The sequence below is a fragment of the Malaclemys terrapin genome, chromosome 18, assembly GCF_027887155.1.
Source record: "Malaclemys terrapin pileata isolate rMalTer1 chromosome 18, rMalTer1.hap1, whole genome shotgun sequence".
NCBI lineage: Eukaryota > Metazoa > Chordata > Testudines > Emydidae > Malaclemys > Malaclemys terrapin.
In genome coordinates this window covers 5078876-5223054 of record NC_071522.1, presented here as the reverse complement: position 1 = coordinate 5223054, position 144179 = coordinate 5078876, and the positions used below count along the sequence as shown (strand labels likewise).

At 41.0% G+C, this 144179-nt stretch overlaps 5 protein-coding genes across 12 annotated transcripts in view; 1 reads left to right on the top strand and 4 right to left on the bottom strand.

Annotated features, from left to right (window-relative positions):
* Positions 1-30607, bottom strand: part of YPEL2 (yippee like 2) — a 34490-nt gene extending 3883 nt beyond the window's left edge. Inside the window, exons 1-4 of one of the 2 annotated variants that reach the window (XR_008442743.1) lie at positions 30313-30521; positions 3352-3395; positions 2422-2530; positions 1251-1491 (exon numbers count right to left, since the gene is read on the bottom strand). Coding sequence is in view for 1 of the 2 variants with exons in the window: in XM_054008635.1 (XP_053864610.1) it covers positions 1402-1491; positions 2422-2530; positions 3352-3395; positions 30313-30429 (360 nt within the window). In the remaining variant the exon portion in view is untranslated. Of the gene's footprint in view, positions 1492-2421; positions 2531-3351; positions 3396-30312 lie in introns of both variants that reach the window. The other variant, XM_054008635.1, reaches the window with a different exon arrangement.
* A 27785-nt stretch (positions 30608-58392) lies between these two features.
* GDPD1 (glycerophosphodiester phosphodiesterase domain containing 1) lies at positions 58393-94102 on the bottom strand. The gene is made up of 10 exons (XM_054008262.1): positions 93918-94102; positions 86771-86813; positions 80856-80991; positions 78757-78802; positions 76514-76632; positions 72246-72335; positions 70066-70199; positions 68791-68850; positions 67671-67722; positions 58393-66537 (listed from the first exon to the last, which is right to left on the bottom strand). Exons 1-10 carry the CDS (start codon positions 94054-94056, stop codon positions 66415-66417), a joined length of 942 nt encoding a protein of 313 aa, XP_053864237.1. The 5' UTR covers positions 94057-94102; the 3' UTR covers positions 58393-66414.
* Positions 94103-95841: 1739 nt separating this feature from the next.
* SMG8 (SMG8 nonsense mediated mRNA decay factor) lies at positions 95842-105435 on the bottom strand. Its single transcript, XM_054008559.1, has 4 exons — positions 103701-105435; positions 101223-101368; positions 99005-99880; positions 95842-97559 (listed from the first exon to the last, which is right to left on the bottom strand). The coding sequence occupies exons 1-4, from the start codon at positions 105433-105435 to the stop codon at positions 97362-97364; spliced, it is 2955 nt and encodes a 984-aa protein (XP_053864534.1). The 3' UTR covers positions 95842-97361.
* A 674-nt stretch (positions 105436-106109) lies between these two features.
* Positions 106110-117605, bottom strand: PRR11 (proline rich 11). 4 transcript variants are annotated; one of them, XM_054008454.1, is made up of 11 exons: positions 117536-117605; positions 115809-115930; positions 114798-114912; positions 114164-114317; positions 113312-113434; positions 111290-111535; positions 110902-110997; positions 108631-108743; positions 108451-108510; positions 108269-108365; positions 106110-107220 (listed from the first exon to the last, which is right to left on the bottom strand). In XM_054008454.1, the coding sequence occupies exons 3-11, from the start codon at positions 114905-114907 to the stop codon at positions 107152-107154; spliced, it is 1068 nt and encodes a 355-aa protein (XP_053864429.1). In that variant the 5' UTR covers positions 114908-114912; positions 115809-115930; positions 117536-117605; the 3' UTR covers positions 106110-107151. The 4 variants fall into 4 exon arrangements, with proteins under 4 accessions (XP_053864429.1, XP_053864428.1, XP_053864426.1 ...); XM_054008453.1 differs by lacking the exon at positions 115809-115930 and having other exon boundaries at positions 114798-115058; XM_054008451.1 differs by lacking the exon at positions 115809-115930 and having other exon boundaries at positions 117536-117600.
* Positions 117606-118192: 587 nt separating this feature from the next.
* Positions 118193-140118, top strand: SKA2 (spindle and kinetochore associated complex subunit 2). Of its 4 annotated transcripts, none has more exons than XM_054008381.1 (7): positions 118193-118338; positions 132614-132703; positions 133582-133758; positions 135268-135354; positions 136395-136434; positions 138984-139116; positions 139814-140118. In XM_054008381.1, exons 1-7 carry the CDS (start codon positions 118306-118308, stop codon positions 139902-139904), a joined length of 651 nt encoding a protein of 216 aa, XP_053864356.1. In that variant the 5' UTR covers positions 118193-118305; the 3' UTR covers positions 139905-140118. The 4 variants fall into 4 exon arrangements, with proteins under 4 accessions (XP_053864356.1, XP_053864355.1, XP_053864357.1 ...); XM_054008380.1 differs by having other exon boundaries at positions 118205-118338; positions 139809-140118; XM_054008382.1 differs by lacking the exon at positions 118193-118338 and adding an exon at positions 132954-133084 and having other exon boundaries at positions 132633-132703; positions 139809-140118.
* Positions 140119-144179: the final 4061 nt, after the last annotated feature.

Sequence of the window (144179 nt, the reverse complement as noted above, 5' to 3'; positions counted from 1 at the left end):
ACACCAACAACAAAGATGGCCCGTAAAAATTAATTTACAAAAATTAAAGTAGGACTTGTCCGCTGCAGTTAGATGTTGAAACCTCTTCTCCCCCTACAACTCCGAGGCTACCCCATTTGGGGGATGCTAAGTTTCAGTCTTCCAGAGTATGAAACAGGTTTTTTAAAACACCAGGAGTCGAGGTTGGGAGGGATACATCAGGGCTTGAAATAGCCACCTATGAAACATGATATTAACAGCCACCAGAGACACTAACTGTTCCATCACATCTCTGCTGGATTCAAAGAGTGGAGATGATGGCTGGAGTCTGAAGTTTTAAAGATCCTATTAAAGCCATTTTCCCATTACATATTAGGATGACTGGATCCCAAGCTATAACATTGCCAATGGTAAACAGATTCGCCCTAACGGCACACAGTAAGGATTGGAAAATTAATATGGCATCATATGTTTCTGAGTTTGCCTACAGCCTTCTCCCCCTACATATTTTCCTAGCACATGCCCGTGTTCTTGCATGTCTGTCATATCTCCTAAACTGCAGCACCAGCCCCACTACATTACATGATTTGACTCCTCCTCTCTCAGTTGCCCAGGATCAGAATTTTGTTTCCCCAGCAGTGCTGAGGTCGTAGCCATGCTCTGATGGGATGGTTTGCCCATCTGCTATGAAACAGGAGGAGGGAGAAGCAGAAGGAGAGAGCTTGGGGAATCTCTATAGCCATCAAGCTCGACAACAAGAAGTTCACAAAAGGCGACTGTGTGAATAGTATGAAACAACCTATCAAAAGATGGAATTGCACATCAGTTTCAGGAATTAGCTAGCAAGGGGCTTTTGGTTACAACTTGTGCTCAGCCAGCTTAATCTGGAGCTCGGCTTCTGGAACAGCAGGTTCGAGATTCAGAGAGAACGCAGTCATGAGGTATATTTCTGTCCATGGTTTCAAGCCTTGGTTACCAGGACTTAAAGGAAAAGCAGTTTCGTTCCTGCTTACTTCCCCTCCTGCCCCGTCCCCTTCTTCTCTCCTCCTGCCCAAAACTCTGGTCTCCCTCCCACACTGAGACCCTCTGATAAAATGCCAACGAAGAGCCAACTTCAGTTTGTACTTTGACATTCATAAACATGGAATGCTGTCAGGCATTTGGTGCATTCTCTTAGCCAACGCCAGAACATAGAGAGAAGCAGCCAGGGTCAATTCACAAACAGATAAAAAGCAAAGAGACGGAGAGACAGAAATTTAGAGGCCAGTCACCAATAAAGATGGAGAAGGGTGTGAAGATGCTCCCAAATGGCAGAGCCTCTAAATGCATGGAACCAAGCGTTCGGTCACTCTCTCACTCTTGGATATAATGTTCTGTTGGATGGCATTCTCTTACACGCTGGTTTGGCTGGGCTCTTCCCATTCAATCCCAGCCATTATCCTTGATCATGTGAGCTAGTTCGATGATGTATTTGCCTTCTTTATACTTCTGGCTGCTCTCAAAAGCGTGTTCCTAAAAAAACAAAAACAAAAACCACACACCGAGAAGGTGGAGTTAGCAGGAGACTTGAGACGTATGAAAAAGAAAGTGCAGTCTAGTGATTAGAGCAGGGGTCTGGGAGTCAGGAGTCATGCATTCCACTCTCAGCTCTGGGGCACAGAGCGCAGGATTATGGGACCCTGTTGACTTTCAGGAAACTTTTTGTTTTCAGGAATCCTAGACTCTAGTCCCACTCACACTACTGGCTCACAGGTGTCTGGACTTCGGTAAGTCCCTTAATCTCTCGCTGCCTCCTGTTAGACCAGGGCTCTCAAACTATTTCCATAGTCTATACTACATCTTTATAAAGAGATTACCTTGTGGACACCTCTCGTCCCAAATGCGTAACATCCCTAGAGCAGCTCAAATAATTGCTTATATGAAAAAGTAACATTAGGAATGCATCTAATTCATTTTTAGCTGTCTTTAATGTGAGTTACCAGTGGAAACACAGTGACGAAATCAGGATCATGTGACCAGCCACCTCTCTGCAGGCCACCAGCAAGTGCTCCACGGATCACAGTTTGGGAACCATTCAGTTCAACTAGAGTATAGCTTCACTGCAGTTGGGAGTGTGTCTCCCAGCCCAAATAGACAGACATGTACTAGCGCCACTTCAGCTAGTGTGCTAAAAACAGCAGTGTGGACATTGCAACACGAGCAGTGACTATGTATAGTAACATATGGCCTCTGGCACAAAGAGCTTACAGTCTAAATATCCAAGACAGACAAAAGGTGTCAGGAAAAACAGAGGCACAGAGAGGGGACTCGGTAGATCAGCTGAAGAGCCAGGAATAGAACCCAGGTTTCTGACTCCCACTTCAGTGGTCTGCCTCATTATACACACACCTTCAAAAAGGGATAGGGACAAATGCATCCACACGAACAATAAACAATACTCACATATTTCCAGCCCAGTGTGGTTTTGCAGTTTTCACAATAAATGTCTGCAACTGCGTGTAATCCTGTTAGTAACACCCGCTCCTCTGCGGGGCCGCAACCCACATTAACTCTGAGAGGGAAGGGAAGAGAAAGATATGGTTCCTATCAAAGTATTGCTTCCTTTTTGCACACTGCAAGAACCTTTGCAGCAATTTTGTTGCTGTACTGGAAAATATAAACTGGAATCTCTAATAATAAATTCTACAGATATTCTAAAAATAGAAGTTTCCTTTCACAAGAAATTTTGATACTTCAAAATTATGTTCTGCTCATATCAGAATGAAGAGATGAAATATTGAATATTTTCACTCAATGAAAAATTCCTAAAAACACTGAGCTGGAGAATTTCAATGTTTTCTACTGAAATGAAATAATTCAACATTTCAGAGTGAAATTTTCATTTTGAATTTGAAATGAAATTTTTCATTTTGATTTTCACAAATGGAAAAAAGGACATTTTTGTTGAAATCCACGTATTCCCAAGACAAATGCTGATTTCCTGAAAACCATATTTGTCTAAAGGAGATTCTTTTCAATAAAAATGATTTGCCAGCTCTAAAAAAAGTCACTAGTATTTAGCACTTATATACTTCTTTATATTTACAAAGCTTTGATTGATTGGTCCTCACTACATCCCCTGAGAAGTGATTATTTCTCAATCCCATGACAAAAAAAACCTCTTATTCCAGCCCCTTATCTGAAACCTAAAGGCAAAGTCAAGTGTGAATTAGTGTGGTTTCCTTTCAGTCACTCTAAAGCAATGATGCAAGCTCAAAAGTCAGTGCCTTTCAGTCACAAAAAAGGCAACTCTTTCTCCTTATTTTAACCTCAGGGTGATATATATTTGTATCCCAAAAGATGGAGCAATGACATTTATGAAGTAACACTCACACTGAATTGAAGAGGTATGCTCGCCCTTGGCTTCCTTGAAAGGACTAAAAGGCAAGAAAACAGAAATCAGTCGCTTGATAGGAAGCCATCCTGTGCATGAACAGTACCCAGATAGCAACGTTATTGACTTCAAAGGGAAGTTGGAGCCACTGACAGTGGAGTTCTGAGAAATGCACATTATTACAGTATGCAAGATGGAGAAGGCAGAGAATGAAACATCCGTGGAAGATGAGAGCTGATTAATGAAGGTCTGTCCTGGAAATGGAAATGGAAAGTGAACCAGCCTGTCTCAAATTCTAATGCATGCACATTTTAAAAGGGACACTGGCAGCCTACTTGGAACCTTACCTGCTTAATCATCACTTGAGATTATCAGCCCTCGCAGCACTGTGAAAATCCAATGTACTTTTCACAAATTAAACTCTATGTTTGTTTGTTTTCTGCATTCCGGTAAAAACTAAAAGTCAGTTTCACTTCCTGGTTCTCACGCACCAGTTCAATGCCATTGCTCATGGGTTCCCAATCTCAAACAAACCTTACCCCAAATTATTACTTTAAATTCCGTTTCTAAAAACAAAACCTAAAATTTGGACCTAAGCTACCTGACAGCATCACTTCAATATTTCGAACACGGCTCTGACAGTTTGAAGTGCCTCCATCTATGAAGGAGACGCAGAAATACATGTTACTATTATTTATTTGTATCCCCATCAGGGACCAGGGCCCCATTGTGCTATGTGCTGTACACGTATATATTGAAAAAGACAATCTCTGGTCCAATGAGCTGACAAGCTAAGACTCCAGTCTTGCAAAGCTTTATGCAGATACTTAAATGTATGCCCTCTAAGCAGCCCCATAGATGCCAATGGGATTACTTACAATGCATAGTTAAGCGCCTTTCTCAAGCCAGGTCTACACCACAAATTTATATCAGTAAAATTACATTGCTCAGGGGTGTGAAAAATCCACAGCCCTAAGCAACTCAGTTATACCAGTCTAACCCCCGAGATTCTCCCATTGATTTAGCAACCACCTCTTGCAGAGGTGGATTAACTATACTGACGGGAGAAGCTCTCCCGTTGGTGTAGTAGCATCTTCACTAAAGCGTTACAGTAGTGCAGCTGTGCCGCTGCAACTTTTAAAGTGTAAACCTGCCCTGAGTCTTTTCAGGATCAGGGCCTAAACATATGACAAGAGACAGCTGAGTAGAGAGAAACAAACAAGGAAAGGGAAGGATAAGGGAGCAGTTAAACTGTCACATTTGGTAGCATTAGCGGCAATTGTGGCATTCCCAGTGCCTGGCCATATAACATTCACAACGATAAACCAGTATTTTGCAATGAAAGGTTGGAAGCAACGGCCACCTCTGACTGGGACACTTCAACAACACTGCTTCCAAGCACCTACAAGCTCCATTTGTGTCTGGCCTGTAATATTACCTGCAACAATGCCTCGCTGACAGGAGCAGCTAATAGTGGAGCAATAATACAACCTGTGTTTTTAACGTGCTTTGACAAGCGCCCATTGAATTAAACATTTTGAACTTCCCCATAGTTCTCCCTCCTCACAACTGTTAACGTGAGGGAGGTGGTGTGGACTAGGTAATGACAAGGTAACATTACTCTGTTTATAGATGATATGCACACCCAGTGATAAAGGTGTGGCATCCATAACCGTGCCCTGTAAAGGCATTAGTATTTGTTTGTTTGTTTGTTTAGGACTGCTCTATTTGCAGGTTAAAGAGAAAAGGCAGGCTCAGGTCAGTGGAGCCAATACAAAGGGAGAGCTACTGGGTCAGAATGGGTAAAGGCTACTTTGCCAGGAGGACAGCTTTCAAGATATAAATGAATTTTATCCCCTTAGCAATTTGTTTCATTCGGGGGGATGTGAACAGCTGGCAGCAGAGGGCTGGCTCCAACTGACACAGAAGGGATCACTTGGAAAGTCTCTATGGAGAGACTTCCCTACACAAGGTCCTGTTCTTCCGTGAAGCTGCTCCCAGGAATTCACTCAGCAAGATTCGAGACAGGGCACGGCAAATGTCAAAGTGCCCATGGTCCCCCAGACAGCAAGGCCACAACCCAGCCGCAGTGCCTTGTTCCACACTGTACTCTTCATGCCATGTAATTTACGCTAACACACTGCATCTCTCTCTCTCCTAGTGGATAAGCCACATATAAAGGTTTACAACGTTGATGCATCCAAGCTAACAGTCCCAGTCCTTTAGCTTAGGCACTAGCAGCAGATGTTTTCAGATCCAGGGTTGCCAAATTCAATCCCTACAGATAACCCCCAACAACGAAGGTCACTATATTCAGTTTAGGGAAGGCTCCATCTTCCCATAGAGAATGTAGCACATGGTATAATGTTTGAAAATACAGAGTGATTGGAAATGTCAGATTAATCCAAGAGGTATTTCTTCTCTGCACAAGCGTAGCTGTAAGTGTTGGTGGCACACAGCTCTTTAATGATCTTATATAGAGAGAACCCCTGCATCACACATCCTATTCCTTTCAAATACATGCAGGAGAAATTTACTGAACCATGTATGAGATTAAATTCATTAAAGTCTGGGTTTAAACCCCCCTCCCCCCGACAAGAGAACACGTTCCGCCCCCTCTGGCTGCAGCTCAGTGTATTTCTTGGCACTAAGCTACTTTTCAGTCTCAGCACCACGGGGCCTGCAGAAAGCTCTACGCCTGCAAGCATGCAGCAAGAGCCTTCCAGTCACGGACGAAGGAGAGCATGTGGGAAAACCAATGCTGTGGGGCAAGCTGACAAAACACCATATCCAGCTGCCTGAGAGGCTCAGATGGCAGCGATGGCTCTGCCAGCTACGGAGGAGCTGCCTGCCAAGTCGATTCAGACAGAAGCCCAAGATTAGCTGCCAATGGTGGGGAAAAGAAGTTTGTGGGCTCGGAGAAGATGCCGGAGGCACCTCTGCGCTCTCTTGGCATAAGCCCTGGATCCTGTGCAGTGAGAAATGCCTCATTTCCCAGGAAGCAAATTAACTAGGACGCATGGCTCAAGCATGTTTGTGAAATTGTATTTATTAGAGCAGCTTCTTTAAATCTCTCCTCAGCACTGAAGTCCTGTATTATTGTTATTCTCATCTGTATGACACTGCACAATCTAACTGTATCTGAGCTGACAGCGCTACAGAATACTTGGTGTACTGAACATTGTACTGCCAATGTCGGGTAAATAAAGATGGGATTCTGTAAGCTAATGGCCTTCATGCCAAGGCTGTCTCTCCCCTTTGGAAGGAATAAACTGGGGCTGGCTCTGTGTTGTGCTCTACAATGACACGTGCAAAAGGCATTTATTCTCCAGGCTGCAAGGGCTGCATAGAGGTTCTATGAATTTGGATGGATGGATCCTGGGTGGGTGATCTGGATCAAGCAGGAGGGATCCTCAGGGACAGAGGCCCTTGCCACTAATCAAAGCAGGATGAGAGCAGCTAAAACTCACTAACCTTCCACTCCCTCCCAGTAAATAGTTTTCCATAAACACCAAAGTGACTGAGTTTGCCAACAACAACAGCTATGGGAGCAGAGTTTTACTGGAACAGAAATAGCAGTTTCCATTATTGCTGGCTATCAGTCAGTCTTTAATAAAGAACAAAACCAAGCCCTTAAGCTTTGTGTCACAGGCTCCCTGAACATTACTTCAGCCAATTGCTAGAGGATTGTCATGTCCTCCTGGTGGGCCCCCTCCTTCCACTTTAGGTCAGGACATGATCTCAAGGATCCTGAAGATCTCTGGGCCTTTTGTTCTGGAGAACTACTATTTTCTCTCAATGGCATCTCTACCTTATAGTGCCCCAAATGAAGCACTCATCCCCTGTTTGAAATATAGCCAGTAATGCTCCACATAGTCACTATGCATAGTGCACCTACGCAAAGGGTATCCACCAGCTTGAAGAGGTCACCAAAGGATGATCAACTTCACCAACTATCAGCCGTGGTTTTCCTACTTCATTTCCAGCCAAAAGCTTGCAACTCTCACCTGAGTGTGCTGCCTTTATTGCCCACCCAAATACACTCATATTAGTCAGCAGCTGTTGCCTAAGGATATTGCTGTCACTGAAGCGCACTCTCTTTACCATTAGTCTGTGGCCACTGCACAATACTGACACCTTCAGGGATGTCAGGCTGGAGCTTTCCCACATCCCAGCGCTCAGCATTTGGTGCTGCTGATGACAGAAACATCCCCCCACCTCAGGGGGACTTTGCAAATGCAGATAGAGGGGAAGTGATAGAAAGGGAACAGGTGTGTCATATTTTGGGCTTGTATCCTCAACACATTCCCTTTACAATCCAATAAAACCCAGTGGAGGAGCCAGAACCTCCTCTTGCTGTTCCATCTCTAGAAGGACTGATGTGCTGCAGTGATCATGATGAAGTCACAGGAACTATCATATCCTAATCTAAGCAGACGTTCCCTGCACAGTCCCCCCCAAACTGTTCTGCAAACACATTTGCTTTGCATCAAGTAGTGACAGACAGTAATGTGGATAGTTTCCACGTCATGCATTTTTTCAAAGCAGATTTTGTGATGTGAATTAAAATTAAAAACATTTATATTATATATCTATCTATATAGATAGATATAGATACACACACACACACAATCCAGACTTCTTCCCCTCTAAAATACAGTTCCCAGGACATACTTTCCAATCCAACTCAAAGAAATGGAAAGGATTTTTTGTTTCCCATTGAAAGGCCAAGCCATTTTTTTCTCTCCTTTGCTAATTTCGGAAGTTTGGCTAGAAACACAGCTCGCCACGCTTGCAACAGAATTTTCCCTCCCTTCCTTCCTTCTTCCCCCACCCCCCATCAATGTCTAGACTTTTTGGTTAGGAGAGAAAGATGAGAAAATATACATAATCTTCATCTTGACTATCAGTATTCAAATCCCCTTCTGCATCTGGGAGTTCCATTCAGCATGTAAACATCTAAAATGGGTATCCAGGTAATGCCCTAAACAGGTGATTTGAATATCCAATGGAGAATCATGAGTCGATGAGACAGGCATTCAGGCACTATCAAGAGCAAAGTTCCGATCATGCCAAAATACCCTGTCCTGCAGCCCTTCTCTCACTAAGTGCTCAATTCCTCACCTTCTTGCCACAAGAAATGGAGTCAATAGCTGAATCCAGATTTCAAACAGCCACAAGCTTGGAAGTATTTCAATCTGTTTTGTTTTGTTTTGGTCCATTTGCTAAATTCTGATCTGGATTTAAAACGTCCGAATTTCTGCCATTCTGATTAAATTTATATTCCACCCTCTGAAAAAGAGGTGCTGCTCTTCCAGGACTTTCTTGAGCGGAGCAATAGTGCATGGGACAAGTATAGATTAAAACGGGGACAAGGCTGTTCATTTCCTTTTCCTACCATCTTGTCCAAAGCTCCACTTGCTTACCACCTCAATCACCTGCTTATACCTACCCAATCCTTTACTGTCAGTGAACACTGGATGCATGGAGGGAATCTTTCATTTATAGTCACCACTGCAGCAGAAACCTATGAAATCTGAATATGAACCAAACACACACACCCCCCCTTCTATCTTTCCTAGTAGTAAGGATTTCCCTTGCACTCACTCAGCAGTCCCATGCATTGAACAGATGACAGGATTAATTTCCCCAAAGTCTTTGTGACGGAGTTAGACAATAGTGCAAAATGTGATTAGCGCCAGCTGGAAGACCAAGCAGCAGCTGCCAGACACGGCACCATGATCCCAGCAGACCAGATCAGGAAAAGAACACATCTACCTACGCCAAGCAGGCAGCCTCTACACGACCCAATGAAACAAAGATGAAAAGGTAACTGATCCCACTGAAATCCAAGAGGAGAGAGGAATCTGCAGCCTCACCCTGTTGGTTAGCTCTGTGAAAGCTACAATTAAATCTCATTGCAAGAACAAGTTCAGGAGCAGAAGGACCAATGTTTGTGCTGGAGCTCTAGGGAAGTCTACATTGTCTGAGTGTAATGGGAGGGGACAGTGAAGGGAGGCGCCAGCTGATCAGATACTTATATGGAGGACAGTTTTATGTGCCCTGTTATTTTCCTGTCAAGACAGACTGATGAAAAGAACAGAGAGGGAAAGGCATATTGGGAGCTCCTGGATTTAAAGGGTCCCTTATATTCATAGGCGAAAAAAATCATCCAATTATTCTATTCAGAGAGAGCTTTGTTATCTCTCTCCCCCTGCCCTATGCACACTCTTTTTATTTTTTAAATTACTAAGGACATTTGCATGAAGACAGTCTCTGCTCCTGACTCTGCATTTAAACTCTTAAGCAGAGAGTCTGTTTTCATGGTAATGTCCCTCAAGGGGGCACGAGTGTGATCGAGACTTAAAGTGGAGCCAACTGGGTCGCATGCAAGTCCTTGCGGATGAGGGGGCGTTGTTACATGTTAAGCCATCTGAGTCATAAAATTTCCTTTTGAACTGATGAACACTGCTGTCTTATTCCGTTCTACTGAGGCTCTTACACCATGCCCACCAGTGTGGTATTTTTGAGAGTGACAGACCCTTGAAACACTGTATTTAGGGGTTTCTTTGGTGAAGATGTGGACTTGATAAAAAACAAAGTAAAACTATTCCCATAACAGTCAAAGGGTGAACAAATCTAATAGCAAACAGCGTGCTTTGGTCTTTGATGATATTTTATTTTGGGGACTCTGTTATATAAATGGGGAGCAGAATCGGTTTGCCACACACACACACACACACACACACATATATAGTATTGCAGAGACATTTTATTTTCCACATCCCGTTAATATCTATCCCAGCTGAAGGCTCCTTAATGGAGAACTCCAGCCAGCTCTCTTTGCCGCAAACCTGGCTGAAGCTGTTAGAAGAGCCTGAGTGTTTCCAGTTATTAGCTCCACAGAAGATGGATCTAAACATGAGTTCCAATGTAAATTCATCCCCAGTGCTTTCCACATTACCCTGTTAACCCTGGCAGCAATGGGTGTTTGCAGCTGACAAAGTCTTTGATTAGCCCCGGAGAGGAACTCAATTACCATAGAAACATTTAGCTGAATTCAGATAGGAAAGGTCAGCTCAGCTGAAGGATCTGATCCCGTCAGGGCACAGAGAATAATTCAGATCTATTTTTAGTCAGAACCCCCAATTCTGACTCCCAATAGGCATTCAGAGATTGCTTTTCCAATACTGCTGATCACATCAGTTTTCTTTACACAACCTGTTTTGTAAATGCTCTACAGCTCAGTTCAGTTCTCTTATACTCATCTGATAATTTTTATCATATTGAGTTACATGCAAGCGTGGACTATATTCAGTCTCACTCACCATGGCCAATGGGTTGACAGGGGTGGTCTATCAGAGCCAAATTTGGTCCACTGGTAGGCTTTAATGAGCTCTAATATTTATTATTTACACTACTGTCAAGCCAAAGTGTTCAAAAATCACGAGTCACACCAAAAGGGGACAACGACACATCAAACAATAAGATTGGCTTAAAAACCATGAGATGTTTTTAAAACAACAAAATTTGGGCTACTTTAGATTTGCCTTCCAGTGTCTTTGCTTTCAGGGTGCTGCACTCGCTTCATGTGTTGGAGCTTTTCTCTCTCTAACCATCACTTACTATTTTATTTACTTTTAAGCTAGGATTCTCCTTCAGTCTTTTGATTCTAGCAGTTTAGGGCATTAAGGAAAAACACCAAACACCATGAGACTCGCTAAAAAAAATTGCAAGAATTGGCAACGCTCTTAATGGTACCACCTAGAAGCCATAACTAAGATCAGGGCCCCATTGTGCCGAGTGCTGTATGGACACGTAGTACGACAAGGAGAAAGGAAGTATTAACATCCCCATTTTGCAGATGGATAAGAGAGGCCTGATTTCCTTGAATTCAATGGAAGTCTTTCTAATTATTTCAGTTCAGCCTAAGGACCAATTTTTAAAGGTATTTAGATGCTAAACTCTCACTGATTTCAGTGGGAGTTAAGTGCCTAAACACCTATAACAATTTGGCCCTTATGTGACTTGCCAAAGTCCCATGGGAAGTCTTTAGCTGAGCAAGGAGAGCTCCTGTGTCTCAGTTCTGTGCCCTGAACACAAGGGAAAGGCCACCAGGGCCTTTCTAACAATATATGTATAGAGGCAACTAAAGGTTTATTTTTACCAATCTGGCCTGCAGTTTGGTAACAACCTTGGCCAAGTCACCAGTCTAAACAAGTATCAGGGGGTAGCCGTGTTAGTCTGTATCTACAAAAACAACAAGGAGTCTGGTGGCACCTTAAAGACTAACAGATTTATTTGGGCATAAGCTTTCGTGAGTAAAAACCTCACTTCTATGCATCCGAAGAAGTGAGGTTTTTACTCACGAAAGCTTATGCCCAAATAAATCTGTTAGTCTTTAAGGTGCCACCAGTCTAAACAAGAATCTGTGGCAGTATCCTGGTTAAATAAAGACTGGGATCGAAGAGGCATGTGCAAAGGACCTTTCATCTTTATATTAGGCAACTTCTGCACAGATTGTTTGCAAATGTGGGCTTTAAAAACACCTTTGGCCACCTTATTTTCAGAGAGCAAACAATAATGCTCATTCCTGGATTTGACTCAGATCTAGTACTGGAGTTGATAAAGAGTTACTGAGTAAAAATCTTCATGCAGTTTAACCTGTGGCCAAGCCTAGCTTGCCGGATTAGAATATAAGAGAATACAGACTGACTCCAGTTCTCCTGGTATTCCCTATTCCCACCCACCCCCACACCACAGTAGCTCCTTGTTTCTAAACATTAGTATTTCCATCTCCCTGTTTCTATCCTAACGCAGAAGCATTAGCCATTTTATGTGCACAATTGTGCCTGTTCCAAATTGGATTCCTGTACTGCAGAACAAACAGAGCCAACTAGTTGATCAGCAGCAGGACAGAGCTCTGGCTTGTTTGTGTCATTACAACACTAGTGTATGCAGCAAAGGGATGCTCCATCAGCAATGCAGTCCTACCTGTCAGAAGGATTGGTTTACTTTCCTTACCCCCCTTCCTTTTCTTCTTCCAGCCCCAACTCTTATCTGCTGGTAACCCACTTACTAAGCAACATCACCAGAAAGCTCAGCTTGAAGAGCATGTTTCAAGCCCACTGACTGAACAGGCAAAAATGATCTGAGGGCAAGAAACCATCGTTCCGTATATTTATAGCCACCAGTACGCTTGGCCATAGTGCTAGGTTTGTGATGATTTAGGAGTTTATTTGTGAGTTAACAACTTGAACTTTAATGGAAAGAAAGATGGGAAAATGTAGTTCTAAAATGTGCTGTGAGCTCTGGAATTCTGTGCTGTGAAATTAACTGGCTTGCCTTTCTCCAATCTGTGCTAGTTGCTCTCAAGTCTTTCCAGAGTAAGAACAAGTTTAATGAGCTAGTCCCTAAATCATGACTGACTGCAGAATCCTCTCCAGGTTCCATTAATTCCACTTGTCCTCCAGCACATTAGGGACCATGAATGGTTAAAAGAAACTTTGAGCCAATTCTGCTTTGTCTACGTTACATACAGAACCAGATCTGGGGAACTGGTTACAACACTATTCCACCTTGTAGCGTAGATGTGACCTAACTCCATTTTAACTGTGTTCCTGAGTTTCAGCATTGGTCCTTAATGTTATTTGAGCCCCAAAGTAGAAGTGGAATTACAGCGAGTTGGCCAAACTCATCTCTGGGTTAATTAAATTACTTCAGTTTGGCCTATGTAAATTATTCCTCTGTCAGTTTCAACTGAATGCAATATTCTCTTCAGTTTCCTCTCTTATTGCTACTGTGCAACATTAAACAGCTTTCACCTCGGAACGAGCTGCATTTCAGGTATGGAGTAAGTGAGCCTTATGTGGTGCTGGTATCTGTTTGAAATGTGCTGCTCTGTTATTCTTTGTAATGAAAGGCAATAGGTAGTAGAGAAATGAGACATTATTTGGTTATTATTCCATTAACCAGCAGCTGCAAGTGCCCGTTAAACTCCTCACTTCCACCCACACCCAAATGGCACAGGGCTTGCTCTGGAAGCTCAGTTGGCTACAGTCATGCTGCTGATAAACACCTTTTGTCCGAACAGGAAGCATCTCAGCCCTTTCCCTGCACAGGATAGGTGGGGAGAGACTGAGGGCAACGATGGTACTAAAGGTCTATACACACACACACACACACACACACACACAACTACCACCTGCTATATTAGTGCCACTACCACCATCCCGAGAGAGCTACATTCTCCTATGTCAGCCAAAGTCTCATGGGATGTCACTTTTGACTGAGAAAAAGCTCACTACCAGCAAGTGGAGTATTTAGACAGGTCTCTCAGCCAGGTATGCTGAAATGGAGACTGCTACAGTACACTACCCAGCACATCATAACAAATCGATGGCCCCCTAAGAACTGTGTGGTTGTCACTGTGCTGCAGCTGATTCTGTGCAATAGGGGGCAGCAGTGTACACACATACAGTAGCCACATCATTAACCACGTAGTGGTAACTTCACATCCACAGCCTCTCTTTCACTGGAGGAATAATTTTGCACCAGCTGGCTCTCTATTCCTCGTCTCATTCCGTCACATAATGGAAGAAACCTAAAAGCTTAAGAGTGGGATTCCCAAAGGGGTCTAAGGGCATTAGTTCCTCAGTTCACCCTGAAAGGCAGCCAAAGTCAGGCTCCTAACCATTTTAGACCCCTTTGTAAATCACAGTCTAAGGGCCTACTAGGACTTAGCCAGCCTTTGTCTTCAGGCTTTGCACTATTGCCAAACCCAAGCATTCAAGAATCCGGGGTCTGGCCCCAAAAAACATCAGACTGGCTTTAAAAATCATGACAAAAAAAAATTAAATGTGGATTTTTATTTTGATCTTGCCTCCTGGTATTTGAGCTTTCAGAGTTAATGTTTTCCACCTTAAACTGGTAATTATGAAGGCTAGAAACATACTTTAAAAAAAATAAACTGAGATTTTTTTTTTCATATTCCCCTGAGTCAAGGAGCTGGGCCTTTAAAAAAAACAAACGAAACAAAAAAACCCAACCACCAAATATCGGAAGACTCATGATTAAATAATGTGAGCGGGCAACAATGGTTGGAAATACATATTCAGGAGCACCCAGGGAAATGTAGCCTTAACTAAGAGGAAATACCTTTAGGTCACTGTACACAGTGCAACTTCCATACCAGAGGTATACAGTTGTTTCCAAGAAAGATGGAAAATAAATGGGTTCATGCTGGTACTGATCAGATCCGAAAGGAGCTATGAAAGGCTGCCCTAAGCTGTTTATTGGGATGGCAGCATCTGAAAGGCATGTCAGCATAACAAGGAGGCGACACCCATGCCATACTGGGGCTGCTTTGCTTTCAGGCAGCCAGCTGTACAATGGATTTAAGTTAGTCAGTGTCCAGAAACAATTTCACCATTACCAAATCAGTTCATATGTCAGTCTGATCACCCATTAATGTCACGAGGGATAGGACTTTTTCCATTTTTTTATTTTTTTTTTAATAGTGTCCAAGCAATTTTTAGAGAGGTAAGGGGAAGAGCACTTCAGAGTCGATGGGATTAGTGAATGTCAGTAATTGGGGACATACTAAAGGTCGGGCAGTTTTTCATGCATACACATTCCTAATAGCCATTTACTCTGCAGAGTTGAAGGCTGGGGAAGGCTCATTGCAGTGTTTCAAAACACAAAAGTAGATACAAATCAACCTATTCCCACCCTCCCAGAAGCCTTAAATGTAACTCAAATGCAGTGTTGCTAACACTCATGATTTTATATCTCATGTTGTTATTAAAGCTCAAACCCCTGGAGTCATGTGATGTGTTAAAAACTTTTTTTTAAAAAACAGAAAAGTAAGTTTCTAGCCCTCACTTGCAGAGAAAAGCTTCAAAGCGCAAATTATATAGGCTCAAAAACATCAAGCAGATTAAAAAAAATACCCCAGATTTATTATTTTGTAAAAAACTTTCCTGATTTTTCTGAGCCTGACTCATGAAGTTTGAATGCTTCGAGCTGGCACTACTGTAATCAAAACCTGGTTTTATCTGCCAAAGGGATGAAAATACTCAAGGAAATTAAGCAGATGCAATTTTTAAAAATGACGCAGCCAAGGTGTGTAGAGGCATGACACCAGAGCCGCTTTGAGATAACAATTCACACATGGCTCTCACACACACACACACACACACACGAGCTGCCTTTGAAGAGGTTAGCTGTGCTTGCGATACATATTCAGGCTCTGTAGGTGGAATGGGAATTTAGGACTAAGTCACCTTAGTCCTATGAATGGATTCAATTCTATTCCTGTTGAGTATGTTCTTATTATGCTCCCAGATTCACCTTTTTCCTCCTCTCCTGCTGGGGGAGAACAAAGTGCTGTATGGTTACCGCTGCACAGCTGACGAGCCTAGATAAAACTTCTTCCTGTCTCAATGGTAATTATCCTTTTTGGAGAGTCAAAGGAAATCCAGGTTTTTCTAACAAGCTCCATCAATCTTCTGGGCAGTATTCATGTATAGGCAAAAATCAGTTAAACAACAAATAAAAGAGAGCAGCACAAAGGCTATTTATGGTCATGTCAGAGCAGGGCAGTTGACATGTGGCTTAGAATCCTTGCTTCACTTTCCAGACCTATGTTCTAAGTTATATTAGCCAAGCGATGCCACACCAGCAGCTCTGTGTTTAGTGCAGGCAGCATATACCCTTGTACACTAGGAAGTAGAGGCCTGCTTAAGCCTAATTTTAGAGCCCGACCTAAACTCAACTAGACCACAGTCAACCCAAACCCTACCTGAGCACAAGAGCATCAAGTCGTTTTCTAATCTGACCCAAACCCAAAACTTCCTCCCAAACTGTGTCAATGCCCCTGCCTTGTTCTTGGGCTTAGCCTGGCAGGGGATTCTTCCTCCCCATGTCTCATGTCTGTGCTCTGATCACCCACTGCCCAGAGGCTCAGTGTGGCAGCAACTGCATGCCCCACTTGCGCGCTCCAGCGTGAAAGGCGCTGCAACTTATGGGCATGCTCTCTCCGCAGCACAGAGAATGCGGCAAAGTGGCAGCAGTCGGCAGGGCAGTAGGTGGTGGCCAGAGACAACCGGACCAGAGCCATAGAGGATCAGGTTGTTTTCAGACCTGACCCATCCCAGCCATTTTAGCCTTGCATCCTGTATGGTTCAGACCAGGTTGCAAGGCTGTGCTAGGAAGACTGACGGTTATAATAATAATAATAATTATAATAAATAATTATATTAATCAGTTTCAGAGCACAGATAATGGGAAGGAGTGTAACCTAGTACTCAGCTCTTTACCCATCTCTGATGGGTCACCTTGGCCAAATGAGTTGACCGTCCTGTGCTTCAATGTATCCATCAATGAAATGGGAACTATTATGAGACAGTCCCTTCATGTTTGTAAAGCACACGGAGATACTCACAGAGGAAGTGCTGTATTGAAAAGGGGTTTTATTACTGCCTAGCTTCACTACTTAAAGTTAGAGTACAAGGTCTATGTTAACCCTCTGCCTCATTACGAACAGTTGAGAGGCATTATTATTAGGCCTGGATGTGGTGGGTGCTGTATAAGTACATTGAGAGACAGTCCCTGCCCCAAAGAGCTTACAGTCTGAACAGACAAGTCAAACAAAGGGTGGGAGGGGAAAAAGACACAGAGGGATGAAGTGAACTCCCCACAAGGTGACAGCTGGGAACAGAACCTGTATCTCCCAATGCCTCCTCCATTAAGCCAGATCGCAGAATTCTGCCATTTAATCCTCTCCCTCCATGACTTGGGGTTCTACAGGTGCTGAACCTTCTCAGCGCCCCATGCAGTTGATGAGAGCTGCAGCTGCTTGGGACCTCTGATAATCAAGCCATCAATGTCAGAACTAAAATGCAATGAGAGAAGCCTCAGGACATGAGAAGGGCACTTTGAAAAGATCCACTTCGCTATTTATTGTGAAGGATCTGGAAAAATAAAACACAACAGAAGGCCCAGCTGTTTCTAGCTGGACACAAAGAGTAATGAAAAATGCCTTTTATTCTGGCAAGTCTGCAATTGCTGCAGCAGCAGCTGAATCCCCCCCCCCCCCATTTTGAATGCTGCTGTTTTCCTGTAAGTTAGTGCTAGCTTAGCGTGTTCAACAACTGAGTCTCTTGTCAAGGGACTGCTAGTGAAGGCAGGGCCCTTTTCCCCCTCTCCATTTTAATTATTGCTTCTTTATAGATTTTAAAGATCAACACAGAACTGAGCTGGAATGAGAGATGGAAACTACAAATGCAACAGAGTTATTGCCTTAATAATAACTGTCCATATGGTATTAGTGGAACATTGTATTCTGTTCAGGCAGCCAGGAGGTTCAGAACAGCAACTGTATGGCAGTATCTAGTACATAAAAGTGCAGGCCGAGTCTTTTCTGCAAAAAAAAAATGAGCTGTTCAATGGATGGAGTAAAGTGGGGGATTGACCCTCTGACAAGAATCATGACAGTAAACTAAGGCATTAGAAACCTCATCCTAATGCAGGGGGGAAAAAAACAACATTTATTTCCCCCTACTCAGTCTGTCATGATGCCTAGATTTGTGTGCTCCTCCCATTTTAAAAGCAGGGGTAGGGTATTAGACCTCATTTTAATATCACTATTACGCCCTTGCATGAGGCTCAAAGAGCATGCTGCACAAATTAAATGAAACTCACCAGCCCTATAAAGAAGGGAAGCAATATTCCCATCCTGTAGATAGGTAAACTGAGATCCTGAAGTCACCAGGTTTCCTCAAGGTGCCACAGCGTGACAGCAGTGGAGCTAGGATTACAATGGAGGAATCTTGACAGTTTGTCAACACATGAAAATTATTCCAGAATAAAGTAGAGTGAGAATTTAGAGCTGAATTGCTCTTCCAAAATGAGTGTCTCCACACATGGAGTTATTACAGAACAGTCTTTCTACTTACAGATTTACACTCTGCTTTATTCTGGAATAACTTTTGTGTGTAGAGGAGCCCTCACACTCTAACCCCTAGACAGTACTCTAACTGGGACCGGAACCCAGGAGTCCTCACTTCAGATCCCCGCTAACTGGTTTATCCAAATTTGTTTTTCATGGCTTGGTTCATGCCAGTTAGTTACATGGAGAGATCATTGATTATCTGAAATTCCAGTTTTCAGGGAAAGATGGGCTCTGTCTCAGCCTCCCTCTGTAACTGCGTATTCTAGCCTACCAGTTGGGCTTTAGCAGCAAAGCCACAGTTCATTTTAAGAGAGGGGGCACAGGATGGGTTTCCCCTTCTGTGGTTGTGTTTCAATTCTGTATGTTTCAACTCCACGGGCTAAGGGGTTTGACAGGATCTTCTAGTTCAGAGCTGTAGCAGTTGATGGCCCTCACCTAGCCTGCAGCAGATGGACTCATTCCCATGCCCAATCAACAATATGCAGAACAATAGAAGCCAGGCTGATGAGCAGATCTGCACACTGCAGGCCAGAAGTAACGAGCAGTCCTGAGCAGATGCACTTCTCTCCCTAGAGCATTTCCTGCTATCAAAAGGGAGACTGCAGTGGAAAAGTCTCCTCCTGGTGGGTTGAGGGCTCATTTATGTTAGAGGGAGGACTGGCCCTCCATTGCATTTCCTTAACACAACAACAATCTACGATCGATGCCTCCTTATGAGGCCAGAAGAAGAGTCCCCATGCTCTAGCGGAGGTCTAAAAGCGATGTGATTTTTAAAAATGCTGCATGATCAATTTGGAGGAGGGTTCTCCCTGCTAGCACACTCTCAAACCAGTCAGCAATTCCTCCTCTTGGTATTAGAAGAAGCAAAAAACACCAGAGAGGCTCAGAGCAGAGGAACTTCAGTCTTCAGGAGTTTGCAGCAAAAAACCCCCATAGAGATGATTCACCACCCTGCAGCCCTGGCGGCTCCCTGGATAATAAATGGGAATGATATTTTATTTATGCCCAGATCATTAATACGAAGGTGGAGGAAGCTGCAGATCACGGGAGAGTTATTTCTGTAAAGAAAGCGACCAGTCAGAAAGTCCGTGCTCACCCCCCTGCCCCCATCCAGAGAATTTTAAACTATGTTGATTTTTATTTATTATTATTTTAGAATAGCACAAAATGTTTTAAACCACCAAGCATTTCATTGCTATATAAACAGAATCACACAGGGAGATACAAACGACGCTGGGCTCTTCCTATTAAACATCCAAGAACTGAGTAAATAATAGGCCTGAGGACCATCAACAGCCAGCAAGGCCCTTGAAAGTTGAAGGAGCTCAGCAGCATGCAGGATCAGTCCCCAAAGAAGCAATTACAGCACACTGCACCATGGGACCTGAACATCTAATTTAGGGGGCTGTGCAGCGTAACTCTTATTACTCACATTTATTACACAGCGCAGATTTCACATTCTGACTCTTCCAGGAATAGGCATTTTGTTTTCTTAACTTATTTTTTAAATAAATAATTCTTTGTGCGGGCAAGAGATGCCAGAATGACAGCCCCGGAGACTGATGTCCTCCGATCAGGTGCGGAAGTACAACAGCATAGGCAGCACACACCAACACAACTCTACTCTGCCCTAGAGGGATGCCCTGGGGAGGAGTTAAAGGGGTAAAATCCATCTCTGGGGCCCATTCAGTCTTTGGGCTCGCTGTCAAGATAGTGAATAAAGGGGGGCCAAATTAATGGCAGCTGTGATGTGGACATCTGTTCTGCTATGAATTCAAGTGAGATCCACCAATCTCATTTCATATAAATGAAAGAAAAGACATACTACATACTGTATATTTAAATATACAAGCTTTTAGTTAATGTCACTGCAAATGTAGGCTCCCAAAAGGATTATTTCCTAGAAAACGGTTTCCTTGTTCGTTGCGTACATAGTCTGGGCTCTTGTAAGACTACCAACTAAAGTGCAAAGCACTAGACTCTTGATGAAAATAACGGCTAGGAACTGAATGAAATTAAGGAGACAGCATTAGCTGGAGGGCAACTGAAAACGGTTACCAAAATTGTCACACCTGGGTGCCTAACAGGGTCAAAGTAGAAAAATAAGCGAACATGAATTCCCAGGGTGATGCTGTGGCAAATGCAATCTTTGGATGTATAAAGAGGGGAACAGTGAGGGAGGTAATTTTACTGGTGGTGAGACAGATCCTGGAATTGCGTGTGCAGTTCTGCATGCACATTTTGAAAAGGATGTTGAACAACTGGAGAGGGAACAGAGAAGAGCTAAAAATATGATTTGTAGTATGAAAATAAATTCCTCACAGTAAGAGACTCAGAAAACTCAAACTGTTTAACTTATCAAAAAAGATCAAAAGGGGACTTGATTACTGTCTGAATACTGTTTTGGAGAAAAAATACAAGGTATTAAAGGGCTCTTTAAATCTGGCAGAAGAGGCATAACAAATACCAATGACTGGTATTAAAGCCAGACAAATTCAAAGTCTACGATACAAACACATGCGTTTGTAAACAGTGCAGGTAGTTATTCATTGCAACAAACTACCAAGGGAAATGGAGAATTCTCCATCTCCAGAAGTCTTCAAATCAAGACCGGATGCTTTTCTGGAAGACGTATTTTAGTCATGATGAAATTCTCTGGCCCTGCAGGTGGTCAAACTAGATGATCTGATGGCCCCTTAAAATCTATGACTCTAAAACAAGATACGTAAATTCATTAGGCACCTAAATTAGGTGGTCTGATCTTCCAAGTGCTAAGCACCTGCAACATGCATTGACATCCTTACACGAATACAGTAGTTCGGATACTAACATTGCACCAGGTACCTATAAAAGCTAGAGTCCAGGAAGAAATAGCTAGGTTTCTTCTTTCTTTAAAATTAAAATAAAAAAAAAAAAAAAAAAGAAAAGAAAGACAATTGAACAATCTGAATTTCCCTGGTAAAAAGGAGGAATATATTTTTTCAGTTTCTTCATACCATGGCAACCCATAGGCACTTCCTAGATGCCCTCTGCTACCTGGATCAAAACTGTTTTGACACAGGGGGCTGCGTGAAGGGAAAAGTCCAAGTACAGCGAGATCAGAAGTGCAGCAAGGGCCCCAAGTGCTTCGGATTAAACCTTTCGTTACTATCAAACATGCGGTTTTAATTCCTTAACCTTTTTAGGATTGATTGTTGTTTTAAACGAAGATGGCACAGACATTATGGGCTTGAACCAAAGCCTACTGAAACCAAAAGAAAGACTCCCACTCACTTCAATGGCCTTTGGAACAGGCCCCATTATAATAAAGGTGCAACATTGGTTACTTTATTCATGAAATAAACACTGGACTTGCTTGCACCTCCCTCTGAATCATCTGGTGCCGGCCACTGTCAGAGACAGGGTATTAGACTAGATACACCCTGTGTCTAATCCAGTGTGGCAATTCCTGTGTAATGCCCTCCTCTAGGTAAGCTCTACAGTTTTGGTAAAATCAGTTCTCTGTGCTGTCGGACTGGATGGCTCGAGGACACCAGCTCTCACCCAGCCAGTGTCAGGAGTTGACCAGAAGAACGTTGATGGCCATTTGGGTAGCCCTTGATCTCAAAGCAGATTCCAGCTCACTGGTGTCATTGTATCACAAAAGCCACAGATGGCATTAATTGCATCCATGGTAATCTTTGATACACCAAGGACTGACTGGATCTTGAAGGGTGAACTTGCTTGATCTGGAGCATGTCACCTCTAGGGATGTTTGCAGGGTGAGGAAGCATGCCTTAGTGTAGCTTGTGAGGCACCTATTCTGGGGGTAAATGGAGGACTTGATTCACCAGGACGGTCAATCCCACACTACGTGTCTCACACACACACACACGTTTGGCAGCTGCTGCTAATTTCCAGGCAGGCAAAGTAGTTGGAATGTTACATGCATGCTTACTCAGGTATGCAATGACAAAATAAATACATTCTCATTTAACATAACGCCTGCCACATATAGCACTTATGCTACTGCTGAGATGCAGAGCACTCTCCAACACATGGTACTGAATATTTAGAAAGGAAGGATAGAACTCCAGAGATACAGAGCATAAAAACTCACCAAAAGGAAAAAAAATAAAATCAGTAACAGAGCTTCTCGTGCAAATCACTGCACTTGGGACCAGAACTCTCGCACTCCAGCACTTACGCACAATGTTATGAACCTCTTCCAGTGCACAAGAGGCTGCTAACTCCATCCTCCATCTTGCAGGCTGCAATACACATTGAACAACACAGCATGTTCATAACCTTCCCTCGTGCTCTTATACACCCACTTCCCTCTCAAGCTTTCGAGAGTACACACCAACTTGATTATTTCATACGTAGCACTAAGCAGCATTAGTACAGTGAACTCGGCATTAACAGCATCTGCCTTTCTTTATGTGTCTGAATTCTGTAGCGGATACTTGTGGATTTCTATGTGATGTTTTGAAACTGGTCTCCCCATCCCCACCCCAAAACAAGAGAATGAGCTGAGTAATCTTAAATCCAGATTTCCGGTCCACTGAGAGCTCCACTTCTATCGTTAAAAATACTGCACGACAGATTTGGAAGAGAAATCATGTTGCCAGGTCAGGTATCCCCACCCCACATCTTGATTTTCCTGTAGGAATGAGAAAAATATCCTGGATGGCTGAGCAAAAAGGGGATCCAGCAAGAAGATGGCAATCTAGAGCTGGTCAGGAATTTTCTAAGGAAATATTTCTTCAATCGGAAAAATGCAGATTTGTCAAAACTGGAAGTGTTTGCAGGTATTTGAAAAAAGTTCTGAAATTGTTGAAACATCTCGTTTTGACATTTTTGAAAACAAAAAAAAGTTGTGTTTTCTGATTCAAAATTTCAGTTAATTGATACTAAAAGATTAAAATGTAAATGGTCAAAATTGAAAGAAAATGTTCTGATTGATCGGATCTGAATTCCACTGCCCTCCACCAACATTTTGACTATTTTATCCTGATTTAGGATGAGTGCGGGGGGGGGGGGGGGGGGGGGGGGGGGGAGAATCTAGAAAACTGTTTCCTGCCCAGCTCTCCTGCCTGTACCCATGTCAGGAAATGTGTGGGAACACGGAGCCCACTGGTGAATAGCAGAGGTCCTATCCCTGAAGCAGTACATTTCAACCACTGGTACACAGAATGCTACTTGTACTTCAGACTTGTGTATTTAGGCTTCCCTCACTCCTACTTGGGAGTGGACAGTCCTGTGAAGACAGGGACTGGCTGAATGTCATTTGTATTTGATTCACACATCTCAGACATGCCAGATTTGTGTATGAATTCATCCAAGTCTTGTCCGGAAACAGGCACCAAGTTTCAAATATGTCTGTGATCCTTCAGGTGCAACATGGAACAAACTCTGCCATCTATAGCATGTGAGAGGGGTCATTAAAGGGGCCAGTCAATCAGCAATCTCAGGACTGCAGCCATCAGTGGTCTAGGCCAAAATGTCTTTCTTACAGTGATGACAGCAGTCAGGCATGTGCACAGATGAAGATACAGAGTCCCAAGTACATTCTGTTACCAAGGCTCCCTTCTGCAGCCCAATCACACATGTGAAAAACAAGCAGCACATATTGCACCTCTCTACTTTTTCCTTTTACTCGGGGTAATTCACTGCTCCGGATGCAGCTGCCTATACCTAAAAGGAATCCTTCATGAGGAGTCCAGTCTAAATATCAAGGAGGAAACTAAACTTCTTAAGTAATCCTTAAGCCAATTTCAAAGAATATTTCACTGTATAGTATTTAGCACTTGGATCACAAAACTGCATGAAAAAGAAGCTGTAGGAAGCCCATAAGACATTCCCTAAATACTTCCATAATCAAGCACATTTCTGGTGGATGATGTCTCAATAAACAACAACAAAAGGTAGTGTCGCAGACACAAGAATTGCTATGCTTGGCTGAGATTTTTTGGCTCTCGGTTTTGATTGACACTACACCAGACAACAGGTACAAATTAATTCCAATAGAAAAGGCTCACAAGCGACATTGGGATTCCACCCATGTCACTGATGGTGCTGGAAACAAAATAGAAAGCAGCACCACTGCTGCAAGCCAGAGATGCAGGAAAGTTACATTATTTACACTGTTAAAGTCCATTCCTTAGCTTGTAAACCACAGCTCACTCAAGTATGATGCAGAAGCCACCCTCTGCAGTGAATTTCCCCTCAATCAAGGAGACTAGAGAGATTTCCCTAATGTCTGGTTGTCAATTACAGATCATATTTTCCATAAAAAAAAAATCTGAAAACTTTATAATTGTGTGTCTGGGGAGGAAGAAAAAAAATGAAGAAACCTCTGGATAATACCATATACATTTTTCTCACTCTTTAGAAAGTCTAGTTGAATGTCTGGCAGTTGCTAAACTGCAGTTCTATGCCACAATTATTATTTGTATTACAGTAGCACTCAGAGGCCTCAGCTGAGATTGGGGCCCCACTGTACAAATCCCTGCCCTGAGAAAGCTTGGAACCTAAGCAGACAAGACAGACAAAGGAAGTATTATGATCTCCCTTTACAGGTGGGGAAGCCATGTACAGAGATCAATGGACTTCCCCCACAGTCACACATGGAATTTGTTGCAGAACCAGGCGTTGGGCCCAGCTCTCCTGAGTCCCAGTCCATTGCCTTAACCACACTTAGCATTGGAAAGAGCAATGAAACTAAAGCATGTGCTAAATGTGACATTTTTCAATGAAGAATTGCCATGAGGAAATGAGAAAAATTAGACATGCAGAACCTCCATGTTAACTGAGGCACCCAAAGAACATGCAAAGGAAACTAATTACTCCCTCCACCCAAACCCATCTGATTACCTTATATTTCCTTAGTCACTAAGAACTTTCTTGGCCAGACATTCAAATCCACTTTTTGGATCTTAATATAAAACAGACTTTTTATTAAACCACTTTCTCCATCTGACTATGGAAGAAAAGGCCAAGTAAGCAGGCAACATTTTGGTAACTTAGTTTATGGAACAGCTCTGGAGTTTGTTAAAGCATCGGCATGGATTCCTTTTCTTTAAATAGCAATTGTGATTAAGAAGCTGTCAACCCACCTGAAGCTTACAAGGTTTCCCTTTTTATAATCAGCCATGCCAAAACCTACTTGTCAAAGGGCTTGCAATCCCCAGTTTTGGCAAAACCCCGTAAAACCAGATTAAGTCAACACTGGTGATGCAGGAGCAAGAGGGGAGACTAGGGATTGAAACAAAATACTGAGATTCAATTCCAGTTTGAGCTTCAGTCAAAAAGCATCAGCCAATGCTGCAATTTTATATATATCCAAAAGAGCTGAAAGCCTGTGACATTCAAAGCAGCACAGCTCTCATGTGACCTCTGTGTAATTTGGGGAAAGAGGACCAGAAGAATCAATTCCACTGAGCCAAAATAAATAAATAAAAAAAAATGGCACCCAGCCATTACATAAAAGCCCATTTTGTAAGGAAGGTTTTCAGAGATGGTGCATTTGAATAATTTTGGTTAAAGTCATACTACCAGGTTCAAAATCACCCACATCTTCCATGACCCTAACATTTCAGATTATTTAGAACTGAAAGGGATGTAAGTGACATTTATTTTTCATTTTGCTGCTTTTCTTTCTTTCTTACACTGTACTGGGTTTGCATGAGAAAGACAAGCAGGTCACTTTCACAATCAGCTTCTCACATGTAATGATGGCAGGGCTGTAAAGGAGTATGTTTAAATCCAAACAAAAAAAGGTGATTTATGTCACTATTCAGGGAAACTACACATGTATTCTCCCTCTGTGATTCAGTAAGGGCACCAATTCTCAGGCTTCCAGTTCCCCAGCCATCACATCTAATGGGTGGAGACATGTGTCTCTCCCCCTCCTGAGTTTTTTCCAGGCTGCACAGTTCCCTGCCTACACCATGATATCCCCAGCAATGGAGATTTCCTCAGCAGGCCTGGTTTGCTTTCCTTCCTCAGAGGCTATAAACAGTATGATTACCTACAGTTAAGTTACCACACAGCTCTTTCTAAGCAAGCACATTTATTCTTAAGGTAAAAGCATTACACAGAAAACATTAAATACAACGAAAAACCCTTAAACAGACTTGCCAATAAGCTTACCAGAGGTCACTCCAGCTCCCACAAGGACTGTGTCAGGTGAGCAGTCCTTCAAACCCTACCAAGGGTTTTTTTTCCTGTGGTCACAAGTCCATAACAGCTGTTAGCTCAGAACAAGCACCCTCATGAATGAGTGAGTGCCTTGGGTCTTTGATCCTGGGAATAGGTAATTCATATACAATGGGGTTCCTCTCTTTGCTTCAAAAGGATGAGTCCAGAGATGGGCATTTGCATTGCCCTCCACCCAAGTATTTCCTAGAAAACCCACTCAACTAAAAAATTCCTTCTGGTCTGGACTACTGTTTAAAAGAGTCCTTTGAAGTTTATAACAACAACACTTCCCAGGTTTACATTAGTCACATCTTCCCCTTAGAGAACATACATATAATCCCACAATAATACATAAACATTCACATTTTAATACCATGAGCGCCTAAGATATTTAAACTTAATTTAATTAGGTTTGTCCAGGATATTGCAGGAAATTACCACATCTGTCACAACTTAGTTTTAATTTTCATCAGAAAGTTTCTACTCCAATTCTAAGTTCTCTGTGTTTGTACTGAGCCTAGCACAATGGGGTCCTGGTCAATGACTAGACCTCCGAGGTGCTACTGCAATACAAACAGCAATTACAACATTTAATATAAATTTATGATTTTTTTAAAAATAAATAAAACTCTTTTGGGTATAAGCCATCTGACCCTTTAAGGCTCCATCAGCTATTTCATTACAACCCCCGATTAAGAAGATTATCTTAAATATGAATTTACACCATAGACCACGGTGGGAACATTGGGGAAGAGAAAATCATTTTAATGAGTATATTTGCACATGATTAAATATAGGCAGGCTTATTACAGCTACCATCTCTCCATGTGTCTGTACTTTAGCAGTCAGCATTCCTGGGCAGCTGTTATACACCTTCATGGCTTGAGGCACTGATCCCAGGCAGATGAGACCTGTTCACACAGTAGCACCAGCATCAGCTCTGCTGGAAGCTGTTCACCTGCAAAGCTGGCTGGCTGAATTGCACAATGGAGATGACTAGGATGGGGAAAGACAGAGCAATGAGAGAATAAACAGCAGCCCCCCAGGTGAAAGACACTGGGTATATCTAGCACCATACTTTTCCAAGATTGGGAACCTGCTGTGTCAATAGAAAGGGAGAGCCCAAACCCTGATTCCTGGCACAAGATTAGCACAAGCACTCACCCCCTTCACAGCAGAGAACTTTGCAAGCCCCACCCTGAAATCCAGTTCTTGTGATATAACTGATGGATCAGGATCTCCATTCACAAATCCACCAGCTCTGACAGCCAAGGGCCACTTCAATAGTTGGAAACAATTTTTTATTGCAGATTTAAAAAAAAAAAATAGAACAAATGCAGTACGAGTCTCCACCCTCTGCTCCTGAGAGATGCATTTTAAACCTTCCAAACAGCCTTAAAATGCTGCCTTATTCAGTGAAGATAAACTCAAGTAGTTGGGCGGGGGAGCGGGGAGAGAGAGAGAGTGTAAATGGGGAGCACAGAGAACCTGCACTACTTTAAGAAAAAAAAAAAGTGTTGGGCAGGATGGCGGGGGATTTACATGGAAAAGGCAGCTAATCCAGAGTAACATTTGTAGCCACAAGCTTATTCATAATACTTAGCATTTCTAATTAGCTTTACACACTAATTTATCCTCACAGCAGCCATATGTGATATGAAGTTACTACCCCCATCTTACAGATACAGAAAACTGAAGCACAAAGAAAATAAGGGATTTGCCTCAGGTCACGCAGCAATAGAACCGGAGTTTGAACCTAGAAATCCTGATTCCAAGTCTGGTGCTCTAACCATTAGATCAAGTTGCGTGTATTTATATTTCAAAAGCCTTGAAGATGGCCCTCAGAAGTGAATTGTCAGGGGTTCCCCATGGACGCCCCCAGGATCGATCCTTTTATTTTATAACTGTGCTACTGCTGCAGCATCCGATATTCTCCTCAGGATTAAACAACAGGCTGCCAGCCCTACATTTTCCTCACTATTTCCTCTGCAGCCACAAGGGCTTTGTATTTTATCCCTTCACTTTTGCATCTAGCCTTCACCCCCCTTTCCTCCTCCTCGCTGTATTTAGGTGTGCCTTTGGGAAGGCTAAAGCGATGAAGTAAGTTTTATGCTTTTCTCTGTGGGGGTGCACTAGTGGGACTGGCTGCGAAGCCCAGTCTCCTGCACTCGAGGCCGACAGCTTTATCACTGCTGAGGAAGGTCATCATGGTCATGGAGTGAGAGAAACCCTCCAAATTACCCAGGGAAGGCCTTGAGAATTAGGACAGAGTTTGAATTAGAGCTGGTATTCTACAAGGAGCCTGTACAGTAAGCAGAGCACAGGGGTCATATGCTGGCTGATCCTTCAGGTGAGACTGGGTGTTCTGGACTAGGAAGACTTTTTGTCACTGCTGGAGTGCTCATATGTCCTTTGCATTACAGTCGTCAAGCAGGGAGGTCATGTCACAAAGGCATGGAGCACCATGGCCCACTCAGCATCCAGCAGGGATGCGGGAGGGGAACTCTCATCTAGCCAGTCTCAGGTGAAGGAAGCATTTTTCACAGGTGTGATCTATTTGAGCAACAAGCCAGGGACTGACTCCCTCCATACAAGGTAATGCATCCAAAGCCTTTCTGTGCACATGGGTAAAAAAAGATGGCACCATGCACTTTCTGGCACTCTAAACACAGTATGCAAAGCACCCACATACCATGAGATCTAGGTTCACCCGTCTCAAGGGTGCACTGTTCCAAGTGGCTGAGAACTGGTTTAAGGTCCTGTCAAGAATCCATGCTGCAATTTCCTCCCCTGTCTCAGCTAATAAATCTTGTGGCGTGTCTGCTTTTCCTGAATCCAAACTTTATGAGCTGAATAAACTTTATGGAATGCTTGGCTGCCAAGGCAGCCAAGACCTGGAAACTTGACGCTCGACCCCTGCAATGCACAATGGGCTGATAGCCCTTTGCAGAGTGGCTAACAGCAGTTTCTACACTTTAGAAAGAGATCTCTCATGGGTCCATTTCCACCACCCCATCACTTGGATCTCCTATTGCTTGGCTCTTCATTTTTTTTTTTTTTTTTTTTTTAAATTCAGCTGACCATCAGGACCCTTCCCCAGGGTGATTCACAGACCAGAGTATGAGAAGCAGTGGCTTAGAGCCACCCTGTCATCCCATTGCTTTTCCACTTCTGCTTCCAATGGCCACGCTCCCTTGGTGTCTTGCTAACAGGCCTACAAAGCTACTGCAATTTGAGCACAAATTCAGCAAGTTTTTGAGATGCTACCTTATATTTCAAAACAAACTACAGTGGAATTCCCTTAAAGCAGGGGCCACTCAAACATGTCCATGGTATGGACCACATTTTAACAGAGTGTCTTATGGATACCTCCCTGTCAATTCACGACATACCTGTGGCTACTTTAGCAAGTACTTACATGGAAAAGCAGTATCAGTAAGTGTTTTGATATATTTCTAGACATCTATTAATCCAGTTTTGCAGCAAGAAACAAAGGGGAAGAGAGCCAGTATCATGTGATAAGACATGAGCTCTCCACAGATCACCAGCAAGTGCTCCACACGCCAGAGTTTGGGAACCTATGCCCTGAAGCTAGTTTATTGATCAAATGAAAACAAAAAGACTGATCAAGTTGCAAGAGCCATCACAGGGAGATCCATTTTCAAAGCCCAAATTGCAATGCCAATAATCCAGACATCTCCACAAGCAACGAGAAAGGAGTTTAATCAGGCTGCAATCCTAGTACATGTCTCAGATTACATTAGGGATGTCTCCTCCCTGGAGAGATTCAACCTGACCATCTGCAGGGTGAGATTCTTGCACGTACCTTGGAAATGAGTTCATCGTGATTGGCAAGATGAGCCCTGCAGTGAATGCAGCTATAGGTTCTGTGGCATGAAGGCAGATATGCCTGGAAAGTCTTGGACCTCGTCATCTTCACCATTGGAGCCACTGAATGCTGCGTAAACTCTGGGGTAGCCCAGGAGGCGCTCCCACAAGAAGGGTCGCACGGGAAACAGCGGAAGACACAGGTAAAGGCCGTGGTTTGGTAGGTGATGGGTGTGGGGCAGGCTCCACACACTGGTGATGGCTTCAGAGGATGAGATTCTGGTAGAGGCAAAGGGAGGATTCACATGGACCTAAGTTAAGAAACAAAAGAATAAATAATATAGCTAATAGCTTCAAATTCACACCAGACAAACAGACTAGACATGCAGACACTACCTGGGAAGGTGACTTCCAACAATAGTAGAGTTTGGATAATGGTCTATTGTTAGAGCATAAGGTCCATGGAGGAGTTAGAAGAAGGCTACAGTAAGAGAGACTCAGTTCTATTCCCAGCTCCATTCCTGGCCACTGATCTGCTGTCAGATCTTGGTCAACTCGCTTCTTTCTGCATTTATTCCTATCTAAGGTACTTATCTGGCCCCTTTACCATAGTATCTGAGCAGCTCACAGTCTAATGTAGTAAAGAACAAAACTGTCAGACATACAGATGAACATAATTTGTTGGGGAAGAGTCAACATGTTTTTTGTAGAGGGAAATCATGCCTCACCAATCTACTAGAATTCTTTGAGGGGGGTCAACAAGGGGGACCCAGTGGATATAGTGTACTTAGATTTTCAGAAAGCCTTTGAAAAAGGTCCCTCACTAAAGGCTCTTAAGCAAAGTAAGATGTCATGGGATAAGAGGGAAGGTCCTCTCATGGATTGGTAACTGTTTAAAAGATAGAAACAAAGGGAAGGAATAAATGGTCAGTTCAGAATGGAGAGAGGTAAATAGTGGTGTCTCCCAGAAGTCTGTACTGGGACCAGTCCTATACAACATACTCATAAATGATCTGGAAAAAGGGGTAAACAGTGAGGTGGCAAAATTTGCTGATGATACAAAATTACTCAAGACAGTTAAGTCCCAGGCAGACTGCGAAGAGCTACAAAAGGATCTCTCGAAACGGGGTGACTGAGCAACAAAACGGCCGATGAAATTCAATGTTGATAAATGCAAAGTAATGCACATTGAAAAACATAATCCCAACTATATATATATAAAATGATGGGGTCTAAATTAACTGTTACCACTCAAGAAAGATATCTTGGAGTCATTGTGGATAATTCTCTGAAAACATCCACTCAACGTGCAGTGGCAGTCAAAAAAGCAAACAGAATGTTGGGAATCATTAAGAAAGGGATAGATAAGAAGACAGAAAAGATCATATTGCCTCTATATAAATCCATGGTACACCCACATCTTGAATACTGCGTGCAGATGTGGCCACCCCATCTCAAAAAACGTGTGTGTGTGTGTATATATATATATATATAGGAATTAGAAAAGATTCAGAAAAGGGCAACAAAAACGATTAGGGGAACAGCTGTCATATGAGGAGAGATTAATAAGACTGGGACTTTTCAGCTTGGAAAAGATGACTAAGGGGGGATATGATCGAGGTCTATTAAATCATGACTGTTGTGGAGAAAGTAAATAAGGAAGTGTTATTTACTCCTTCTCATAACACGAACTAGGAGTCACCAAATGAAATTAATAGTCAGCAGGTTTAAAACAAACAAAAGGAAGTATTTTATCACACAATGCACAGTCACCATGTGGAACTCCTTGCCAGAGGATGTTGTGAAGGCCAAGACTATAACAGGGTTCAAAAAAGAACTAGATACATTCATGGAGGATAGGTCTATCAATGGCTATTAGCCAGGATGGACAGGGATGGTGTCCCTAGCCTCTGTTTGCCAGAAGCTGGGAAATGAGTGACAGGGGATGGATCACTTGATGATTACCTGTTCTGTTCATTCCCTCTGGGGCACCTGCATCAACCACTGTTGGAAGACAGGATACTGGGCCAGATGGACTTTTGGTCTGACCCAGTATGGCCATTCTTATGTGTTTATCCTCATAACACCCCTCTGGTGCTATGGAAGGGCTATTATACATGTTTTATAGATGGGGCACTGAGACACCAAGAGAATAATTGACTTGCCTAAGATTACACAGAAGCCTGTGGGAGAGTGCGGAATCAAAGTTTCCCAAGTCCCAGGCAAGTGCTCTACCCACTAGATCATCCTTCTTCTCTTCCTACCCCAGTTTCCCCATGTGTAAATGGAGAATTAACAAAATATGCCCACCTTGTACATATTGCAAGTTTCAAAGAGGGAAGCCACTATATAAGTGCAATATACCATTCTAGTGCCTTGCCCCATAAACATCAAGTAGTGGCTACACCTAGGTGAAAGGGGAATTGTTAGGCATGTGACCAATCACTGTGAAAACACTTTTTACTATCCAATGTATTTAATGTAATGAGCTCAGAGCTGAAGAACTTTCAGCAACTCCTACATTAATATGTTATACAGTATATAAAAATGGTTTCTTTGTATCTTTAGATGGTGGAAAGAACATACCCTATGAAGGGAGCAGCCCTCTCCATCCCCCCCTCCCCCCCCCAAAAAAAATTACGTGTGTGTTCTAGAAATCAATTGAGGACTCACTGCTCCTCCCAAGAGGATTTTTCCTTTTCATAAAACATGTGATTTTGTTGTTCTCCTCCTGAATTTGCTCTTTGTGGGTCAGACAAATACAGCAAGATTTATTTATTTCTCACAATAAGCTGATTTATAATGGAAATTCCTGAGTGAACCAAACAAAGCTGCACAAGAGATGGTCTCTACACTGGCAGTAGTAACTCACCTGAAGCATAGCTTGGTGACCTAGCCTGGATTGATTTATTTAAAATGGCTCAGTACTGCTGTATATTAAGCCAGTTTTGCTAGTGCTCAGATGGATGTGCTGTACTACATCAATGACCAAAAACATGGCAGGGGTGGGCGGGATAGAGAGTCGCTCGATCTGGACTATTCTAGGCAGCTGTATTTCTCTCTTACACTTGCAAAAAGGCTGAATTGTCTGAACAGCACGTAGAAAAACCATGAAGCTATTCAGAAAGCAGAGGTAGAGGCTTCAGTAGGAATGATCTAAAACGGGGGGGGGGGCACCCAGCTTGGGAGGTCTCTTATGCTCCCTGTAGCTCTGCTTACTGCTGATGATAAGTTAAAGCAGGTCAGTGCAATGGGGCAATTCCCGTAGAGGGGAAACGGAGAAGCCAGTTAAACCTTTACAACCCACAAAGCCAATCACCATAACCACTGATTGCTAGAGAGCTCTCCCCGGGCCCACATTCAGGACAATGGGTAAAATCTACAAAAGTGCCTACATAATTTAGACATCTATTTTCAAAAGTACTTAAGCTCCCAAGTAACTGCTGAAAACAGGCCTTCAGTACCCAAGTCATTTAGGCTCGTCTGAAAAATGTATCCACCATATCTTCCCTGCCATTGCCAACATCTAAAAGCAAAGCATTTTACTTGCAACCCTTATAGTAAATAAATACAACGTGCATCTAATAACTACACAAGGAAAGTTTTAAGAAGCTCACCAATGTATGCTAAATGCAACACATGGCAGGGCCAAAGAATGATGATTTAATAGGACTGGGGAGTGCCCCGAGGTAGATATTTATTGATGAGAAATCAGTTTGAAAACTAATCAGAAATGTCGTCTCTTTGGATAGTGTCACCTCCTCTTGTGCTCCCTGAAACATTTTTTCTCTTCCCCGCCGGGCCCCTCACACAGAGCTGCCCTGAGTGACTGTGTGCGCGTGACAGGATTCTTATCCACTCTGCAAACTGCTGATGAGGCAGATCTATCATCATCATACTACTCAGCAAAAACAGACTAATCCGATTAGTCCTTTCACATTAAAAATAAAGGGAACCTGGTGAGAATTGTTCTAACACAGAGACGCAGCTTTGAAATCCCATAAGACCTGATCCAGCTCTCACTGAAATCAATGAGAGTCTTTCCCTTGGCTTCACTGGGAGTGGGATCAGGTGATAGAGCCCTGCAAATCCATGGATATCTGCATCATATCTGCAGGGCATGTCTGCGGATCATGGATGGGCGTGGATCCAAATTTTGTATCTACACAGGGATCTAGTGATGGTGGCTCTGCAAACTGCCTACTTTCTCAGTGCTGTAAGCAGAGAGTCACAGCTCTGAATTAAAGCAGGCAACAGGGCCTGTCTTTTGTCACAAATCAGAGGAATGAGAGCCACACACACAAGGACTTTCAAGACTGAGATTGTGTTGGGTTAGAGAGCACTGGTTTCACTCTACAGAGAAAAGTGCTTAAAGGGTTATATGCTCAGACCTGAATTCAGGATTAAGATTACATGATGACAGGAGCAAGACAGGTAAACATATAGAAGAATTGGTTCTTTGCTCCCTATTCCTTTGATGTAGGCAAATGCAACAAGTTCCCAACTGTCCTGAATTAACTGAGCGCCAGCATTCATGGTCATAAGACAACAGAACCACCCCAAAATTCCAAACTCCTTATTCAGTATTTGATACTAAATCCTAACTAACAGATCTTGGTGCCCAGAATGCGTGAGCCATGCACCTTGCCATCCAAGAGCAGGAAAGCAGGAGACGAAATGTGCTCTTACTTGGGCCAAATGCAGTTGGATTCCAAGGCAAAGAACCAAACCCTGTCAGAAAGGAACAGAGTAGTGAAAAGACCAGCTGGAGGAAAGTGACAGAGGTAAAGACTGGCAAGTGCTTTACCTTATTTCCAAGGTTTATACAGCAGACGTCTGGCTTCTCATCCTGATTGCTTTTAAAATCATGTATGTAAAAGAGACAGCGTAACTTTATCTCTTACTTCTTTTCTGCAGGAATGGTGGGGAATATACTAAGGGGCCGGCTGTTTTGTCCTTCTCCCTCCCATACCCTAAAGCCAATTCAGATCTCATTTCTGACTGACCCCTAACACAGCAGCACTGGCTCTGTACTGCACCATTAGTCAGAAAAAAAGCAGGCAGTGGAGTGTCTCAACCAAAAGGGATGCATAAACGATGTCTAGACAAAACCTAGAGGAAACAGTCATGATGATCTCCTTTGTTAGTTGCCTACTCTTCCTACCCAGAATCATTGAGCAATGGCACATAGGAACCCCAATTAGAATGGGGAGATATCATAAGCACCTTTAAGGAGAGATTGGCCCAGACACACCTGTGCCATAATTAATTAGTTGCTTCCTACCCTGATCGGGGCTGGATTAAAGCAGGTCAGGTGATAGTTCATGGAAACCTGGGCCTTACAAGAGGGCTGAGAAAGCTCAGTTTGGAGAACCGAACCATGGGGAACAGGTAGGTTCCCAAGTTGTGGCTCACTTTAAATGTATATTTTATACATGTTATTTATTTTTACATGCACAAAAAGGTTCAGAATACAACACTGCTACCAATTTATGGCCCCGTTCTATCACCATTAAAATGGAGGTAAGTGCTAGTCAAAAGAGCCTGTGTCTTTTCAGCCCAGGAGAACACGGTCACAAAGTTCTAAGAGCCTCAAGGTACATTTACACTGCAAAGAAAAACCCCTGGTGCAGCATCTCAGAGCCTAGCTCAGTTGATTTTGGCGTATGGGGCCAAAAATAGAAGTGTAGATGTTCCGTTCAGGCTGGAGCCTGGGCTCTGCAATCTAGCGCAGGAGTGGAAGCTCTTGGAGCCTGGGCTCCAACTTGAGTTGAACTGTCTACACTGCTATATCTAGCCCCACAGCCCAAACCCTGCCAGCCCAAGTCAATTGGCCGAGCTCGGAGACTCGGTGCTGCAGGTTTTACTTTGCAATGTAGACATATTTTAGCAGGACTTAGGGTGTCACCTGAAAAATGTGTGGAATAGTAGACTGTGGTCTCAATATACCACTCCCACCATCACCAAGGGGTTGCATTCTTTTCTTCTGCAGTAGACACAAGCACAGCCGGGCGGTAATGAGTCAAATACAGTTAACAAGGCATCTTGGCAATCTCACTCAGTCAGGTACAGGACAACAACAAAGTCATGATCCTAGGCCATGCTGTCTAGCATCCACACAATCTAGCATTACTCATCTTCTGTGCTGGTGGCATTTGCTCTCTCTGCTATTGGCTGGTCTCCATTGCATTAACACCTTTTTGTAAGAAAAAGCCTTTATTATTTTAACAATAAAAGTACAAATACAGGCAGAGAGGTGCACACACGATGGTCACCACCAGCTGTCTCAGTGTCCATTCTACCAGGCTGAGACCACAGCAACTGGAGTCTACATCCTTCCAATAAGTCAATACTTAGAGCCAAATTCATTGCTAGGATAGGCCCATTGAAGTTAGTGGAGCTGGAGTTTGAGCCTGGCATTTAAATAATCAGGGAAAAAACAACATGTTAAAAAAAAAAAAAAAAAAAAACACTAGTGTGTGTCGGGGGTCCTGGAGTGTAATCCTGCAGCACCCCTTTCCCACAGCTAACCATCAATGAGATAATTTCTAGAACATGATGTGTGTGTGTTTTACAGGCCCGTGTCCCTTTTTTAGGGGCATACTGTCTGATTGATTATCCCTGAAGTATTAATCAGTTAATGACATCTCTCTATAGGAACTAAAACATTACAGGTGTTTTGCTGAGCAGACTTTGATGTTTATCCAAGAGCTTCTTGGGCAAGTATTCACTCTTGGATAAACATCACACACACACAGTCCTCCATGGCAGCTTTTCTCACCCATGAAGGAAATACAGTCATGGTTGGGACAAGAAAATAAGCAACAGTTAGTCCAGTGGTCGGCAACCTTTCAGAAGTGGTGTGCCGAGTCTTCATTTTTTCACTCTAATTTAAAGGTTTCGTGTGCCAGTAATACGTTTTAACATTTTTAGAAGGTCTCGTTCTAGAAGTCTATCTTATATAACTAAACTATTGTTGTATGTAAAGTAAATAAGGTTTTTAAAATGTTTAAGAAGCTTCATTTAAAATTAAATTAAAATGCAGAGCCCCCCCAAACCAGTGGCCAGGACCTGGGCAGTCTGAGTGCAGCTGAAAATCAGCTCACGAGCCTACCCCTGAGTTAGTCCATCCCAACCACTGGCATCCTTATAGAAGCATGCTAGATAATGCTGCTGCCTGCAGCAGTCCACACACAATGGCTAAAAATATAAGTAAGTCTAGTTTTTCTTAAAACTCACATCTATTGCAGTTAAGGGGGTGGGCCTTTTTCATTTCATTTTCAGAAAGAAAGCACAGCATGGAAACTTTGAGAGGATGAAGATGAGAAATGCTAATCCTAAATACCGTATAGGACAGGGAACGCTTGGATACAGAGTACTTAAAAAAACCTGTCTGTTTGGAAACCAGAGACTCCCTTCTTGGGTATCTCCAGTCATGAATATATCAAGGAGATACTGATGTACCTGTTCCCAGGGTGTAATTCCAGTGCAGGGCATCCAACTTCAAAGAGCAATTTGTTTCATCAAGGTCATGGACTGTAGCCACCAGGCTCTCACTTATGGTTCTATCAACTCCTTGAGGTCACTCATTCGCTTGTCATGGAGCTTTAGGTTGGGTAGCCACAGGATGGAAGCTATTTTGGGTGCTGATTTGTGTACTGCTGCTGCTGCTTAAAAGAGGAAGGACGTCTTCTGGTGAATGTACTGGTCTGGGAGACAGAAAACCTAGATTCAATTCCCAGCTGTGCCATTGTCTTTCTTTGTGACCTTGGACAAGCCACTTAATACAGATTATCAAAGGCACTTAGCACCCAGCACTGCAAAAAAAAGTCGATGGGAACTAAAGATGTTCAGTACCCAGGTTCAGAGAATCAGGCCAGTGATCTGTCTCGGCCCGGAAAACAGGGATAAAAATACTATTTTTTTTTCACATCTTGTCTAGTCAGATGCTCTTTGGAGCCCGGATCATGTCTCACCATGTGTATGTACAGCACCTAACCCAATGGAGTCCCAATCTCAAGCCCACTGTAACGCAGAGAACTTCAAAGAACATTTGGTAGCAAATGATTGTTTACACCACAGCTAGCCAGTCACTGCTTCTTGGAAAGAATCTTCTCTATCAGTCATCAAATTGTCTGCTTGGGTGTTTTTCCCACTTGATTCTAATATTTGGGTTTATTTCACCCATCAAGGCAATGTAGCATGATAGGAATCAAGCCAGCAAGAGGCTTGCAATTCAGATTTCTCCATTGCCCATCTGTGATGGAAGAGATTGTACAGTGACAGTTCTGTCACTGAAAAACAGGATTACATGCAACTATGCAGCACTGTGGTCTCGTTTTATTCTGAGGGTGGATAGTTAGGAGATTCGTTATCTCCAGCATCAAGTCAGGTGGCTTTTTTTGTTTTGTTTTTTTCAAGCATGCAGTTTAGTCAAGAATGGGCCCCTACCTAGATTTGTATCCTTTTTGGGAAAGCGCTGTGGTAATTGGTCAGTTTTAAGTCTACTCTTGTAATAAAACTTAATTATCTGGCACTTTCCATTTCAAATCCCTTTCACATTAGTTAGTGTAAGCCACCAACACCCACCTCATGCACAGCTATATTCTTCCGATTTAACACGAACCTATAACAATGCCAGACATTCACGTTTTATGGTATTTCTATGGAAGTTGTAAACTTAGATTCTGCCCAAACCATGGGTCAAAATGGGACTGAATCTCAGCATCTCTATGAACTGGTAGTTTTATCTGGAGGCTGCCATCTTTTGCTCAAGAATTTGAATCTTTATTTTAAAAAATTAAGGTTTAAGTCTTATGGATGCAAAGAAAACCTTCAAAATATGAACCAGATTTAAACTGGACATAGCAGTATCTGCCTGAGTCTGCAGATGACTAACACAATAGTTCTAAGGGGGGTGAACTGCCCCTAATATGAATTCTAATAATGATCAGTTAAATGTCAACCTTTTTATTTCACTGCTGATCCAAGCGTGCAAGAAAGAGGAAGGATGCTCCTATGAAGAGCTGCACAATACGCTGCAAATGGTGTTTAATTCTGGCATCTTAGTTTTTGGGTGGAACCTTAGAATATCACCATCTGTTGCTGTTTCCCCCGACCCGTCTCAGTCTGACCACTTGCTAGAAACAGTCAGCCAAGGATAGTCTAACCTATTGATGTAGCACTGGCAACCAGAAATCCTGGGGGAGAGAAGATTCTGTAGTGTCAGACAGAACTAGAATGGTCTCTCATGCTTGAAGAGATGAAGATAAGAGCTAAGTTGTGGGAGGCCCTGAAATCAAGCATAATTAGCTCAAATTCGGACACGAACAACCAGGGGAATCCAGAAAAGGGGTTTAAAGAGGATCGAGGCAGAGACAACAAACCCTTTAATTCCTTCACCCTCATAGTTCTGAAATGCATCCACCAAGATTCCAGTTAAACACTAGATGATGGGACATTCCATGCAGCCTGTCAATAGTGTTTCTTAATCAAACAGAGTAATCACTGCTGTGTGAGGTGGACATGCACTTCCTTAGGGGCAGCGCGTAAGCGCCAAATGGCACTCTTGGGCCTTCTGGCCCAAAGAGACAGGGAAACACTAACAATGGAAATCATGACAGACTGGCAGCAAGGGGGTAGTTTGCATTTTTTTTTTTCTGTTCATCTCCCTCTCCTCAGCTCCAAGGGCACAACCTCAACACAAAATGATAAAGTCAAAACATGCAGCAGATAAGCATCAGCCCCTCTCCTGCTTGAGACAAACTGCATCTGCTTTAGTTCTCTGGATTCACCTTACCAAGCCATTTCACTTCTCTGGGCCTCACTTCTCCCATCTGTATAATGGACATATTACCACCCCCCCTTGGTAAACTTCAAGATCCCCGGATCAAAAGTACACAAGATTATTCACAGCAATTACCAGCTTTGCTCAGCAACCACTAGATGGTACTATAAAAGACTTTGGAAAGCAACAATTAAAGACTAGTGAATCAGGGAAAGGCAAAATGCCAAGTGTGCTGCACCTGCCACACGCCACATACCATAGCCAGCTTATCCAGAAAAGCAGCAGAGTTTATTATTCTGCTGAAGAGCCATCAATACTAAATCAGTCATTGCAGTTATATTAATCATGTTTTAAAAGTATCTTTTACACAGCAGTATGCCAGTCTGTGATGTATTACAAGTCTTCCCATCAAAACAAGACTCTGCGCAAGCTCCAACCATTCAGATCCTCTCTAAGGAGAAGACTTCTGTGAAGACAGTTTAGAAGTTGTATTTAAAAACTGAGATGGGATATTGACATATTAGAAATATTGTTTTGTTTTTATAGTTGTTACTTCAGTTATTAACGCCTTAGATTGTTAAAACAAATAATTGATACAAATCTAATTTATTTTTCCATCTATTTATGTAGTTGCTTTACTTCCTACATTTCAACCAGCTTGGAAGATTAAAATAGATTAGTCAGTTTCCCTTTTGTTTATAGACCATTTCCACTCCATCTCACTTTCAGGTTCTCAAGCATTAGCACAATGTTTGGGTTGGGTTTAGGCATTCTCTACATCAAAAAAATCCTTTCAATTCAATTCATAATTTACATTGAAGGAACATTTATAAGTAGTTATAAAGAATTAATATACATTATATGCATGTTACAGACATGAGAAAGTGGTGTAATTTTTGGTTAAATTTTAAAACCCCTTGAGCAGATGTTACAGATGGTTATAACAAACCTTTGTATTCTATACCAATTGATAAAATGATTTATAGTTTTAGTAATTAATGATCCCTCTATGGACGTACACTTTATTATTCACATTATGCATGCGTGCGTGTGTGTGTACGTACACACACAGTGTGAATTTTATATTATATATATATGGCTTTGTACAGATATTTAACGATCTATATTTTAGCCCTGACCTACTTAACAGTGTTCTTCCATCAATCAGCAACCAAATTTTGAGGTAACATCTTCATTTTAAAAACTAGGTGCTTATATGGCCTCTGATCAGTGTAGCACTTGAATGCCTCACAAACATTATTTTATCTTCAAAATATTTTTATGCGACAGTGTTATCCCCCATTTTATATATGGGGAACCTAAGGCACAGAGAGATAAAGTGACTTACCCTCCATCACACAGGAAGTCTGCAGAAGAGCAGCAGATGAACCCCCATCTCCCAGTCCAGTGCCTTAATCACAAGCCCATCCTTCCCTGCCTCTCTGTATTCTAGAACTCATGCACTGTTTAAAAAATATCCAGTTTGATTTTCACATGGCCACTGAATTGAAAAAAACAAAAAACAAACAAACAAAAAAGTTACTTTGGTTATGTTCAATTCCCCTTTTGCAAGTTGAGCTCAATACAAAGGACATGTAATTTCTGTTTTCAATGTCATCTGACAGGACTGGCCTAGAACCTAGTTGCCTTCCTGGCACCTGATTCTGCAGCCTTACTCGTGCGAGTAAAGATTGCAAGACCCATCCCTTTCCCAAAAGGCCAATGAACAGCTAAATCTCTTTTCAGTCTTTGAGGAGCTGTCAGACAGCAGCAACCTTGCAATGCAGAGAAGTCAGAGCTACTGCTAACGCATGGCAGGGAGACCAAGCATTATAGCTGCAGGGTGCCCACCTTTGCTTTTCATGTCAGTTTCATTACAGCGGCGCCTAGAATTCAATAACCAGTTAAGACAGACAACAGTATGGACTGCCAAACTGCAGGAGAAAACTGAACATGTAGAGAAGGTGCAAGCCTGGCAGGGAGAGGGGATTTGAAACAAAACAGCATTTGCTTTTGCTCCTACCAGCAAAACCTGCTTGGGCTATAAATAAAGAAGAACTGCAGGAAGAACTAATACAAACACACTTACTTACAACCTAACAGTTTGTGTAATATGATGCTAGCCTGAATTGGCTAAACTTGACAAAACTTCAGTAGACTAACGTGAGATAGTAAGCAATCACTCACAAGACATAGTAATAAGATGCAATTCCTCATCCCTCAGCTATATTCCTATCCCAGGTAAACTACATCTCAAACCTGTAATTAAACAGGAGTCACAGTATCAGGACATGGGAACATTCTCAAGTTATTATTTAAAATTATGTAGCATCATAGGGTGTAAATGGCATTTGAACCAGTGAACAAATACACAGGCCCTGCCTGAATGATTTTACAATCTAGGTTATGACTTGAAATAAGGACACCAAGGAAGAGTTCTTCCCATTCAATACAACTGACCATTTACTGCAGACAGAAACATTTATTTGTAGTTTCAATTTTTCTTTCCCTTTCAATAGTGAAGTAACCTCACTTTTCAAATAGTCTTACCCTATTGTGCTTCTTCTGTGTTCCTTACATCACTCTGTTATCTGAATGTGAATCCTTCCAATGCCATCAAATTTTGTTTAGGGCATAAATGCGGCTCCACTATCCCTGTCTATCTTGGACCACGCTTTGCAGCCCCATACATTTTTCCTCTCGAAGTACTGTTTGATGGAGGGATTCTTTTGATCATCCCCTTTTGCATGTTCCTCCAGCTACTCAATGGCTTGCCTGCCATGGCAGATATCGTGGCTTCATTCTTAACACACATCCCAGATAGTTGCATCTTCTTTTCTCGATAACTTTAGAGATAAGGAGTTGTTGAACACTCTGATGAATAAATTCATTCCATTGAATATCTAGTATTTTCCTGAGGCATTTGCTTTCAAAGACATTTAGATGTCCATCTGTACCTTTGGTGGATTTCCAGCTTTCACATCTATAGATTATGGCAGAAATAACGTTTGAGTTGAAGATTGGTAATTTGGTCTTTAAATTGTAGATTTTTTGATGATCAAACCTTGTTTAAGCTGCCACTCTGCCAATTCTTGAGATTATTTCCTTCTGAATATCCCCATTGGCTTGCATGTTGCTGCCAAGGTATGTGAATTGACTCAACTCGTGTGTGCCTTTGCCTTCTTACATAATGCTTGAGTTGGGAGTTGCTGGAGTTCTCATTAAATTAATTTTTTTCATAACTAATTATTAACCCAGTCTTTATGTTTTAAGCAAATGGTGGACAGTCTTTTTGTCTTTGCTTGCATGTTTGTTGAGCTGTTGCTTACAAGAGCTATATCAACAAAATCAACATCTTGTAGAGTACTGTTGTTAAGCCATACAATGCCTGTTTTGTATCCATCTACACTTTTTTTCTCATAATGAATTAATGGCAATATCAAACAGGAGAGGTGAGAATGCATCCTTGTTTGATACTAGTGTCTACATTAAACCATTCACTCAAGTGTGCATTTATTTTAACAGAGCAATTTGCACATTGATATAGAGCCTTGATTATTTTAATTATTTTTGTTGGCATACTATAGCACTTCAAGAAACCGCATTATCCTACCTAGTAAGTCATGTGCCTCCTAAATTGGAATGTTTGGAAATTACCAGGACAAACTAGTCAATCTTACATTTAGTAAAAAATTACTGAACTGATCTCATATCTGTTAATGTTTTGTAAGCTGCACCTTTAATAAGATAAAATGTTTGCTGAAAATTGTACTCTCAGGCGATCGCTGAGAGAAAAAAACTTTTCATTAAGTCAAAGGGAGTGTTCACATTAAGGAACTGTTTAGATACCAGCATAATAATCCAACAGCATGCATACTTTGACACTTCTATAGAAATCCTTTAACTGAAGAGCATTAATAGATTAAATCTCACAAACACCCCTCTGATGTAAGTAAGAATTATTATCCCCACTGTATACAGCTGGTCAAGACTTCTTCAAAGGGCAAAATCAGACAACATCCTTCGCTTCTGTATTTTCAATAATCTCTGTTTGGTTTGACAGGAAGAGCTGAACCTATAGAAATAATTAATATTGCAGCACAAGAGAATCGAAAAACTGCACATATTTTTGGGAAGCTTTGCTGACCTGCCTCTCCAAGTGCTGCTATCACAAAACTGGACATTTTATACAAAGACCAGCACTGGTACAGAGTGTAGTGCAGTTACAAAAGGAGACTGGAAGCCAGGACTCCTGGGTTCCATACCCACATATGCCAGTGACTTTTGCTGCATGGCTTTGAACAAATCATTGCTCTGTGCATTAGTTTATTCATGAGTCAATGGGGATAACATTATTTACCTACATCACAGAAGTGCAATAAGACATAATTAATGTTTGTGAAGTGCCTCAGGATTGTTGTGTGAAAGATGTGGGAGGGCTAAGTATTATTAATTATGGTATTTCCTGCAGCTGTAAGTGGCATGGCCAGTCTGGTGACACTTGAACTTCCTGAAGTGAAGTCACCCCCAGTTTCAGGAAGAAGCCTATATATAGTGCCAACAAGTGAAAAAGCTCTCAAACGAGACTGACTGATGTCGACATTGGGTGAACAGTCTCAAAGCAAAAAGCCTGGACTAGGCAGGCAGATATACTGTGAGGCAGATATCATGGGCTATGAGCCATGCTCCAGCAAGTGTGGAACACAAAGGCAAGCAAGACACTGCAGAGAGACGAGAAGAAAGTTGCCAGACTCACATCCCATGATGAACAAGGGCAGGGGCTGAGAGGTGCAATGGTAAGCATGACCTAGGACCAGGACATCAGCGGTCTTCAGACCCAGATGTCATATCTAGCAGTTCACCAGGGAAACAGCTCTGTAATCTCTATTCCCCCCCCACCAGGAGAGCAGACTGCAGTTTTAATTCCACTAGTGAGACAGAGAGAGCGCCAGACCCTCAACTGGTAAAAAAGTCATCGTAGCTCCACTGAAGTCAATGGAGACATGCGGATTTACATCACCTGCGGCTCTGGCCCAAAGAGGTGAAAAGGCCTTATGAATGCAAGAGAGGCAGAAGAATCTCATCTTTGTGCTACAGTCTCTTCAACTTGAGCTAAGGAATAGCCTTGGCAGAAGAGAGGATTTTGGAAGGAAGAGGTAACTTTTACCCCGAGCCTTTGGATTGTGGGATCTTTTGTGATTATGTCTCAGGAAAAAAGGTAAGGGGGAAAAAAGGGGAAATCTGAAGGGACAAATCTGCAGGGCTCCAACATGAGGAAGAAAATAATTTAAAGGAGATCTTGATACTGCTTTTGAGCAATGGGTGAGCCCACAACCCTAGCCAAACTTCATTGGCTTAGATAAAGCCTATAGAGCCGCACTGCTGACAGCTAATGGAGATCTCACTTAAGCTCAAGTAATCAAGGCCTGGTATTCATCTTCCATGCCACATGGGTGGTTTAGATGGTGACTGATGTCCAATGCAGCCAACTCTTCACTGCAGATGGATTTTCTACCACTTCCTTTGTGACTGGAGAAGCGTCCATGAGTATGATAGAAGGCAGTGCCCAGTGCAACAGAAAGGGAGGAATGGCTTTTTCCTCTTCCCCAACCCCTGTTGAGAACCCAAAGAGGGCTATGGAATAGTCTCCACTTTCCAAAATGCTTGCCAGGGTCTTCATCCGTGTGACAAATGAACTTAACGAAATACTTTTAGTACCACGTACTCAGTTATTCAGTGAGATGCAACAGCTTTGAGAGAATGTAGGTTTACAGGTAGTGATGCTGCCTTTGTCAACAAGAGATCCATCATCTGAGTTCCATCCCCCTCTTATTCCCACCCTGCACCTCTCTCTCTCTCTCACACACACACACACCCCACAAAAGAGAAACTCAATGACACAAAACTGTAGACCCAAAGTATACAAGAGGCAATTCAACTACACATCTAGTTCTGCCACGGCTACTCAAATTTTGACACCCTGTAGCTGAAGTCTAGCCCCTGGAAGTGAGCCCTAACAGACAAACCAAAAATAGTTCAGAATCACACTCTAGTGTCCAAGACATCTTCATTGAGGGAGAGAAGTGAAACACTTCACTTTTATTTCCTGCCTGGTGTCCCCAGAGCTTAATCTGGTCTTCCCAGCTACTTAGAGGTTTGCTTTATTGGTCTGTCTGTTGGGACAGGAATGCTTTAACTAATCCAATGGGAATGGAAAAGGAACCTTAACTCTCTTCTGCACTTACCTCCAAATAGCTTGGTTGCTAGGCACTTATATTAAGGAAGTCAGAGATCTTGGCCCTGCTAATCCCAGTAAAACCCTATGCCAAGTAAATAGGGGTCTTCTGTTGTGCACGGGAAATTAAGATGCCCCTTATAAGTGGAAGCCTCTTTCAGATCATTAGTTCCTTGGTATCTACTGTTTGCAGGGTATCTAGCACAGTCAGGCTGCAACCTGTTTGAGGCCTCTAGGCATAACTGCAACATAAATGTTAAATACAATAATCATGAAAATGCACTGGCAGAAAGTTACCATTTGGAGAAACTGCCAGGTGACTGAAGAGTGCAATAGCAGGAAACTAGTGATATTACCACCACCACTCCCCGTTTACCTACTCTCCACTGGAAGGGAACACTAAATATGCTTTCTGTACTTAAGGGCAAAGGGCAAACACACAAACACAAGTGCTAGATTTTTGGTTTTAGCTCTAATCTGCTTTTCTTACCTCTGTCCTGCAACACCATCTTTTAATCTAGAACATTTGACATCCTTTGTGGCTCCAAACAAACATAAATGCAACAGTTACAATCCCATACTGTATTATGGACACTCAGTTTGGTCCACAGCTTCTCCTATCATCTCAAACCCCTCAGTCTTGCTGGATCAAAAAATGAAGCTTGTGCAGAGCACCACACGGCAGGGGAGCCCTACTCCGATGCATCATGCCCCAGGACCCCCATCAAGACACTTTGGGGCGTGGGGGAAATCTGCTCCACACCTCAACAGGGTGATATCTGTGTCAAGGACTGCGCCATTGATCCCAGTTACCTGAGGGTGTTGGTTTTAGGTGCTGCTGTGCGGCAAGCCATAGAGAACTACCTCCCCTGTGCACAAAACTGCATGTGTGGAGAGGACAGTCCCCTCTTCCGATGCTGTTCCTCCTGCCTCGTGATTTCTCCTTTGCACCACAAACAAGGCAGAGATTTCATCTCCTCCAAAGCAGACAGAACCGCTGCCTCCAGCCTGAGCTGGGAAAGGCCCAGTCTCCAGGGGCCCACTGGCAGTGTTAGTAAATAGACCTAGTCACATGGCATTTAGAGCTGGTCAGCAGCTCACCCTCTTGACTGTCCTGGCAGCCATGCAGAGTGGGTAGCCCTAGTCTAGAACCCTTCCAAGAGGGACTACTGGGTCTGCGCCTGGAATCATGTCCCTTACCTCCCCCTGCACACACACACACACAAAAAAATTAAAATAAAAAAAAAAATCATTTCTCCATTTCAGACTTAGCTCGAATGAAGTTTCAGGATTTCAGATTCTCCAGCCTTGTGCTATGCATTCAATTGCTACAGCCATCAGCTTAATTCAGAACCACTCTCCCCGCCTAAGTACTTATATCAACCTATCATCAGTATCTGACCTCCGCATATACACAACAGCAACGCTTGTAACTGCATCACATTCAGACAAGTGGATTTTCCCAACAGTAAATCATTAGAAGAGGGTAAAGGCGAAGACACTCCCACCATAACCATGTTTTAAACAGGCAAGGTAATTGGGGCACTTTCTGCCCCTTTCAAGCTCTCATACCTGTTGTCTTCACATCCCCAATCCCTCCAGGGGCCCCTGCTTTGAGAGCCTGGATTGCCTGACATCAACCCCCCAACGAAATGCAGCAGGCAGAGGGTGTTTGGTAGGAGCACTTGTGAGAGGGTGGCTCAGAATGGGGAAGGTGCAGTTCCAAATCTGGGATCCCTTGAGAAAGAAGGGCGTCGAGGGCTACCTCGCCTCCAAATTACAAAGAGGGGATGAATGCTGAACGGATGCAAGACATCTCCCTCCTCCCCTACCACCCCCAAAATCAGTGCAATAGGCTCCTACAGAGATGCTTTTACCTGGAGCCCCTCATTTCAGGGGACAAAGAGCATCCGATTAGTGAAGGGAGATAACTAAATGCATCCACCCCAATGCTACATTCTCCAGTCGCAGCAGCGGGGTTTGTCACGACCCTCCCTCCCTCTCCCCGCCTAGGTTGCCTCGGCCTCTGGGCACAGACCCAGCCCTGGGCAGAGGGCGCCCCCTGCCCCGACACCCCCCCCCATCCACACCGCCCGGGGAGCCCATATTTCTGTTGCGCAGGTTTCTGTGGTTAGGTGACAGATTTTCAGAGCGCCCTCAGCAGCTCGCTGCCTCAGTGCCCCTGCGCCGCCTCTGCCCCCCCCCCTCCTCTGGCGCAGCTCGCTCCGGCGCTCCCCCCAGCGCCCCCAGGCACTTACCAGCCCCAGCGCAGCAACCCTCTGAGCGTCCCCAGTGTAGACGGAGCGGGGCGGCTGGAGCGAACCACGATCCTCCTCTCCAAGCAGCTCGGCTGCTCCCTCCCCCTTCCCGCAGGCTCCCTCCCCCTTATAGCTGCTCAGTCGAGCCTGCTAGCCCTGACTGCTAGCTGGCTGGGCCTATGCTCACCAGCTAGCACATAGCAACATCCAGGCGGTTGGTGGGGGCCAAGCCCCACCCATTTTGGGGAGACCAATCAAGCAGCAGGGCCAGGCCCATCTCCCCTCCCCCGCACTGTCCTGGAGTAGTAGGTTGCAGGGCACAGACAACAGCTGGCGAGCAGGCAGCCAATGGGAAAGAGGCTGGCCCTGCCAGCATGGGAGCTGGGAGGGAAGATAACAAACAGCTGCGTTTTCTCTTAAAGCTACAGGCCTGCCGGAGCAGCATCGTCACCTTGCAAGGGGCAGCTGCTTGCACGGGGCATCAGAGCACCCAAGGGACAGCAGAGGTAATCACCTCTCAGACAAGGCAATAATGCACTGCCCCTCTTTCTCCCAACCAAAGCTATAGGACTAGGGACCGGAAAGGATCTGCCAGCGGGTTTAGAAGAGCAGCCTGATCAACACCAGAGTTCCTTGGGGACATGGTTAAGGTAGAGAGGCCCATGAGAAGAACAACATAATATAAGGGACAGAGTGAGGGACCTCTCTCTGCTAGAGATGACCTGAAGAACTTGCTAAGGACCAAGCTTCGTACTGTGTAATCGTCCATGTCTGTTTGGCACTATGGTCTAATTCTCAAGTGGGTGGATGCCAAGGCTGTATGGAGCAATCTCCTTTCATCTAGGGTTATGCCACCCTGCAAACTGGAAGATTCAGTGCATCACCATCAGGCTGTTCTCTAAAGCATATGCAACAGGTTTTTATTCAAACTAGTTTTAATAACCATCCTTTGCATTGCTATTGCACCTTCTATCAGAGAGTCTCAAAAGACCCTTTACCAGTAAGTAGATAATGTTTTCACCCCTCACCTCATAGAGAGCCGAGAAGTGACAACCGCAACAACAACAATTAGCATTTATATGGCACTTTTCATCCACAAACTGCAAAGCACTTTCCAAAGATGGCTAAACATAATTATCCCCATTGCAGAGATGGGGAAACAGAAGCATTGAGAATGTAAGTGACACAGCAAATGTATTGCAGAGCCAGGAAGCGAGGTTCCCATACTTAAATTTTAGCCATATAGTCATACTCTCCTAACCCAAGGGATGAGGCATCCAGCAATTCCTTAGGAGAAACTATTCCACCAGCTCATCTCCCTTGTGGTTAGAAAGTTTCCTCCAACTTTTCAACCTAAATAGGAAAAACATGGGTAGCAGTTACACTGCAAAATGATGCTAGTCAGTGAAATTTTAAACGTATGATCATTTTAATTTATATTAAAAAGTCCACATATGCCTGAATTTCTATTCAAATCTCTCTTGCTATCCAATGTGAAGCTTGCTTGTATTTTTGAGACATCTTTACTCTAGTGCTTCTCTTTCCAAGCTTGAGAAGCAAGTCCCTTGTCCTGAGTCCCTGGTCTCACCAAAGATTTTATGAGATTTATTTTCTGAAAGTACTAAAGGTTGGGAAAGTTAAGGGGTGACACTTTCCAGTGTATTATTGCAGGAAAGACTGATAACTACAGAGTACCTTAGTAACTACATTGTCTATTGTTCATCTCCATAATATTTTGGCAACAATAACTGGTAGCAGTGACAAAGGATTAAATAAGTTGTGTATATGCAGATGAAGACAGTGTAGGTACACAGTATATACACACCAAGGCTGACTAGGATGTGGTATTCAGTGTTTTCCCTTGAATTTCAATGGGATTTGGGCACCTACCTCTCTCAGGCTTCTTTGAAAAACCCCATCCCAAAAAACGTATGGCCCGGATTTCAATAGGGATTTTGTCTGACATTTTTTGACTGACCAACTTGAAACAACTTAAAGGTGTCTGATTTTCCAGAAAGCAGGAAATCAGCACTTTCTGAACATCAGGCCCTCTTAACGTCTCTCAATTTGGATCTCCCAAAATTGGGGCACCCAAAATCGCTGATCACTTTTGAAAATCTAGGGCTCTGCAAAGGACTTACAGTCAAACCCTGAAGAATTACAGCAGTGGATGATTATAAAGAGTCACTTTCTAGTATACAATATTGAGTTTTTAAATATTGAAGCAATTAGTCAACATTAGTAATAATGATCTTACATTTATAGAAGTACTTTACACCAAGTTCACTTTAACCTTCACCTCTGAGGTTAAATGGAGCAGCTACCTAAATAGCCACAAAGCAACACAACAACATAATTTAAGGCAGGAAGTGAAAGGGACAACATTTCAAATTACAGAGGGAATTTGGGTAGACAGAATATATTTATCTATGGTGAAGTTTGTCAAGGACACGAGTTAACAACTCAACTTCTATGAAAAGTGCCATTGGATTGTAAATTACCATCTACAGTAAGGATTTGGGGTTTACATTTAATCTGAAAGACAATCTCCAGTAGCACATTGCTCCTACTTACCACCAATCTCATTTCCTGAAGGTGTTCCTTGGCAATCTTGCTCCCAAGTACTGACCAGGCCCGATCTGGCTTTGCTTGAGATCTTGCAAGATCGCAGCACAAGATGGCATGTCCCTGGGGGAGAGGGGGAGAGGTCTGTTTGTTTTTTATAGAATTGCACGAGTGTCTAAACAAGAAAAAAAGTGCCAGGGCAAAAATGAAATAAAATCCACCCAAAGCACTGTTATGAGTTAGAAAGGTAGGACCTATCCATAACTTAAAAACAAGTTGTGTCATCAGAATAATGCTTCCTGCACCACATATTTTTCATGTAACTTCAATTAAAGAAAGCTTATGGATAGGACACTTTTGGAATGCCAATAGAAGATGCAGCACTGGATACAACATTGACAGTGTAGTATGAGCCCTTTTCTTATACAGCAAATGGATCAAGTTACACAGTAGATGTATTAAATTGGAATGTATTTTTCTTTAGGTTTTATTTAATGCACTGCTTATCACTTTACAAACATATTCTGTGCTATTGTCTTAGATAATTCATAAAAATATTTCAGGTGATTCCATGGCTTGGACTCCCAGTAGCATTGAAACAACCATCTGATATTAGCCTTGAAATATATGATCCTTTATTCCATGCATTAGCTCCACAGAGGATAATACAGGTTAAATAACAGAAACTATAAAGGAAATAACTAAGTTAGTTTGAGAGTAGCAGCCGTGTTAGTCTGTATCCGCAAAAAGAACAGGAGTACTTGTGGCACCTTAGAGACTAACAAATTTATTTGAGCATAAGCTTTCATGGGCTACAGCCCACTTCCTCGGATGCATCCGAAGAAGTGGGCTGTAGCCCACAAAAGCTTATGCTCAAATAAATTTGTTAGTCTCTAAGGTGCCACAAGTACTCCTCATCTTTTTAAGTTAGTTTGCATGCTGTACTCTTCTTGGTTAGAGTTATTAAAGTTACCTTGGGATGTTCTCGGACAGTCGCATTTCACAATAGTGAAATATAACAAGCCCCCCCACGATAACCACTGTGAAAGAGGATTATTGTGCTAGCTAACAGAGGGATTCTGTAACATGAATTTCTCAAGAAGGCATTTCTCTAGGTTGTGGCTATTGCTACAAAGTATGATTTAAATATCCTGTTTGTTAAACAAATAAAATAATAAAAGATGCAAATCTTACACTAGTTAGCAGTGACTTATTCTGACACACTTGCAACAAAACCACATACTGCAGATTAAAAGGGACATAGTCATGTTAGGTCCCAAGGCAGGCCTGTGGCTGGTCTGCCATGAGTGCGACTCTCTTTGGGGAAAAGATGACTTTAACCCTCCCTCTCCCCTCCCCCCAAAGTAACTTTTGAAATCTTAAAATTCAGCAGCAAGAAACAAAAAAGCCAAAATATCTGACTTTCAGTACAATTTACTGTAAACAGATTAGTGTTAAGTGCACCACAAGTGACAACAGAGCTAGCCAGTGCTCATGTGCAGGAAGTAGTAAGAGCATCGGTCTGAATTTTAAATCACCAGTGTCTCCTAAATGAGCAACTCCAAAACATCCAGAGTTGAAATTGCCAAAGAGAATTTAAATGGACACATCATTAAAAGAGGCTGGTTTGTAACCGAGGCCCTCGTGTTAGGTTTTTTTTTATTTAAGGTGTCAGCAAGTTGTACACCAGAATTGATGGAGTCTGCTCCTCAGAAAATATGTTTGTCAGTAGGACAAAAAGAATAAGAAAGGTATCTTGAGAAGCTCACTGTTGTAACAAAGGTGGGGCTGGAACAGTGGTTAATATGAATTACAGTGGTGTGAATCCAGAACAGTGCCATTAAAATCAAATTGCATCCGAAGAAGTGGGCTGTAGTCCACGAAAGCTTATGCTCTAATAAATTTGTTAGTCTCTAAGGTGCCACAAGTACTCCTGTTCTTTTTATTAAAATCAATGGGTTTAATGCACAGAGTTTAAAGTAAAGGAAGAGCTGGTCCCCATATATTCAAAACACAAAACTGCTTCTCTGGGTGACCTGCCGCCAGCTGTGATTATTAAAACTGAAAAATTTGTAAAATGTCATTTAATTTTTATCATTAATGCTGTTTTTCTTTTGGAATTTCACCCATCTTGGACAATGAACATTGACCAGTCAGGTTAATTTTGTTTTAGTCACTTTCAGATTCTGGGTCTGTGCTATCAAGTTTGGGTTGCAAACCAGGCAAAATAATATTTTGACTGATTATTTTTAAATGTCATGAATACATTCCCACTGATATTAGGTTGTGGGAAATGCATTTTCTTTAAAGAAAACCAGAATTTTGGGTCTGACCTACCTGACGGTGTCTCTTTCAGTTTGAGACAGCCTAACAATACTTAATGTCCCATTCTTTGGGGATTCTCTCGTAGGAGCCTGAAAATGTGGCAAACATCAGTTTTCTTTTCCTCTCTGTTCTGAGTGGATCCGAAATTGATATAGCCAGTATCTAATGTCAATTTCAGTGTAGAGTAAAAAGCTTTCCTTGTTGACAAAGCATCACTTTACTGATGGAGATTCTGGGGATAAACTTTCCCATTTCACTGTTGCTGCAGAGACAGAAGGGAAAAGGAAACTATGGTGGGAAACCTTATTGTTTCTGAATTTCTTCATGAAGCGTTAGTATGAAAAGCAGGACTTTGCCTAGAGAACTGCTTAACATCCCAGTTTCTCAGGACTCCTGGATTGTCACATTACAAATCAGTTACAAATACAATGGAGACAAGTCATTTAACTGGCCTCTGCCTCAGTTTCCTCATCTGTAAAAAGTGTGGATGAGAATACCATCTTTCTCAGAGGCATTGTAAGGCACAAGCTTTTTAAAATGACATTAAGATAATCAAATTAAAGGTGCTTTATAAGTTAATGATAATGATTTTAAGACCCCCTCCCCTCCTTCTTCTGTCATAGCATCACCATTTTTGGTTCCACAACATAATTTAAAACTTTTAGAAGAATGGGAAGTTATCTGATTGTTTGATACTAAGAACCTCAATGGTTTCCCCTTTAAGTGTTTTACTTCTTATTTTGTGTAGCAGTATTCTGTCTTTTACAATTAAGAACTAGAACAACTGCAGTCAATCACATTAAAACCATCGTCGAGCTTAAGTGGCCATAGAAAGTTGGCAAAGCATAGAGCTCAGGACCTGAAACTTGGAGGAACATCTTCTATCCCTGCATTGCAGTTTCTGCATCATCTCCCCAGAATCAGCTCACATGCTGGGGAAGCCTGGAGCTATACTTAAAAGATCCACAAAAACAATAAAAGGGCTCTGGTGACCTCTTGTGGCAAGTTGGGCAAGGACAAGTAGATAAAAACCCAGGCTCCACTTGGGGGCAGACTGCTAGCAGAATGCATTTCTGGTATAATGCAGTGACAGCCAAAACATGCATTATTGAGCTATATCTAATCAAAATGTCAGTCATATATTTCTTGATGGAACATGTTGTAGTCTAAAAGCCATCCATTCCTTCAATGGATCTCAAGTTTCTTTATCTTCATAACATGAGAATAAAGCCAGGGAAGTCTGCAGCTGTTTGGTTAGGACAACATGTTTTTCCTCTTATTAGCAGATAGTACAGGCTGGTGACGCCTAGTTAATTCTAGGCTACAAACTGATAGCCACCAATATCCAAAAGTAAGGCTTATCTAAATTAGAAAACTTGCATCTTTCACTTAAATCTATTTAAAGACAGTTTAGTTACACCTTAATGTAGATGTACTTAGACAGGTTTAATAATAATACACTGATGTAGTTTAACTCATTAAATTACCAAATTAAGTTAAAATAGTTTAAGTGCATTTAGATCTATTTTGGTTGCGTCAGTGAAACAAAATCTATAGTGGTGCAAAAAAACTGTAGATCAGCCCTAAAGCAGTTTAGAAAAATTATTCACAGACAGCCAATCAACTGCGCCAGTGTACCAGATTTTTAAAGTGTAAAATAAATTACTGAGGTGTTTAAGTTTGCATATTGGAGATAAATGTATTTAAATTAACTTAAGATGTGTCTCTGATAGAACACAGTCTTCTAAGAGGATCAACTAGGATGCGGGGTCCAATGGTTAGAGCTGGCAGTCAGGAATCCTGGCTTTTACCTTAAAAATAATGGTACAGTAATGGTCCAAAATCCTAAATATTACATTTGTTACACTCAGTGATTTGGGATTGTAATTTTAATATAATTTTACTATAAAATACTCAGGTAATATATATTCAAGTTTAGCTGTGCTACTGACTCATTAACACCCTGGGCAAAGCACTCACTTTCTCCATCTGTAAAATGGTCAGAGAGGGCAACAGTTATGGTACACTGTATTGCGCAAATCATTTTCCATTTGCAGTTTGCTGCCATTTGATATACAGAAAAGTAACACAAATATTGAGCCTACATGACTACAGATAAGACGTACATCCTCTTAAAGAAGGGACCGTATGTGTGTCAAGTCAATGGAATATGATTTAGTTACTTACAGACTGTCTGATTCCCACCCATTAATGTGTGTAGTGGCTAAAGTCTACCCAGGATGGAGTGTCTAGTAAAAAAAAAGGACTGCTTATCACTATAGAGTTTCAATTGCACTAGAGGTAAAAAGTCTATGTGTTGGAGGTTGTTCATATATTTTTTCAGGTGCACAATTCACACAAATTGCTCCCTTAGTGATCCTTTGGGGACCTTGTAGCAGTAAAACATCCTCTTGGGACCACAAAGCTGGCCATTGCAATTCCCTCTTTACAGGATTTCTCAATCACTCACAACTTGTTTGGAATGCAGTATATTTGCTAGTGGATTTGAGCAACTGAGATTACATACCTGCCTTTTGCTCTTTTCTGTCAATAAAAGGATGGGTTGATGTTACACTGCCATTTGCTGGTTCTTAAAGCTCTCTGTAGCGTAGGCCCGTTATATTAGAGATGTCTATTCATCAAGCCTCATCTATGCTCATGCATCAACCATCTTTTGTCAGATGTCAATGTCACGTCTTAGGTTGGTAGGCAATTTCCTACTTTATTATGAGGGCCCCTAGGATGGCTAACTATCCCTCCTTGAACGTTAGTCTCTCTTCCCGCATTTAAAAAAAAGCAACATTTTTTTCATCTTTCAGGTTATTTTTTTTAATCTAAACACTGCTGGCCAATTAAGGGGCTATATTCTCCTTCCCCTTTCACCCATCTTAGTAAGTTGTATTAACAATATCAAGCATTTTGTACCCTATAGTTAACATTAAAATGTGGCCTATGTACACAAATTAATTCTTCACTTACCTAGAGTTCTGTGGCCCTTGGGATGTTAGTAGACTGCAACATCTTATTCCATAAACGTATTTGTTTTTAATATAAAGTTAACTCCTTTTTTAAAGAATCCAAGTATACACAATAGTACTGTTTACAGCTTTTAAAGCAGGCTACAGTCATATTGTAGAACCATGTTTGAACCCTGCTAGGGAGGATGAGATGAAGAGTCTTGTATGCCATTCACCGTATCACCACGTGCATGTGCAGATGCCCTAAACTGGTTCTGAGAACCAGTTCCTTAAAGATCAGTGAAAGAGTCTGAGTTTCATTGAAGATTTGTAAACAGGTTGATTTCTTCAAGTACAGAACAAAGACTATTGACTTTTTTGGGAGGGTAGGCTATTCAAAGATTTTGTCCTGCTACCTTTTCCATTCTGTAGAATACAAACCAGTTCATTTTACCACAACTATATAGAGAACCATGTCTCAAAACAATGTGGTACAGTGGACTGAGCACTGTCTGGAAGCCAGAAACCCCCAAGGACTAATTCTGACTCAGACACCAGCTTGCTGTGTGGTTTTAGGTAGTTGCTTAACCTTTCTTGTCTCATTTTTCCTATTTGCAAAAAGAGAGCACTCTCTCAAAAGGAGGGTTATGAGGCTTCCTTGTCTACACGAGACTATTGTCCAGTTTAACTACATCTGTTTAGAAACCAATGTAGTTAAATTAGTGCAATCCCTTTGTGTTGACACACTTATTTCAGTGGAAGAGTGTCGTATCCATTTAGCTTGAATAGACCAGGGGTTGGACTGTTTTAACTAAATTGGTTTCTAAAATAATTTAATTAAACTGGTACAATTTTGTTACATATACAAGACATTAGTGGGCAAAATCAATAGAGTAACACTGCCTAACACAACCAAGTATGTGCCTAGTGTCTTGGATGAGTACATACTTGGGGCAGCTAGCCCCTCCTGTTGCTCATGCCCTTGTGGCTACACTATTTTTAGCATGCTAGCTTGATCAGAGCTAGCACAAGTATGTTTCCTCAAGCTGGGAATTACATGCCCCACTCAAAGTGCAGACATACCCTAAGAAGGTGCCATTGTTATATGGTCACTTTACCAACTACGGCACTAGACTTTGTTCAACATATAATATTACGGATGCAGCTCTGTCCTTCCGACCTCAACTCCTCTGTACCTTTTTATTTTAAATGCCCTGTTATTGTATTTTGTCCAAAGCTAATCTATAAGTTCTTCAGGTCAAGAAGGAGTTTCCTTTCTACTGTCAGGTGCCCAGCACACCCTTGGGTACTGTAAAATAATAATAAATCATTTGGTTACTTTTTACTCTAAGTTGCTCATTATCAAATGCTACATACAACCATTGTATTGCTTCAAGTTATCTGTAGTAGCCTTGAACATTAACCTATTGCAAATTATTTACAACAGATATCTCCAGTGCCACTGTGTCTGGTGTCCCTGAACATTTGACTGATACAGAAGCAAAGAAAGCCATACGTTAGACGTTATATTAGCTTTATACCTGGGAATTAAGATATTTCTATCCCAAACACAAGTAGTGGAGCGGTAAGTAGGTGTTCTTGGGAATGGAAAGCGTCACAACTCAGTATAAGACTGAAAGGTTTATTCATATTTCAGTAAGACTTAATCTGACACTTTTTCCTGGCAGTTTAAGAACTACTTCAACTGGAAAATAAAACAGAGCAAATTTTAAATATAGGACCACTGAAACTATAGCTTCTTAAATTTCAATATACAAGTGAACAGCAGTAAATGGCTTAGTTTTCTATTGACCTGGCTCTTGCCCCAAATCAGCTTTTTAGAAGAAATTATACTTTACCAAATTAAAGTGTCAGACAGCTTTTCCTGCTAGCCAGAGATTGATCAATCATCTTTTCCATGGGAATTTAAACAAAAACACCACCAACCTGCTTTAAAAATGGCCTTTATGTTTATTGGCCTACCACAATCATTGCTTTATAAAAATTAATTCATGACATTACATGAAAATAAGCAGATACAACCCTGCAGCACAATATCTATCTTAGTAAATGCTACCTTTAAGCACACAAATATACATTTGTAATGACATTTTCCATTACTCAATACCATTCATCTGAAATGGCTTCAAAACGTTTTTTTTATGTACCAGAGGTTGTAATCAACAGTGGTGCTGACAGAAGGGAATAGTGTGGTAATGCTCAAAAATAGCTGCAGGCCAAGCTGTATTGCATTACACAAAGGAAGCATGCACTATAGCCTAAACTTCTTAGAATACTCTTCAGCCTTTTCAGGAGCAGGGTTATGTTACAAATCTGGGATTTGTTACCCCTTCTGAAATGGTAAATTCAACCTCAAGGTTTCAACATTAGGAAGACCATACACTCCACCTCCTCTCCAGATATGTGGTGCATCAGTCTCTCCTACCCCAGCAATTTCACAGTTAGATTTTCCAGCAAGAAATAAAATTGAAATAAAGTGCTGCCCCAAAGCAAGTGGGTAAATATCCTTCCCATCAGCCTGCCACGTAAAAGCTACGGAATGCTTTGATCCCTCAAATAGCCACCCATACTGTCCTAGAACTTAAGTTTTCACCTGAAGTGGAAGATTTTAAAACTTAAAATCTACAGCTCAAGTGTTATTCAAAGGATTTCACCCTCGGAACAGGTGGAATTGTAATTCTCGAGGCTTATAGAACCTGCTGCCCCAGTTGGGAGAAAGTGCATGGTCATGAGCATGCTCCAATGAAGACCTTCTTTGGTCAAATTTAGAGCTATGCTGAAAACATATAGAATCTCTTTATTGAAATTGTGCCTGAAAGTGGGATAGCTGTAATCAGAAGCATCATTTAAACTTATTACTTGGTAGGTTCATACTCTAAGAGCAGATCTTGGAGAGTATCAATACGTTTATCATAATTTTGGGACAGTTCTTTATTACTAGAGTGAGGAGAAGTATTCATCACCAGTAGGGAAATCTGTTGCAATTGACCAAGTATCCTAAAGAGGTTACAAAAAGGTATCTCTGCAGAGGATACATTAAAAGCAGTTTACAGAAGCTACATTGTAAGATCATGTTTCAAACTATCCAGTGACCTTCAACTTCTCATTTCAGTGCAAGTCAAATGGAAAATGTTAAATGAAGAAAGTTAAGATGAAACCAATTTTTTTTTTTAAATTTTTTTTTAGGCAGTCATGTCACTTTTACAAAGCTGCTCTAGTTTTCAGCCTGTTGGACCCAAATCCTCAGAGACAGTAGTTTATGTGCATAGAGAATGGGAAAATTGCATTTTTCCCCCAGAAGGTTACATACAAAATCCTTCACATCCGCAAAACTGCTACATTCTATGGTTTAGATTAATGAGCCTAATATATATAAATAGGTCAGAACAGATGCTCAAACAACCATGACACACGAGCTCCTCCTGTTGCTTTGTTTTGAAAGCCTGACCTATTCTATGACTGCATGTCACTTTACAAATGTGTGACATTATGGCCTAATGCTGATAAACCTATCAGTCACTGCTCTAGATCAATCACCAGCCACAGCGTGACATTTCTATACAAAAAAGGTATAAACAAATATTTCTTATAGCCAGTGGTGAGGCAAAGTGATGTGTTATTGTAGTTTAAAACCTAAACCCCATAATTTCTACAACCATGTTTTTACTAAGCGCTAGAAAGGGGCTATTATACAAACAATAGGTCTCACGCTGAAAGTGCTGAGCACCAGCCAAACTTAAATGGGAGTTGCATATGCCCAGTGCATCTCAGATTCAGGTCCAATATGTTCACAGATGTAGCCATTTACTAAGCCCACTTAATATGCACTACCACCATGGTTAACATTAAAATGCTTAATCCACAGTTAATACCGGATGCTATTTCAGTTTCTTGGATAAATAGTCCCTTTCCGGCATATTCCATTGGGCTAACGGGTTAGATTCTTGTCTAGGGGTAGTGATTGTCTCAGACGATCACTCTCATTCCTCTTGCTCAGTGACATTCCAAACAACAGTTTTACCTACCTTAAACCCAGTGCAACACTACAGTGCAACGCTTGCACATGTCAGAATAGTTTGAGTTAGCATGTGGGGGAAGTCTTCTGTATGAAAGGGCATAATCTAGTTTGGCAAATGGAAATGCCAATGCCTCTTGATGCCTAAATCAATTTTATATGGCTGCTGTTGGAGACAGAATACTGAAGTAGGTGGACCACAGGTCTAAGCCAATATAGATATTCTTATGTTCCTCTGTAACATGTCCTGCACCCATTTGTTTTGCTTCCATGTATACCTGAAGGTATACTTGGCCAATCTGAGATGGACAGACTAGGAACATTTAGAATATATGTAGCCACTGATGCACTCCTCATGTCATCCCAACTTGCATTTGAATTGTTAGATACATACTCAAAAGCAAAACCAGTGCTTAAAGTGGCAGGATGTGGGAGGAGAGTCAGTCACAGACCTGGCAATTTATTTATTACATCTAGCTCTGCTGCTGAGGACTGCACTTTAAGCAGTTTTACCAAAGCCGCTGCTCCCAGATTATGACCAACTTAAGAACTGACCAATATCGTTTTCATACTACTTCCCTTCTGTAAAAATTCCCCCCTGCCCGCCCCTCACTACCTTTAACCTCCCCAAATACATGGTTTGTTTCCTCGGTACTTTTTCTGCTTGCAAATCATGTGCCAGTTTTGTGTGGTTACAAAATCTGAATGAGTTTATGATGAAGACTCAAACTCTGATCTAATGTCTTCCTGCATTAGGCCAGCAGCCTTCACCGAAGCAGACTATGATCATTCTAAATCTCTACTCTTCAAACCTAGAGCCAGGGAGTGTGTATATTCTAGCCCTAATTGTGCAAGGTGCTCAATACCCTTGGATGGATGGTGCTAACCAATATTACAATTCAAGACAACCAGAGAGAATTGTCACACAAACAGTTCCTCCATCATGGAAAAATAACGGTGATTTTAAAAAAGGCAAACCAACTGGGCCACATTTGCACTCTAAGTTTTGGAATGCCTCCTACTAGTGGTTAGATACAAGGGCTCTTCACACTTCGCCTTTCTTGTCTTAACACAATCACACAACCCCATCTACATTAAGTTTAATATCTGTGATAACATTGTAAGAGTTTATTACAATTTGTAGATTCATCTCTCTCCTTCCACCAATGTGTGTCTGAAGAATTTTAAATAACCAAGATTCAAACCAATCTGTCATTTTAGGAGCATCTGCTGCCTCTTTTGCAGAAGAGCCTTCTTTAAACATTCATGAAGCACCACTAACTGGATTCTGAAGCAGAGTTTTGAAGTCACTGTCAAGCACAGTCAGTCCCAAGAGAACAAACACAGGCAGTGAGATGAGCATATAATGCAGTGCTTAGTGGGTGAAACATTACTACTCACCCATGTTCAGTATCTGCAGCCGGACTTTTCCCAGTTTGGTTAGCATCAGTGACCTGCTATATTGCATTTACATCTGTCTGAATGCAAGCATGCAGCGGCCACTTCAGAGAATACGTTCAAACCCAGGTCCTTCAATTAAGAGCACACAGTGCGTCGCTGGACCTATTCCAAGACCTATCACCACTAAACGAGGGAACCAATGCAGTTTCCCCAAGGATTTCTATGAAGTTCACAACAGGAGTCATCTCCCAATCTGAACAACCCTCCCACAGACTAGGAGCAGCACTAGATCACTGATGTTCATTGCATTTCAAGAGTATAGTAACATGATCCCAGAAATCAGTCTTTATTAAAGGCAAGGATATTAGAATGAATAATTATTCAGATTAGATCTTTTTGAGCAAACATGTTTTAATGTGTCATTTCATAAATCCTAACCTATCTTTAAAAAGAACTAAAGACATTGCTTCATAGTTCTGCACCAGCAGCAGGAGAGGCATGGGACAATGTCTTCAAATTAAAAGTGCATGGAGTATTTTGCCGCATACTTCATACTTAAGATACCTCTGTCACAAGAAAGAATGCACTGAACAAATGTTTAGAATGACAAGTACCTGAAAACATCCCCTCCCTCTGCCCCGACAGAGGGACTGATACACAGCACATTCTCTTGGACAACAGTGCAAGGCTTGACCACATGTTCTTCTGTACAAGAATCTGGCATTTAAACGTCTACACTGATTTCCGGAGTATTCAAAATAATGGTTTAATAGAACAAACATTTTTGTGTTCTTGTATAGTTAGCTAGATCAGTAAATGATTTGTTATAGCCATAAACGGGATATCACAGTCTTACAAGTACTGTGCAACAGCAGTTCAAAATATCATTCAGCCAATGTCTTCTGGTGTCTGCTGTGTGCTAAGGGTAATCAAACTTTGGCTCTTAGCAGAAGTAAGTGGAAGTGAATGAATTACGCATATTTTCCAGAACTGACCTCCACTAATCCTCAGCGCCAACAAATTTCAGATAACCTATAACAGATTTATGGATTACCAAGACACAGGCCATTTACAAACATTGCAGGCATTTAAATTTGGGAAGTTCAGTGGTCACAGAGTGTGCTGAGCCTCTGAAAAGAACTCAATTGTCACAAGAGGGCTGAAGAAGCCCTGAAATGTTGGAACCTACATTTTGTTAACAAATGAAATTTCCTATCATTTCACTTTATTATTCTATATTGGGTTCAGAAGTGTTGTAATTAAAGCAGAACTGTTCATCCACGTTGGGATGTGGAAATTTGAGTCTCATGCTATGAGAAAATAGCTGAGAAATCTAAAAGCCATGAATGCCACATTTACAAAGCTTAGAGCTTTCCCCAATTTCAAACAACTTTTGGCTTTAAAGTGTAGGTGATAAAGGTCATTATTCTCCAACAACTGAGTTTTTTTTTTTTTTTAAAACAGAGCATGTGTGTTGTAAACATGGAAGCAATGCCTCCAGAAAAGGAAAAATAAATCATTCAGGATCTTGTATCTAGATCCAAACACTGGGCTGATCTAGCAAAATAATGACAGGGGCAACTTTCCTGTGAATACAGGCTTGCCCAGAAATTAAACTGTAGTAGGCAGCAAGTGCATAGGCTCAGAAGGAGGGCGGGTGTGGCTCATTTCCCATATGTAACAAAACAGTATTCTGCAGCTCTCCATTGCTGCTAAAAAGCAAGACATCCATAACTATATGGTCACATGCATTTATCTGGCTGAAGCTTAACTGGTCTGGACAAAGATCTAGAAGCTTAGCATATAACAAGTTACTGAAAATGCATATTTTTCATCTGAATTGTTAGAACAGGACTTCTATTTTGCTCTCTTTCACTGAGATGCCATAAGATTGATTGTATTAAGACAAAATTAGATCCACGTCTATTTAAACCTAGCTACATATTTGCCCAAATCTCTAATGTGGGTTCACTTAAAACTTCAGAAGAGGTTTCTTCCATACAATCTACTCAGGGAAAATATTCCTCAGAATACAGATGACATGTAGTAGCTGTTACATGGGGTGATTATAGTGCACCTGTGAATGTTCATCCATCCAGACAAGCTTAACATTCTAACACTTTACTTTAGAAAGCAGGCTTGCTTGTGCACTAGGACAGGTAACAGGCTGCAAGACTGCTGCTTTGGAGCACAAGATGTGGGTTGGGAGGCTAAGGAGGGAATCAAGATACCCCGTACAAGTTTAAGGAGGCAGGAAGAAAATTCTTATTTTAAGTCATTCCTTAATTAAAATATTTGTAAGTATATTACTACTACATCTGACTAGGTCTTATTATTGAGCGAGGTCACATTCTCACAGCTGAAGTCCCTCAAAAGAGGTCAGGAGCAGATACTATTGTAGTTTAGTTCCAGTCATGTCTAATGACTAAGTTACTGAGCCTTTTACAGCTCATTCCATACATACAGACCACATCATCCAAAAATATATGAAAACAACAATGCCAAAGTAGTAATGCAAAAACACACAAGAAGAAATCACCAGCTCCATTCTTTGACATACACATGCAATTCCTGCTGGTGATAACGGGAAGAGAGAGTGTGCATTTCTAGGGCAACCTCCTTCCCTTGATACTCTGGATTTCCTGGTTTTTCCTAGTAACATTATTTCATCGGTGCGCATGTCTAAATTTCATGCATATTGAATTTATTATTTTTGGTTAGGAAAAAAAATCCCCTTAAAGATGAACACAGCTAATACAAACCACTGCCACTCTGATTGTCAAGATATGTATTGCAAAATGGTGGTGTGGGAGGGGTTGTTTTGTTTTTGAAGAGTCAGGATAATTAAGTAAATCTGTTTAAAGGACTTTTACACAACAAGTGCTGACCCAGTGGCTCATAATACACATTAAATGTATATTTGTCTTTCTTGGTAAATTATTTTTAATGGCTGTTTTCTTTGTTGTTCCCAAGTCCCTAGACCAATCTTAGGTCTCATCTTTGGTTCCTCACATTAAATATGATTTCCAACCCATTACCCAATGGAGATTGTGCGTTAACATCTCAGTCAAGCAATTCATTCCTGTGCTAAGTCTTTATGCAGATATATTCAACAAAATTGGTATAGAGAGTGAGATTAAAGTATCTCAGAATTCCTCTGCTACCAGCATTCCTCCCCAAGAGGCCCTTGGCTCACGTTAGGCATCAACAGAATGCCAGAATTGAGTTTTAAAAATATCTCCAAACTCTTTTGGAACTACAGGAGTGAAAAAAGAAAAAAAAATCTAAACATTTATTTTCCCTTTGTAAAGATTATTTTAAACACAGAACTGAATTCTGTTTTCCTCAGTCAATGGTAAGCGCAACCCTCCTTTTCTGGAAAACTGGCTAACGAATTGCCAAGGCAGCATCGTGGGCATTATCTACCAAGTGAGCTACACTTGCTCTGTTACTCATTCCAGATTAGCCCTACTGTACCTCCATCCAGAATTACAGGGCTCTGATTGTGGTAAGGATTATTTAAAAAATCCTCTCTAGTTATACTGAAAGAAAGCTGAGAAATGAATCCTTTTGCGGATTTTTCATCTTTAGCACCTTTCAAGTTTAACCTAAACTAATTAATGAAGATATACAAATATATGCAATTTATACAACAAGTCTGGAAACAACTACCTTTTTCAATTTTATAGCAGTAAAATTGGTTTATAAATTCAGATTTAGGCAAAAAAATTGCAGCCCTTGTCAACAATAAGTAACTTAACAAAAAAAGAGTAACATAACAATATGATAATTCCATAAAGAAGGGCTAGATTCTAAAAATACTATGATTTATTGACTGAACTTGATATTATTACACCAAAAAGAGGCCCAAATTACAGCTGGAGACTAACCCCCAACATTCTCATTAATAAAAGCAATTAAGTAAACCTATGTTGGTCTAAGGATTTAGTTTTAGTCAAAATACATTACTGTAGCTACTACCTTTACTGACTACATTTTGCAGGGTAATCTGTCCAGATATCCACAGATCCAACTTCTTACTTTTCCTGTGTGCTAGTTTCTTTTCCTCAATGCAGATTATCTGGAAATCAACAGCCAGCTCAATCAATGAGATGTAAATACAATGACGCAGTGCCAGCTATTAATCTCTACCCAACAGCATTGGACTGGAATAGTTTCCAAATGCTATTTCTTGATGTATGGGTATGGACAGTTGTGATCGGTAAAATACTGCATATTATTTACAAGTACCCTTATCCACAGCCTTCTTTCTATACATCACCATTAGTATAGTGTACTCTTGCTAAACAATCTATTTACAAATGTAAACTATGCAATTAAAATTTTAAATAAATAAAACTGTATACAATCTCTACATCATGTAATGATTTAAGAATGAGGTAATATAACCCAGCTGATTATATCTTTCACCATTGGGCAAGTGATTTATCCATATAGTGCTAAAAAATTCTGATGAAGGAATGAAATCCTTGGTTCACTCTGTCCACTTTGTAGGGTCTTGCTTGATTTCCCCCCTTATGCTGAATAATTATGTAAAAACTCCTTGAGCTTTGTTGGATAGTCTGTCATCACTCCAGTTGCTCCCAAATCAAATGCTCTCTTATATTCTTGTTCTTCATTCAGTACCCAAATATACACCTAAAGACAAAAGTACAGAATGGACAGATCATCTAGGAAGTCACTACAATTAAAAGAAAATGTGCACAAAAATTAAATAAGGAAAATTAATGATCTAAATAGTTTCATATTAGTGAAAGGGGAAGTCAGGTATATCCAAGATGCTCACATAATCATGCCGTCAACATCATACATAAAAACAGGTACTTGATTGCAAATCTAGGAAAAGAAGTTCTCTAATGACAAATGACAAACTTCAACCTCTAACGGTCTATAGAAGAATGTGCGTCTCTCTGTTCAGACGTTCCCAATTAGCAAAACCAATATTAGCTAATGCAAAGCTAATAATGGACAAGTCGTTTAGCAGGTTTGTAGAGGTTTAAAAAAATCAAATATGAAAAGACGTTTTAATAAAATAAAAAAGGGTTTTCAGTTAAAATGGCTTTTCCCAAGCATCTAAATATTTCTTTACAGTGCATGTGTTAGTGTCTGAGAAACAGAAAGCGACTATAGAATAGAACATGAAACCTATAAATCTGACTACAAACAGAATAGTATTTAATAATCTAGCTTGCCTGCCTGCGATAAACAAGGTACAAAAAGTACACACCAGTGGTGAAAAACTAGTTCGATTTTAAAACTCTGTTCAATTTGGATAATCTCTAGTGTTATTAGTAATAAAGTAAGGAATTTATTTAAAATGCTTTTATTTTGATGAAGTCCCTTTAAATAAATACTTTGGGGGAAGATACCTCACCTCCACTCCCTGCATGGAGCCTTATTAGAAAGTAATTTCATCTGGAAGTCTGTTAAAAGCCTTTTCATATTAAAATGTCAAACAAGTAGGTAGTGAAAAGTAAACTACAAATATTAATTAGTAATCAGATGCAAGGCTTCACTTAATCCACTGCAACTTTTATAAATACCATAAGGATTTGAATAAAGATGATGCCTACAGTAAAACTGTACACACCGAGAACCCCTTCAGTTATTAGGAAGATCTGGCTGGTCTAAGTTCTAACTGCCTTCAGTTCCTATCTTCAGGCCTACTTTTAGGAACAAGGGGAGTGGTAGTGGGAAGATGGAGTCAAACTTTTAAGAATATTAACAAAATGCCATGAAACAGCTTGACTTCTAGTTTTATCACACTGTACCTGAATGCCTCGAGCAGTGAGGTGATCAAACAACGCTTTCCTCATTAACAATCTGCAGTAGGGAGAAAAAAATATTATTTTTACAGGACCCAAAGCATGCTAGGCATCTTAGACCATGGCGAATTCTCAACATCTGTATGTTCTGTGGCAACTGTTCTATGTCACACAGTTTCATGGACTTCCAATGAGGAACTCTGCCTAAAAGCCTAAGTAATGAAAATTTCCAACCTAGCTACAGCTAGGAAGCACAGCAAACAGCATTCCAAACTATTTGCATTAGCAGTGTATTTTTGTGATTCATTAACTCTTCTCTCCACAAACAAGCTCAACTCCAGGTAGGCATCCTTTAAAAAAAATACAATAAAAAAAAATAAGGGTCTTTATACTTTATAGCAGCACCACTCTACATCAGCATCAGTGAAATATGAATTAAGGAGCACCACCATTAGGCAGGATTCTTATCTGATTTATACTCATAGAATAATCCTCTTTAGCCTCAAGAAGAACTTCATCCTTGAATAGACATGAAACTTTTCTTAAGTGACCTCCCATTAGACCAGATTGCCTATCAGAGATCTTTACTTGGGTTACAGAAGTAGTGAGAGACAAAAAAAGAGACTTATTAGATCAAGTCCGACTCCTGCAACTTTTGGATTTAGTGACCCTGCAGAAGACCCACATTTAACACATTTTAAGGTCCAGCAAAGCTATATAGGATATCTTGTGGATACCATGAAATGACCACATGAAGTAAGAGGCCAGATTTTGAACCCACTCAAACCCATGTAAATGGAGAGTAACTCCACTAAAGTAAAGAGAGTAATTCAGGATTATTTGATGGGTATAAGCGAGATAAGAATCTGCCGAGTGGCGGTGCTCTTTCATGCATATTTCACTGTATAAATGTACATGTAATATGAAATATAAATCTACAAAAGATATTCCCCCACGTGCTGCAGGAGATGCATACTGGCATTACCTCAAACATACAAGATACCAGAATTTGACAATATACAAAATATGGTTAATTTCACAATAGTAACTCTGTCTTAGTCACTTGAGGCAATAATCACAATTTATATAGAAAGTGAAGTGCACCAGGGAAATATTAAAGTCTTACATATCAGCAAGCCAGATGACAATTTTTTGGCTTCTCGTCATCTTCTCTGGTTCTTTCAGCCTAAGAAAAGAAAAAGGAACTTAAATTTACCTCAGCACAGAAAAGTGCCATTTCAGACTATGTTCAAGCAAAGGAAGTGTGCTGGATCAGTCTTGTGACTTCAAAAGCAGTTTCTCTATCGCCCACAAGAGTATGGGAACAAGAATCTTCCCCTGGCTCTGAGACCAATGACTTGGATTGTGCCACATAGGAGAAATGAGTAACTTTAGGTGGAAGGCAGGAGAGATGGAGAGCTAGAGGCAATTTCAACTAATGGTTTGGGCAAAGGAATGAGAAATCAAGAGATCCTGAGATATAAAACAAGCTCTGATAACATCATGCTTTCTGGCCTTCATTGGCTCACTTCATCCCCGTGTCAGTTTCCAGATCTGATAAAAGATAGGTAGATGGTGTCAAAATAATTCCTTTTTGCAGCACTGAAGAACGTATCACTATATAAATGCTAGATAGTGCTCTTTAGCTAACCTCAGCATAAGTGGTGTCTGCAAAGAGCTGCTTTTCTCTGAGGGATGATACGTTAGGGACACTGCTGTAAACAGGAAATGTGCTGGGTGCACATAGTTAAACAAACACATCCCACCGCTAACCACTAAAAAAATTCGAGGATGTCAAGTAGACGTTTCTTAACTAAAGAATAGAAATTTATCAAGACTTTTGCTTAGACATACACACATAAAAGACACAGAGAATACATGAATCTTCATCTGGTTTGAAAGAAATGCTCTCTCTGACCACAGATATTATCTTACATTCATACGGTGCCTTTTACCAAAAGCACTTTACCCAATAATTAAATATAGTAATTATTTCTCTCACCTCTGAAAGGCAGACACCTCTTAGTTTTAATAGCACGCAGCAACACTACACAAACATTTAGGACAACCGGGGAAGCATACCTGAAATCAATTACCCAAACAGGCCTGGACACTGAAGTCAAACCCTGTACTCTTGCTAGACATGGGATGGAATCTTTAGATGTTTAAATGCACTAATTAAATACTGACTAAAGGGAACAGTGCCACATACTAGATCATTAACACCACTTATTTTAGCATTCAGATTTCCTTGGAAGTCTCCCATACAAGTATTGCCCCAAATTGACCCTACATAGCTGGAGAAATGTAACTAGATCAGTGTCCAAGACTGCACGGACATTTTATTGCCTTGCTGTTATTTCACTGGAATGACAGCCTGATGAGTGTGTAAATCACTTACTTCAGGATGATTGAGGGCATAGGAATTTCTAAGAATTCCTCCCTGATGGGAATGAATGGCAGCAGACCAGTGTAAAACAAGCCAACAAGAAGCAGGACACGTTTCAAACAGAAAAGGATAGGAATATCAGCGTTCTGTAAAAACATGTAGAAAAATAATGCAAGTTATTTATCAGGTTGCTGAAACTTTTGTATCAAAACAATCTTCAGTGAATCAATGTGTTGTAAAGTTTAGCATTTGTGCTTAAAGACATAAAACATCTAGCAGAGTTGCCAACTGTTGCTGGGTCTGCCCTTGATTTGTGTAGTCCCAGCTAAAGTTCCAGGCAATTGGAAGAGGCAGTAGCTGCTGCAAAAGAGCCAGCCATTGCCTGTGGTCTCCATTCCCTGCTTCTGAAATCTGATAAAATTCTGGGGAAAACCAGGAGGACACTCTGGCACTAAGCACTTCCTGTCTCTCCTATTTCCATTACCATAGGAGCTGCGCATGCACAAAGGGGCGCTGTTCAGCTTCAGAGCACGGATGAGCTGAGCACCCTCCCAGAAAACCAAAAGGGGAGAAATCCAGGCACCACTGGGTGCCTACTGAGTGTGGTTCTGACTGGCTCCAAGGCAGTCACCAGCCTGGGGAAGAGGGCTTCGGACAACAGGAACCAGCTGCCATTCTTGGAAATCCAGCTCAGATGTGACTGGGAAACAAAGACATTCAGAAAATAAAAGACTGAGGAACAGAAGAGACAGCAGGATTCAGAGGGCAGAAGTGAGAAAGGTAGTAGTCCTTACTCCTTCCCCACAATCCACTCCAGATTGATTTCTCTTCCCACCCCACCAATTTTGTTTTCCTCCAGTATTATTGATCCCATATCACAGATGTATGCAATACTACTATGCAGTGGGTAAATCTTGCTTAAAAAAAAATCAAACAAGCCAGGGGGTATCTACACACAAAAGTTGTACTGCTTTAACTATAAAGTGGTACAACTCTCCTATTGCAGACACAATCATACCAGTATTAAAGGTGCTTGTAACTGGTATAGCTTATTCCTGTACAGGAAGAGGAATAAGCTGTATCGGCATAAGTCACCTTTACGCCAGTATAAGGGACGGTCTGTATGAAAACAGAGTGCTTGGCACGCTGGGGTGTAAATCAAACCCACAGTAGCTTGCTGCACATTAAGTGTCACTGTGGACCCTGCTGCCGCACACTGTGGGTTCTGTATGCACTATGAGCTTTGAAATAGGAGTAGCACTAAAGTACACTAGAGAACTTTTGGCAATCATCAGGGTTCACATGGATAGTTAGTGTACAGCAGGCTAGCGCAATATAGATTAACACCCCAGCTTGCCAGGCACTGTTTGTACAGACAAATCCTAACTGCACCCACACAAGGGGTGTTGTCCAAATTGAACTACTTTCAGTAGAAAAATTATAGCGCCAACAAAGTAGTTAAATTGGTGTAAAGACTGTGTAGATCAAGCCTAAGAGTCCCTCCCACAAACATCTTACAGCCTAAAGGCATAATACCCAGGACATTACAATCCAGAACAGAACGGCACAGAGACAGTTGTGGGTTGGCTTTATTACTTGAATGTTTTTTAACAGAGCAAGTGAGTTTTCAGGAAACCTGTGAAGGAGAGGAAGTGCCCTTGGTACCCTTCAGCTGGAAGGCCATTGGTGAGACTAGCAGCACAAATTAAAGCGTGTAATAGGACAGCGTGGAATCAGGAGAGAACTTCAGTAGGATTGTAAGAGTAGGATGGGGAGTGGGAAGAGATGGAGGAGTAGAGAGACTTGAAAGCGGGGAGGAGAATATTCAACTTGATGGGGAAAGACAGCGGAAGCCAGGAAAGAGGTCAGAGAAAGATGTGGAAGAAGAACATGTGGGTCTCACTCTCAAGCATCAATTAAATACATTCATATGTATAAAAATTAACATAAATCATTTTAAAAAGTTAGGACAAAAAAGGAAGTGTCAATATTTTATTTAATTTATATTTTAATGTGTGGAAGAGTTAATACCATATTGGTACCACAGTTCTGACCACAGGTGAAAAACCTGGGTAAATGGCTAAATACTCAGCATTTACAGAAAAATACTGTATCAATCACCACACAGTAACAGATAGACTGGGTGGAGAGACTGATTCTTAACTAGGGCATAGTTATTTCTTGGTGCTTACCTCTTTATGACACTTCTCCACAATCTCATAATTGACATTGCCCCACACTGTCAAATGTTCTCTTTTGTACTGGCTCACCAACTCTGAAACCTGCGATCAGTAATCAAAAAGCAGAATCCTGACATTTATTCACCGATACCACCCATTTGAGATACGTTTATTCTACATCACTTGCAGAATTATTCATTGGGAGCTCAATATACTGCAATTTATCATAACAAAGAGTTCCTTCAGAAAAAGACAGTTCTTCATACTCTCTCCCACCACTTTAACACAGCCACTTCTAGGACGCAATGCAGCAGCTGTTCAGCACAGCATTTCAGGACAAGAGATAAAGAATACTGAGACATGGTGGTGTTAGTGGCTATAAATAGAGCCCCTTTTGGGAACCAGCATCCTGGTCACTTAGGACATGTAGGGGCACTGGGTGTAGTTAAAGTAGGAGGGAGTTAGGTAATGTGATTGGGTTTGAAAGGTTCATGGAGATCACTTGCACCTGTAGGGAGTCTGATGAGCTAAAGAAGTAATTAGCTCATGAGCTAGATAGCTCAGAGAAAAAAGCAAGCGGTATAAAAGGCTGAGCCAGGCAGCAGGAGGGAGGTCCCTTCTATCTGCTGCTACATTGTGTTGTACATGGAGCATAAGGCAAAAAATAATAAAGACTCTTGGTGAAGGTACCCTGGTGGAGCATGTATGCTGCTGAAAAACCAGGCGGGCTTTACCAGCCAGCCATATCAGGGGTTTCTCTCTTCTATTAAGTGCTAGCATACAGTACACATGTTCATGTCAATTCCAATTAGGTGACTCCCAAGCTCCACCCCGGACGTGGGGTCAGAGTTAAGGAACCGCTGATTGGAGCGCCTCTCTACCGAATGCTGCATCATCTCTGGTGTGCGGGGTAATAGCATGAGAAGTGAATGTATGTACCGAGGGCCACGTTGCTGCACTGTAAGTTTCATGTATTGGGACCTGGGCCAGGAACACCGCTGATGAGACCTGTGCCCTCGTGGAATATGCCGTAAGTGCCAGGACTGGGACCTTCGCCAGCTCATAGCACGTGCGGATGCAGGACGTGATCCAGGAAGATATTTTTTGAGATGAGACCAAGTGTCCTTTCATCCAGTCTGCTACCCCTACAAACAACTGGTTTGACTTCCTGAATGGCTTAGTGTGCTTGATGTAGAATGTTAGTGCCCGTTGAACATCCAATGAATGTAACCTCTGCTCTCGACTACTGGCATGAGGCTTAGGATAGAAGACAGGTAGAAAAATATCTTGGCTAGTATGGAAGCGTGACACTACCTTGGGAAGAAAAGCTGGGTGAGGCCCGAGTTGCACCTTATTCTTGTGGAAGACCGCATAGGGTGGATCGGAGGTAAAGACCTTTAGCTCTGACACCCTCCTGGCTGACGTGATGGCGACCGGGAAGGCTACCTTCCACAATAGAGAAGGGTGCAAGCCACTAACAGTTCAAAAGTGGACCCCATTAATTTGGAGAGGACCAGATTGAGGTCCCATTCCAGGACAGATTGCCTAGTCTGAGGATGTAGGCGTTCCAGACCCTTGAGGAAATGGCCTACCCTGGGGTTAGCAAATACGGATCTGCCAGATGCTCCCAGGTGGAAGGCTGAGATAGCAGCAAGATGTAACTTGATGAATGATGCTGCCAGTATGTGTTGTTTCAGGTACAGAAGGTACTCTAGAATGAGTGGTATAGACCCCTGTATATGTTGCTGGGCACACCAGCAAGTGAACCTTTTCCACTTAGCTAGATATGTGGCCCTAATAGATGGTTTCCTACTGCCAAGTGGGACCTCCCTTACTGGTTCTGACCACAGAAGCTCCATGGGGTTTAACCATGAAGCTTCCAGGTCGTGAGATGGAGGGACTGGAGGTCTGGGTGATGAAGGTGACCATGGTCCTGAGTGATCAGATCGGAGTGCAGTGGTAACTCGACTGGAGTGTCCACTGACAGTTCCAGGAGCGTGATGTACCAGTGTTGTCGGGGTCACACTAGGGCCATCAGATTTACTTCTGCTCTGTCCCTGTGGACCTTAAGTACTTGTGCACAAGAGGGATTGGGGAAAAGGCATACCACAGGCAGCCTCCCCAGGGAAGCAGAAACACGTCCATGATCAAGCCAGGACTGTGCTTCTGGAAGGAGCAGAACATTGGACACTTCCTGTTGCTCCTGGTGGCGAAAAGGTCAACCTGGGGAAACCCTCACCTTTGGAAGATGGAGTGTATGAAGTCCGGACGGACGGACCACTCGTGATTGAAGAACGATGTGCTGAGGTGGTCTGCTAGTTTGTTCTGAACTCCTGAGAGATCATTCACCTGGAGGCGTACTGAGTGGGCTATGGACAACTCCCATAGCTGGAAGGCTTCTCGGCATAGGGGGAGGAACGGGCTCCACCCTGCTTGTTGATGTAAAACATGGCAGTGGTGTTGTCCGTCATCACTGCCAAGCACTGACCTCGTAGTCAGGCCTGAACAGTTTGGCATGATAACTGTACTGCTCTGAGTGCCTTGATATTGATATGAAGGGGGAGCTTGTCCTGTGACCATAGACCCTGTGTTTGGAGATCTTCCAAATGCACACTCCAACCCAGAGCTGACCCGTCCGTTACTAGGGACAAGGAGGGCTGGGGGCTGTTGAATGGGACTCCTTCACACACTGTCTGAGGGTCGAGCCACCACTGGGGGGACTCGAGTACTTGCTCTGGTACCGTGACCACTGAGTCCAGGATGGCATGCCCCAGGCGATAGGCCGAATCGAGCCAGGCCTGGAGTGGCCTGAGCTTCAGTCTGGCATGGCGGACCACAGACCGTAAGCGCAGGCTGCCACGTGGCCAAGGAGACTCAGGCATCTTCTTGCTGTAGTGGTCGGGTACCGCCTGAGGTTTTGAATAATGTCTGTTATGGCTTGGAATCGGGTCTCTGGAAGGAACGCCCTTGCCTGTACCGAGTTCAGCACCTCCCCGATTAATTCTATTCTTTGGGTCGGTGATAAGGTTGACTTGTTCACATTGAGGAGGAGTCCCAGTCTCTTGAAAGTGGATCTGACTAATCAGACTTCAGACTCTACCTGCTCCCTGGAGCGCCCCCATAGTAGGCAGTCGTCGAGGTAGGACAATACCTGCACCTGCCTCCTCCGGAGGAAGGCTGCTACGACCGATAAGCACTTGGTGAACACTCGGGGAACTGTTGACAGGCCGAAGGGGAGGACCATGAACTGAAAGTTTTTGGTCAACCACAAACTGTAGAAATCATCTGTGCGCGGATCGAATAGCTATGTGAAAGTACACATCTTTCATGTCGAGAGTGGCGTACCAGTCTCCTGGATCCAGAGAAGGGATAATTGTACTTAGGGAGACCATGCAGAACTTCCACTTTATCATGAATTTGTTGAGTCCTTGCAGGTCTAGAATGGGTCTGAGACACCCCCCCACCCCTTGGCTTTGGGGATTAGGAAATAACAGGAATAGAATCCCTTGCGCCATAGCTCTTGAAGAACCTCCTCCACTGCCCCTGCTGCGAGGGGCGCCTGCACCTCCTGGAAAAGGAGTTGCTCGTGAAAAGGGTCCCTGAAGAGGGACGGGGTCTTGGCGGTCCACAGCAGACTGTGGATGAAAGGCAGATTCCATGAGCAACTGCTTCAATCAGAAATCTCGCTCCTTTAGCTCTGGTTGGAAAGCCCTGCAGATCTTGCACCTTTCTGGCTGGTCCGCTTCCCTTAGACACTTCAGACACGAGTCGTGGGGGTTGCTCATTGGCATAGGCTTGCAGCAGGTTCCGCATGGTTTAAACCCCGCTCTCAAACCTCACTATATTTACTAACAACCAAGACTAACCACAAATAAACTAGGCTAAACTAACTATATGAAAGAACGCTAAGGGAAGCACTTGCTAGGCAAGCGATCGCAGTTCCAACGACCATCACTGGTAGTAAGAAGAAACTGAGGAGGGGCTGGGTCAGCAGGGTCATATATTGAGTGCCATGAAGGCGCCACTCCAGGGGGCTCCACAGCTGACCCAATGTGAGCTGCTCAGGGATAACTTTCCAACAACTGTGCATGCGGCATGCACACCCCTAATTGGAATTGACATGAACAAGTTCTCAAAGAAGACCACCACCTTCTACTGAATCATCAGTTCTACTTCCTGTAGTCTCTAATCCAAGTACAGATGAGATGTGACCTTTGCGCAATTTTATTCCAATGCAACTCAAGGTGCTAGTTTTGGCCAGCAGGTACTGTGTGGTGCACCTTTTTAATCAGCACATTGTTGTTCACTTTGATGTCAATGTTGACTGGAATATGTGGAAATGCCTCAAACACCTCCTTCAGCAGTGGAATGCGATTGTCTTCACCCTCACAGTGGCATTCTGGGAAAGCAAATGGAGTTGTGTCACTGCTGTGATTTGCCTCTCAATATTTTGCAGATAAAGCAAATCTATAGAGCACTCAACATTTTGATCAAGGACCTAAAAGAAAAATAGTTCTGAAAAGCCAGCATACTCCTTGTAATGAGAAAAAAACCCTGCAACTATCTAGGGGAATCAAAATCATTATCAAGACCAATCCTATGGTCCAGCATACAGTGCAATAAGCTACCCTCAGATGCTCATACTTGGGGGAACAAAATAAACCCTCTTGGACCAGCATACTTGTATAGGTATCTGGAAACATATACACATTTAGTTCTAATTTTTAATCTAGATACAAACTCATCAGGTGGCAAATGGCAAATATAAAAATCCATCCCATGAAAATGGTGTAGCAGAGTTTTGTATCACAGGATGATGAGTTGAAGTGCTATTCTGCCCAGTAATGGTAAGAGACCATTTTAAATTTCACATTTAAGGTCACTGAATGAGAAACATTTTTATTAACTGGAACTAGAATGCATTTTTGTATTTTGCTGTCCAATTGTGTAGTAGCATGATAGTGACTATGACATCAGTTCTCATTGCTAGAATCAGTGTCTACTGATACCTACGTCTTACCTCTGGAAGCTGCTCCTCAAACTACCTATGTGCACGGGGATTGAGGAGACTTCCCCAACAGGCACCCTGTTCTTGTAGGAGGGGCAATGGGGAATCCCTTGCACTACAATGCTTTCTTTGATCCAAGATATTAAAAATTAAAACAGAACTCCCACCCTCCATTCTCCTCCTCTATCAAGAATGGTTTACATACAATTCACACCAACCCTGCCATGATGCCAGAGTGTGGTTTGGATGACACATCCTATCCCAAAAGCTACTATGAATTGGCTGTCAATTAGCTGTGGAAGCACACGAACTCCAACACATGGAATTCAAAACAACTTAGAACAAAAAATAATGATCATCATCATCATCAACATTTCAATGCCCACCCTGTTCAAATCCTAAGTTAATGGTCATGGCCAACGTACCCTCGACTTCCAACAGCTCCAACCTGCTAAATTTAATGGTTAACAGATAATGATAAACAGAAGGTGGGATTGATAGAAAGAAAAATAGATAGGTATCATCTAGTTAAGAAAGTGTATTCTCTTCTTAAACTATTTACTGGGGAAGCATTATCTAGTAGTTGGAGAAGGGAACAGGAGCCAGGAAATCCAGGTTTCAGTCCCACAGATGCTATGTTACCTTGGACAAGTCAGTTGACCTTTGTACCCTTATTTCCTCATTTGGGAAATAGGATAATTGTGAAGCTTCACTTAGTGTTTTTGAAATGCTTTAAGATTCTCGATGGAAATTTTGAATAACCTTGGGCATATCTGAAACAATGTTGAGGACCATTAATACTAAATACAGATACTAAGTCCTTCAATTTAGCCCATTTGATAAAGTTTTCAGAGGTTTTGAGGTGGGGGAATTACTCTTGATTTTGTCAACATGGTGAACATGATCTATTTAAGTAGCAGCCTGAGAATCAGCACCTTGTTTTCATGAGAAATATGTTCACCATTTGATATGCTTTCCTCCTCTCACAGCTATATCGGTGCTTCTCTTAAATCCATTAACAGAGCAACTCACTCTCTCCATTCCTTCTGCTAAAAATGCCTTTGTGTCAGCCAGCATATTGCAGAAGTCTCTACCAGAACAGTGTAGTAGATCCAAAAAGTCTCTTGAAGTCACAAGCAGATAACACACTAGCCAAATGCCATGAGTTGGAAAGAGAAAAACCATTTTTCTCCCTCCCCTTCTCCCATATCAGGGACTATGAATCAACAATCTTAAAAGAAATCACAGGGGAATTGGAAAGTGGATGTACCTATTGCATGCAAGTAACTGAACAGGAAAATCTCTCTTGCCAAGTAAACATCTTAAATTAAATCACTACCCACTGATGTGGAATATATCAATTTTTTTTTAATCAAGGCAGATAATTTAAACAAACAATCTTCCATTCCATTTGCCAGAAGAAGAACTATGCTATTGTTAATTCATGGAAAAATATTGTAAATGCTGTTGCAATTTAAAATGATAGGTTTAACTACAAAGAAACAAAAAGATTACCTTTCTGAAAGGTGACATCCAATTTGCAGAGATATGGTGGGAGTTCCTTAAAAAACAAACAGAAAAAACGAACATTAGCATAAATACACACAGTCATTGTTTTTCTTGAAACACATGGAACATAACAAATTTCAAGCCACAAATCATATAAACATTGATTATCTTGAAAAGATACTAACATTTTGTATATATTTATAAGGTCTCCTTGCCTCTGTATTAGAAATGGTTTTGTGAGTTGTTTGCACAATGACACAAAGCAGAATGAATATTCTAAGAGCTACCCTAGCAGCGACTGAATAAACCAAAGAATGATTTTGAAATTTTTATCTATGGGCTCATCTACATTACCCCCTGGATCGATGGGCAGCGATCAATCCAGCAGGGGTCAATTTATTGCGTCTAGTCTAGATGACGCGATAAATTGACCACCGAGCGCTCTCCCGTCAACTCCGGTAATCCACTGGCGTGAGAAGCGGAGTCGACGGGGGAGTGTCAGTTGTCGACTCAGCACAGTGAAGACACCGCGGTAAGTAGAGCTAAGTACATTGACTTCAGCTACATTATTCACGTAGCTGAAGTTGTGTAACTTAGATCGATTTCCCCCACCCCCCAGTGTAGACCAGGCCTAAGACTTCAGTAATTCTATTAAAATGTTAGTGAAAAATTACAGTTCTCCAAGAGATGTGTTTTTAAAACAATGTGTGACAGTGTACCCCATAAGGCTTTATGGGGGTGTGTGCTTATAAATGTATGTATGACATAACTGGAATATGTTTTGTGCTGCCTGTGCCATGTAATATATCTCCATAAAGGTTATGGTCTACTATAGCTATTCATCCTATTTGTATATATATATATCATTTTCTACTTGAGGTTAAGAATATGGGCTGTATGCTTGCTTGGTTTCTAAGTAAGCTTTGTGAGGCATTTGGTCAGCTTCTTTAGGAAGGAATTCACCAGGTTAAGTACCTGATCAGGAAACACTTGGGGAACACTGCATCTTGGAATGCTCCAATCCACATAAGAAGTCTTCCTGAAGACATGCAAGATACCATGTGAACAACGGCTTCGGCCTGTAAAGACTGAGTCATGCAGGGACATGTGACTTGCCCAGGTGACTCCAAAACTCCATCTTGGAGCTGGACTTTGCATAGGAGGGGGGTCTCCACCCACAAGAGAGTCTATTTAAACCCGTGGGAGACCCCTCCATTTTGGTCTTCAGCTGGCTAAGGAAGGAGCCTCTCCACCCCCCTAAGATACTTGAAAGGAACTGGAACAAACGACAGTAACTACAGGGGGTGTAAGTGATTGCTGGCCCCAGGCTAAAAGGAGATTAGCCTGTAAAAGGGAGCATTCTGGAACTGGTGAGGAACTTATCTGTATTTAGTTTGATAAGACATAGATTTGCGCATTTTATTTTATTTTGCTTGGTGACTTACTTTGTTTGTCTGTTACTACTTGGAACCACTTAAATCCTACTGTCTGTATTTAATAAAATCACTTTTTATTTAGTAATTTACTCAGGGTATGTATTAATACCTGGGGGAGCAAACAACTGTGCATATCTCTCTATCAGTGTTATAGAGGACGAACAATTTATGAGTTTACTCTGAATAAGCTTTATGCAGGGTAAAACGGATTTATCTGGGTTTAGACCCCATTGGGAGTTGGGCATCTGAGTGCTAAGGACAAGCATACTTCTGTGAGCTGTTTTCAGGTAAACTTGCAGCTTTGGGGCAAGTGATTCAGACCCCGGGTCTATGTTGGAGCAGACGGGAGTGTCTGGCTCAGCAAGACAGGGTGCTGGGGTCCTGAGCTGGCAGGGAAAACAGAAGCAGGGGTAGTCTTTGCACATCAGGTGGCAGCTCCCAAGGGGGTTTCTGTGATCCAACCCATCACACAATGGCTCAGTACTTAGGTATTGAAGGACACTCTACAAATGTAAGACACACGCTTTGGAAATCACAAGTGCAGTGTCCTTTGCTTCCTTCCCTAGCCTAATGTCTTAGCAAAGCAATATATATCTGTCGTCTACTTTTTAACCATTAGGTGTGTTTTTTTTGGTTTGTTTGTTTGTTTGTTAATTTTCTTAAACTTACCGAGTACTTGAGGTCAGATATACTGACATCAACTCCAGTTGCTCTCTTCAGATTCTCGTCATGCGATACCACTACTTGTTCGTCTTTCGTCAGATGACAGTCTAGCTCCAACATATCTGTCCCCACATTAACTGCACTGCAGCAAGCCAGAAAGCAGTCTTGAACCACAAGTACTTTGTGGGATGCACAAATAATTTATAAACACACAAACTTTTATCCAGTGAACTTGGTCCTGGTGAAACCAAGAGACTTTAAATTATTTACATTTATACCATCTGAAGCGGAGGAACAGCAAAGTTAACAACTTGCACAAGACCAGTGTCAAAATCAGTGTCAAAGCTGGGATTTGAACTTGGAAGCTCCTGACTCCCTGGCCTCTGTGCAGATCATGTATTTTTTCCCCTGTACTGTCTAAGCCTCAACACACAGTCTTGCTAATCTCTCTCAACCAAGAGGGACAAACTTTAAGGGCGACAGGGTACTTCACTCTCCATGGTCACAGTTTAGTAATTTTGGCATCTGACACTTTCTAGCCTCAGCATATTTACTGTTAGGAAAATTATAAATTTAAACTCTCTTTAATGAAAATTATTTGAACGGCATAGGATTTTCTTTTAAATTAAAGATTTTTTAAGTGTTAAAAAAATTTCTTTAAATTACATACAAGAGACAGCTAAAGAAATATTGAACATTTCAGTACTGTGATTCTTTTCTTTTTAAAAAGCTTGTCTGATTTAAGTTAGCAGGGACTGGATGGCTCAGGGGATTAGCAAAGGGAGATGCAGCCTTGCACCTTTTGGATACTGGTCCAAATGCAGCTCAGGTTAGTACTGAACAAAAGCTGTTACCATCTGAGAATTCCCAGGTGACCTATGAGATCACCAAACTCTACAATCAAATTACTAGTGCACAGGGGCCCACACCACAAAAACCAATTCCATAACTGGCACATCTGATAGTCTCATCTGAGAGGCAAAGGACTAAACAAACCCAGGAGATTAAATTCCCTCTGTATTCTTATAGTGGGTGCCTGGAGGAAAGGGTTGATGGACATTTTGTTTGTGAAGGAAAAGGTGAAAGAATGAAGAAGACTGATGAGTATTAATTAAAAAAATAAAACGTAAAAGTTAAGTGAGTTGAACTTAAAACTGTAAACATAAACAGATGTATCATTCACATAAACTGAAAAAATCCAGAATTAGATTTGAGAGTCTAATTTCTACATGTAAAATCAATTAGAGCAGATTGGTCAGGAATAATTTGCAATATATTATTAAAAAGCAACAGAGGGTCCTGTGGCACCTTTAAGACTAACAGAAGTATTGGGAGCATAAGCTTTCGTGGGTAAGAACCTCACTTCTTCAGATGCAAGTAATGGAAATTTCCAGAGGCAGGTATAAATATAAATATACCTGCCTCTGGAAATTTCCATTACTTGCATCTGAAGAAGTGAGGTTCTTACCCACGAAAGCTTATGCTCCCAATACTTCTGTTAGTCTTAAAGGTGCCACAGGACCCTCTATTGCTTTTTAGAGATTCAGACTAACACGGCTACCCCTCTGATACTTGACAATATATTAAGGTTTATAAATTAAGCTTCTGAAACCAGTTTGTAAAAACTGTCAATCACTGACTTTTAAAGCTGTAAATATCACTTCCTTGGAAGATATGACCTCATTTTACCACCATCAACAAGTAGTCAAATGTTAAATAGTGAGAAGTACACACATTATGTAATGCCTCTTCAAGGATCTAAAATTACTAGGGATTTGGACACAGTAAGGACTTTAATCTGTCTGTTTCTTGCTTTGTGAGTGAGGGCTTGTCTACACTGGCAATTAAGAGCGCTGCAACTTTCTCACTCAGGGATGTGAAAAAAACCACCCCTCTAAGCGCAGCAAGTTGCAGCGCTGTAAAGCGCCAGTGTAAACAGTGCCCCAGCACTGGGAGCCGAGCCGCACTCCGAGCGCTGGGAGCTACGCCTCTCGTTGAGGTGGTTTTTTTAGTGCGCTGGGAGAAAGTAAAAAATATTACTTTTTTAATAAAGACAAATGAGGTCAATAAAGTAAGCATTCAAACCTCCTAGCTAAGCATTCTCCACCTCATTAAATAATTGAAAACAATCACTATCAAAAATCCAGGTTTAGATTTTCAGAGCAGTGCAGACAACTTTGCCACATATCTTCCATTCTATTATTTAGTTTATCATAACCCTAGTATCAAAACTTCTATGAACTCTCAATACAGTGCAGGTAAGTCAGAGAAGTATTCTTTTTAAAAAAAACTGCTGGATATAAATACATTAAAAATATTAAACTCAAACTGGGCTCCAGTCTCCAATGAAAATTGAGTTCTCCATCTATCAACATAAAAGAGATCCAGGAGGTTAAGTTACACCAGACAGTTAAGAAATACAAGCCAAAGTTTGAAAGCCTTTCAGTTAAAACAGAATATTTTTCTTAGCTGTTTGACAATGAATCTTAAAACATTTACCAGTGTGGCTTGATTTCAGCATTTTCGGCTGGATCCAATGTTCATTCAAGTTAATGGGAGACTTTTCATTGAAATCAATCTGGCCTTTTATGATTTAAGCATTTATATATGCAACACTACAAACAAACATTGTAGCCTATTGCCATAAGGCTACTTAACATGATTTCTGACCTAACTGTTATGATGATCAAGAACCAGGAATGTGTCAAATTAAAACCTGTCTGCTATTAGCTATCATTCAGTCCCAATAATTAAGTGTGAGAAGAGAAGAAAATACAATATCAAGAATACTCTAATATTCAGCCTGGTTTCAGCTGACAGGATCTCTGGAAAAAGCAGCATTTCTAGCTACCTTACAGGACAGTGGCCAAGTTCATGAATGACAGTATCATATATTACCATTAAATATCCAAACTTGTTATCAAATGATAGTATTGCTTAAAAACACAGAGCTATTGCTGAATGGAAGCAGGAAAACAACAGCTCCTATTGTCAATGATCCTAAGTGTTTGCCAGCCTGTAACTAGTAACTACTGCTAGAAGGTTTCTCTTCTTACTACTTAGTGGTTTCAGCTGGAAATGGGAGGCTGCTCTACAGCACAGTCAGAACTTCTCAAACTCACATTGCCCTAAAAAAGACAAGACATTCCCTCGACGCAAAAATGCAAAGTATTCTGGTATTGCTGGACAACCACTTCAGTACCTGAGATGTCAAACGGACTCATTCACAACCTAATGATAAAATCCCGACCAAGCAAGACTTTTTTAGGTTTAGGGATAAACTCACAAAAATACAGCTGTTTGTTTTCATAAAGCCCCAACTTGTTCCAAGTAGTGAAAGATATCAGAACAGAAGGCCTAACCTAAAGATGCATTCCCATTTGGCAATGCCTGTAGTTCATAAACTCCAGACTGACAAAGTTCTCTTTTATTTTCTGAAGACCAGCGAACTCTCGAATGAACTCTCTCACATCAACAATATAGCTTTCGAAGAAGAAACTATAACCCAGTGAAAAGACGTGTCAATCTCTTGATAGCTTCTTTATCTGACTCCTGCCAAGATCCCAGAGACATGGTACTAAGGTGCATTTTGTATTCTAGATGCAACTAAGATTTCTATTGTGATTCTTATAGCACCTTGCATGCAAGGCCCCAATGTAATTTTAAAGATTTCTTTTAAATCACGCTGTGTTTAGAAATAATTTTAAACCTAAAATCTGTGTGTGTGTGTGTGTGTGTGTGTGTGTGCATTTATATATATGTTGGGCACTTTAAATTACAAATAAGAAAAATGTGGTCCTTGGTCTGAAGAGCTTACAATGTAACTGATATTAACTGTAAATCTGACAGGGATAGATAGTAATGAATACAAAAAATACCTCAAAGTACTATTTTACTCTTACTATATTCCTTAGGGCAGGAACCATGACCCGGTACACCTCTGAGCATTGTAGGAACTTAAAATAGTAAAATCAAGTTATCCAGGTAAGAATTATGCAACACACATTACTGATATATAAATACACTAAAATGCAGATGAGAAAACATGCAAAATTTTGCCCCAGCTAGTTATATTTAAATTAAGAAAACTTTATCTAAAGTTTTAACACAAATCATCAAAATGACAGATTTAAGACAATATACTACATAGATTTTAAGAGAATTGGTAACAGGTTGCTTTGAGGCGCGTGTGTTAACAGAGTTGAAGAAAAAAGGGAGGTAGTTTTAAAAACAAACACCCACCCACTATACTAAGCTGCCATGGAGATTAGAAGCCCTGTGGTGCTTTTCAATAGTGCTGTTTGGTTAGGAACACTGGCAGTGCTGCATACTCTGGAAGAAAATGTACTAACTGTAATGAGGCTGTTAAATACAAATAAAGTTAAAAAAAGACATTTCTGCCTCTCTACTCTTAGGTGACTGAGAGGAATGTTGGATTTGTTTCTTTCTGGAATATTGCTGAGAACTTTGTTGTAAGGGCTTTGGAGCTGTGCTCTAGCTTCACTCCAGCTCCAGGCAAAAACCTGCAGCTCCACTGCTCCGAAGCTGCTCCGCGCTCCAGCGCCAGGCTCCGCTCCAAAGCCCTGGTAATTCACCATTTTCAAAGGCTGCAGTTTGAGGGGCTTTAGAAAAGACTTCCCAATATCAACTCAGTTTAAAACCCATAGGTAAGAGACTTTCATACAAGCCAGGTACATAGCAGGTACGAAAAAAACATAATATGCACTTCTAATGAACCTTCCATCAATTATCTCAAAGCAGTCTGCTGACATTAACTTAAGTCTCAACACTGTTGTGAAGAAGGGATTATCATCCCTTTTTACAATGAGGAAACTGAGGTAAAGCAAAAGGAGTGACTTGCCCCAGGTTTCCACACCATGGAATTGAACACAGAACCCAAGTCTCCTGAATACCAATCCCGGGTCTTCATTAGCATATGGATTGTGCGTTGTTATTTGAAAGACACTAGTGTCTATATCTCACTAGTAACAGCAAATGATAAAAATTACAGAAAGCAACTGTGTAAAGATACTGTATGGTGAATAAGTTAAAGGGTGTAGTTACAAGAGGAAGAGAGAGAAGAGTTTTAAGAAGAGATTTGAAAATAAATGGAAGTCTTAAAATAAGAGACCTAATCCAAAAAGAGAGAGAGAGACTCAGTTCCAGGAATGCTTTTCACATAGACATGCATGCAGAACTTTACTAACTTGCTGTGTTTAATTTTTGAAGCCAAGGGGAAAAAAACACCAGGTTTGACATTTCCTCTTTCATCCATACACTATTCATTTCAATACAGAAGTCACCAGACAATGCCATGAGTAGAATCCCCTAGCCCACTTTGGTCTCCTCCCTTTGCCCTCTGCAGTAAATCTCTTCAAGAGACATTTGTGCAACACATGAGCAATGCAAAAAGCTTTGTAATTTATTGAAAGAACACAATGAATCTCCGTATGGCGGCCCAAGTGCAGTGCCAAGAACTGACACCAGGCTACTCTGATTTTCAAATACATTGAGGTCAGTACTAACTGCCATCTTCATAACACAAGTCTCATTCAGCTAAATATGTAGCTTTTCAAAGGCAGTATTAAAGAAACATGCAGTATGTTTCCATAGTTCGAGCAGGGAGATAGTAATCATTTCTCCTGGGTTCTGTTCCCAACGGCCACTGACTTAACATATGTTCATGGGGAAGTCACAACATCTGTGCCTCTGTTTCCCCATCTGTAAATGAGGATGATATTTACTGTGTGTAAAGCACCTGCATGACAGATGTTAGTTACAGAAATGTAAAGTATTACTATAGAAATTGAATACTGTATCTTAAACAGCTGCTATGTGCCAAATACAATTCTTTAATGTCTCATATATAGACGAAATTATTAAATGAGACTATTTTAGATATTTGTTCCTTTTGTACTTACTGGCGAAAAGCTGCCATTGTGTTTTCCAGGTTCTCTCCAGCACCTGTGAAAACATCAAGAACAAATTTAATAAAAGATATTTTTACTATACCCTGAGGAAAAATATATCAGTGAACATAAATAATTCAATGGGTAAAAATGTCAATATTATGGGGGAATGTGGTCTGGAGGAATGAGCCAGGAATCCTGAATTCTAATCCTACCTGACACTGACTCATTGTATCATCTTAGGCAAGTCACGTCACCTCTTTGTGCCTCAGCTTTTCAATCTGTAAAATGAGGCTAATACTTATAGAAGTGTTTTAAGTCTTAGTGTTAGTATAGCACTTTGAACACAGAAAGCACTGAAATTCTTATTGAGTATTATATAAATTAGAGACTCAGACTTTCCCCAAAGGGCCATACTGGGAACTTGCCAGAGGTCCCCACATAACTGGCATAAAGTAGAGCAGACTACTCCATATACAGAGTACAGAATACAGATGTGTGGTCCACAAAGACTACTACTCCCAAGACATAGTGCCCTGAACCTGTATCTCTATATCAAAAAAGGCAATTGAAGGCTGTTTTGTAGAACTCCCTAGACAGCATTTTATCCTCATCACAAACAAGACATTTAGAATACCACATACTTCAGACTATTTTTCAAATTGCATTAAAATGCAATGTCAATAGCACAGATGAAATGAAATTATCTAGAATAAGACACTAACCACAAAACAAGCCTGCTTCAGACAAGAGAACTTTGACTGGTATCAGTCAAGAATAATTAATCCTGTACGACTTCTTGACAAATTCTGCAGATTAACTGAAACATTGCTAAACTTATTGAACATGCTAACACAAAGCCCAGCGGTAGGATTTAAGATGAACCTAAGGCCCTTTCAAATGAGGGAAGTATGTGCTGTAGAGAAGATAATTTCAGCTTCCAGACAGAGATGGTGCAAAGTGCATCCTTTAGAAACTGAGTTGAACAAACATCATCATCCCAAGAAATGGTAGGCCAATAGCGTAACACCCCACTACTGGAGAATTTTGTCTCAAGTATCTTCATTCATGAGAATGAGTCCCATGATATAGCAGTAAAAACACACAGGAGATCTATTTCAGGGACAGCAGGAGAGGGTGAGAATGAACACCGTGAAAGAAAGAGTGGACTGACCATGCTCTTGAAGCCTACTCTTCCTAACAACACAGCCCAGCCAGTGTTCAAAATACTCCTCTTCACTACTATAGCTTCCACTAGAGACATTAAAAACTTTGCTCTAAATCTGTTCCATGTTTATATTGCATGGGGAAGACACAAAAAAACAGAATACGGCTTCAGAATGAGAAATCAAGACTTACTTATTTTTGTGGACAAATTTCAGCAACAACTCCACATCAGAGGTTCGCAAACTGCAGTCAGCAAAGTATTTGGTGGTCCACAGACCTGTTTGGCTACATAGTCCTGGACTCTGAATGACCAGAGTAAGGTTACTGTAGAATTATGACAAATTTAATTCTACCTGCCAAAAATTCATATCTGATAAAAAGTTGGAATTATTAGAAAATAGAAGCCTGTATCTTTACATTTAGGATACTTCCTGAATCAATTTGAGTAAAATAAATAGAAGCCTAATTAGCATAAAAAAGGATTTTTTGCCAAGATAGAGAGGCCTGGCATGGGGGTAGTGAAAAGGATATTAGTTTCAGCTGGGATAAGGACAGATATACAAACCTATTTTACTCTGAGCCAGGAGTAAGCTAAAAAGAGATTTGCAAGATTAAGATGACCCTTCCCTAATGTTGAACAAGCCTTTGAAATTAGCCTAGCATGTAGATACGCTTGTTGTTAAACAAGGATCATAATCCATAAAATACTAAAAAACCTGGAAACATACAAGAGCTATAGTATCTGGAAGCACTGTCTGTTGGAGAAGGCACCTATGCAAATATCTGCTACCTCCTCGCTGTGACAAAGGGGTGGACGGGCGGAGAAAGACTTGATAAAGAATATGGTACAAATTGATAATGAGACCTGGTCTACAAAGCTGTAATGGTTTAACTAGAGATCATATTTTATTCTGATTTAGTGAAACCCATACAACTGTGTGTGTGGATACTCATATCAATTTAAACGTATGTACGTTTAGCGTGGTAAATTTACAGATGCAAGTTAAACTGAAATACTTTTAAACTGATATAAGACTCCAGATACAAAAACTGCATGACACCAATTTAAGTTAACTGGTGAAGCTTCTGTGTTTAGACAAGGCCCCACTCATTTCCACTAGTTCACAGAATTTAACTGCAGAGGTCACTGGCTGTGGGACCCTCAGACTGACAGGTTGAATGGCAACAAGTGTACTATGGTTAGACTGACACAACATGCGACACTGATGGCATGATACAAACTGATTATTTTTTTATTTCATTTCTTAACTGTGTCTCTATCTGTTCTGAAAAACTTCCAGGGATGGGTATTCCACCTCTCTTTGAAGCCTATTCCAGTGTATAACTAAACTTAGAGTTGGAAAATTTCTCCTAATACCTAATCTAAATATAAAGATAAAGCCAATTATGTCTTTTCCTACCTTCAGTGGACAGGGGGAACAACTGATTATAGTCCTCTTTAAAACAGCCCTTAACATATTTGAAGACTGTTGTTAGGTTCCCCATCAGTCTTCTTTTCTCAAGACTATAACATGCCCAGGTTTTTAACCTTTCCTCACAGGGCAGGTTTTCTAAACCTTTTATATCAGAGTTGCTCAAAAACTTCACACCTTATTTTGTTTTGATATTTACACAGAGCTAATTCAAGAGATGTAAATGAAATTCAGGCTCAGAAGAGAAGTAATAAAAGGAGATTTGGAGTCTAAGGCCTTGCCTACATTCAAAGTTGCACCAGTTTAATTTAAATGTACGATTTTAAACTGATTTAGTTATACTACTGCAAGATTGTGTGTGGACACATTTAATTTAATTGAAACATGGCTTATATCAATGTAGCTTAACTCAATTCCTTAGATAAGGCAAAGCCACACAGGGCCTTAGTGATGAGGACAAGAATCTTAAACTATCTTAAACTTTGACTTCGCTGTAGTAACACAGTCCATAAGCCCAAAACGTAAAGAGAAAACAAAAGCAAAAATCAAGTTAATCTTCAATAGCAGCATGGAAGTCCACAAGTCAGGCTTTAATTGATGGGTGTGGCCAGCCACATGGTACAGGTAGTGGTGAGACAAATAGATTGGCAGCAGACAATCATGCTTGTGGGTGCTTTTGGGGAGCAGAAAGAATAGTTTAAAGAACAGAAACTTGGTTGAAGATTCCAAAGGCAGTGGAGCCAACACAAAACCAAACAGCCAAAAGACGTAGCTGAGCTAGAACTGGAGTTTTATTGCCTGGCCTGCTGCTAGCCAGATTCCTAGCATCGGGGTTACCACCAGCTGGTTATGCAGTGAGAAAAGAGAATATTACAATAGTCTGAATGGGATGAAACAAACCCATTAGCAATGAATAAAATCAGCAAGAAAAATGGGAGTTGCACTCTGGCAACATATCTGAAGTGACCAGGGATTTTCCACAGCAGAAACAGGAGTCAGATGTCAGCTGAGGAGATGATTCCTCCTAAAGTTTCAAGCATGGGAGAAGGCTACACAGAAAAGTCATGATGGATAGAAAATTACAACTGTTGACTAGATCCTCCTGGTATTATCTATTTTGTTTGAATTTCATTTTAAAACACATTTATACGCCAAGCCTTATAATATGGTTAGCAAGCAAGACAAAGGTACTCAAAGGCCAAAGTAAAGGACATGGTGCAAGAATTTAGACAGCAGAAGGAAAATTAAAAAATGTGTGCATCTCATGAATGTAAGAATGAAATTTAAGACCACACTGACAGATTATATTACCCAGTGCAAGCATGTACAGTTTAATGAGAAGAAAGCCCTGTGTGACATCTAGGACACACAGTTACCAAGTGCTCTGCACCAGTAGTTCTCAGAAAAAAATAAGTTTAATCACTGACTCCAGCCACTAATAACTTGGACAAAAATCACTGTTTAAAAAAAATAAATTAAAAAAAAGTTACCTTTACCAGAGTCAATAGAAATTTAACCCTGAAAAAAATATTTGTCCTACGGTCTTTCAACTAAAGGATTCATCTCACTTATTAACTAATATGGGTAATTGTTCAAGTACTCATTTAACCATTTTGTTTCTCAATATTACATAAGAAATTAAGGATTAATGATAAATTACACAGCTAATACCACGAAAAATGTTTAAAATGTACCTGCTGTATTTTTATGTTCCTCATCAGATCAACAATTTTCTCGTGGGCTAAGTGCCCAATGTCAGAAATATAAAAAGCTACAGTTAATGATTGAGACAAAACTTTCTGAATTTGTAGGGAGGATATCTGGGAGAGTACCAGAGGATTAATTAAGTCCTTTCTATAGAATTACCATGTCATCTTTCAGATTCCAGGGTGGATAAAAATCAATGATTTAAAAAAAAAAAAACAACAACAAAAAAACAAAAAACAAAAACACTTTTTTTATTTAAAATCAGATTTTTTTTGGATAAAATGCTTTTTGAGGAAAAAACCTATCTAAAGATAGTTTTAATTAAAACTATGTTATAGCTCAAAGATATCTTATAATGGAATAGGGATTATAAATTCTAATTCTACAGTATGAGACAATATATTCATGTAACGTTTAAGAAAAGTTTTGTAAATGAGTTCCAATAGTTCATGGATTAGGGACCCAATCTTATGGGGTTCCAGGGTCTTCTGTATGTATTATTTAGGTTAATCTTTCTATCTACCCAATGGGGCTCAGTCTAGAAAATACCATCAGAGATGCTTAGTTTTGCAGTTCTCAAACTGTGGATTTGTGTCTCCAGAGGTAACATGCTTGTTAACAGCAAAAATGTTTTTAAATACATACATACATAAATAAATAAATATATAGAGGTGAGAAATAACAGACCTCAACCCTATTGTCCCTCTGCAAATTTGTGTATCCAGAGTCAATCCCTTACCTCTCTCTAAAAGTATAGTGTGTACCTTCTAAAAACGAAACCTACATCTATCTCTGACTTGTGAAGAATATGTATTAAGGTTATAGCAACCAAAAAGAATACACTTATGTAGAAATCCATTATTAAATCAAGTCTTCCTGACTAGTGATTTAAATCAAATCCACCCTGTCAAATTCCCTGTAAATGTCTGTTGTAATGTTTTGAAAAAGGATCCCTAGTTCTGCAACACAATTTTCATGAACTAACTTGTGACAGAGGAACTGAAACAAGAAAATTAACTGCTGCAATGAATCATCTTCCTTCCTTTGAAATGCAAAGGCTGTGTTTACTACATGTATTCTGACATATTATGTGTTTAGGTACCTCTCCATAATGATGTACTGCTTACTTACTTGGTATGTCAGCTATATAGCCAAAGGTCCAAACAAATGCAAAGACCTCCTTCCCTGCCATACTTGGTACTGAGCCAAAGTGGCCACATCTAGAGATTTTCATTTCACATTCTACTTCAGAGAACATCAATGTAGGGCAGACGAGAGCCATGAACAGAGCCCATGGATGAGTTAAAAGATGACAGAATTCTACAAAAACATATATGAAACAAGAAGGCTCTCCTTCCTCTACTTCGTACATATAATCGATTCGGTACAAACCCCCAATGACCACAAGAAAATATAGTTCATTATCAATTTAAAACGTAACAAAGTGGATGCCTATTTGCAATGAGTGTGACTGGTAAGCAATGGGCTGACAACTCAATGGGCTGCAACTCAATCTGCACAGCCTGCATGGATGCTAGCATGGAATATCAGGGCTCAGTTACTGATCTTTCAGATTTACCATTTCAAAATTTAGACCAAGGGAAGATTATCTACAAATAATGGATGAGGACTTCTATGCAGGTGCTGTAAACTGAGATAGAAGGGTTAGAGTTTGATCAGCCATCTCAGTACAGAGAAACTCAGACAGGTTAAGAGATATCTTGATTTCTGAATTTCATAGTGGTAACACAGTAAGGTCCTGACAATATATCCAAAGCAGTAGATTGAAGAAGTTTTATTTAGCAAACACTATGTTATATATACATCCAACTCACTTCTCACAGTATTGGTCTTACATGGTAAACTGGCTGTTTCAATATCCTAAGGTTACTACTACTGCCCCAGTTGTACTACACAGCATATGTACACACCATCCTTCATTCGGGTAAAGGTTGTTTGCATAGAAGTGCCTAACAGATAATCATCCTATTGAATAAGAATGATCTTTTAAAGCTGCTGACTGGCACAGCTATGGAGGAGGTAAATCAATAGGCTGGTTATATGCTAACTAACATACCCTAGAAAACAGTAGGAGCAAAGTTACTTAGGTCAATCACTAATCAGAAATGTAGATGTTATAAAAAATTAGGTTTTAGGAAATGTTTCCATTATTTTAATAGAACCCAGAAGTCTGACTCCCAACGCCCTGTTCTCCCCACTAGATCACACTTTTCACAAAGAAAAAAAAACATATAGCAAATCTGGGCCGGGTTTGAGTTTCGGGTAGAAACCACCAAAATGTGGATTCCACGCAAAGCCAGGTGGCTCCATATGAGATTTGCTTGGAGTTGGAGAATTTGTTCAACCCTGAAACCAAGGACAATTAGGCGGTGGGGCGGGGATAAAAATGGGGTGCTGGGGAGAAGATTTGGAGGGGGGGGGGGAAAGAGAGAGACCCAGTGCGAATGGAAATCGCTGGGTTGCACGCAGCCAGACACACACAGCTGGCTAGCCACTGCCTAACAGAGCCAACCCGCCCCAGGAAACAGGCAGATCAGCGTGTCCCAAACACAGCGCGTCAGCCTAGGGGGATTACAAGCCCTTTGCGGCACAGCCCGGCTAGGGGCTGACCCCCACTCCCACAAGAACAAGGACCGGGCCGTGGGGAGAGGGGTCTGAGGGGAGTCCCCCACCATCGGGCCGGGGAGGAATGGGGGAAAGCCGGGCAGGGGGGTAACCCCCCCGCCCCCCCAACCCTTGAGGCGAGAGGTGACCCCGGCCCCCCATGGTTACGGCGGGAAACGACCCAGCCCCCGCAGGAGCCGCGCGGGCCCCGAGCCCCCGGGTCTCACCGCCGCGGTGGGAGATGTGCCGGCAGCGGAAGCGCTGCCGCTTGGGCCGGTGCAGCAGTCCCGGGCATTTGAGCAGCAGCGCCGAGGTGAGGAGGTAGCCGCCCAGCGTAGAGACCAGATACAGGGCGACGCCGGCCATCCTGCCCGCTCCCACCGAGCCGGCCGGCCTGCGGCAGCCGCGCAAAGGCCCGCCCCGCGCAGCCGCAGCCACTCCCCCCCGTCACCCCGGGAGAGGGAACGGAGAGCGCAGGCGCGCAGCCGCACGCGCGAGAAGGGGGCTCGGCCCTCCCTTGAGGGGAAACTGACCCACTTCTAACACTTGGGGGCTCATAGAATCATAGAACTGGAAGGGAGCCCGAGAGATCATCTAGTCCAGTCCCCTGCACTCAAGGACTCACCCCCCCTTCTAGCCCCCCTTGAGGGGACTCAGGCACCCCCAATGCAAGGGGGGGATTAACCCCCTTGCCCTGCCCTATACACCAGGGAGTGGGGGTTAGTCCCCCTTTCCAGGCTCTCACCTTCCCTGAGGTCATTCCCTGCCCCACACACAGAGGGAAATTAACCTCAAAACCCTTCCCCCCATCCCAGGAGGTGGATTAATCACCTCCCCACAGATTGCACCCCGCTATTGCACACATAGGGTTAACCCCCCCAGCCTCTATCTTCCCTGAGAGGGCTCTTCCCCCAACGAGGACTCATTAACTTCATTTCCTCCCTTCATCAGAGTATTTAGACCTCTTTCTTTCCCCATAGCAAGATTAAACCCTGTCACACAGCACAGGGGAACTTTATGCCATGGAAGGAATTCCCCTTCCCATCCCTCATAGATGAGGGGCTTGCCCCCATTTCACCTCAGCAGGGGGTGCTCCTCTAGGCTTCCTCCCCCCAACCTCTGAGGGGGAACCTCAAACCCTCTCCTGCTTTCTCCAGTGGTTTAGGCAGAGCATATCTTTGAATCACTTCTTTCCCTCACCCAGCATACAAGCATTTGTGTCAAGTTTTATAACTTTTCACCTACAGCCCTTAAACCTCTGCCTAGGGGCATCCTTACATTCTCCCCCATCCCATCATCCAGGCAGCCACAGGTGCTACCCCTTTCACCTACTTGGGATGGAAGAGGTAGCACCCGCACAGAAATGGAGATGATTGAGAATGTTTTGATTAAATATGCCAGTCACATGCACATCACTGGGTTTAACGCAGCCCTAATATGGACACAGGGTCAATATCAGCAGAGGGTGGCTAGCCTGGAAACAGCCAATTGCTTGTGATTCAACAGGTGTAAAACAAGTGACTGAAGTACAATTGACTGAGTGTACCTGTGAACGCCTCTTCTTATGGAAAGCACGATGGATGTTTAATAACCAGCACTGTAAAACCCCATCTAAAATAAAATCATACTTAAAAGACTATTGCAAGAATGGTTTCTGGGATCAACAAAAATAATCTCTCTGTTAAACTTTCCTTTTTGAAGGATAGTACCAATGTGACATAGGCCAGGTGTGATCAATAAACACCATAAACCCAGGAATTTGTGTAATGTTTTGCTTGTTTTATAGAGGGAGACCTATACATTATCATAATCCTCCATTCATTCTGGAGTTTAAGTGCACCAGCTCTCACAACGCCACCTGAAAGAGGTTAGAGGGAAACTTTCCCACATACCAAGGCCAAAAGTAGGATAAAGATCTAAAAGTCTGATAGATTTCAGACAATTAGACATTTAAAATGAATGGAGACTGGATAGGAAATTGTTAAGAGTTTAGGAAAGATTGATTGTTCTTTTGCTTGAATTGGAAACAAGCTGCATTTGGCCATTTAATATGTGTAAAACTGCACTAAACCCAGTCTTCATGTACTGATCACTTATGAGTTTATCAATTATGGCAAAATCTTGGTAAATAGTTATTCCACAGAGACAACATAATCTGCACCATTTTATCCTTGATAAGATATTTCCACTCCACATTCTTCCTCAAATGAAACAGATTACCTTTCTTTAAAGTTCAGTAATTTATGATCAATGACAGCATATACACAATCTGAATATAAGATTGACTCTCTGAAAACCAACCCCTTCACTTCAGAGTTATTTGAGATGGAAGAGCCTTCCAATGGGCCAGCTGCTCTAATCTCTCTACAGCTGTACTCTTGTACATAAGTGTTATACTGCATAAGTGCCTTTCACATATGATATTTTACAAGCACCATCAACTGTTATCAGCTGTTTTGGTTCCAGCGGAATTTTCCTCTTCTTCCAGTAACAGTTTAAACATCATTTCAGTTTGTGTATGCAAATTCTTCTCCTCTCAATGATGTTTCTCTATTCAATTGCACTATGAAGAAGTTTGAACAATTTAGTAATCTGACTCCTTCTTAAGTCTTCTGCTCCAGGATCTCAAAGCACTTTCTAAACTTTCATGCATTAAGTCACATAGCAGCCCTCAAGAAGCAAGGGAGGTATTATCCGCATCTTATAGTTCAGAAAATGAAGCAGCCATTTGAGTAATTTACTTCACATGGCAAATAATTGGAAGGGAAAAGAACCCACTCATCACAATTCCAGTTCTGTGCTTTAATTGCAATAGTAGTGCAAACTGGGAGACATTCTACCCTTTTGTTATATGCTACAAGGGCTTTTTTGTTTGTTTTTTAATTTTTAAACTTGTTTTAGAACGGGTTTCAGTTGTCAGTATTTTGTCTTTTTTTTTTTTTTTAAGCACACCTAACCATGACTCAGGTGTAGGAGCTGATTTCTTATGGCCACAGCTATGGCACTGGATAGATAATGTTCAAAAACAAGATCTGGTTGTCTGATCCACAAATGTACACCTATTTTTAATTTTTTTTTTTTTTTTTTTTTTTTTTTTTTTAATGTCTGACCTGAATGAACAGGGTTCCTGGCTCTGATGGAATTGAGAAGACAAATCCAAAAATGACTAAAGATATCTGTAATTACATTTTAAAAACTCAAATACAAAGTTTCTGCTAACAACACAATAAGAGTCCATATTTTTGATTTAAAAAGGCAGGTTAGAGAGACAGAAAAAGATTCTCTTCTCACTGTCTCCATCTGACAAGTAACAGCTTGATTCCAAGCAGGGGTAATTTTAATATAAGTTCCTAAATATGTAATTAGGGACAAGGAGTTGACTCATGAAAACATGTAGGGACACAGGCTCAGACATATAAAGATAAATTAAAAGTCGCTGGTTTCTACATATGAAAACTGATTGGTAAACAGAGAAAGTTGTCATGTTCCTTTCTCCACTTTGATACTCAGATCTTTATTCTGAATCTGGACCCTATTCACTTTACATGCAGTGGTTTCACTATACCAAGCAGTGATTACTGTTTAAGTATCAACAGTCAGGAATCAAAATCCATAATTTGGATTGAAAAAACAAGTTACCTTAAACCAGGACCAATGTACCAGAATAATTCTTATTGTGTAATGGCTTTTAGTATTCCTCGAACAACCTTATAACTCATTAACTGCTGGTTTTCTTTAGGAGGAAAACAGGGTCCACGTTCTGTCACATAAGCGTAAGGGAATCGCAGCACCCACAGTCCATCAGGCGGAAGGGTTATTTCCTGTTTCTCAGGGTAAAATACAGGGCAAGGCGGAGGCCCTGGTTGAACCTGAAAAAAAAACAACAGAGTAGGAAATATGTTAAGTGCTTTAAAAGATAAAATCAGCAAACTATTGGAATAAAACCCACTCAAATAACTAAATCCACACTGGTCTATTAAGTCTCTACTAAAATGCAGTTTAAAGCCACTTTAGTGCATTTTTAGAAGACAGTGTTTAAATGCTGTTCTTGCCAGAAAGGAAACAAGTTTCAAACCCCAGTGTGATCAAGATGCTGAACTTAAGATAACAGATTTGGCATCAAATCACAAAGGCCCTGTTTCACACTACAAAAAAATCTACATTTAGGGACCCAGTTGCATCTATGTAGTGCAGACAAGAATACACAGCTTCAACTGTGACTCAAATTGTTCTACCACCTTGGATTGTTCAGGACCGTAACGTGATTCAAGAGCACTTAAAATATTGTTTATCAACTGCACTAGAAGACTGAGCGGTGTCTTAACCAGGTCAAGAACTGATGTGGTGTAATTTTTTCCTTAGGCATATTAGATTTTCACAGGGTGGACAAGGGCCTTAGAAATCATATCACTTATAGGCATAAGTATCACTAGTTGATTTAGCTTTTTCCTTGCCATTTCATCCACATTCAACCCTAAAGGGGAATTTTGAAATATCACCATTAGGGCCTGATCTTGCAGCTCATACACAGGCAAAACTCATGGAAGTTAAATGCGGGTCTGAAAGATTAGACTACAAAACTGAATCTTAACCACTGAAGTAAAGTTACTGCGTTTCGTGTATGTAATTGGTGCCATTTCACTGCTGTGTGTAGCTTTAATCATTACTACTCCTGCTTGAACTTGCAAAACAAAAAACAATTTAGTATGTGGGTCTTTAAAATCTCTAAAACAGGTTCTGTTTGCTTTGTAGGAATATAGCACTGGAAGGGACCTCTTGAGACACTGAGTCCAGTCCCTTACTATCACAGGCAAATCAGTCATACAATTCCATTCTTAAACTTATCAAGCTCCATCTTAAAATTAGATAGGCTGTTTGCCCCCATTACTCCTATTGGAAGGCTGTTCTAGGACCTCACTCCTCTGATCAGAAACCTTCTAAATTTCCAACCTATCTCTCTCAAATAGCTCTTCTCCATCCCTGATGCCCATGCCCAATGCAATTATAGACAGCAATCATATTTCCTCTCAGCCTTCATTTTGCTAGACTAAACATAATTGTCGGGTATACGTTCCTGACTTACTCAAAATTTGACTTACGCAATGCGTTCCAGAACAGGGAGTGTCTGTAATTAAATCCTGATTCAGGTTGGAAGGAACTTCTTGGATTATCTACTCTTACCTCTTCAACGATGAAAGATCCTACATTCCTTTGTGTATCCCATAATAAGTGTTGTTAATACACTTTTTAGAGTTACATTTTGCAGTTCCTACAGTCACTTACAGGTAGCTAGATTCTATTTTTAATTTCTTACCTGAGGTGTCAGTATTATCTGCAGTGGAGCATCTGGCACTACAACAAAGAGTCTTATAAACTGAGCATAATATGGTTTAAGTCCTCGTCCCTGAGTTGATGAGAGGATGTATAAGGGCATATCAGAATTAAGGGCTTTTATAGCAGATTCTTTTGGCCCACCACCCATCACCTTCATGACTTTCTCAGGCCCTGAACACATGAACCTCCGACCACGGGCATCTTCATATTCAAATCCAACAAAGGCTCGAGCTATGTCATCTCTCCTCCTTCCTCGTCCCATTACAACTGCACTTCGTTTCCCAGGAACAGCTTTATTAGGAGCAGGCCAGGAATTAGTGTCTAGATCTCCCTCATCTTCAGCTCTTGTCCTGATGACAATGTCCCAAGGCATTAAGTAGTTTGTTCCTGGGATGAAGCCCTGTTGGTCTAAGCCTGTGTGGAAGTTATAAGCTTTAGCAGGGCCAAGTTTGACCAGTGACCAGCTAGAGAATTTGGGAAGAAGGCCCTTAGGGCAATTAGAATGGAGCATGCCAGGAAGATACTCAACAGTGGATGCCTGGCGATCTACCAAGCTTGGCCTCTTCTCGCTTTTAGATTCTGATGCTTGCCCGTGAGCCTCTGCATTGTCTCCTCCACCTTGAGGATCAGCTGGGTAGGTGCCCAGGCTATCCGTCGATTGACCCAAACTAAGGGCTAAGCTCAGGCTGGTGCTCTCTCCCTGGGTTTGAGGCTCCTTTTCTTTAAGTTTCTCAGCTTCTCCTTCTGGAGGGGCAGGTGAGGTCTCATCCTTGGCTGGTGCTGGATCAGGTGTACTCGGCTGAAATATCGGGAAGTTGATGTGGTCCAGTTTCCCACAACATTTCTCTTCCAGCAGCTGTGAAAGATGGAACACAGTTAACTTGTCATCTGTAGTCTCAATGTTCACATAGCTCTGAATCACAAAACTAACTGAATGCAGTTTAATATAATAAGCTATAGTATTAACAAGGCAATGCAATCTAGCTTCAAGCAAATATTGAGAGGCTCTCTTTTGGTGAAGTGGGAACCAGTGCACTTCTGAATGAAGTGCAGACACTATGCACATAACTGTTATGATTAGGCCTGGTCCACACACTGTTTTTGTACTAGTATAACTATTTTGGTTAGGGGTATGATTTTCTACACAAATAGTTAAAGATCATCCTAGTGAGGATGCAGTTATATTGGTATAAAGGTGCCTTACACCTTCCCTTATAAGCTACACCAATATAAGCACCTCGATACTATTATTGCTGAACCCGACTGGAAGGTACAGAATAGTACTGCTTTAACTATCCTAGTATAGTCAAAGTGGTACAAATTTGTGATTGTAGAAAAGCCCGTAGTTTACTGCTTTCATGGAAAATGAATAGGTTGTTCACCAAGCTATTCAGATGACTTGGGTCTGATCCTGCAAGGTACTGAGTACTCAACTGCTGTTAAGGCAATAGGAGTAAAAGCTGCTTGGGTCTTACAGGAGCAGGATAAGAAAAAAGTAATATGTAAATAGCCTAAAACGCCCTTCTTTCTCCCATGCCCCCCTTTCACTTAGGTCTCTCTCTCGCCTTGTGGTCAGAGGACTCATTTTCTTCCATCAAATCCCTCCTTAACATAAACTAACGCAAAGACCATTTTAAAAAAGGCTGTGCAGTACTCCCATGCCAACTCTAACTCTTATTGGAACACTACGTACTTGTTGTGTCTGCACTGTTTTGTCTGTCTCAGACCTAGGCTCCGATTTTGAAGCCTGAAGGGAGCATTATGATCATCTAGCCTCATCACCTGCATAACCCAAGACACAGAATCTCACCCAGTAATTCCTGCATCAAGCCCATAACGTCTGTTAAAACTATAAAATATATATTTAGAAAGATATCCAGTCTTGATTTACAGGTGTCAAGTGACGGAGGATCCACCACATCCCCAGGGAAATTATTCCAATGGTTAATTACCCTTGCTATTAAAAATATGCACCTTATTTTTAGTCTGAATTTGGCTAGCTTCCGCTTCCAATCACTTTTTCTCTCTCCCCCCCCCCCCCCCCCCCATAGACATTTATAGACCACAATCAAGTCACCTCTTAACTTTTTCTCTGGACTCTTCAGGATAAGCTGTGCCTTGTTTGTATAGCACAAGCATAGCTATGGCTTAATAAATAATATTTTCCTTTGAAGCAAAAATGGAAAGCTAATGATTACCTGATAGAAGTCATAATTGGCTGCTTTGATATCAAAGGGATCATCCCGGGGTGCTTGTTTCCTCCCACAGTTACAGGCACCAGTGGAGCGAGCCCGGCTGTTGTGATACAACACTGGAGGGTTTCTATCTGGCTCTGGTTTTTCCCCTGAAAAAGTAACAAGATTAATTGGTGTTTGCTTCACCCCATCTGGAGAGATACTTGTATAATTTGGCTATCTTCAACCCTCTTCTGCAATGATCCCTCATACTTCCCCCCAAATTACTTTCCAAAATTGCCAAACCCCTTCCTTGTGTTTGTTATACAACCAGTTACAAAGGCCCTTTGTACACACTGAGCTGCCTTTCTTGCCAATTGCTTATTGTGCAGGATGTGGAGCTGCTATGTAATAATTTATATTCCACCATTTGATTGTTATTGTGTTGGCTATATGACTGCAAGGGGTTAATTTAAGCAGAGGATAGATAGCCCCCCATTTATCAATATTTAAAAAACAATGCAACTACCATTTACTTTACATTTTACCTCTGACCAAGCTGATTTCAACAATCTGGCTTGGGAGTCCCCATAGGGGGATCCAAGCAGAGGAAACTGGAACAGTGAAGTTTGGATGGATAAGAAGATGGTCCCTGAAGGATAGGAAAAAGTGAGACAAAGACTGCTGGGGAGTAGACTGAACCCCAATCCCTAGAGGCAAAGGGGTCAGGGATTAACTAGGACTACTAAACCTTTAAGTAAGTCAAATATGCATATAGACCTTTTATTGTGTTGAAATCCTTTTTTCTTGTTATGCCTTGTTCCTACTGTTAAGATAAAACAATACATTGTTTTGAAGAGGCTGTTTTGGGTCACTGTGTTAACCACTGGTGCTCAGTCAGGCCTGCAGAGTAATCATGGGTGGTACACAGTGTGCTGTAGCCCAGTGACCAGATCTAAGAGTGTGAAATTGTGTTGTCCTTTTACCAGGTGAAAGCAAGAGAACACACATGTGAGGGGATGCACTCAGACAGGTCAAGGGTGCATCTAGGCCTTAACCACGACAGTTACCAGTTCTTGCTTGAAAGGACAAATAGTTCTTCTGGCGATTTATATATATTCCTTGCACAGTAAGGCTCTATTTTAAAATAGCATTTGCACCTCCCTAGGAAACCATCTTTCTAAGCTGGATATGAGTCAACAGTGTGCCTTTGTTGCTAACGGCATTTTGGGCTATATAAGTAGGGGCATTGCCAGCAGATCGAGGGACGTGATCATTCCCTTCTATTCGACATTGGTGAGGCCTCATCTGGAGTACTGGGTCCAGTTTTGGGCCCCATACTACAAGAAGGATGTGGAAAAATTGGAAAGAGTCCAGCGGAGGGCAACAAAAATGATTAGGGGGCTGGAGCACATGATTTATGAGAAGAGGCTGAGGAACTGGGATTGTTTAGTCTGCAGAAGAGAAGAATGAGGGGAGATTTGATAGCTGCTTTCAACTACCTGAAAGGGGGTTCCAAAGAGGATGGATCTAGATTGTTCTCAGTGGTAGCAGATGACAGAACAAGGAGTAATGGTCTCAAGTTGCAGTGGGGGAGGTTTAGGTTCAATATTAGGAAAAACTTTTTCACTAAGAGGGTGGTGAAGCACTGAAACAGGTTATCTAGGGAGGTGTTGGAATCTCCTTCCTTAGAGGTTTTTAAGGTTAGGCTTGACAAAGCCCTGGCTGGGATGATTTTGCTGGGGCTTGGTCCTGCTTTGAGCAGAGAGTTGGATTAGATGACCTCCTAAAGTCCCTTCCAATCCTGATATTCCAGGATTCTAAGGACATATGTCCAACTAGCATGGAGAGAACCCAAGTAATTAATGAGTCCAATCCTGCAACCTTTATTCACACCAAGTAGCAATTAGTTTTTTGGGGGGAGGGATTCTAAATCAAAGTTACATTTGGGGGGCAAGTGATGACACAAGGAACTGAGAATAGGGTGTGGAGCCTTTAACCTCTAGATTACTAGTTCTAATACACCTGTTACCACCATCTGATTACTGTTTTCTGTCCTCTATGAAATGAGTTTGGTGGTCCCATCCCACGTATACACATTACACACACCACCACAACTGGCAGTCTCTGCACAGACAGCCAGGACTGAACTGACCATGGAAACTCAACTATTTTCAATTCCTGGGAGTGGACACTCCCAATCAGGAGTGGGCACTCAGTAGGGATAATTAAGTGAATGCTGCATCACAGCCTTTGCTATAACCATCCCTTCAATAAACAGAGAAATGGAATCTAAACCCATCACTCCTGCACTTTGCATAAAGATTAACATTAGACACAAGACCTATTTTTAGAGTCTATGATCTACTGTACCTAATAGTATTTCTTTTAAAATAAAGCCAGTTTTAAAATTCAGTGGCCGTCAGATAGGAAAACATTTTATGGCTTAAAACTTGTAAACGAAAACTGCAAAAGGATCCTAACGCAACTGAGCTTAGTTACCTGATTTTGGGAGTAAGTGAAATTTATGCACACAGTGCTGATCAGTTAAACTTCGCTCCTCGCACAGCTGATGCCCGTTGCTCCAGAACTTGTAACAGTCTTCATGAAGTTGCATGGCATACTTGTGAAAGGCTGGTCCCCGGGCATGCTGGCTGTACACACGCAAGGCTTGTGCCAGCTGATTCTTATGAACTGTCATAGTGTAATTGTGGGGCAGGTTGGACTGGTAGGCACTGTGGGCCATGGGGAGAGCCTTTTGGCAACGGTTTTCAGAAAACTTAGTGTCTATATCTAGGTACCCCTCCAAGACTTTGATGCTTCCCATAATTTTGGAGGTCAGTTCCCCAGTGAGGGAAGCTGGGTCATCATCTTTCCCCTCAATAGCCACTTCATACAATTTCTGAGCTGCAGCAACCCACTTCTGATATGTAGGAAGCTCGAAGTGAGAGGGCTGAGGGTTTCTCCCCACACTATCATCAAAGCCTTTCTTACTGAGCACCAGCTCTACATGTTGCCATAGGAACTCCTTGAGGGTGCAGTCCACCAACTGCCCAGAGGAGCTGGAGCTGCTACTGCTACTCTCAACATGGAAGGACAACTGCTGCCTGCCATGTCTCATCATCTGATATCTCCTGGGCCCCGCCAAGGTGGGTGCCAGCAAGGAATCGGTCTCTTTCATCGTGCAGTTGCTCCTGAGCTGCTCCAGCAGCATGGCCACCGGGTCCTCTCCATCCTGGGCCCCACCAGCCACAATGTAGACAAAGGCCTGGTTAGCAGGCACAGTGAAAAGGCAGTTGATGCTCTGGTTGGTCAGCACCCGACTCTTACGGAAGATGCGGTAGATCTGGTCCTCCAGGGCATGCTGCAACCTCCTCTTAGGTGAATGCTTCTTGGGTGGGGGCTTCTCCAGCTGGCCGCAGAGGTCTTGCCCCCTGCCTGGTGGGGGGTCCACCTTCAAGGCCCCATTAAGCTGGAAGAGGAAGAGGAGGCGGGGCGGGCACGGCCTGCAGTTGAGCTTCCACTCCTTGCCAACCGGGCAGTCCTTGATGGCGGCCTTGAGGGAGGGCAGCACCTTCTGCCTCAGCCCATCCAGCGCCCTGAAGACACGGTCATAGGTGATGTCGAAGGAGCAGGTGGGGTGCACCATCAGCAGGATGTGGCAGACGGAGAAGAGGTAGAGAAGGCTCAGGCAGTGCAGCTTCTCCTGGTGCTTCCAGAACTCATGGGCCTCGGCATGGGGCAGCGGGGCGCCCGGGGGGTGGCCGAGCCCCGGCACCCTGGCGTCCCCGGCGCTGAGGTCCCTGCAGGCCTGCAGCAGCTGGGGGGTGTCGCAGATGGAGGTGAGCACCAGGTACAGCACCTTGCTCTCCTGGTTGTAGTAGGCCTGCAGCAGGTTGTAGTCCTGGGCGGCGGGCTCCCCGTCTCCGGCCGCGGGCTCCCCGCCATCCCTGGGCTCGGCCCCGCCGCGCTCCGCGCTCTCCCGCTGGAAGAGGGGGAAGACCTGCCGGTCGCACACGGTGCTCACCAGCGCCGCCTTCTCGGAGCTCAGCTGCAGGGCCGTCTTGCCGAAGATGCCCACCACACACACCTCCTCCTCCCCGGGGGCGCCCGTCCCGCCGCTCCCCTCCGCGCCGCCGCCGCCGCCCCCAGCCAGCAGCAGCTCCCGCAGGCTCACCGGCACAGTCATCGCCGCGGCAGCCCAATGGGCCAGACTTCCTTCGGAGCTACTGGGCATGCGCCACAGCAGAGCATGCGCGGTAACTCCAGAAGCCGCCGGTGTTAATGCGCATGCTCACAACGCTGGGCGATGCTGAGCAGTAGGAACGCAGCTGCCCTCACCTTGCCCTCAGCCCCGTGGGTTGCTAGGTTGGGTGGGTGCGGAGAGGACAGAAGATGATGGGGGGGAACTAGGGAAGAAGAGGTTCAGGGAGCAGAGTGGTTATCCCCAATCAAACAGCAGCATCACGAGGAGAGAGGCTATGCCAGACTTGCACCCAGCAACTCCCCTTCAAATCACCCACAATCCAGAGGAAACATGTACCTGTAAGAGCCCAACTTCTAAAACCATCCTGCAAACAATTGACTAATACTGTAGCCCTTCCAATGAGCAGTGGGGGGGATCTTTCTAGGTTATGGAACTGAGCAAGGGGTCTGACAGATCTTTCTACTGCAACTTGCAGAAGCCACATCAAGTGGAATTCTAGGGGAATTTCCACTTGTTTCAGCTCATTCCCCCTCAAAACTGCATACGGGGTGCTGGAACAATTTTTTTAGTGAGGGTGCTGAGAGCCATTAAACCAAACTGTAAACCCTGCATATAATGGAAACAACTTCAAGCCAGGGGATCCTGCAGCACCCCTAGTTCTAGCACCTATGTTTGCATATTCAATTACAAGAAAATAAACTCCAGCCTGTCAACATTCATGTTTATTTTTATATATAAAAAGAACGATCAGGGCTATTTCAGTGGTTTAGTTTCAAGTTAATACAATAGGAAATGTGTAATCACTGGTGGAAAATATGCAGCGTAAACATGTAATAATTATAATAAACAAGACTGGATATTGGCAGTAGGAGTTTAAGGTGGCTTACAGTAACTACATATTTGTTTAGGAACCAAGCATGTTCATTCCATTCCTAAAACACCAATTAGGACCTCTGACATTTCCATTTTGAAGCACTTCATAAATATTATTAGTTAATTATCGCAACCTTCCCGTGAGGTCAGTATCATAAGCCAAATTTTGCAGATGGGGAAATTGAGACACATTTAGTGACCATGCCCAAGGTCACATAGCAAGTCAGTGGGAGAGCCAGGAACTTAGGAGTTCCTCACTTCCAGTCCCCTGGCTCTAAACACTAAACAGTGGTGTCTCAAATTGGGTATGTTAATGTAAACAGAAGCCAAAATGGTACATGCTGGAAAACAGTAATAATACTTTCTTATTGAGCCACATAACTATTATTTATAAAAAAAATTGCTAACCTATTTGTTACAGGAAACACTGGAGTCTTAAATTACTTTCCTCTTTTGAATTTTTTTCCTCTAACATTACAAATATTGCCAAAGTCATCTTTAAAAAAATGTAAGACAAACAACATTAAGTTTAAATTACTTCCTTGTACATATGCATCTATATCACAAAAATACAGCACTTTTGGAAGTTTCAGAAGAAGTCAATGTTCCAAAGGACCAAAGAGACTTCATTCTCTTCTCATCATTTGAAGAGGTACCCCAGTGTGAAGACTGAGACACATTAGGACATTCTGGGGAAGGCTGTACCTTCTTGGATAGAAAACTTCCATCTCAAGGACCATCAAAATGGCACGTTTTATGTGTGCTAAACTTACTTTTAAAAAAACAAATTGTTTACCCCTTAGTGATACAAAATTGGGGTTAGACAAGTAGCTACCTGACGCTCAATTGACATAAAAATATTGCAGCACAGATCTAGTTTTGTTCATCAAAGCTGCTTGCAGTATGTAACCGAGCTGGAGAGGGAGTCTTTGGGTGAGCCATCTGTTAAAATAAGAACCAAGTTAGAATTTAGATTTCAGAAACAATTACATACTTACTAGTGGGTAATTCTTATTCATCGCATCCTAACTGTAAGCGAACACCTAGTCCAAGAGGATTCCTAACATGTATAACATTTGTAATCCTTGGTTTCTTTCCAGTGTCAGCAGCAGTCTTATTTTTAACTTATTGTTTTTTGGGTATTTTTGATGTTCAAAAAGCTGCTACCACCATGATAATCATAGTCTTTGAGAACCTCTGCATATTCCCACTTGTGGGGTATACTCCTGCAACCACTGAGCCTCAGAGATATCTAGAAAGCAGCACCCTAAATAAGCCCCACCTCATGTGAGCCCCAAATGTTTGCAATCAAAGTTATAGAAGTGCCATCCAACCCCTATCACCTCAGCTCCTCCTCCTAAATTTTAAAATCCTCTGAGAAAAGAACTCTAAGGGAGAAGGGAACACAGGGGGAGACTCTGCAAGGGTGTTGTTCCCCACACGTAGGAGGATGCAGAGGCCACATTGATGAAGAATCCCGCCTGCTGTGCATCTATTTTGAGCACTTGATTATGCTTTGAATTAAATTCCAAGATTCAAGTTTGTTTTGTATGCTACAAATAATATTTAGCACTTCTAGCATTCTTTACATTCTCAAAGTACTGAACATACATTAACTAAGTGGTAGGTAGCATGAGGCAGTCGACTGGATATCAGGAGACCAGACTTCTGCTCCCAGCTCTGCTCATGACCTCCTGGTTGATCTTGGTCAAATCACATCACCTTTCTATGGCTGTTTTCTCATCTGTAAAATGGGAATAATGACCCTCCTTTATAAACCACTAAGATCTATGGGGGGAAAGTTTTATTCGAGATAAGTGTCACTATTATGAGTCATAGTAATTATGGGCTCAGCTGTATGAGGCACCAAGAGCTTTCACATCCCACTGCCAAGCTATATGATGACATTTTGGAACAATATCTTATACTGGGCTTTTAAAACTCCAACCAAACTTTCTGCAACAAGAAACTGACAAACACAATGTCTTACCTGAAATTTGCGCCTCAGTGCCTGTGTCATTATTGGAGTCAATCCAGTGCCGGTTTCCATGTTTTCTTTGTTAGTTAATGGAGTTCCACCAGGACTCCTGAAGAGATCGTAAAAATGGGAAGGAGCATTATTCTTAAATTTCTGATTAATTAAAAAACAAAAGAAAACAGAAAGGAAGTTACCTCTGAATATTGACTCTCTTAAGATGTTTTCTAAGGTCTATTTGATTTTTGCTGGGAGTGCTGATAAAAAACAACAAAATGTTAAAACCAACATTTTTGAAGAACTATCAACGATGATTATTATTCTGAACATATACCATCTTTTCCCTGTGACATGAAAGAATGTAGAAAGTTCCTTACATTAGGAGGTTTGTAATGGGAGCTGGTAGGAGCTTGGATTTAGGTCTCAGATTAATGCTTTGTAAATCTGAGACTGTAATTAATGACCTGCGCTTCTTCACTGGTGATCCTGCCTAAAATTAAAAAAGAAAAATGTTATCAAAAATACATTTTAAAAGCCCCCACAAAACATACAATCTATTTAATATTTATACCCTGCATGTTTTTAGTGCACTATGGCTCATCGGCTGTTTTGCGTCATTAAGATTTAATGTACCATGGACAAAAATAGCCATTTTATAGAAGACTCCTGTGCACACATTGTACAAGGAAAAATATCCATATATGGTTAAAATTCAGAAAGCTACAGGAATGCTGGATGCTATTACCCTAAACTAAAAAGGAACACACCAGGCATTGACCCTGGCGCTCTCTGTGGCCATGGGGCAAGTCACTTAACCTCTCTGCCTCAAATTCCCCATCTGCAAAGTTAGGATAACAATATTTACTCGCATATCTTACTGCGGATTTGGAGATAGGATTAATCAGTCGATGAGCCCAAATTCAACTTTGGTGTGAGCCCACAGAAGTTTCTGAATGAACTCTATATAAGAGATGCATTTCATCCGATGTTTGCAGAGCGCATTGAAGGTTTATATAGATCTGCCAAGTATGATTATTAGCTGAAATCTAAAATCTGTCGTAATGTATTCACTGAACTACTTTATTAATTGGATTTATCATCATTACCCCCAAAACGTGTTGTCTAGAACTATAAAGGGCAACATAAGCAAAAGAATAGAGTAGCTAAGAATATGAATGAATAAATTATTTAAAACAACTTCACACAAGAGATGGAAATGATCAAAGGGCATAGCATATATTCAGCACTTCAATAGGAAATATTCCTTGAGGCAGGAATAATAGGTGGTGCTTAAGTTTATTTTTAGGAGAATGTTTGCGAGTTGAACTGTCAAATGCAATTTTTCAGCTAACAAGAGTACAGGCACTAGCCTTGGTTAAAACTATGGCCTGAAAAATTCAATGCATGGCTCTCAATGAGAACAAGAGAAGTTGTGCAGAAGCCAAGAAAGATCAGGAATATGATTCTGGTCTCTACAACCCAGATTCTCAAAGGTATTTAGGCACCGAACCCCCACTGATTTCATTGGATCTACAGCTGTACACCAACTGAGGCTGAACAACAATATAGATTTCTTGACTTAGCAAATGTTTGTTTATTTAGCCATTAGTAGGGCCCTACCAAATTCACAGTCCATTTTGGTCAATTTCACAGTCACAGGATTTAAAAAATAATAAATGTCATGATTTCAGCTATTTAAATCTGAAATTTCACAGTGTTGTAATTGTAGGGGTCCTGACCAAAAAAGGAGTGTTGGGGGGTTGTAAAGTTATTGTAGGGGGGGTTGTGGTACTGCTACCTTTACATCTGTGTTGCTGCTCGCGGTGGCGCTGCCTTCAGAGCTGGGCAGCTGGAGAGCGGTGGCTGCTGGCCGGGAGCCCAGCTCTGAAGGCAGAGCCGCCACCAGTTGCAGCGCAGAAGTAAAAGTGCCATGGTTTGGTATTGCCACCCTTACTTCTGCTCTGTTGCTGGCAGGGCACTGCCTTCAGAGCTGGGCACCTGGCCAACAGCCACCATTCTCTGGTTTCCTAGCTCTAAAGGCAGCGCAGAAGTAAGGGTGGCAATACCACAAGCCCCCTAAAATAATCTTGTGACCCACTACAACTCCCTTTTGGGTCAAGACTTCCAATTTGAACACTGGTCTCCCACGTGAAATCTGTATAGTATAGTGTAAAAGCACACAAAAGACCAGATTTCATGGTCCATGATGTGTTTTTCATGGCTGTGAATTTGATAGGGCCCTAGCCGTTAATGGCAGCCATTTCTGATATGGTCCTGGGAAACCAGGAATTCTATTTGTTAGAACAGAACTTCAAGACACAAATCCTGGGTATAATGCACAGTCCAACCAAATGGAGTACGCACTGAGGGCAATCTTTCCCCACACCCAAGCAAAGGAGTTGCTTCACAGCTACTACTCCAGACTTGAGGGGAGAAAAGGTTGCGTATCTGCTCAGAAGAACCATTAATCCTGCACTCAGATCCCCAGTGTGCACAGAGCCACTATGGAGCCAGGCTACCCAGTATATAGGGGTTCTACAACTGCTGCATGAGGCTCCCGCCAATACACAGTGGAAGACATTGGTTTGATAGCAGGCAGGATTTGCCCCAGAATAGCACTATCCAGTTATACACGTCCTTTGGTTTACCTGGTCTGTTTCTGTGTACTTCTGTGTCTTCTTTAGTTTCACATTCAGGAGATCCTTGAGAGTTATTTGTATGGGCCCATCTTTTACTAATGTAGCCTGAAAACAAGGGGAAGTTGGAACGAAGGGTAAAATCAGCAAATTGTGTGGCTCTCATAAGACATGTTTCCCTCACTTCGTACCAAAATCCATCAAAGACCAACTGAAGAAATACAAGTATCAGGAGGTAACCGTGTTAGTTTGTATCCACAAAAATAACAAGGAGTCCGGTGGCACTTTAAAGACTAACAGATTTATTTGGGCATAAGCTTTCGTGGGTAAAAAACCCACTTCTTCAATGCCACCGGACTCGTTGTTTTTGAAGAAATACAATAATTCTATTACTCCCTACCTGAAGTGCTTTTGTGCTATTGCCCCTTTTGAGTAGCAAAGGTGCAGGTGGTGGTGGTGGTGGTGGAGGAAGAGGAGGTGGTGGAGGTGGAGGAGGAGGAGCAGATGCAGGTTGCAGCACTCCCACAGAAGACAGGGATACCGGGTCTGCCAAGCTGATTTGTGCACAGGCAGGAACAGCTAGTAATGGTTTATTACATCTTTGGCAAGCAGAGTTTTCTGAGGAACTAACAACGGTCCCACTCATCTGAGGAGAAAAAAAAAGACAAAATAAAGAACATTAAATTAACTGTTTAGAGAATAGGAATGTTTAGGGAATGGAGTTCATAACTTCCATTGATCCAGGATGCCCAGCCCACAATGTGCCTGCTATTGGAGTGATCATCAAGCTGGCTAACTGCTGCCTTCCAGCCTCAGGGTGGCAGTATTTCAGTGATGCTGTATGTGTAGGGAACGTGAAGTGATTTGCAATGAAAGGAGCTAAAGCAGTGGTTCTCAACCCAGTGTGCTTTTCTTTTTTTGAAGAGCTCTGTCTGTCAGCCCCAGGTGGCTGGGATAAAGGTGACAGCCGGGGCACTGCCACCCGGGGTCTCTTTCCCCCCTGCTCAATATCTCACTGTAACTCAGCCAAGGCTCAGCCCCCCCCCCCCAACCCCAGTCCCTCACCTAGTGGCGATGGGGCTCCGGCTGTCAGCCCCAGGGTGGCTGCAGCAGCGCAGAAGTAAGGGTGGCAATGGGGCGCTAAGTCTGCTGCTATTGTGCCTCAGAGCTGGGCACCTAGCCACTGCTCTCTGTTCCGCCTGCAGAGTTGGGTGGTAGTACTTTGGGGGGAGGGTAAATGACTACAAATACAAATAAGGGGGGGCCCAATCAAATAAGTTTGAGATCCAAAGAAATGCAAGCTATTTTGTATTTACACAGGCCCTATAATTTCCAAACCTGAATTTATACATTTCTCTAGCAATTCTATTCCATATTAGGGGTGGGATTTTCAAAAGCACCGCCGTGACTTGGGGGCACAAGCTTCATTGTCTAAATTCATTTGATCATCAACTTAGAGAGCATTCCCTACTTTTGTTTATATGTAGTGTGTGACCCAATTATATCCTACTAAACATCATCGGGGGAAATATTTAGGCCATAATAATAATTACTCTGTCATCAGGGAATGTTATGGGCTGGAGAATTTTTAAAAAGGCAGAAAAGTTCGACCAGTGCTTCAGACCCCACTCCTGCAACTTCTTCCATTTCACCAGTTCCCTGAACCCTAAATTTGGGGAGGGGGCTCTATATAGACATAGTGGTCTCTGCATGGAGCAAGTTGCAAGGCTGCAACTTTCATTTCAACAGCATCTTTTACTATGGAAAATTACTAACAACCATTATAGCCAAAACACAGTGAAGATCTTAAAAATATATATATATATTTCTAAACATATTTTACCTACCATTGTCGCAAACACCATCTTCAGCCATTGGAAGACGGAGAGATGGAGCAAAACATTACTCTATTTTTTTCCAGTTGGTGTACTTTGTGCATTTAACAATGCTTTGCTCTGTGGAGAATCAATTTGGCACACAGAGTCCCATTGCCAGATCAGGACATTATTGAACCTGTTTGAGCAGGTCTTTCACACAGGAGTAGGGGAGGGAAAAGACATCTTTGAAGAATAGGAAAGTTTGGTTGTAAAGCCACAAACATTGACAGAGAGATTCAGGGACACACGTAGAACCTGAAAACTACTTTGAATATTTGTCTAATTGACTGGATTTCAAGATAATGGTGTCCCTTCAGTAGCATACACATAGCACAAACACTTTTAGTCTCCGTGACTGACCACAGATCTTTAAATGCTTAGGCCAGTGTTATTAAACCTTTTTGTGGACCCCTAAAAAGTTTTGAATGGAGATGTGAACCGCTTTAGAAATCTTAGGAATAGTCTGTGGACCCCCAGATTGAAAACCACCAGCTTAGCAAATATGAGAAAAATCACACTGCTAATGGGACTAACATGTGACTGACCTGGATCACTCCTTGTAGTCTGGAAAATTCAATTTCCAGCTTTTCCAATTGTTGCTTCAGCATGTTCAGTTGCCGCAGGTAGAGCCGTGAAGGAAATATGGTGTCTTTGATGACTTCAAAACTCTAAGCATCACAAAGAAACCAGAGGACTATTTTCAGAGTTAAACACAATGGTGTGAAATTTCAAAAGTACCTAAGGGACGTGGGAGCACAACTCACATTGAAAGTCAGTGAAAACTCTTTTGATTGTATTCAGTGGCATGAAACAACATGGATAGGCCATTTCAAATCTGCTCTCATTTTTTTCCTTTCCCATCCTTGGGTCAGAGTACACCAGAAAAGCAGACCTGCTACATTCATAAGATCTCGTCTTATAATTTGCTAATTTTGAGTATTGCAGGTGGCTGCAAACTGGTAAGCCGTCAGGAACCGAACGATGGACCACATTTCTTTGGAAAGGTGTTGTCCTGCAGATGCTCAATAAGGTTTCAGATTTTAACTCTGAACTCTAGAGTATGTTTTTTTGTCTGACCCATCAGGGTCATGCACTAACATCTCCTAGGCTCTCAAGAGTTACAAGCTGGGTCCTTTGTCATTGCAAATCCTCCAAATACTGCATTAAAGTCTCCAATTTCACATACAATCTCAATGTCACCTTAATTTGGGGCATTTTTACCATACCTATTCCCCCAGCAGATACCCCCCCACTTGAACCTTAATAATTCCTTCCAAAGCTATAGATTCTCCAATAACTACAATTGAACTTTCACCTTAATTTTGGAGTTAGGTACTGTACACATGCACAGAGCACTATGGTAATCTCAGACAGAAATAGAGATTTAGAAAACATACCTGTGCAACACTGTTCTGGCACCACCAATACAAAGATGATGCTGTCATTGCCAAGGGCCTTACTGCATCCTTTACACTGGGGAGGATTAATGGCCAGACTGAGAAAGTGCTACTTTGGCTGTGGGGGGGATTTGGAGGAAGACCATCCAATAACCTGTGGAAGAAAATTTCAAATTTAACTTTACAAGTAAATAAATCATTTTAGCCATCCAAAAATGTAACAGTGGTCAATCAGTTGGTCATTTAGAAGTGTCAATATAACAGGTGAGTTTGGAGTAAACATCAGTGCAAGGGAAGGGGATGGTAGGAAAATTTGTGTTACACTGTAGGGAACATTCCTGCCCTGGCAAAGGAATAAGATTTTCCCAACAGGTTGTTTCAGGCTCCAATTACTGAGATTTTGTGATAACTCTTTTCCAAGCCCCATTTCCTGAGGCATTTAAAATTAGATTGGATAGGAAGGACACTGGAAGATGTACAAGAGGGAACAATTCTGCCGCAGCTAGGCCATGAAATAGATGGGACTCAACAAGTCTCCTCCATCTCCAGTTTCTGTGATTCAGTGTACTCTTTGGAACTAGCAATGGACCTATGAATTGGGTTAATGAGAAAACTAAATGTAATGTGAGCTTACCTTTGAGGGAGAGGATTCAAGCACTGCAGTTTAGTGACATCTCCCTTCTTGTTCATTAGAAGTTTTGCTCGGGCCCGCAGCTTCCGCCGTCGTTGCTTATACTTTGCCATTATTTCTAGGGAGCCAAGTTCAAGAGCAGTTCAATCACTCTACAAGAGTTTATAATGGGCACCGCATTTCAAGACAGATGTGGAGAAATTGGAGAGGGTCCAGAGAAGAGCCACAGGAATGATTAAAGGTCTAGAGACCTATGAAGGAAGGCTGAAAGAATTGGGTTTGTTTAGTTTGGAAAAGAGAAGACTGAGAGGGGACATGATAGCAGTTTTCAGGTATCTAAAAGGGTGTCATAAGGAGGAGGGAGAAAACTTGTTCATCTTAGCCTCTAAGGATAGAACAAGAAGCAATGGGCTTAAACTGCAGCAAGGGAGATTTAGGTTGGACATTAGGAAAAAGTTCCTAACTGTCAGGGTGGTTAAACACTGAAATAAATTGCCTAGGGAGGTTGGGGAATCTCCATCTCTGGAGATATTTAAGAGTAGATTAGATAAATATCTATCAGGGATGGTCTAGACAGTATTTGGTCCTGCCATGAGGGCAGGGGATTAGACTCAATGACCTCTCGAGGTCCCTTCCAGTCCTAGAATCTATGAATAATCCTGCTTTTATTAAAGAGCAGAGCTGCCGCAAGAAGGTGGAAAAGACGAGGGATGCATGTCAATAAATCCTACTTCAAGATATTTGGAATTGTCTTGTTTGAACAGAAGTAATACTTAGAAACATTAATTATTACCTCCTTTAAAGTATTTCTGTAATCACCTGGAGAGAATTTGTACATGTTAAAACAGCTGATAGAATGATGTTGAAACTGACATTTTAAACTCTCCATTTTAAACCATCCCATGCCATCGAATTTTTGACAAGGAATATTGGGAAGAGAGGACAAATCATAGATTTGGTAGAGGAAATCATCATATAATTGCACAAGATATGGAAATATAATATATCCAGGACCTATGTAAAATGCACCGCTTGCTCCATGGGTGCCAGGAGAGTGACCTCTTTGTCCTCCATGGCACAGGACTGTTTTGAAAGACGTGCATACTCCTTGGCTTGTTCAATATTCCTCTTCTCTACTGAGAATGCCAACAAGAGATCCCTAATTGACCTATCAACTCATTTTACATAGTCATTCCCACCTGATGGCTGTTTGTTGAACTGCCAATCACTACTGATAGGCACTTTTATTTGAACTGGTGCCCTTAAGGCAAAACCCACCTCCATCCAACAAATATGCATGTTAATATTTTTAGTTTAATTGTTTTAAAATAAGAGAATTTAGGCACAGGCTCTCTAATAGGATTACCTGGCTTCTGCTAGCCGTGGCAAGTGAATGCTTTTAGTTTGAATTTTTGTAAAGATTCTTAGAGAGACAAGGTGGGTGAGGTCATAACTTTTAATGGACCATCTTCTTTATTTGGGACTGACACGTCTACAGTTACACTACATATAAAGGTTATGAGAGAGCGCAGCACAGTTTCTTATGATGTTCTAATTGAGCAACTCCGGAGCTATCAAAATATTGCAGCCTATTAGACATAGGGGCGGTCAGGGGATAAGGAGCAGAGAGAGTTGGATGGGTCAGGGATTCTGAGGGGGGCATCAGGGGGCAGGAAGTGGGAAGGGGTGGATAGGGGGCAGGGACTAGGCTCTTTGGGGAGGCAGAGCCTTCCTTACCAGGCCCTCCATACAGTTTTGGAACCCTGATGTGGCCCTCAGGCCAAAAAATTTGCCCACCCCGGTCTAGTGTATGCATGGGAATCTGCAAAGCAATTTGGGACCCTTTGCAGTAAGAGGTCCCACCGTAACATGGTTATTATTACAGCTAGCATGACTCTATTCAGCTTCTAGTTAGAGAAGAATTTTATTGTGATTAAGATGCCAGACTGGTGCTTACACTGGGTTCAATTTTTCCAGCTGTACAATAGAAACAAAATGCTTTTCTCCCACCCTTTGTCCATCTTGCCTAGTTAGAGGCAAGCTCCATGCCTTACTCTGTACAGTAGACCCTCAGAGCTATGAACACCTCGGGAATGGAGGTTGTTCGTAACGCTGAACAAAACGTTATGGTGGTTCTTTCAAACGTTTAAAGCTGATCATTGGCTTAATGCAGCTTTGAAACTTTAGTATGCAGAAGAAAAATGCTGCTTTCCTTTTTTTTTTTTTTTTTTAGTAGTTTACATTTAGCACAGTACGGCCTCGTATTTGCTTCTTTTTGGGGCGGGAGAGGGAGTCTCTGCTGCTGCCTGATTTTAAATTTGTTAGTCTCTAAGGTGCCACAAGTACTCCTGTTCTTTTTGCCAGATTGTGTATTTCTGGTTCCAAATGAGGTGTGTGGTTGACTGGTCAGTTCATAACTCTGCGGTTCCCCTGTGTATGTACCCAGCACCTAGCACCCCGGAGACGGTAGATAACTAGGTCTCTAGCCTGCACTGCCTCCCTGCAGCAGGATACCCACCAGCCTAGCGGGGCATGCATCACTCTGGGAGCCTCCCAGCGCCCTCAAGCTTTCCCCATAGGCCCCCTCCCCAGAACCCCGGGCTCTAACCCCCTTCACTACCCCCCTTGTACCCCAGCCGTGCCCCCCCCTCTGCACCCTCGGCCGCCCCGCCCCTCTGTGCCCCCCGGGTGGGGGGGGGAGTGACCAGCCACTCGGCTCGCCCCCCCACCCACTTACTTACCTGCTCATCGGTCCGAGCAACCTCCCTGCAATTCAAAATCGCTACACCAGCCACCCTAAGCCAATCGCAGCCCAGCTCTCTTCTGCCTCCCACGGAGCCCGACATCCGCCAGAGCTATCCAGGCTCTGATTGGTTACAGCGAATTCAGGTCCAGCCAGTCGACGCCAAGCGTGTACATGATAAGGAGGCGGGGAGAAGAACCAATCCCAGCATAGCTCTCATGTGCCATCAGCACGTCCTGCGCCACACGAAGGAAAGATGCCTCACGATTGGTTGGAAGGGTTTCAGTTTAACCAATCAGTTTGCCAGAGTGTTTGTTTTACAAAAGACCAATCAGATTAAAAAGTGGGAGGGGAGAAGCCAATAACAGAGCAGTGGACAAGATAAACGAAAAAGAGGCATAGTTCCCCCACCCCCTCTGCAATAGACCAATCAGAAAACAGGGGTAACCCTGCTACCCAATTAGCTAGTACAGTTCCAATATCAGCCAATCACAATTGGAGTCCACTCTCAGCCAGTCATAATTCGCGGCTCTCCTTTCCTAACCAATCACATGGTACAGTTTTTCTTCCAACCAACGGCCGCATCCGTGTCATAAACAGGGTTTACGTCCTTCCCCGCCCAATGGGCGCGGGTCTGTGTCAGCAGAGGGCCAATCCCAATTAAGCAGTGAGTGACAGCTGCCCAATGGCGACCCCCGGCTTTCCCATCCTGTGAAAGAGGGGGTGGCTATATCTCCGCCGCTGCCTGAGGAATGTCAACTATTCAACATGGAGACGGCGGTTACCAGGCTTGAGACCATGGTGAGTTCAAGGGGCGGGGGGCCAGGCCGAGAGCGAGGCCGGCGGGTAAGAGGTAGGGCCTGTGTCTGGGGCGCGAGGCTGGAGGTAAGCGCGCGCTGGCGCAAGCTGTGGGCTGGAGGGGTCAGGGGGACCGTCCCTATCCAGACTCATGGGGGTAGCTGGGGATTGAAGCGGGAGGCACAGGACTGTTCCTCCCACCCGTTGGGCCGGCCCATTCTTCTTTCGCGGGGCAGGGTAAATTCGTCTGGGTCTGTTCATTTTGTTCTCCCCCTGGGGAGGGGAATAGGTAGAGCTTGGCGGGCCGTTCCATTCCCCTCTCCCCGTGCGAGGGGGGGCGGGGGGAGGGGTTGTGGAGCGGCGCTCTCCTGGGTCGGTCCATTTTCCTCTCCGGCCCGGAAGTGGGAGGTGGAGCAGAGGTTGCCTGGACTGGCCCATTCTCTAGGGAGGGGGAGGGCATGGAACTTCCAGCCCAGTAGCATGTGGAGGTCACACGTTGGCTGCTCGGGTCTAGTCTCCCGCATGCTGGGGTGGGTGTGGAGCACAGCGTTCATTGGGGCCCGTCCATTCTTCTCTCTCCTCGGAGGCAGTGGGGTGGGCGTAGAAGTTTTCTGGGTGGTCCATTTGCCTCTCATCCCAGTGGGCTGGTGATGGAGCAGAGCTCCCCAGGACGGATCCATTCTCCTCTTGATCTCGGAGGTGGGCTGGGGGGAAACTGGCGCAGTCCTCCTCAAGGCCACTTCTTCTCTCGTACAGGGCCCCTCTTGTATGGGGGAAGGAGGGCAGAGCTGTGCTGAAGCTGATCCATGCTCTCATCTGGTTGAGGGTGGGAAGAGCTCACTTGGGCTGGTCCGTTCCTACTTTGAAGGATGAGTGGTCAAAACTTGTGTGGGACATTCTAGTTCCCCAAAATCTTGTGGGGGCAGAGCTCCTGTTGGCTATCCTATTCCCCACTGACTATGCTGATGGAGATGTTTCATGGGACTTTTCAGTCTGGCAAAGAAGTCAGGCTCCTTACTAGACTGGTATTGTGTGCCCGGCTTAGTGGGGGAAGGATGATGCTCACTTCAGCCCTTCCAGTCCATAGGTCTCTTAACTTAATTTTAGCCCTGTTTGATCCAGTCGCCCCAGGCAGGACCATAGTTTCTTTTTTTCCTACCTCCAGTCATGTTAAATAGCTGTGCTTTTAACACAAGTCACTTTCATAGTGCAATTAGGCCCTAGAAAGGATTTCCCTTTCATATGCACCAGAGCCCTTTTGTGGCATCCTTCAGGAGGTAGTTCAAGTGTTAAGCTACGTTTTTTTGTTTCTGGAGTTTTTATGTTAATTTATTTCAGTAGTTATTGGGATTATTATAGGCACGTATGTGTCTGTTTATAATTTTGTTTAATATGGTTGGAGACATTTGGGAATGGTCTGTGCATTCTAATTTATTATGGATATTAATTCTTACATTGTGCCATAAACATACATGTTATAGGCTTTTATATGAGAATTACACACAATAAAATGTGATTCTGCAAAATATCTCTATTGTTTCCTTGTGGTATTTGTCAGCAAACTTCCAATTACGCATTTATCTCAATAATGCTACTTGTTTTGGTAACCCGTCTAATAGACCAGCAATAGCCCCACAGGGAACACTCCTAGGTTATTGAATACAGGGAGTTAGCTATTGCAGTAGGTTAGTACTCTGGCTTTTAATATATGGAAACATGGGATTGAAATTTTAATTAGGTGGAAAGTGAAAATGAGTTTGGTGTTCTCCTGGTCCTTATTTATACATTTTTAAATCACTATAACAAGCTTCTCAAGAGAACCTCAGAACTAGGAGAAGAAGAAGTGGGCTGTAGTCCACGAAAGCTTATGCTCTAATAAATTTGTTAGTCTCTAAGGTGCCACAAGTACTCCTGTTCTTCTTTTTTCAGAACTAGGAGGTACAATGGCAGAGATTTGTGGGAAAGTGTTCATGTTTTATGTCCTCGCTATCCCTGAATCTAGTCAGTGCTTTTAAGCCCTTCACTTTCTTAAGCACCAAATTAAAGCACTTCCTAGCCCCTTCTATTTAATTTAATAACTTTTTTCAGTTACCTAACTGTTCCTTCCATTCACATTTTTGAACTTCCACTTCCAATGTAATTATTTCTTTAATATGTTAATAGCAATGTACAAATGAAGCATTTTTTGTCTGAAAATAAACAACTTAGAAGGTATTCAGTCAAAAGTATAAGCTTTTTCTTCTAATGTGCCTCTGTCATCTTATTGAGTGACCCGCATTACCTTCCTGTTCCAGTCCAATGGCTCTTCTGAGTAGTGCTGTAACCTATGTAGTGGTTTTATGACAACACCAGATTACAATTAGGAACAAAATAACATTCAAATATTTTCTAATAATGTGATACAAAGAATCTAATGCTCCAGAGTTAAAAGGTCACTGCATTAAATATTTACACTATGTAAATCTCAATTTCACAGTATATTTTAAAGATGCGTGCTTTGTGTTAAGCTGGTTTGTTTGTTTGTTTTTGTTTGATTTTGTTTTTAAATCCCAAGCCATATTTTGGAATCTGGTAAATTATACTTTTATAGCTTCCTGTATCCAGTATCTACTAAAGTGATGTCATCATACTCAAATAACGTTTGGCGTGGTAATACTATACTGTTTGACTTGAATGACATTTACATTTTTCTCAAATATCTGAAGATCAATTTTTATTTTAAATGTAAAACTGATAGTAATGTCCATACAGTCAATTTGTTTTGAGATCTACCTGTCTCTTCTGTTGCTTTTTTCTTTTTAAACTTGTCCTATTTTTAAATTTAAAACTATTTTTATTGTGAAAAACTGCCTAGAAACTATCAATATGTTGAATGTCAAATTCTGTGTCAGTATTACAAATACTCACATTTTAGCCTCACTTTGTAGAATCTGATGGTTCATGATTTTTGCTTCAGGACACAAAAATAATTGCAACAAAAATAATCAAAGAAATTACAGTGCAGGAATAGTGAGTGATATCAAGGCCCTTTTAAAGTCAATAGGAATCTTGCCATTTACTTAATTGCAGCCAGGATATCAACCAATGTTTTTATGACCTACTTTCCAAGTAGACATCTTGATTTTTGCATTAGATTGCATTAGGATTGGTTTGGACCAAATCATTCATATATATAATTTGCACTCTGTCACTACTACCTTATGCTACCAGTATTTAAGACTATAGTTTGTTCCTTTGCTCCTATATTGGCAAGGGCCATCTTGCATTCTTCTGTTTGATTTTAGGGGTACTCTTGACTTGTTCCAAAGGGAGACCTGTCCAGCTGCTTTCTGCCATTAGGAAGGATCATGAGTGACACAATGCAGGGCCATCTTGAATTTTTAGTTGTATTCTCTTTTTTTTTTTTTTTTAATGAGATGTTACCATTTTACTTTGTTTTAATTTCTTGCACACAAGCTTAGTTAGGTTTTCAAAAGAGTGTGTGTGTGTGTCTGTCTCTCTCTGAAAGCATTCAATTATTTAAATTAATGGGAATTTGTGTCTTGGTAACTGTCCCTGGTATTGCAGCTTTGTCTGTCTTGTTTATCCTTTTGGCTTGTTTGTTCTTCCTGTATTTTCTATAAAGTCATCAGCTCTTTCCATAGAAGTGTGATAAAATAGTACTTCTAACTTCCCCAGTTTCGGTATGTACTTCATGAAAAGCTTTTAGCTTCTAGAGGAACTGAGGTTAGACTATAGTTGTTTTGTAGGAAAACTTAAAAAGAACTAATTTTATTAATAGCAATGTGAATGATAATACTGAATAACCATGTGGCTTAAAAGCGAGTCTGCATACATTTGAAAGACAAATGACCAAATTACAATAAGAGAAGAGTGAGTCAGAGGATCCATAACATGGTCAAATTAATTATGTAAAAAGAGCATAAACCTATATTGGTTTTTTTATTTGTTTTTTTTTTTTAAAGACTTGTTGCATTTCAGAAGGAGATATGGACGAGGCTCGATCCAATGCCCATTAAAATCAGTGGGAATCTTTCTACGAACTTCAGTGGGCATTGGATCAGGCCCTATTGAGAGCACTGTATAATACATGGTGGTGGATTATGATTAAAGAAATGGTGTCTTTAGTAAGTATTATTTACTTTTAAGTCTCAGACCTTCAAATGTTGCAGGTAGCATAAAGGTCTGAGGAAAATACATTCACATGTGCAACATTTCAGTGTTCCTTACTGTAAAAACAGAATTGCTAGATTGCTCTCAAACAAGCATTTTAAGATTAGTCTTGTTCCATTTATTTCATTGTATTTTTAGTATGTTGGACCTACCTATTACTTCCTGGTGAGTGGTGTCTGTCCAGTGCCCTTTTTATGTTGTACTACTAGTGATCATACACAAAAAGCAGTGCAATGTTAAAAGGGCATTGGCCAGTGATACTGTCCACGTTAGTAATTTTTTTTTTTTTTTTTTTTTATGGAATCACAATTTAAAGGTCAGAATATTTGTCTAGTCAGACTGGAAGACTATGCTACAATAACAATAAAGTAGGATTGCCGCTTACTCATTTTTCACACGTGCTGTCTTTATCAAAACTAGGATCATGGCCCAAGAAATATGTTCCAAATGCAAGGAGGGGAACATCATACTAATTTCCCTAGGAAAACAATGCAGATGATGTCATAGGTGTGGACTTGGCTCAGGTTGCAGCCATAGTGATTTAATGCACCTTTACTCAGTTCCTCCATTTGTCTGAGTCTTGCTGTTAAGAATCTTAGAATGTACAGGTGGAGATGGCCGATGAAATTATCTAGCCCTAGAGGTTCTGAAGGTTTTTTTCATATTGTAGACCAGATTTTAATAAAGAATCTGACTTTCGGACACCTCTCCCCTAATTCACAATCCCGTTGCCCCTGCTTCCATTTGTGATCATGTATCATTGCTGTGGTAACCACAGCATTTGCTAGACAAATATTAGGAAACTAAAATAAATTACTTTAATTGTTTTAAGTGTTCCCTGGATTACCAGTAGTCCATGGACCACAGCTGGAGAACTTCTGTCCTATGGCATCTCATTATTTTGTTCAGCTGCATAACACACATGAAAGAGAGATGTATTTGGAAATGTGATTGTTGGGCAAGAGCAGCAGCAAAATGTTCTAAACCCAATTCACAACAGATTTTTGGTATTTTTTATCATTTTTTCTTGGTCAAGAGAATCCAGACATTCCATGATGTGTTAACAATTTCCAAGTCCCTGCATGTGTCTAGTAGGCCTGATTAACATTAACCGTAGCCAGATTTCCATAACCCACAAGATGCCAGCATCTGACATCAACTTATTTTTACTTAAAGCGTATACATAGATGGTGTTGACTAGCTGTTCAGGATTCTGGTTTCCCTTGTTTCAAAAAGGGTCAGCCTACTAAATAGAAACATTACTTTTGTTCAAAATATATCTGATGTAGGTTATTCTTTTCATTACAAATTATTTCCACTTACCTTTCCTATGTCTTGCTGCTAACGAATGCTCTGACTTTATTGCACTACTGTACTTTACAGCTAGCAGTGCAATAGTATTGTCAAAGCATCTGCAAGCAGAGTACACAGCAATATCTTGATTCTTGCCCTGCAGCTTCTAACAGTTTCTTCAAAGCCTGTGAGTAAATCTGCATTTAATAAATTTACATTTTCTCATTGTTGTAAAATATTCATTGTGCAAAGGTTCCAAATCTATAACAATATGGTGAGATTTTTAACACTGAAATTAAATTGTATTTTACCATTCTTAGATTTAGAAAATGGTGTATCTGTAGATTTAAACTTTTATAGTAATTTGATCTTTAATCCCCATTCCAGTGTGGTGTGTGTTTTAAGAGATGCATTTGCTCAAACAGTCACTTCTTATAGTTTCATAAAATAAGAAACAAGTGGCAGAAAGGAGGGGTGTATCTCAGATACATCTAAACTGTTCTGGGAATTGTTTTATAATGGGCATAATTTCTTAAATGTATGTAGGTATAGTTCTACAAAACAAGGTGTGATATTTAATTATAATTTCATTAAGGGCAAGTCTTAAAATATTAGTTACATGATAGACAAGCAATAGTACATTAAAATTAAATATTCTCAATTATACAAGTAACCTGCAGTTAATGGTTCATTGTCGGTCTGTAAATCTCAAATTCTGCCTTGCTTAACATGCTTTATATTCTTATGAGCTGTGCTTCATACTTTGTAAAGACACACATTTATAATCTAGGGTGACCAGACAGCAAATGTGAAAAATCGGGACAAGGGGTTGGAGGGTAATAGGAGCCTATGTAAGAAAAAGACCCAAAAATCGGGACTGTCCCTATAAAATCGGGACATCTATTATAATCTATTCCTTCCTTCAAACATATTTAAACAGTATTATATTAGAAACTGAGTGTTCCTAGATGCTTTTTAACATCAGTCACAGTAATCTGTATTCCTGATGTCTTCATTCTGAGATATGTGGGTGCAGATAAAGAAGTAAACAAAAAACACACTGTTTTAATGGCCTGTCATTAGAAATCAAGAATATAAACTTTCTCCCACAGAGCATGACAGAATTACCAGGACAGATTTTTAAATCCTTATGAAGGTTTTTAAACAATAAAGAGTGTAATTAAAAAGTTTACTGTATATTTTTATGATTAATGTAACTTCTAGGATTGGACCTCAGGAGCAGTTTTGTCAAAGTCAAATGGTAAATTATTGGATTAAGAGGTTAAAGAAGTATTTTCTTCTTGTTCCTAAAATTGGAGGACTTCTTAAATTAAACTCTTCCACATCTATCCTGTGTTTTAACTACTATGCCAAAGTTAGCCAAAAGAAGTATCCATGGAAGAGAGTAAAAGTTTTCAGTATACTGAAAGGTGAATCTCAAAATTAAAAGTATATACGCTTTGGATATACCCTGCTCCCAAACAAGTCAGTGGCAAAATCCCCATTGTCCTGGGGCCTGCTCCAAAGCCTATTGATGTTGATGGGAGTCTTTAGAAAGCACATACCAAAAATACATCTGCATCTACTCATAGTAAAACCATTCACTCTGTATTTTTCCTGTCATCTTCATTTGTTCAATTTAAGAAACCCATTGTAGTGACTGTAAATGACAAATGTCTATATTATTCATGATTTAATGTTTCTATAATTTGTGTTTTCAAGGTTACATACACATAAATTCCTGATTACACAATCTGTTGCTAACTTGTAATTGAAGGATATCTGTAAGGATATCATTGTCCTTACTGGAATTTTTAAAGCTATAAAGAAATAATGTGAGTTCTGTTAATTTTGCATTCTGTTAGAAACACAGGACAATATAGTTCAAATTTCAAAGGTATTTCCTTATTGATAATTTAATATTGCAAAAATAGTGACATAAGGAATGCAATTGTAAATAATCCAGGTTCTAATATTATAATGTAAATGTATTGGCTTATTGGGGCAACTGGAAAAACTAATATCAAAGTTCAATAGGTTCTGTGTGTTGTTCAAAGATAACACCTATTTTTTAACATTTGTTTCATGTTTTTCTTTAAACTGTAATGAATTTTAATTTTAAGCTACTTAAATAATCAGCTGGTGTATTTTACCATCAATATGAACTTTAATATTTGTTATGGAAACAAGAGCTAGGTATTATGATTGTGAGTTTTGTCCTAGACCTACCATCTGTGTATATTTGACTTGTTAAAAATTGACTCTGCTCAGGAGAATAAGTTGTGGGTTTTTGAAATTTAATCTTGGGTTTTTTTTCCATTAATATTTTGAAATATTTAGCAGGTGTTTTATTGTTAGACTAGAATTTTTTTTTTCAAGTTTCTTATTAGTACGGACCAGCACCCTCTAATTAGATCAGTTTAGGATGTGGCTGTCAGATAGGTTCAGCACTTGTATGCTACATAGCAATTTATTTGTGTACTTGGAAATTGAAAACTGTATTTTGAGGAGGTTGGTGTGACGTTATGGGCTTCATAGAATTGTTTCAGTGTTTCATTTTTGTGTCTTCTCAGAGTTTCCCTTCTGGAGCAAAAGGAACCTTTCAAGAAAGTTAATTGTTGATGGAATACATAACTTTTAGTATCAGAGGGGTAGCCGTGTTAGTCTGAATCTGTAAAAAGCAACAGAGGGTCCTGTGGCACCTTTGAGACTAACAGAAGTACTGGGAGCATAAGTTTTCGTGGGTCAGAACCTCACTTCTTCAGGTCTTGCATCTGAAGAAGTGAGGTTCTGACCCACGAAAGCTTATGCTCCCAGTACTTCTGTTAGTCTCAAAGGTGCCACAGGACCCTCTATAACTTTTAGTGTTTCTTAAGCGTCTAATATTTTTGTTTATTGGCTGTTCTGTTTTCTTTTAAAATAAGTTTAATAGTAAATCTAATAATGAGGATTTTTTTTTTCTACTGGTGACTGAGTTTTAAATATTGGACTTTTTGATTCCCTTATTAAAGTAATCTCAAAACAGTTTTAATGGCGTAAGTGATCTCCGATCACGCATCATGGTCTTCCCCCACTTACTGTTGCTGGGTGGTTAGAAAATATTTAATATTAATTTTGATTCTTTTTGTAGAAAAGGATGTTGGAAACATTTGAGCCTGATGAGTACAGATCATGACATTCCATCTGATCTGTACAATACTGTAGTCCTTTCTGGAATAATATTTGCTAAATAAAGATAAATGTTAAATAGCAACAAATGTTTGGATAAATGAGTGCAGGGGAAGGGAGGTGCCTCAAAAGGAGAGAGTGGTTCTTATGTATTACACATGGTGGCTAATTCTGTATTGCAAGTCTGCATCATTCACCAAAAGGGTCTGATGGACATAAATCAGAAGAGAGAGGTTAAAGTGGCTTTTTTTATAGTGCCATAAATCTGAGATAGATGGAGAAGCTTTGTCACGCATTGTGGTTTGTTTAGTTTCAAACTATTTAAGAAGAGTATTGTTAAAGGATTTCTAATTTTCAAGAAAGTGTGTGTATATATATGTGTGTATATATATGTGTGTGTGTATATATATATATATATATATTTTTTTTTTTTTTTTTTTTTTTTCTCTTTCTCTCTCTCAATGGGCAAAGATCTTGTGATTTCCATTATTTTGTGTGGAGCAATCTTCTATCAATATAAGATAATTGGATATACTTAACTACCTAAATATGGGCCTGACCAAAATCCATTGAAGTCAATGGAAGTTAGGTTGCATTAGTGCATCACATATTTTTGGTCATTTCAAATGGTCTGATTATTGCTATAGAGTTAAATGTCAGTTCAAACAGTGAAAACCACATTGAGTTAAATTAATTCTATAAATATTTATTTTATGTTCAAAACAGTCTCTCTCAACTATAATCCCAAATGATTATATGAAGAAATTCATAGTGTTTAGTTTTGTGAACTGGGCACACTGCCTTTCTGTAAACCAGAAATCCCTAATAGACATAAAAATGGCAGATGAAAGTTAATTAAGCAATAATCTTATCACCTATTTCACAGGGCAATTATCCAATTCCCTAGTGGCTCATTTATCCAAAGAAAAGAATTGCGTGAAATGTGTTGGTGAGGTCATCAGTTTGATTATCCACTTATCTTTGTCTGATTTATCAGGGAATAATTAAATTTGTTGTGAGTATCTTGATCAAACAAGAGGACACATTCTTAGTATAATCAAAAATAAAATCTGATATAACCAGATCCTGAAATGTCATTGATAGTCTCTACTCACAGCTGTTTACACATTATTGCTAATAGTTTTTTTTTTTTTTTTAGTACTGAGAAAGGACAGTGACCAGGCTGAGAGAGCTGTAGAAATTGATGGAGATGATTTAACACCTTTAACTAGAAAGAAAAATTACTAATGAAACAAAAAATATATATATAATTAAGTCTTACATTTGAATGTCAGCTACCAAATATTTAGTCTCTAAGCAAATAATAAAATTAGCAATGTTACTGTAAGAAAATACTTCTTGTATTGGCTTACTCAAGTAACAATCTTTCAAAACAAAAAACAACAACAACAAAAAAATGTAATAGAAGAGCTGGATTCAGCCCTTAATGTCCTAGTAACAAACTCATGTAATAGCATATGTAAGATTGAAGCAGCAGTGACTGACCCTTAAATACAGTTACATTATCAAGTCCTGGTCTACACTACAAACTTTTGTTGGTATAATAAACTACGTCGCTCAGGAGTGTGGAAAATCTTACCCCTGAGCGACGTAGTTTTACCGACCTAACCCCTGGTGTAAACTGCGCGACATCAATGGGAGGGCTACTCCTGTCAACATTGCTACCCCCTCTCAAGGAGGTGGAGAGGTGGCTTAGGGTATGTCTATACTTACCTCCGGGTTCGGCGGTAAGCAATCTATCTTCTGGGATCGATTTATTGCGTCTTGTCTAGACGTGATAAATTGATCCCAGAAGTGCTCGCCGTCAACGCCGGTACTCCTGCTCCGCGAGAGGAGTACGTGGAGTCGAGGGGGGAGCCTGCCTGCCGCGTGTGGACCCGCGGTAAGTACCTTGTAGTTCGAACTAAGGTACTTTGACTTCAGCTACATTATTCACGTAGCTGAAGTTGCGTATCTTAGTTCGAACTGGGGGGGTTAGTGTGGACCAGCCCTTAGATAGTGTCTTCACTAAGTGCAACTGTGATGTAGCTGTGTTGCTGCAGCGCTGTAAGTGTAGGCAAGCCCTAGGTAGAGATGTTTCTTTATGGATGTGCTAGTTTTGTTGTGGCACTTCTGTCCTATATACATTTAATACTAAAATGTCACTTTTTTTAGAATGTCAAATTTACAAGTACAAATAACAGGCTGTATCATGCATGGAAAACTATGTCTTTCACAAAGGATTTACTGTTTACATAACACAATAAAGTTCAGGTGCCTAATACATGAATGGATCAGGCAAGGTCCAGTTTTTGAAAGGTGTTTTCTTTGCTTTTTTTTCTTTTTTTTTTGATATAATTTCACACTTTAGATTATAATTTTAAAGCTCCACAGAAGAACTTCACCTTGAGAGATGTGAATTAAGAAAAGGTGTGTGTTTGGTGTAGTAAGAAATTGCTGGTTCCACACAGTGGGCAATTCAGGTAATTGTGAAAGACTGTACAAAGGCAAGAGTAGGTGTGTGGCGTGGGTTAGATAAAGGGAGTAAGGGAAAATAAGGAGAAGTGGGGATTCTACTTGAATAGAATGTTTCTAGCTCATCAGGGTATCTGATGGTAGCCTAAAAAACTCTTCTAGTGTGGTTACTCTCTGTGGCAACACAATTATCCTAGCAGCAGATGTTGGATGTGTTACCTGCCTGTTTCTACTAATACAATATTTTGATTGTCACTTTCTTTTTCTACAATATTTGGACTCATTTGAAATTGTAGACAATATAGGGTAACATTTCAAGCTAGATGTGTGGACTTAGCTGCTGTCAAGTCTCACTAATATCGGTGGCAGCTGTGTATAAGTCTCTATGAAATAAGTCATCACTATGAAAACCTATCCTTTATACACTTAAAATATTTATTAAATTTGTCATAACATTCAGTCATTCAAAGAAAGCTCTGCATAATAAGATGTCAGTTAAAGGTGGATCACTTTGTACATTAGATTTCCTTTAAAGAATAGAAAGTTACAGAAAAGCTCTTGTGATTGCTGTCTACATATAATGAATGCTAACACCAAAAAGGCTGTTGAACTGACGATAACATACAAAATGTGTTTAAAAATCAAAAGAAGTTTACAATGCATCTTGTCAGTACATAATGTAAACAGTTAGAAATTTCAGCTGAAGTTAATACTTTAACAGTTTCCTTGACTTAATGGGAGAATTGCAATGGGTTTTTAGTTGTAAGAAATTCTTGGAGCTTTGAAAGGTTCAGTGGAAGTGATCGAGAATAGCAGCCTTACTTTCATATTTCATTATTAAATATAAATTTTTAGAGTACAGAAAGCCCTTGTTCTATCATAACATCTAAACCTCTAACTTCACCAAAATAATCTAAGAAAGCAGGGAAGTATGCTTCTACAAACAATACTATTGGGGGAGAAGTTACCAAACTATGAACATCCACTGTATCTTAATTTTAAATTCCTGGAATAAATATCAACATCTCAATGACTTCAGTCATTTCTCTGACTTTAGTCAGAATTGAAAACTATTTTCTCTGATATTGTTTGCAAGAGAACTCTTTTCCTTTGACAGTAGTTGTGATATCCGATAAAGTAAGTTCTCAAAGAGAAAAATCTTCTCTAGATCCTTCAAAACCTACTGTATCAGAAAAGCAAAGTCAACAATAAACTACTGTAGGCCTACTGTATGAGTGAATACCTGTGTATATACACCATTTATTTCAGTATCTAGAACTCTGGTCACCGCTTCTGGGTATTCAGCCCACATCCACTGATCTCAGAAGTGTGTTATGAAAGACTTCTTACTGAATAATTCTCATCAGAGCTGAGCCTGAATTTTCTGAAAGTCCAAGAGTTATCCTGGCACCATTGAAGTTAATGGAAAAACTCCCTTTGACTTCACTAGTGTCAGGATTTCACCCCAAATGGTCCACGTAAAGTACAGTGCACCAAGTTCCTTCTATTTTCTTTTGAATCCCCATATATCTTCTTTCCACTTTGCATTTTCTCAGGAGCCTCCTTTCAGAAATCTAAGGCCATATAATGGAGCCTAAATGGGGTATTTCTGACAAAGGCACCTCTTAAACCTGCAGTGGAAAAATTGCCATATTTTCTTAATCTCAGATCTCTTTCGCACTGGCCATTGGGTCCACCAAGAGGGTTGTATTAATATAAGAGCCCTCTTTATCAAAGGGTTTTACATGCAGTTTCTTCCAGACAAGGTGGTTGTCAAACCACCTTCTGATTGTTTGTTTATTGATATATCCCAGAGTCCTCAAACAGGTTGGAATAACAACTTCATATACCATCTGTAGTCAGGACTCAAAATCTACTTTGAACAAAACTAAATATAAATCTAACCAGTCCTGATTTCATATTTTCCAAATCAGGAGCAACTGAAAGGAAATGCTGTTCTCTGGCTTTGTAAGCAGAAAGACATAAGCAGGATGATCTCTGTATTCTTGTTGATCAACTACTGTAAGATGTTCTTTCCCTGCTTGCAGTTCTTTTAACGCAAAGTCCTTCAGTTAGCTCTAAATTCCATGCATTACAATAAAACCGAAGACGTGTGTGTGTGTGTAATATATTTTAAAAAATGAATAAGGAAACATAGTTCCTGTCTGTTTGGGATCACCTGTTTTGAGGGTTTCTCTGGATAATGTAGCTGATTCTGGTTCAGTTTTTCTCCTCTTTTTCTCCTCCTTCCCTTCCCTGTTTATTGAGGATGTTCGTGCACTGCTGGTTACTTCCCAGAAGTAATTGCCAGAGCCGTTGGTCCTAGTTGTGGAAGTAAAAAATACAAGTAAAGAAACTAATTTTATGTTTAAAGTACATTTGTCCTTTTTAGGTCTCCTCCAGCTCTATGGAGGAAATGGGCCTTCCTTAAACTCAAATTACAGATAAGTAATACTGATTGCAGCTGACTTGTCCTTAAAGAATGTTTTGGAAAAAAAAAACTCTCTCCTGTTTTGAGAAGTCTTTTTCAATGGGTTCTAAATGGTACAGCATGCTATATTATACATGTGGTAGTGTACCCAAAGAGATATTGCCACAGATGAATGCATGTCCTTATGACAGGTCATAGAATGTTACCCTGGTTTGACTGATGTAAAAAAATTTTAATTCACCCTCTCAATTCTGGGTCACTATTTTCCTTTGTCTAAACTACATACTGGCAACAGGGGCTTACTGTATAATATGTAACACTTGCACTGTGAAGAGCAGTGAGCTCAACTATCAGATAATGCAAGAAAATGCTGTAGACTGTCTGTTCTTGTAAGTTTTTCAAGGACCTTCTTGGCCACTACTTCTCATTGCCTGTCAAGTTCTTATCTAGCTAATTGCTTTAAGGCTACTTACCTTTAATTACTTTGACTATAAAGAGTTTGCAAGTTGACTCTTTGGTGTGTATATAAGAAGGTTGGAATAACCTACAAACATTAGTAAGTGGGGGAACAGCTCCTTGCTTATAGTACATCAGTCTTTCAAACTGAAACATCTTGATTTCTGGGGGTAGGGGTGGGGTGTTGGGGTTTTTTGTTAGTGCAGGAAAGAGTGATAGATGACTATGCTTTTTGTCTGTTTTTGTTATTTAATACATTGTGGTTGATCTTCAATGTTTTAGTTCCAGAAGGCAGAATCTGATCTGGATTACATTCAACACAAATTGGAGTTTGAAATAATGAAAAACCTTCCTGATAATCCATCAGTAGAGGTACTATTTTCAGATTAAATTTGTAAATTTTGTTGTATCTTGCACAAATTCACTGTAAATGGGTAGTTCTCTTTTAATCATAAAACGTGTGTGTATATGTATATGTGTTTGTTTATATATAATGTCAAAACTCCTGGTCATCTTGTTTGTTTTTGTTCTATTTTTGCAACATACCAAGACAGTTGATGTAGATTTATTTCAAAATAACCACATCTTAGTATAATGGAATGCTCCATACTTGTGTTTTGAGAAATCAGCTGAAGTGTTAGCAGGCACTGTCAACTTCAACACCCTCCTCAAGACATACCTCTGCTATGACCCTTGCAATAGATCAGCCAACAAATGATGACTAGACTCAGGCTTGTGGGAGAAAGAAAAAGGGTAAGGGGGAGTATAATGCGTTATTATAGTATTTTTTTTTTTAAATCTTCCTTCACCCACCCCATATGTTCAGATGCAGTGAAAAAGAACATTGATTTTTACAAGAGGTGTCTTACACGTTCTAACTCAGAAAAATTAAGAAAGCACCAAAACACAGAATCTTCATTCTACTGTATCTTCTGTGGAACCAGAGAGTTAGTGGCTTATTACTATTTATGTTTGCCTATGAAAAGTTATCATGTGGCATGAGTAGATGAAGTAAGACTTTCCAAAACATGAAAGATGTCATTTTATAGGTAATGCGCTACTGATTATAGTGGAAGCACTTAACTGACAAAGTGTCTCTTTCAATTCTTTTTTTTTTTTTTTTTTTTTTTAACAGCTCTAGTTGCCATATACTTTGGGAACATCTAATCCTATGTTTAGTCTTGTGTAGCCAAATTGATCATCTTTCTAATGTCTTGCTAGTTTAAATGTCCTTTTTCACCTTGATGTAGGAAAATCCAGTGACTCTCTTAGAGAAACTCTCAGTAGTGAAGTCCCGTTATAAAATGTTATGTGCACAGCTGGAAGAAATTTCCAAAGAGCAAAGAGAATCTATGAGCTGTATTCATGCTACTCTAGAAAACACTATGAAGATGGTGCAGGCATTACAGCGACACGCTGATCTTGAGGTAATGTTTTCAGTTTACTAATATGGGCCCCAGTCCTGTAAATGCACACATGTAACCTTATGGATGGGAGTAGTTCCTTTGAAATCAAGAATAAACATGTATGTACAAAAATGTTACTGGAACAGGGGTTAGACTTTCTTTTTTTTTGTGTGTGTGGAAAATTTTCTTACGTTTTCTGTTGAGAGATCTGATATTTCACATTACTGAAGTAACAGCTCAATATAATGTACTCAATCCTAAAAATGCTTTTGCATTTGAGCAGCGCTATTGAAGTCATTGGGGCTACTCATATTAATTAAGGTTTCTGGGACTGGGCCCATTGTTGAACTCACAGGTCTGATTCACCATTGTGGTAATCCAAGGTAATTCTGGTGGAATTCCATTGATTTCAAGATGGAGTAACACAATGGTGATTCATACCCCATGTCTCTGAATAGTTTGATGGAAATTGATGTCTCAGACACTGAATTAAATCCCAATTTTTAAACTGATCTTTCAAGTGTTCTCTATTATCTTGAAAGCTGCCAGGTAGAAAGTGGAAACTGACTGTAAAGAAAACTGAAAATGACTAATCTATTTTCACTGTCTGAGTGGTGGTAAATATAAATTGTGAACAGTCTAAAATTATTTTAAATTTTAATAGTCTCAGATGTTAGAAAATGTAAAGCTTTTATAAGCATTATCATATTTTAAAAAGTTTCCTTGTGTTTCTAAGTGCTGTGCAAACACTGACTACTTAATCCTTAGAAACCCTCTTATTGTTACTTTACGGACAGGGAAGGTTAAACCTAGAGAAGTTAAGTGACAAGCCCAACATCAAACAGAGAATGTTAAACTAAGATATTCCTGGATCCCAGCCCTGTGTTCAGTACACTGACTGGATGGCACTGCCTCTCTCAAAATATTATATTTAATCTGACAGTGTCCCTAACCAAACATTGTGACTGTTACTTTTATATTTATATATAAAGTTATGCCTTCTCGTTAATTAAAAAAATGGCAGTTTCCCTGACGGTCAAATACAATTACCTTTCCTCTTCATTTGTGCCAATGTTATGCTGCCAAGTAGCATGTTGAGAATAATTTTATAGATTTCTGTCCTGGGGTGAAGTGGTAAAGTCATTAGCCACTTACTTGTGCCAAGAAGGATTAGGCAACAAGTTTTCAGCCAGTAGTTTGTATATTTGTTTGTAGCCATCTCTATACTTACTATAGCAGAGACTGATGAAACAATTTAAAAGAAGGGATTAGAAATTTTTTTAAATGGAACACTTATTTTTCAGATGTTAGAACTATAGATTAACATTAGAATACCATGAGTAGATTTTATTTGGAGTTTGAACATGAGTTTAATGGTGGGATTTTCAGAAACACTCAGCCCCTAACTCTTCTCCCATTGAATTTAATGGGAGTTTACCATAGTTTTAAATGGGAAAAGGTTTAAGCAAACAGAGTACTTCTGAAAATCCAACCGCAAGTGTGAAAATAGCAGTTTCTTTTTTCCCCTAGCTTTCACCTCTGTCTGAAGAAGAACAGAGTGCAGAACAACAGTTAGCGTGTAAAACTGTTAAAGGAACAGATCCACCAATGGAAGAGGTAATTGTGGCTTTACATGGCTTGATTCTGCATGCCCGTTACTCCTGAGTAATCTCCGTGAAGTCAGTGGGACTATTTGTGTGAATTAGGACTGCTCACTTGACTAGCGGTTTTCAGGACTGTGCCCTGAAATAGTTTCACTTTTTTTACTTTTCCAGTTTATTGCACAAATGTTTTGTTTGGTCATTCTCCTCTTTCCCTCCCCCAGGAAAAGTTTTGTTCAAGAAGATTTTGTTTTGGAAAAGAAACTTTAACCTCTTACCATTTACTAAGAAAACGGTGACATCTTTGCATTTATATGGTAGCATATATTTTAAAGTACTAAAGGATGGGTAAATCATGCTGCTTTAGATCACATCTAGTGTGCAAAACAAACATGAACAGTACCTTGAATTCAGAAGAGTATTCCGTTTTGGCTGATCAGTTTCTTGTCACAAGTGCTCTGTCAGATCATTCAGCTATTAGTAGAATAGCTACTAAATCTTTGGGGTGGGAGTGAAGAGCATAATTACTTGAGTCAAATGCCTATAAATATGGAAAATTATTTTAATTTCCTGTTAAATATTAAATGTAATTTGAAAACTGGCTAAGAATAACTTAACCACATTACAATGCTGATGGAATATAATATGAAACTAAAGAGGTCTAACACTTTTAGGCAGAAACTCAGGATTTCTGCCATAAAACCAATCATAATGAAGACTTTTCATGGTATTAAACAACAAATATCAGCAAAGAGTTAGTCAGGGTCTTTGTTACATTATTACAAATATGATTTAAGTCTAGGTTCCCCCCTCTCTACCTATCTTATCTGTTTGGCACTAGGATTTTTGCATGCTGACTAGTAGCTAGTATGGTAACTCACAAGGAACCATACACTTAATGCTTAGGAATTCTACCATATCAATTCCTTGGCAATTAATTGCCAACAATCTGCCATATTTCTATATTGGTAACGGTTAGTTAAAAACTACAGCTACAACTTCACAATTGTAGCACAGTATATATGAAACTTGATGTTATATTCTGTTTATTTTTAGCCACTGTGTTTGGTGTCTACAGTTCCTATTCCAGAAGAGGGTAAGTGACAACCCCCTTCTACTGCTTCACAGAAATCAGCTTCCTTTTCTGAGCATTAACACTTTATTTTTTTCTGGTTGCTAAAAGTGTCTGTCTGTCTGTCTGTCTGTCTCTCTCGATGGGTGGGTAACCTTAATTGTAAGATACTCAAACAGACCAAGTTCAATATTTAGGACATCAATATGTATCTTAAGAGTATATTGACATTATTAGTGTATTTCATTGTGGACCTATATATTGTGAAAGTCAAGGTTAGCATAAAAAACCCCAACTTTTTAAATACATATATAATATGCCCATAATGAAGTGCATGTGTATGTATAATAGATATTTTAAAAATTTGGAGTTTTTTGGATGCTAGCCTTAAATTTAATAATGTAGGCCCACAATGAAATACACTAACAATGTCAGTATACTCTTAAGATACATATTGATGTCCTAAATATTGAACTTGATATATTCAAATATATCTTACAATTACAGTTAACCTTAAGATTTTGTCAGTTATTTTTAGTAAAAGTCATGGACAGGTTGCAGGCAATAAACAAAAACTCATGGAAACCTGTGACCTGTCTGACTTTTACTAAAAATAATGGGTGTGAGGGAGGGGGACTGATGGGGGATGACTGAAGCCCAAGCCCTGCTGGGGGGGATGAGAGCCTGAGCCCTGCTGTGGAGGGGTCTCCAGTACTCCCTACTACGGCAGCTGACAGCTCTGGGGCCCCTGCCTGCTGACAGCTCTGGCCTCACCACCCCAGGGCTGAACCTGCAGCAGAAAATGTTACGGAGGTCTCTGAAAGTCATGGAATCTGTGGCTTCCATGACTTCTGTGACAATCTCTTATCCTTAATTATAATCCTCATTACCAAGGGATAGTTGGATAAATCTGCTTCAGTTTCTGAAAGTAAGGCCTTGCAAATAATTTTAGCTGAGGTAAAAAGGCCCATTCTTGCTCCAACTACCACTGATGGCAAAACTTCCATTCACTTCTGGGGGAAACAGGATCAGCCCAAAGTTTTTAGTCTGAGCTGTCTGTAGAACTTAGTGCCTGAAGTAAACAGTTAATTTACTGTAGTTATAAAATAAATGAACACAGATGTTAGTAACTAGTTTTTGACATCCACTGGAGAGTATGTACTTTAAAGCAGTGGTTCCCAAACTTGTTCTGCCGCTTGTGCAGGGAAAGCCCCTGGCGGGCCGGGCCGGTTTGTGTACCTGCCACGTCGGCAGGTTCAGCCGATCGTGGCTTCCAGTGGCCGTGGTTCGCTGCTCCAGGCCAATGGGAGCGGCGGCCAGTACGTCCCTCGGCCCGCACCGCTTCCAGCAGCTCCCTTTGGCCTGCAGCAGCGAACCGCAGCCACGGGGAGCCGCGATCGGCTGAACCTGCCGATGCAGCAGGTACACAAACCGGCCCGACCTGCCAGGGGCTTTCCTTGAACAAGTGGCAGAACAAGTTTGGGAACCACTGCTTTAATGTAAGAGACTGAGGGGTACAACTCCTATTTACTTCATTGGGAGTTATGCCAGGACTGAAAACTGGTCCTAAATCTGAAATTGTCTTATAGTTTAAAAAGACAGTGTTAGTCTTTTAATATGGGAATAATCATTGCTTCGTCCAGACATGATTATTTATAACAGGGTTTTTCCCAGTGATCTCTTGGTAGCCTCTTGTTATACCAAATTGATAGACCCATATTAGGTTTCCATACATACCTACTTTCTCCCCAGGCCAGTAAGAGCCTAAGCACTCTGGAGGTGTTACACACAAGCCTGGGGGGGAAAGACCATTTAAGAGTGTCCTTTAAGTGTTCTGGGAGGAACACTGTTTATTCTTTCTTGGCTGGGAGAAGGCTGTTTGGTGCCTGGCCACCAGAGGTATCTAAAGTGGGTAAAACTATAATCTTCAGGACTCCTTTGATGGTCCTACAGGAACTTGCCAGGCTAGAAAGATGTGCTTCACTGATTTAAAAAATAAATAAAATAAAAAAAATCTGTATTTTGTATTTTAAAAAATTTATTCTTCCACTTCCATGATTTATTATCAAAGAAATTACCTATTTTGCTCAGCACATCACTCTGAATGCTACAGCTCAAATGCTGAGAACTGCACATTACTGTGTAGAAATTGTGATGTACTTGAGGGGTTGGTGGTTAACAAGGATTGATACTCTTGAATCTACTTCTGGCAAGCACTGGGTTGCTGAGATTAAAACCAAATGGAAAATTACATTCAATATGTTTGATATTGCATATGCATAGTGATGAACATGCCAGTAAATAAATGTCACTTTTCAGCAAGGATGACTGCTTCCAACAATTATGTTCAGAACAGTATTCATGTAACTGTTATAGTTGCTACATGGGAAGATCTGCCTTTCACCAGTCTTCCAGCTTTCCAACGTCAGTGCTGAGCAAAACTTGTATAAATTAGGTGTTGCAGCAGTTTAATATTCTATGTAGGCAGTATTACATGAGCACTTCTAAATATTCAAGTAACCGTAACTTTATCTGTGTATATTTTTGAGTAATTTTTATTTTAAAATTACTAGAACCACACTTCAAACCCGTGACTAAGGAGATGTTTATGGCTGTACCAAGGATTATCAGAAGTACTGTTAAATTAGTGGACCTGAACAGTTTTTACAGGGAATTATTTAACTACTTTGTTCTAAATGGGAACAGGTAAGAATTGAAAGAATATATCATTATTGGTTTTCAAGCCTTTAATTTTTAATAGTTCATTAGTGTGACTGATAAATCATAACTTAACATAGGCTTTTTTGAAACCTAACAGCAACTAAGTCTGGAGTTGTCATATTGTAGTCATCATATTCCCTCCCCCCATCCACACTCCTTATTTGAGTAGGGTTGGGTTAAATGAAAATATCAATGATCTTTACTCATATTTTACCAAAATTAAACAGCAAGTTCAACAGAAATAAATTGTTTAATTTAGTTTAGACCTGGCCTTAAATATCTATGATAGAAAAGATTTGCAGGTATAGCTATACCAGTAAAACCTCTTAGTGTGGTTGCAGCTTATTGGTTTAAAAATGCTTTTGCCAGTATGCCTTTTTCCAGTTTGACAAGCTAAATAAGCTATACCTATAAAAATACTTTTTACATTGGGATAACTGTGTCTACATTAGGGTTTTTGCCAGTATAAAATTGTTACAAACCCTCTACCCCCTCTCACATACATACATATATACATACCCCTAACTGACATTGCTATATCAGGGAAAGTTTCTAGTGTAGACCTGGCTTAAGATGTGGAGCAACATTTTTGAGAAATTATTTATGAGAAGAACTTGGGCTCTGTCTTTTCAGACTTCAGTAAATACTTTGCTGAATAGTTTGCTCTTGTCTTGCAGAGCAGCATTGAGTGTTGCACAGATGAACAAGATGAATATGAAAGCTACCAATTCCAGGCTACAAATCCTGAAAGAACTTTCCATTGTAGAAATTGACAAACAAGGAAATGCTAAGTTAACTGTGTAAATTTAAGCCTAAATGAACTAATCATATTTTGATAAAAGGAATTTGGGTGCAGCTCCTGGCGGATTGGAAGGCAAATAGTTCTCTGTTTATAAAAATGATGCACGTGAAAATTTGTTGTTAATGTGACTGTATTAGGATTCTCTTTGTAATACCGAATTGTGAATTAAAAACCATATAACAAGTTTTGTAAACTACTTTGTTTTTAAGATTTGTAGGAGATAGTGGACAGAATCACGTTTTTAACTCCATGTGTCAGTACTTGTTTTCCTGCGTGGGGATTAATGGCATCTAACCAACAAATTTTTCCTTCTACTTGGATTCCTGAGTAAGTGATATGAAAGCCAAGTAGGCTATAAAAGTTTTAGTACTTTATAGGTCACAGTTCAGGGCAATTGGCCATGTATTCCCCATCAGTGGCCCAGCAAAGGCACCCACTTTTAGGCTTCTGGTTCCTCAGCTGTTACCTGTCTTGGACGGAGACACTCATCTTACTTCCTCCTGACCAGGATATTTCCAGGCTGCACAGTTCCCTGCCTACACTGTGAATTTCCCCACAAGACCGACCGCCTAAGCAGGTTTGCTTTGCCGTCTTTTCAGAGTCTATAATCCGTGTGATTGCCCACAGTTAAGTTACTATACAGCTCTTTCTAAGTAAGCACAGTTATTCTTAAGGTAAAAGCATTACAGAGAACTTACTAAAACAATAAAAGAACCTACACACATACTAATAAGCTTACCAGAGCATACCCCTACTCCAGCAATGGCTTTGGCAGATGATTAGTCCTTCAAACCCCACCCCAAGGGGTTTTCCTCTGGTTACAAGTTCATAACCATGGTAGTTCAGAACAAGCACGCTTATGAGTCTGAAAGTCTCTTCTTTATATGGTTTGGCTCTTTGATCTTAGACAGTGAATAGGTAATCAGTAAGACAATGGGTTTCTCCTCAAGGTGTAACTTCAAAAGGCTGAGTCTGAAGGTGAGCAATTTGCATTCTCTTTCCCTTTCCCCCACAAGTTTCTCAAGGAAACCCACTTAACTTTTTATAAATTCACTTTGTTTCAAATCATTCTTTTGAAACTGATAGCACTTCCCAGGGTTTACATTGATCAGGTCTCCTCCCTAGAAGCGTTACATACATTTGTAATACGATAAACTCCTAAAACGCTAAAACTTAATTCAATAAAGTTTGTACAGGGTATTGCAGGAAATTTCAGCTTACCTTCTGAATCTCCCAATAACTGATTTCCGTAACCATTTTATAAGTCAATGGCCTGACTTTAGTCACCATTCCAGAATGTCTTTTTAAAATGTTTAGCATTCATACGAATAAGAAAAAATGATAGAACTAGTGAAAGCCTGCCATGGTACCGCTAGGCCTGTTGCAGTTCTACATAATATCAAGTGAATCCTGCAAACTACATCTCTCTTGTACACCAACCACTGATTCCAGCTTTTCGGGCTGCTCTTTTTGCAGGTGATAGCTAGGCTTATTGGCTCCATAACTATTGGCAAGGAAATGCCGCATGACTTTCTCAAGATTCTGTAAATTTTTGTTTTTTTCCTTAAGGTTTTATTTTTAAACAGAGAGGACTGAGGACAGCTCTTGTAAATCCAGAGCCCTATAAATTCTCTAGGGACCACTTCCTGCTGCAGTAAAAGCAACTGTCCAGAGTTCCACAGCTGCAGAATCTGTTGCAAAAATACACTGACCAGGGAATTGTATTACCCTTTTCAGATATCTAGTATGTTATAAGAGCTGAAATGCCAAATCCACAACTAGTTTGGAATATTGCATGTTCTTTGCACTGAACAAATAGATGGTGGGTTGTGTGGGTTTGTTTGGTGTTTTGTGCATGTGAAAATATCTAAAATTTGTTCCCATCAGCTCCACTCAAAATAAGGCTGCGACTTCAACACCAGTCAAAGAATACTCTACTCAGCAAGCTATTTGGCTGGTGTTTTATGTAGTAATAAGAAATGAGATTGAACACTGACCAAATTATAATACCACATCCATATTATATGATGCTATAAAAAACAAATTACAGCAATACTAGTGGAAGATGATGGATGTGCTTCTTTGTGTGTGTGTGTGTGTGTGTGTGTATGTGTGTGTGTATATATATATATATATATATATATAGGCAAAAATATACACAAAGAAGCACATCCATGCTGGAAGTGCTTGGAACAGGGGTCCTCAGTACTTACCTTTTTTGTAATTCATTTCCATCAAACCTTTTCCTCTCATATTTGTACTTTTCATGTTTGTATTGGTCATTTTGTAAATTATTTTAATTCTTCTATTATTTGCTTTTCTCTCCTTGCTCTGGACCCAGTCCCACAAATCCTTCCTGTACAGACCTCCCATTGATTTCAGTGAGTTCTGAATATGGAGGGCTTGCAAGATTGGGCCCTTTGTTTCCTCTTTGTCATAGGACTATATGCAACTCCCACTTAAGTCAATGGGAATCTTTCAGTTGACATTAATGGAAGTTGGATTAGACCCATAGTCACTATTAAAAGATGATTAATTCTTGGCATGTTTCGTCTGCTGTATCGAAGACACAGGACCAAGGCATAATTTCTGGAAGCATTTAGAGCATTTACATCTATAAGTCCTTGTGGCAAGTTTTACTGTCTAAACTTCAGACTTAATGTTTTTAAATGGATGTAGTGGATTACTTGCACACCAACTGTTCATAATTTGTAGATTTTGTTTTTAAAACAAAAAGCTTCCTGAGGAATGCTAGTTTTGTTTTGTAATAACATTGTTTGTTCACCAATGTATTTCTAGGCATCTTGCAAAAATGCAGTGCAGTTAAAACTACAGTAGAACCTCAGAGTTACAAACCCCCACAAATAGAGGTTGTTCGTAACTCTGAAATATTCATAACTGAACAAAACATTATGGTTCTTTCAAAAGTTTACAACTGAACATTGACTTAATACAGCTTTGAAATTTTACTGTGCAGAAGAAAAATGTTACTTTCCCTTTATTGTTTAGCAGTTTACATTAACACAGTACTGTACTATATTTGCCGTGTGTGTGTGTGTCTCTGCTGCTACCTGATTGTGTACTTCCGGTTCCAAACAAGGTGTGTGATTGACTGGTCAGTTTGTAACTCTGGTGCTCATAACTCTGAGGTTCTACTGTAATAACAATTTACGTACAGTAGGTGGCCAGAAACTTAGTTAGATCTGCTGGGGAAAAGCTCTCCAAAGGCAACTATGGAATTCACCTTTGTTTTGAATATTCTAAAAATCAACACACTGAATAACTTATCAGCGAGTGTAATAAGAACCATTGAATTAAGTATTTGGAAGATGCTAGAGTATGTGCTTCCTTTTTGAGCTTGTGAACTGATATTGTAGAAAGTGGAATGATTTCGACTCTTTCATTTTCTTAACATTTCCTTGTGAAATCATTTTTGTTGTTCATTTTTAAAGGAATATGGATTGACATAATTTAAGTACAAATTAAACGAATAGTTTCCAATAAAGTTACTGTTTATGTAATGTTTGTCTTCATACTGAACTGGCAGAAGGGAGTTGTTTTTATCTTAGTTTGCACTGTGGATAAATAGCAAGCTGTAACATTTTTAGTATTCGTGTAGCTCACAAACCTGACGTATTGAGAGACGCATAAAAGACTGAGAAAAGTTTTGTTGCTGGCAGTCACATGTATCTCTGGACAACCAGATTACAAACAGCTGATGCTTTTGTCTTAATCTGAGATGGAGTGGCTACTGTCACATGACTCTTCTGTAATAAGGTAAAATACATCCTGGAATAGTACTTACAAAAACTTCCTATAGGATTTGATTTTTTGAAGATAATTGTTTCTCTAGATATGTTCACACACTGTTGCAATATATTGTGTTTTCATATATGCTTTTTTTTAAGGGAAATGCATGAACATACTATGAGTTCAAATAGTGATAAATGGGAAAAAAGTATTTTAAAATTATAGGAAATTTGCTGTTTCACAAGCTTGCAATCATAGTAATTTCAATGGCCCATTTCACTGGGTGGTAGTGATCAGTTATTTTATTTCAGTATATGCACTTAAAAAATATAAAATAAAAGAACCTCTCCTGTACTCTAGGTTTCTTGAAAAGCAATTACAATTACTATCTATGGACCTGCTCCTTAAACTCTACCCAGAAAACTAAGTGGCACATAGTACAGGTACTGCAGCTTTTACATAGTATTATATAAAATATTAGTTATTTTATACTACA

Coding starts and splice junctions, on each gene's coding strand:
- SKA2 (XM_054008380.1), top strand. CDS start 118,306: ATGGAGACGGCGGTTACCAGGCTTGAGACCATG. Junction 132,704..133,581: donor CTGATAATCCATCAGTAGAG/GTACTATTTTCA, acceptor ACCTTGATGTAG/GAAAATCCAGTGACTCTCTT. Junction 135,355..136,394: donor CAGATCCACCAATGGAAGAG/GTAATTGTGGCT, acceptor GTTTATTTTTAG/CCACTGTGTTTGGTGTCTAC.
- GDPD1 (XM_054008262.1), bottom strand. CDS start 94,056: ATGGCCGGCGTCGCCCTGTATCTGGTCTCTACGCTGGGCGGCTACCTC. Junction 76,633..78,756: donor GGATGTCACCTTTCAGAAAG/GTAATCTTTTTG, acceptor TTGCTTTCCCAG/AATGCCACTGTGAGGGTGAA. Junction 68,851..70,065: donor ATGCCCTCAATCATCCTGAA/GTAAGTGATTTA, acceptor TTCTTTTCTTAG/GCTGAAAGAACCAGAGAAGA.
- SMG8 (XM_054008559.1), bottom strand. CDS start 105,435: ATGCCCAGTAGCTCCGAAGGAAGTCTGGCCCATTGGGCTGCCGCGGCG. Junction 101,369..103,700: donor TCACTTACTCCCAAAATCAG/GTAACTAAGCTC, acceptor TTACTTTTTCAG/GGGAAAAACCAGAGCCAGAT. Junction 99,881..101,222: donor CCAATTATGACTTCTATCAG/GTAATCATTAGC, acceptor CATCTTTCACAG/CTGCTGGAAGAGAAATGTTG.
- PRR11 (XM_054008454.1), bottom strand. CDS start 114,907: ATGGCAAAGTATAAGCAACGACGGCGGAAGCTGCGGGCCCGAGCAAAA. Junction 108,744..110,901: donor AGTACACAGAAACAGACCAG/GTAAACCAAAGG, acceptor TTTTAATTTTAG/GCAGGATCACCAGTGAAGAA. Junction 108,511..108,630: donor CCCATTACAAACCTCCTAAT/GTAAGGAACTTT, acceptor GTTTTTTATCAG/CACTCCCAGCAAAAATCAAA.